Raw genomic sequence first — 112661 nt, forward strand, 5'->3', positions numbered from 1 at the left:
ACTAATAACTTTGGCACTGTTCAGCTCTTGCCATTCATAATTGAAATGACTCTTCTTACAGCTGGAGATATCTTGCCTAAAGGGCAGCTTAAGGTTCCTGCTTCTGTCTAATGCGAAAGTTCTCCTGTTTTTGGAAGCCCTCCCCAACTACCCTCACTCCCAAAATATACACCATTCTCTGGTGGCTCAAATGGTAAAGAATCCACCTGCAATGCGGGAGACCTGAGTTTGATCTGTGGGTTGTTAAGATCCCCTGGAGAAAGGAATGGCTACCCACTCCAGTATTCTGGCCTGGAGAATTCCACGGACTGGACAGTCCATGGGGTCGCAAGTGACTGAGCAACTTTCACTTTCCTTCCAGTTTCTCTTACACTAGGTTAGGCTTTCTCCAGGATTTTGTCATTTCTACTTTTTAAAAAAGGTTTTGTCTGCGTGGGATTGTGGGGGGTGGGGGCTACTTTTCATTATGGTAGCTTCTCTTGTTGCAGTCCACAGGCTATAGGCACACGGGCTTCAGTAGTACAGTACTCGGGCTCAGGAGTTGTGGCCCACAGGCTTAGCTGCCCCTTGGCATGTGGAATCTTCCCAAACCAGGCATCTCAGAACCCATATCCCCTGCACTGGCAGGTGGATTCCCATCCACTATGCCACCAGAGAAGTCCAGTCATTTCTACTTTTGACAAAGATTATATCCATTCAGAAAATGAGTGGCTGAACATGGTTTCCAGTGCAACTGTTTTAACATTTTAATTTTAGCAGGAAAACTAGATATTTAGCTGCATTATTCATTTATGTCACATTGTATGAAATAACTTTCTCAAAGCAGCATCTTCTTCTTCCCACTGTAATAGTCAAAATGGCCCTTGCCACTGAGGAAGATACTACGGTAATGGGAGAGATCCACTCAAAGCCAATCACTAAGACTGTGTGAAGCTACTTCCCTGAAGCCTGGATCTAGGACTTGGTGATAATAAAGTGAGTAACTTCCACTCAACCACATTTGCTTTGGATGTAAAAAACATGACTTCATTATTTCCAACCATTTCTCTAATTAACTGTCATTTCAAAACAGGACTAGGCTAATTTATAAAACTCTGGTCTAACTATATCAATTCAACAATTGTAGATATGCATGTATTCCTGGCACTTCTAAAAAATAAAAGAGATGACTAATTATGGAATTCTCCAGGCCAGAATACTGGAGTGGGTAGCCTTTCTCTTCTCCAGGGGATCTTCCCAACCCAGGGATTGAAGCCAGATCTCCCCCATTGCAGGCAGAGTCTTTATCAGCTGAGCCACAAAGGAAGCCCAGGAAAACAGGACAGGGTAGCCCATCCCTTCTGCAGTGGATCTTCCTGACCCAGGAATCAAACTCAGGTCTTCTGCATTGCAGGCAGATTCTTGACCAACTGAGCCATCAGGGAAGCCAATTATAATCAAGTTTTCTAATGTTTACCAAGCACGAATGCCATATTGAAGAGCAAACCTGAAGCAATCCTACAAGCAAGTGGAATAAACCACTTTTAGAATTATAAAGTTGTCAGGTAGTATTTTAGAGAGGGAAGCTCAATGACAATTTCAAGTCTATAGTCAGATTTTTTTTCAATTTTATTTATTTGGCTGCCCCAGGTCTTAGTTGTAGCATACAAGATCTAGTTCCCTGATCAGGGATCGAACCTGGGGCCCCTGCACTGGGAGCTCGGAGTCTTAACACTGGACCAACAGGGGAGTCCCTATAGTCAGATTTCTAATGATTATACAGACTTGTGGGAGGCATGACCATGTTGGGGGAAGTTGAATCATTGAAATGCCTTTTATTTTTCCATCTTGGGCTTTGATTATATTGTTAATTTCTATAATTCTTTTGAAAGTGAAAGTTGTTCAGTCGTGTCTGACTCTTTGAGACGCCATGGACTATAGAGTCCATGGGATTCTCCAGGCCAGAATACTGGAATGGGTAGCCTTTCCCTTCTCCAAGGGATCTTCCCAACTCAGGGATCAAACTAGGTCTTCCATATTGCAGGAGAATTCTTTGCCAGCTGAGCCACCTGCTGCTGCTACTGCTGCTAAGTCGCAACATTTGCGTCTGACTCTGTGTGACCCCAGAGACGGCAGCCCACCAGACTCCGCTGTCCCTGGGATTCTCCAGGCAAGAATACTGGAGTGGGTTGCCATTTCCTTCTCCAACGCATGGAAGTGAAAAGAGAAAGTGAAGTCGTTCAGTCGTGTCCATCTCTGCATGACCCCATGGATTGTAGCCTACCAGGCTCCTCCGTCCAGAGTGGGTTGCCATTGCCTTCTCCACCAAGCCACCTGGGAAGCCCCTAACTCTTTTGAGAGGACTCAAAAGTATGATATTGGGTCACACTCATCAGTTACCAGCTTGTGCATGACTGCTCAGTCACTCAGCTGGATTCTTTACCACTGAGTCACCTGGGAAGCCCAGTTACCATTTTAGAATAACCAGTTCACTTGCTTGCTTTTTGTTCATCACATGGCTGTCCTCTGCAGCTTCTTGGGTGTAACTTAAGTAGGAGTGAGTAACAGTCCCTGATACCATCACTGAGTGGAAGGCAGGGGTCCTGTGTCTGTCCAGTGACACTGGACTTGGTCTCTCTCTCAACTGCCTCTCGCTGAGCCTTCCAGCCCTTCTTCTTGGAGGTCACAATGCCCTACTCTGTGGTCCATAGAGAAGCCTTCACACTCAAGGCCACGGTGTTAAACTACCTTCCCAAGTGTATTTGGGTAAGGACATTCCCAAATTAAGTGTGAATTTAAAATTGCTTTTTGCCCATAACATTTCTTCCAGATCACTGAAGTAACCCATGATTCCAATTACATATATTACCACACCACTAACAATCAGGTCCTAGGTTAAGGGGCATAAGTAGCATTTTTTTCCAAAATTAAATTAAACATTGGCTGTGAAACTATAACTTACACACTCTAGATCTTCTTTCATTTCTTAAGCTTACAAAAAATATTTCATTATAACCTAGGCCGAGTGTCCAAAAATGACATGAGTCAGTACTGTTCAATCCCATTATTTAGATTTTCTAAGTCTTCCCCTAAATTTCTACGACTTACTTTGTACCTTTCTTCTAACACACATTGCATTTAACCATATGTAATGTAATTCTTTCTGGCATCGTTTATGTCCTGCGACCAAAACCATATTGAGGACAGGAGGTACTTATATCATAGAAGTGCTTATATGCATAAAGTTTACCATAACTAAATAAATGTTTTTAACTGAATGAGCAGATGAGTGTGTGGATTAAAAAAAAAATGAAGGAAGGAAAAAATTGAAAGAGGGAGCTCCAAATGGACTATCGCTACAAATTTAGCTGGGAGAATTCTCATGAGTCTAAGCCAGTATCTAAATTTCCTCAGGACAACATGCTATTTTCACTTTCCTTGTCCCTCCATTACTGGTACAAAAAAATTAATAAACAAATACATATTTATATTAAACATATTTACAAATACATACGTTCTATATGAAGTTGATACAAATTTTTAAGGTAAATATGTTGCTGTTCAGTTGCTAAGTTGTGTCTGACTCTTTGCAGCCCATGGACTGCAGCATACCTCCTGGAGAGATAGTGAAGTCATGTCCCCTGAGTGGGTGACTGCCAGGGTCCAGCCCCAGCAGGATCCAGGGGAACTCTCAGGATGAACAGCGTCAGTGAGAGAGATGACACGGATCTAATAATGGACTGGGACCTGGTGGTCCGGGGTCAAAAATAAAAATAAAAACTAAAGAGAAAGACTAAGGGAGAGAGAAAGAGGCTGAAATTCCTTGGTTTACACAGAAAGCCAGTAAAGCCCCTGACACGGGACTTGCTCTGTTCACGGAGGCCTCAGGTGCCCTCTTGGTGGGGTGAAGATGCAGAGCGCCTTCCTGATCAGGTCTTAGAAGCCCAGGGAAAAAGTGAACTCAGAGGGCCTCTGTGCTCCATGGATTCAGCCTGAAAAAAAGGGAGAAAGAGAAAGAAAGACACGGAGACCAGAGCTCTGGTGAAGTGGGATCCACAGCTTTATTTTCAAAAAAGAACTTTTATACTCTGAGTTACACATTTCTCAAAGTGAAAGATACAGTGTCAGTTCAACATTCCATCAATTTTACCTTTATTGAAACCAGGATATTTTCTGTATACCTTTTCATAAACAAAGGTCTTATGTTATGTCTGGCCCTGTGGCCTGTTAATATTTCATGACTCTTTTCTGATAAAGGTTGATCAGCCAGAGAACTTGTTTTCCCTAAAGTGTTTTGTTTTTTCTTTATTTCTCCCAGCCTCAGAAAGTACTAAATAAAGTTACATTCTCACAGAGCAAAGGAGCAGTGGGTCACAACAAAGAAAGAACTTATTAGCTCAAAGGTCTGATGTGGTTAATACCAAGCCTACTACTTGTTTTTCTTACTCCAACTACATTAACTAATGCACTCCCAGGTGCATAATGGATAAGGGATACGGGAACTTGGTGGCAAGCATTGGCCAAATAATGAAGCCCTTTACCAATACTATTCTAATAATTTTTCATCCCTTAAAGGACTCTATGCTCATTAGGACTTTTAGAATGTTTAGGCTTCCCATGCCTTTCATGGTTGGGAAGCTGTGAATAATCATGTGCGTTAGTTGTAAGAGTATGGATAAACCTGTCAAGTAAGCTAGAATGCTAATCAGAGGGATTTGAATTGAAATACTCCTTTCATGCCCAGGAGACTTATTAATTAGAGCCCTAAGTTGATTTTCTTCAGAGAAAGGTGGTCGGGGATAGCCCCTTGCTAATGTCAGAAGAGTTGGTGAAAAACATAATATAGTAAACACTAGACAGACAGATTTTGGTTTCAGGGTAGATGCTCGAGCAGGTCCAGGGAGTCCCTCGAGTCCTGATCCGCCTTGCCTGTCAGGTCTCTTCCACATGACCTTGTCATGGGTGGGATCTCCCATGGTGGCTCCCAGCAGGTGACGTCATCCAACCATCTCATCCTCTGTCATCCCCTTCTCCTTCTGCCTTCAATCTTTCCCAGCATCAGGGTCTTTTCAAATGAGTTAGCTGTTCACATCAGGTGGCCAAAGTATTGGAGCTTCAGCTTCAGCATCAGTCCTTTCAGTAAAATATTCAGGATTGATTTCCTTTAGGATTGACTGGTTGAATCTCCTTGCAGTCCAAGGGACTCTCAAGAGTCTTCTCCAGCACCACAGTTCAAAAGCATCAATTCTTCTACACTCAGCCTTCTTTACAGTCCAACTGTCACATCTGTACATGACTACTGGGAAAAACATAGCTTTGACTATATGGACCTTTGTATGCAAAGCTTTTTAATTCATTTTATACATGTTAGTCTGTTTATGTCAATGCTACTCTCTCAATTCCATCTGTCTCTTTTTAACACCTCAGATTCACTCCAGGTTTTCTCACTTGCCCATCTCATGTGTCATCTTGTTACCTTAACAGCCTCTCTCTGGTGTCACTTTGTCCCCTGGGGGGCTGCAGGTGGCTATGCAGCTGGAAGCCTCTCCTGACTTCACAGCTGTCCCCATGGAGAAAGACCAATATTCCTCCTGCCTCTGAGCAGACGAGAGGCAATCAGTGTCCTGCTTGGTTACTGCCAAATCACTAGGTGAGTGAGAGTTCTCTAAAGAGACTCCTCCACTCAAAGATGGTAAAAATGGGAAGGTTCCTCAAATTAGGTTTGCCTATTTGGGCCCCACAAGCCAAAGACTTCAGTGGATGCTGTACATATCCCTGCACTTGCAAGCTCCTTAAAATCAGGGGCCAGCTTTTCTCCTTGGAAAAGACCCTGATGCTGGGAAAGATAGAAGGCAGGAAGAGAAGGGGGTGACAGAGTACTAGATGGTTGGGTGGCATCACTGATTCAGTGGACATGAGTTTGAGAAAGCTCTGTGAGATGGTGAAGGATAGGGAATCCTGGCGTGCCACAGTCCACGGGATCACAAGGAGTTGGACACAACTGAGCAACTGAACAACAACAAAAGCTTTTTAGTTGCTCACAAAACCTAGGACACCATGTGGATTCTGGGGATTTGAAGAGCACCTCTGGACATGATGTGCAGAGGTCCTGGGACCTCTAAGCTCAGATAAACACACCCTTTCTTTCAGGGAATATGAATTTCTCAGTGAGTACAGAAACAGTGCACTCCTTGGAGCTCTGTAGTACTCAGGTGGCTACAGTTCCTGAAATTGGGAGGAAAGACACAGTTGTCAAACTTCTTTTAGTTGAGCTGAGTAAGCCTGACTTGCTTGATAGCTCTATAAGGTCCAGAGAATGGTAACAATATTGGCTGCCTGTAGTCTTCAGGTAAAAAAAGTATTTTTAAATGAATTTTTATTGCAGTATAATTTCTTTCCCTGGAGAAGGAAATGGCAACCCTCTCCAGTATTCTTGCTTGGAGAATTCCATGGACAGAGGAGTCTGGTGGGCTACAGTCCATGGGGTTGCAAAGAGTTGGATACAACTGAATGACAAACATTTACTTGTTTATACTTGCTTTATAATGTTGTGTTAGTTTCTACTGTACAGCAAAGTGAATGAGCCACACACACAAATATATATATTCACTCCCTTTTGGGTTTCCTTCCCACTCAGGTCACCACAGTGCATTAAGTAGAGCTCCCTGTGCTGTGCAGTATGTCCTCACTAGTTATCTACTTTATACATAATGTCAGTAGTGTATATTTGTCAATCACAATCTCGCAATTCCTCATTCATTTATTCAGTAACACTGGTGATTTCTCTCATTTGCCTCAGCTTGATAACTCGCACCACGTGAGCAGGATAGAAGCGAGCAACAGCAATGTCCTGATTTAGGTGGAACAGGTAAGAGCCCTGCAGCCTTGCTGGACACAGGCAGGTGAACATTACTTTTACTTGTGTCTCTTCACCTGGGAGGTACCTAATATGAGAAAAGCGATCAGGGAAGCCTCCTTAAAAAGCACATTCTTCCAGTTCCATTAGATAATATTATAAAATCTCTTTCCTCACTGCAGTCTTCCCTGGAATTTGGAGTGTCAGAAGCAAGGTGGGTGGGGGAATATGAGCATTTCAGAAACTATGGATTTATTTGTATTGAAATGAGAATATGAGTATTTCTGTCTGCTTCAGGTAGACATTCAGTCTCCATAACAATTCTAGGAAGATAGGTTTTATTATTTCTATTTTATAAGTGAAGAAACTTACCCAAGACACATGTTTACTCAGGTGTAAAATGTGAGTTCTATGTGAGTTCTAGACATGCTTTTCCACAAACAGGCTCCATCATCTAGAAGCTCAGTTGAAAGTTGCTGATGAAGGGTAGGAAGTGTTCCCAGGAGTTGGCCAATGATTTTGCCAACCTCACCTGAACATAAATATATACCAAAAATTAGATGTTGGTAAATAGATAGATAGGTAAGTAGATAGATATATACATAGAGAGATATAGACAGAGAGATATGTTGTCAGTCTAGAAGTGTTAATCATAGTTAGTTTCATCATAATGTAATCAATTTCATTAGCAACACAAGAAACCACTCTGATTTTGTACATGAATTTGTACACATACATTTGTACATGAATGTTTATACTTTGAAAAATGTTTTCTAAATATTCAGAAACACTAGTACGGATAGAGTCAGTCCACCAGTAAAAAGAATTTCTGGGCACTTCCTGGCAGTCCAATGGTTAGGATTCTGAGCTTCCACTGAGATATGTGGGTTTGTCCTGATCAGGGAACCAAGATCCCGCATGCTGAATGGCATGGCCAAAAAAAAGAATTTTTTTAATTAAAAAGAAAAAATTCCAAAAAAAAAAAAAGAAAAGAAAAAATTATCTCTCACTCCGAGCAGAAACATATATTGGACATTATGGAGAAATGTGGGCCGTTTTTTTCTAAATATTTATTTATTTGGCTGTGCCAGGTCTTAGTTGCAGCACTCAGGATCTTCCATCTTCCTTGCAGCATGCGGAATCTTTAGTTGCAGTATGCAAATGAACTCAGTTGCAGCATGTGGGATCTAGTTCCCTGATCAGGAATGGAATCTGGGCCCCCTGCATTGGGAGTGTGGAATCTTAGCTGTCAGACCACCAGGGAAGTCCCTGAATTGTTTTAATTGTTTAAAAGTCTGGTAAAGTTTCATTACTCTAAGATCTCTTCTCTAACTCCTCAGGTTCCTACTCTAAAATCTTCATCACCATCCTCCTACAAGAGCAGTGAGGGAGCACAGCTGCCTTGAGATTAAACACCACCACCAACAGGACTGTTCTTCAAAGGATGAAGACTGAATGGAGCTAAAGGAAAAGAGGCGAGGACTCCTTGATTCTGGATTATTCTCCTTGTCTTTTTTCAGGTAACCAATCAGACACTGAGCTTTTCCTTCTGTGTTCTACAAGACATGCCTGTAAGAAACCTGCAACCTGCTATCATGAAAGTCTATGATTACTATAAGACCAGTGAGTAACACAGTACTAAGGCCCTAAGTTGGAGAAGGAAATGGCAACCTGCTCCAGTATTCTTGTCTGGTATTATCCATGGACAGAGGAGCCTGCTGGGCTACAGTCCATAGGGTTGCAAAGAGTCAGACACAACTTAGCGACTAAACAACAACAGCAAAGACCCTAAGTTACCTCAATCCATATAAAAAGGAATTAGAGTGTGACAGACATGTATAAGTAAGTCTTGTTTTCAACATATTCTATTACCTTATTCGTGCTACCTTGGCCTATAAAACTACTATAAAAAACTACCTACAACATAAGTCTGCCAATAATATAATGATTTCCAAGGGACTAAGAGTTTTATGAAGAAATGTTTACAGATTAAGAGATATATAAATCTTCTTTAAAAGATACTTCAACAATGCAAAGTAATAAAAAGTTGGGAGAATTATACAGATATTTATAGGAGAAAATTAGAGATAGGAAGAGAACAACCCTTTGAATGGTCAGTGAAGACCAATCCAAACAAAAAAAAAAGTGGGGGACTTCCCTGGCGGTCCAGTGGTTAAGACTCTACACTTCCACTGAAGGAGGCATGGGTTCTATTCCTGGTCAGGAACCTAAGATCCCGCCTGCCATGAGGTATTGCAAAAAATTTTAAACAAAAATTTAAGAATAAAGAAAATAAAAACTTAGTTGGAAGATAGAGGGTGAGTACTATGCTGATTAGTGGAGAGGAACATGCTGAATGTTGCAGACTTGGAAAGAAAGATGAGAAAATATCATGAAGGGAGAAAGAAGCAAATATCAAAGCAGAACTGAAAGGATGAACGCCACGGTTAGCCAGGTCCTGTACTTTGCTTGAACAACTGCAGTGTGGGCAGCCCTTCACTTCTCCCCCAGAGAAGGGGATTCCTTCAATGATATCAAGAGAGGAAATCCCTCCACATTTTTGTCTATTTTCCCAATGAGCTGTTATTTCTGCAATGATACAAATCCTGCTTCAGTCAAGTGTGCAGTTCTGATCTGTGAAAACCTCCCCATGAAATCCTGTCCCATTGAAGCTCCCATTTCTCAAGCTTTTCCCGCATCGTGTCTTTCAGATGAAGCAGCCTTTGCTGAGTACAGAGCTCTGTGCAACACAGGTAAACAGTCTATGTTCCAAGTGTCAAGTCTTTATTTTGTTCCTAAAGCCAGTCCTCCTAAACACAAAATCATCTATATCTTTTTTCAATTGATCTCAGATTCCTCATGCCACATAATAACACAGAAGTATACACTGGGGAGAAGAGTGCTAACTGTCTGAAAGATTTCTTTCTAATTTCTTTACTAGAAGAGTCTCTATTTGTTATATGCTGGATATTTGATTAATCCCAATCTCAGCCACAGCCAGTTTAGCTTCCTTTAGCAAGACCTGTCATTCATATCCAATTAGAAGTGGATTCAAGCCTGTCAAGCTCTAAATCAGCCTGTTTACTTTCTTCTCTTTATAGACATAGAACTAGAAAATATTTGAGGACAGTAGCATCAGTTCAGTTCAGTTCAGTTCAGTTGCTCAGTTGTGTCCAACTCTGCGACCCTATGAACTGCAGCACGCCAGGCCTCCGTGTCCATTACCAACTCCCAGAGTCTAATCAAACTCATGTCCATTGAGTCAGTGATGCCATCCAACCATCTCAACCTCTGTAATCCCCTTCTTCCCCCCATCTTCAATCTTTCCCAGCATCAGGGTCTTTTCCAATGAGTCAGTTCTTCACATCAGGTGGCCAAAGTATCGGAGCTTCAGCTGCAGCATCAGTCCTTCCAATGAACACGCAGGACTGATCTCCTTTAGGATGGATTGGTTGGATCTCCTTGAAGTCCAAGGGACTCTCAAGAGTCTTCTCCAACACCACAGTTCAAAAGCATCAATTCTTTGGTGCTCAGTTTCCTTCACAGTCCAACTCTCACATCCATACATGACCACTGGAAAAACCATAGCCTTGACTAGACGGACCTTTGTTGGCAAAGTAATATCTCTGCTTTTCAATATGCTATCTAGGTTGGTCATAACTTTCCTTCCAAGGAGTAAGTGTCTTTTAATTTCATGGCTGCAGTCACCATCTGCAGCAATTTTGGAGCCCCAAAAAATAAAGTCTGACCCTGTTTCCACTGTTTCCCCATCTATTTCCCATGAAGTGATGGGACTGGATGCCATGATCTTACTTTTCTGAATGTTGAGCTTTAAGACAACTTTTTCATTCTCCTCTTTCACTTTCATCAAGAGGCTTTTTAGTTCCTCTTCACTTTCTGCCATAAGGGTGGTGTCATCTGCATATCTGAGGTTATTGATATTTCTCCCGGCAATCTTGATTCCAGCTTGTGCTTCTGCCAGTCCAGCGTTTCTCATGATGTACTCTGCGTATAAGTTATATAAGCAGGATGACAATATACAGCCTTGACGTACTCCTTTTCCTCTTTGGAACCAGTCTGTTGTTCCATGTCCAGTTCTAACCGTTGCTTCCTGACCTGCATACAGGCTTCTCAAGAGGCAGATCAGGTGGTCTGGTATTCCCATCTCTGTCAGCATTTTCTACAGTGTATTGTGATCCACACAGTCAAAGGCTTTGGCATAGTCAATAAAGCAGAAATAGATGTTTTTCTGGAACTCTCTTGCTTTTTCGATGATCCAGTGGATGTTGGCAATTTGATCTCTGGTTCCTCTGCCTTTTCTAAAACCAGCTTGAACATCAGGAAGTTCATGGTTAATGTATTGCTGAAGCCTGGCTTGGAGAATTTTGAGCATTACTTTACTAGCGTGTGAGATGAGTGCAATTGTGTGGTAGTTTGAGCATTCTTTGGCATTGCCTTTCTTTGGGATTGGAATGAAAACTGACCTTTTCCAGTCCTGTGGCCACTGCTGAGTTTTCCAAATGTGCTGGCATATTGAGTGCAGCACTTTCACAGCATCATCTTTCAGGATTTGAAATAGCTCAACTGGAATTCCATCACTTCCACTAGCTTTGTTCATAGTGATGCTTTCTAAGGCCCACTTGACTTCACATTCCAGGATGTCTGGCTCTAGGTGAGTGATCACACCATCATGATTATCTTGGTCATGAAGATCTTTTTTGTACAGTTCTTCTGTGCGTTCTTGCCACCTCTTCTTAATATCTTCTGCTTCTGTTAGGTCCATACCATTTCTGTCCTTTATCGAGCCCATCTTTCCATGAAATGTTCCCTTGGTATCTCTGATTTTCTTGAAGAGATCTCTAATCTTTCCCATTCTGTTGTTTTCCTCTATTTCTTTGCATTGATTGCTGAGGAAGGCTTTCTTATCTCTTCTTGCGGTTCTTTGGAACTCTGCATTCAGATGCTTATATCTTTCCTTTTCTCCTGTGCTTGTCACTTCTCTTCTTTTCACAGCTATTTGTAAGACCCCCCTCAGACAGCCATTTTGCTTTTTTGAGTTTCTTTTCCATGGGGATGGTCTTGATCCCTGTGCCCTATACAGTGTCACAAACCTCCGTCCATAGTTCATCAGGCACTCTATCATATCTGGTCCTTTAAATCCATTTCTCACTTCCACTGTATAGTCATAAGGGATTTGATTTAGGTCATACCTGAATGGTCTAGTGGTTTTCCCTACTTTCTTCAATTTAAGTCTGAATTTGGCAATAAGGAGTTCATGATCTGAGCCACAGTCAGCTCCCGGTCTTGTTTTTGCTGACTGTATACAGCTTCTCCATCTTTGTCTGCAAAGAGTAAAATCAATCTGATTTTGGTGTTGACCATCTGGTGATGTCCATGTGTAGGGTCTTCTCTTGTGTCGTTGGAAGAGGGTGTTCGCTATGACTAGTGCATTTTCTTGGCAAAACTCTATTAGCCTTTGCCCTGCTTCATTCCGTATTCCAAGGCCAAATTTGCCTGTTACTCCAGGTGTTTCTTGACTTCCTACTTTTGCATTCCAGTCCCCTATAATGAAAAGGACATCTTTTTTGGCTGTTAGTTCTTAAAGGTCTTGTAGGTCTTCATAGAACTGTTCAACTTCACCTTCTTCAGCATTACCGGTTGGGGCATAGACTTGGATTACTGTGATATTGAATGGTTTGCCTTGGAAACGAACAGAGATCATTCTGTCGTTTTTGAGATTGCATCCAAGTACTGCATTTTGGACTCTTTTGTTGACCATGATGGCTACTCTATTTCTTCTGAGGGATTCCTGCCCACAGTAGTAGATATAATAGTCATCTGAGTTAAACTCACCCATTCCAGTTCATTTTAGTTCACTGATTCCTAGAATGTCAACGTTCACTCTTGCCATCTCCTGTTTGACCACTTTCAATTTCCCTTCATTCATGGACCTGACATTCCAGGTTCCTATGCAATATTGCTCTTTACAGCATCGGACCTTGCTTCTATCACCAGTCACATCCACAACTGGGTATTGTTTTTGCTTTGGCTCCATCCCTTCATTCTTTCTGGAGTTATTTCTCCCTGATCTCCAGTAGCATATTGGGCACCTACTGACCTGGGGAGTTCCTCTTTCAATATCCTATCATTTTGCCTTTTCATACTGTTCTTGGGGTTCTCAAGGCAAGAATACTGAAATGGTTTGCCATTCCCTTCTCCAGTGGACCACATTCTGTCAGACCTCTCCACCATGACCCGCCTGTCTTGGATGGCCCCACATGGCATGGCTTAGTTTCACTGAGTTAGACAAGGCTGTGGTCCGTGTGATCAAATTGACTAGTTTTCTGTGATTATGGTTTCATTGTGTATGCCCTCTGATCCCCTCTCGCAATACCTACCATCTTACTTGGGTTTCTCTTACCTTGGATGTGGGGTATCTCTTCACAGCTGCTCCAGCAAAGTGCAGCCACTGCTCCTTACCTTGGACATGGGGTATCTCCTCAAGGCCGCCCCTCCTGATGAACATGGAGTAGCTCCTCTCGGCCCTCCTTCTTAGTAGCATAATCAGATTTAATTTGAGATAGTAACAAGCAAGAGAAATGGGCGAGAGAGGTAATACTAGGTGGAAAGGAGATTAGTAGTCCTTATTTCTTGTGGAAAATGGGCTGTGAATATATTCTACTTCTTAAAAGTGATTTTCATTTTGCCACTTAAAGAAAGCCAAAATGCTTTGCACCAGTCTGACAAGTTCTAGACCAACATGAAAGTCTACAAAGACATTTTACTGTATGGGTCTACGATCAATAGGTTCAGCTTTCTATGCAATTCTTTTCCCAAGTCCATTAAAAGCCATAATTGACACTCATGGCAAGGCAGGATCAACAATTAATGTGATTAATTATGCATCTTAGTTTGAACTCAGATGAGGAATGGGGAATTACTAGGTAAGGTTAGACATAAACTGAAAGGATTTTAAACATAGATACTGATACATTGGAGGCACATACATAGCATATACTAGATTCGTGCCTCCGATCCTGAGCATTATAGTGAAAAGACCGTCCTGGATGTTCTGCCAGTTTTTCTTTCTTTTCTTTTCTTTTTTTTTTAAATGTGCTTCCGCTTCACTTGTGCCTGCTCTGATACCTTAGCAGAAGCCCTAAGGTGCCCTCTTTTCATGCACAGTAATGAAACTGCCACAGGGTGGCAGCAGAGGTCTAGAAAAATATGAGTACTGCTGCTGTATTAATTGTAAAAAATTTGGCAAAAAAATTAAAAGTTAGGCAAGGGAAGAGAGAAGGAGAGGAATAAAATAATCACGGAAATTTAGAGTAAGAAGATAACAAAGCAAGGTAACTAGCACACAGATTATCCTTACTGGTCCACAGAATTGCATTCTGGAAGTAGTGATTGTGTGTGTGTTTGTGTGTGTGTGTGTGTGTGTGTGTGTGCACGCGCGTACACGCGCGTATGGGGGGCACATTTTTCACACTTTAACATCTCTGAAATTGGGACACATCCTACAGTGAATATTATCTATTTGATTTATGTATTGTTGCATAACAAATCACTCCAAAATTCAATAAGCTTAAAAAGCAACAATTTTATTGTATTTTACAGTTTCATGGATTGACTGAGCTTCTCCAGGGGGTTCTTCAGATGGTCCTGCCAGGGGTCTCTCATGAAACTGCAGGCTGATAGGAGCTGGGACTGGACTTATCCAAAGGCTCCACCAGGATTCTTGGACAGCTGGGGTCTGCCCCCTCTCCATGTAGCTCAGGGTTCCTCCTTGTGTCTTCTCCAACGGACCTGTTACAGGGCAACTCAGTGCTCCCAAGAAACAAAGCAGAAACTGAAACATTACTATAGAACAACCCCAGAAGTCACATAGAATCACTTTTATTACATTGAATTGATCAAGAGCATCACAGGGTCCAGCTTGTATTCAAGAGAAAGTGAAACAGACTCTATCATGAAATAGAAGTAAGATCACGTTACAGAAGACTATGTAGATGAAGAAATTGTTGTAGCCACCTTTGGAAACACATTTTGCTAAATCTTCCATTTGATTACAAAATCACTTCTTTCCCCCACATGCAAAATATTTTTAGCCTCTCCTCAGAAATTCTCACCTTATTATGGATGCGCTAGGATCTCAGCATCAAAATCAGGTGTGAATGGGGTTTGTGGGTGAAGTTCCTTAAGTACCACTCTTCAAATATAGATCCTGAAGAAATCTGGTGGGTTTTTTTTTTTTTTTTTTTTTTTTGGTTCTTTGTTAGGTTTTTTGGGGCCATGCTACATGGCTTGCAGGATTTTAGTTCCCTAACTGTGGATTGAATCCAGGCTCCCGCAGGGAAAGCACAAGTCCAAACCACTGGACCGCCAGGGAATCCCTAGTTGCTAAAGAAATCTGAATTTACAAGACATCTGTACACAAATTCAATAAATGATGAGGAGACAAAGAAAGGTAAGTGCCATAAATATTCAGTCCAGAATGAAGAGTAGGGAAAATGGACTCTAGTTCTTGATGGAGGAGTGGAAAGGACAAAAGAGCCTGTGGTTCATTATTATATACACTTCAAATAAGTGTAGATCTTGGTTCATCAGCTATACTCAATGAAGGCATTTGCTTCTTTGTTTTTAAAGATCATGTTTGATGGGAGACGGGCAGCCATCTTGGGAAACAAGTCTGACACAGCGTTTTACACAATAGCTGTCAGGCAGTCAACATTCCTTCTTCATGTATGAACTTGGCTGCTTTCCCATTGACCTTCCCATTAAACAGCTTTAATCTCTCAGTGTTTTAGTCAGTGAGTCATTTGAAAAGGGAACTGGAATTCTGGTTGTTGTTTGAAACCCTCCCTGAACAACTCCTAGTCAGTTCAAAAAAGTGTTAGCTTGAAGACCTACCAAATGGTTGTCAGCTTGGCAACCAATCTCAGAGACAGTGGTGAGGCACTCTTTTAGGAAATGCTGCATTGGCAGCAGCCACGTGATGTACGTAAGGACACAGAGTATAAAAAGCGATTCAGATGAAATGCCCTCTAATGAAAATAAGTTTTAGGAATATTGAATGCCGGATGTAGGCCTGGGAGGGAGAACAGAAGAGCTAGCTAACATTCCAAATACTTCATTGCTACGTTTCAGGCAAATAGTGAAAAAGCTCTTGATTTCCAGTCTAGTGTTCTCTGCAGAACACTAAGATTTCCAACACAGAAGGCACTTAAACAGAAAAATGGACAGCATGGCTTTTGTCTTTCCAAATGGGGTAGGGGATTAGATGACATTTATTTATTAAGGACAGAAAAAGCCTGGGGACCTAGCACTACATCAGGGGCTTTATGATAATTCTGTGCCATCTACCAGATGCACTTTTTTTTTTACCTTTCGGCCATCCGAATGACATGTGGGATCTTAGTTCCCCAGCCAGGAATCAAACCTGGGCCCTCTGCATTGGGAGCGCAGAGTCTTAAGCAGTGGACCACCAGGAAAGTCCCTGTGCCATACAGTGAAATGACATAGTGCTTGTGACTATGAACCATTCCAAAATGATACCAAGATTAGCGCTTGATTCTACCTGCATCTTCTCCTTTCTCTCTTAATTTTTGGAAAGCTTCATTTTCTGTAATCAACTGTCACCTTTCCATTAAAAATATGATGTGTTTCTGTTTTATCCTCTTTTGTTCTTTTCTTCATTACTGACACGTGCTACTGCTGATACTTTTACTTTCCTTGCCACTTAATGTTATGGTTTTTTGTTCTTATTCACTCGCTGTCATCCAGGACTAGAGTTGATAACTGGCAGTGACCTGAATACAGTGTACAAGCAGTCTGACTAATCAAATGATCCTAGATTTCTGTTTGAAAATGTCTGGTGACAAAGGGAATGATTCACCACAAATGAACTATTCGGGGATCTGAGTAAAGTCAAAACGACACAAGAATTTTTCTAGAAACAAGATAAGTGATTGGATAACAGATTCTACCCAGGATTGGTCATTTAAAAATAAAACAGACAAAAACCTGAAAGAGCAGTCTTTAACTCAATACCCTCTGAGTGACCTTGGACGGAGTACTTTAGCAATTCTTAGATCAGGGGAATCATCGACTTTGACCACAAGAGGGCAGTTAAAATCACAAGAGATCATCATACATGTTTGTTTTATTAAAAATCCGAAATCTGGGTATATAAACTGAACTTGTTCAGATAAGCTAGTTCATTATATTTTTAGTTTATTTTTTAATTTAAGGATAATTCCTTTACAGAATTTTGCCATTTTCTGCCACACATCAACAAGAATCATCCATAGGTACACCCATGTCCCCTCCCTTCTGAACCTCCCTCCCACCTCCCTCCCATCCCATCCTTCTAGATTCTCACAGAGCCCCTGCTTGAGTTCCCTGAGTCATACAGCAAATTTTCATTGGCTCTCTATTTCACATGTGGTATTGTAAATTTTCATGTTACTCTCTCCATACATCTCACCCTCTCCTTCCTCTCCTCTGCCCCACCCCCACCCCTGTGTCCATAGGTCTGACTCTATGCCTGCTTCTCCATTGCTGCCCTGAAAGTAAATTCATCAGCACTATCTTTTTAAAGTGGATGGGAAAGAGAAGGAAGAAAGGAAAGGATTGTAGTTGTTGTTCAACCTCTAAATCATCTCCAACTCTTTGTGACCCCATGTCCTGCAGCATGCCAGGCTTGCCTGTCCTTCATTATTTCCCTGAGTTTGCTCAAAGTCATGTGATAGAAAAAAATGAAATTTAATTAAAAAAAAAAACCTAAGTTTATACATGTGCAGAAACCAAATAAATCTTTCTGTCAATCCACAATATCTGAGTGCAAATTGATACCAAAAGTTTTATTCAATTTAAAACAAAATATCAGTCTTATAAAATTTCTGGCTACATACCTCTGGCTTCTGAGTCTTGTTTTCACAGACCAGCAGTGGGGAAGTGAGGCAGCCCTCTAGCCTCTGGAGTTGGGGATTGGAAGAACAAAGTCTTTTTTACTGGTACTCTGTTATCTAGCTATCACTTTGTGTGACTGATACCTGTGATGGTCCTGTGATATGTCATCTCAGCTAGGCAACAGTCCCCAGTCATTCAATCAAACACTGCTTTTTTTGTTTGTTTGTTTGTTTGTTTTTGGTGGCGCCCTGCAGTATGTGGGATCTTGGTTCCCCAACCAGGGATTAAATCCTCACCTCCTGCACTGGAAGCGCAGTCTTAACCACTGGACTGCCAGGGAAGTCCATCGCACTAGTCTAGATGTTGCTGTGAAGGTGTGCTTCCCAGGTGGCATTAGTGTTAAAGAACCCCCTGGCAATGCAGGAGATGCTGGAGACACAGGTTTGATCCCTGAGTCAGGAAGATCCCCTGGTGGAGGGCATGGCAATCCACTCCAGTATTTTTGCCTGTAGAATTCCATGGACAGAGGAACCTGCCGGGCTATAGTCCATAGAGTTGCAAAGAGTTGAACACAACTGAAGTGACTCAGCACACACACACACATGCAAAGTCTATAACCAGTTGACTTAAGTAAGGGAGATTACCACAATCAGTTGACAGGCCTTAAAGCAGAATTGAAGTTTCCCTGATGAAGAAGAAATTCCTCCTGGGGACAGCAGTGTCCCCAGTCTGCCCTTCCTGATAGCCTGCCCTTTGAGTTTTGGACTTGCCTCATTGGCCCCACAATTGCCTGAAACAATTCCGTGCAATATATACATTTTTAAATATATCGCCTACTGGTTCTGCTTCTTTTGTTGAACCCAGACTGATATGATCCCCGGATACTAGTGGGTTTCAGGAGATCCCACACACAGCTAGACACACGCCCGAGGAATTTCCGCCCTGCACCATTTCCTGATACAGGTGATATGCTCTCTGGAGGGCCTCTTCACTCATGGCCAAACATTCCACAGGACCTCTTTCTCCTGGGGTCCCTTTGTAGACAACTCAAACCCCATTAACTTCTTCTGTTTCCTCTGGGCCTGGGGTGCTCCTATACCCACTGAACAAATGGTGAAATTGCAACTGGCATCCACTGCATCTGCCCTTCCTTACCCTGGCATGAGGGGCAATTTCAGGTAGCTTCCCACCACCAGACCTCTCCAGGCAACATTCAGATGGAAGTTTCTATGCCATCCACAACAGGGCATTTAGGTTGAGTTCTTACAAGCACTCTCTTGCTCTCCAGTCAGCCCTGGGTCTACAAATTTCCAGAGCTGAGCCATACAGACTGGGAAGGACTGTGTCCACCTCCAGCAAGCAGAGGCCCTCCTAGTTCCTCCCCAACTTGGCCTGGGCTGAAGGAGGGGAAACATGCCAGCAATCCCATCATCCACAGATTCCCTCAAAAAATTTGCCTCTGTAATTGGTTTTGAATTTTTCATTATATGGGCTGTGGGTAACTGTCCCCAGACCCATTTAGAAAGTCCTATGGGGTGTGTCCAAAACCTGTCTTTGGAACACAGGACTTTTTATCACCTACTATTCTCAGCTTGCCTATATGCACTTCAGGAAGCAACAGTTAGAACTGGACATGGAACAACAGACTGGTTCCAAATAGGAAAAGGAGTACGTCAAGGCTGTATATTGTCATCCTGCTTATTTAACTTCTATGCAGAGTACATCATGAGAAATGCTGGGCTGCGAGAAGCACAAGCTGGAATCAAGATTGCCAGGAGAAATATCAATAACCTCAGATATGCAGATGACACCACCCTTATGGCAAAAAGTGAAGAAGAACTAAATTGATTAAAGTGAAAGAGGAGAGTGAAAAAGTTGGCTTAAAACTCAACATTCAGAAAACGAAAATCATGGCATCTGGTCCCATCACTTCATGGGAAATAGATGGGAAAACAGTGGAAACAGTGTCAGACTTTATTTTGGGGGGCTCCAAATTCACTGCAGATGGTGATTGCAGCCATGAAATTAAAAGATGCTTACTCCTTGGAAGGAAAGTTGTGCCCAACCTAGATAGCATATTGAAAAGCAGAGACATTACTTTGCCAACAAAGGTCCATCTAGTCAAGGCTATGGTTTTTCCATTGGTCATGTATGGATGTGAGAGTTGGACTGTGAAGAAAGCTGAGTGCTGAAGAATTATGGTTTTGAACTGTGGTGTTGGAAAAGACTCTTGAGAGTCCCTTGGACTGCAAGGAGATCCAACCAGTCCATCCTAAAGGAGTGTTCTTTGGAAGGACTGGGTGTTCTTTGGAAGGACTGATGCTAAAGCTGAAACTCCAATACTTTGACCACCTCATGTGAAGAATTGACTCATTGGAAAGGACCCTGATGCTGGGAGGGATTGGGGGCAGAAGAAGGGGATGACAGAGGATGAGATGTCTGGATGGCATCACCGACTCGATGGACATGAGTTTGAGTGAACTCTGAGTGTTGGTGATTGACAGAGAGGCCTGGTGTGCTGTGATTCATGGGGTCGCAAAGAGTCAGACACGACTGAGCAACTGAAATGAACTGAACTGAACTGAACTGATTCTCAGCTTTAGGTTTCAGCCAAAATTTTGAGACCACAGGAAAAAAAGTCTTGCTGATATTCTATTTCTCTCATCAATGGGGAAGTTCTTGCACTCTCAAAAATCAGTTATTCATAGGTGAGCTTCTATCTAGAATTTTGTATCTTCAAAGAATATTCCCAGGTTGCTCTAGGCTCTCAACAGCATTGTCCACTACTGACTCTGTTCTGAGTCTAGAGATATTTGATAAGTCCCCAAGTCTGTCAGTGAATACCTATGGTGCTGGACCTTACAGATTCTTAAAGCCTCTTGGATGAGCCGTCACACATGTAACTACTGTGCTCATTTCCCTGTTTCTCTAGCAAATGCACCAATTTTCCATCCTTCTTGACACAACAATGCCAATTCCAATTAATTCCTGGGGTTTCTATAATTATGCCTTTCACTGGAGGTCAGTTGTTTTATATTTTCCTTTAACTAATTTAATCTTAGAATGGAGAATAAAGGATTTCAAAGGACATAAACAGAAAAATTATAAACTAAGACAAAATATTTTCAGCCTGTATTACACACAAAGGGCTCATTTATTTAGTATATAAAGAACTTTTTCTCACACATTATTTAAGAAAAGATCAATCACCCAATCTCTTTTTTTAAAAAGGATATAGGCTATGAACTGTCAGATCACAGAAAAGGAAATACAAATGACTTGTAAGCACGTAAAAAGATAATTCTTAATAAGAGAACTACAAATTAAAACCACAGTGAGAAACCGTTTTTCATCTCTCTAATTAGCAAAGATCAAAACGTTTGATGAAAAACTGCATTGGTAAAGATGTAAAGGAAAATGAAACTTGTCATGCATTGCTGGAGAGAGTACAAATCTGCAGATTTATGTACAATTGGGGAAATCTACAAATACTCAAAAAGCAAGAAATTACATCTGTAGAAATATAGTCATTGCAGCATTGTTTGTAAAGGCAAAAGAAGGGAAATGATCTGCACTTCCATTAATAGATCAGTTACATAAATTGTTAAATCCATAAAATAGAATTCTGTCCCACCATTAAAAAGAATAAGGCAGTTCTAATGAGTATATAAACATAGATTCAAGATATATTGTTAACTGGGGGTGGGAAGTACAGTTCAGAACAGTGTGTATACTATGCTACAACTTGAGGTGTGTGTGCGTGTGTTTGCGAGTGCATGCTCAGTCATGTCTAACTCTTTGTAACCCCATAGACTGTAGTCGGCTAGGTTCTTCTGTCCATGGAATTTTCCAGGCAAGAAAACTGGAAAAGGTTGCCATTTACTGCTCCAGGGGCTCTTCCTGACCCAGGAAATGAACCTGTGTCTCCTGCATCTCTTGCAGTAGCAGACAGATTCTTTACTAATGAGCCATCTGGGAAGCCCGTGTGTGTGTGTGTGTGTGTGTGTGTGTGTGTGTGTGTGTGCGCGCGTGCACTCATGTACATAAATGCTTGTTTGTGAACAATTTATATCTGAGAAAGAATGTCAAGGCAACAGTATTTTTCTCCAGGGCAAGGAACTGGTGAGCTGGCAATCAGAGGTGGAGCAGAGACTCTTTTCATGGCTATGTCTTGTAACTTTTAAATTTTATCCTGTGCGCATGTACATCTTCAAAACACGGTAAATAATAATTTGATAGAAGTAACACATAAAGAAAATAAGACTGACAAGAGCTTTGAAGAAACTAAACAAGCAGATGTCACAGAGACCTGGGAGATTGGCTGTTTTGGACAGAGCAATCATATAGAATGGCTCAATATAAGCTCAGAGAAGGTAAGCATTTTTGCCTAAAGTCACACAGCAATTATTTGAAAAAGGATTTGAGGAAAGGTTGCTCTTGGGGACTTCCCTGGCAATCCAGAGGTTAAGATTTCACTTTTCGATGCAGGGGGTGCAGGTTCAGTCTCTGATTGGGAAGCTAAGATTCCCACATGCCTGACAGCCAGAAAACCAAACATAAAATAGAAGCAATATTGTAACAAATTCAATAAAGACTTTAAAAATGGTCTATATCAAAAAAGAAATTTTTTAAATTTTATTTTATTTTTAAACTTTACATAATTGTATTAGTTTTGCCAAATATCAAAATGAATCCGCCACAGGTGTACATGTGTTCCCCATCCTGAACCCTCCTCCCTCCTCCCTCCCCATACCATCCCTCTGGGTCGTCCCAGTGCACTAGCCCCAAGCATCCAGTATCGTGTATCGAACCTGGACTGGCAACTCGTTTCTTACATGATATTTTACATGTTTCAATGTCATTCTCCCAAATCTTCCCACCCTCTCCCTCTCCCACAGAGTCCATAAGATTGTTCTATACATCAGTGTCTCTTTTGCTGTCTCGTACACTGGGTTATTGTTACCATCTTTCTAAATTCCATATATATGCGTTAGTATACTGTATTTATGTTTTTCCTTCTGGCTTACTTCACTCTGTATAATAGGCTCCAGTTTCATCCACTATGAGGTACCATTTCACACCAGTCAGAATGGCTGTGATCCAAAAGTCTACAAATAATAAATGCTGGAGAGGGTGTGGAGAAAAGGGAACCCTCTTACACTGTTGGTGGGAATGCAAACTAGTACAGCCACTATGGAGAACAGTGTGGAGATTCCTTAAAAAACTGGAAATAGAACTGCCTTATGATCCAGCAATCCCACTGCTGGGCATACACACTGAGGAAACCAGAAGGGAAAGAGACACGTGTACCCCAATGTTCATCGCAGCACTGTTTATAATAGCCAAAAAAGAAATTTTTAAGTTGGTCTTATTGACTCCAGCATCAGTGCTCTTCCCACTGTCTTCCCACAGCTCTTAAGAGGGGACAAGGCATTTTCTAAGGAAAAATATATAGAAGGAGCCCCAGTGGCTCAGTGGTAAAGAATCCACCTGTAATGTGGGAGACACAGGTTCAATCCCTGGGTTGGGAAGATCCCCTGAAGAAGGAAATGGCTACCCACTCCAGTATTCTTGCCTGGAGAAACCTCTGGACAGAGGAGCCTAGGGAACTCCAGGTCCATGGAGTTACAAAAGAGCTGGACACAACTGAGCAACTGAGCACACACATACATACAAGGAACCAGTGTAACTAACAGTCTTCAGGAAAGCGGTTGAGCATTCCATACCTGTCACAGCCAGCAGCACTTAGATGCAAATATTTGCTTACAAGTCATGCAGGGCATTGGAAGTCATGAAAAACTGTTTAAGCAGAAAATAGGAAGAACTAAGGGGAAAAAAACTTTTAGTTCTTTACTGGGGATCTAGAGAGCACATTCTAGCCCATCTTTGGAGAGACATCACATATAAACAGCTTGGGACATCACTATAGCTAAGACAAGAAAAGCCTAAGAGCAGTCTTGGCATCCATGACAAAATTTGGAATGTGTGCAGTGAGGTCACTGACCCTATGTCCATGTGACCAAAGATGTGGCCCTTTTGAAGACAAGTAGGACTTGTTTTGAGGGGGCAGAGAAGGTGCAACTTTTTAAAAAGTTTTTTCTTTTTTTTTTTAAATTTATTTGGCTGCATCGGGTCTTAGTTGTAGCATGCGGGCTTTAGCTGTGGGGCACGTGGGATCTTCGTTCCTCAACCAGGGACTGAACCCACATTCCCTGCATTGGAAAGAAAGCCTCAGAAAATGCAACTTTTGAAAGTTGATCTAAAAGGGGGAAAAAAGAGAAGAAGGTGCATTAAGCAGGTCACTCAAAGCTCAAGTGGGACTACATAACTAGTGCTAACTCTCCTCCAGAGCAACAGAACCAAACTAGCCTTTCACCTGGGATGAGCTCAGAAAAACCCCAGCCAGCGAGCCCTTGAATGCAGTGTCAGGGCCAAGCCACCGCACCAACATTAGAGCTCGACGGTGGTGTCAGAGGGTGCGGACTGGTTTCATTGTGTCTTAATTACTATTGTTTTCAAGTTGTACAGGTAAAAGATAAAAACATACTCATTTTAAAAAGTTTGTCCTACAGAAGAAAAAATAAAGGAAGTAAGGTGGTTATTTATTTAATCATTTTAATATTGATAGATATTTAAATAGTTTCTAATTTTTTCCTGAGGATTAGGTCTCTACACAGTATGTGTTTAGTGCCAGATAAAGGGTGCTATTCCCAAATATATTAATATATGTATGTAGTGTTGACCATATCTAGATTAAACTAGTCCTCTGCTCAAATGGGTAGGTTTAAGGGAGGATTCAGATATACCATGTTTCTTGCTCAATTCCTCTAGTCAACTCATGAGCTAATAGAAACAACTAGAATAAGAAATTTTAAATTCCATTTTTTTTTATTCAAGCATTGAATATTCACTGATACAAGCAAGCACTATTTTAGGTGTTCGAGATATAAGGGTGGATTAGATACAGTCTTTGTCCTAAAAATAATACAAAAGGGAAATTTAAATAAACACCACAATCCATAGTCGTCAACAGTACAGAATTACAATCTCCTCATCATTCCCTCCTGTATCTTTTCTTTCTCTTTGCTTTATTGACCTACAATAAGCAGTTGTTTTATTTCAAGATTCTATTGACAATGCTGTGCCTTCTTTCCCTTTAATTTCATTTTTCATTATGTCCTACTAATCCCTCCTCTATCTCTAAACAACACCTTGCTTTCTCATCTATGCCCAACCCTACTAAGGATAAATAATGTTTTTCTTATTTTTTAGTCATTTGTGCCAAAAATAATTGGGAGATCAATCCACATAAACTGCTTCTGTAAATTTTCCTCTATAATAATGCCTTTACCAGAATGCCCACATTTCACATTGTGAAATTAAGGTGCAAATCACAGTCATAACAAGGAAAATACAGTCACACACTGGTTATTCAACCACAACTATGCATTTTCGAAAAAACTAAATTCAGTCAAGGCCAGTTCTTTACGGAAGTGTGAAGAGCTGAGACACAAAGCACCACCCTGCTCTCTCTCATTCACCTTCCACAACTTATTTCAGGTTTTACCTGCAAAGAGGCACTGTTAGGATAAAAGTATATTATCGGGGAGCAGTAGCATGTCAACCCACTAGCACACAGAAAAACCCTGTAATACACTGGCAATAGTACATATTTGCACAGATTTCATCAGCTCAGCTCAGAATATAACATTTTAAAGGTATTTTTGACAGAGATGATGGGGATGACTAAGCCAACAACCTTAGTCACTAGAGAGAGGGATACTAAAAACAAACCTTATCTATTTCACAAATTTGCCTGCACTCTTTAAAGTGTTAAGATAACATCTAAGTTCTCTCAAAGAGAGTCCAGCAAGAAGCCATCAGTCCCAGGGAGGCGGCATTGATCCCACATCTAACTTACGTGCTAGAAGGGCAGCACTCACTAAAGGTGTGCTCACGAGAGGTCATCTCCCTCTTTTTAGGGAGCCACAGGACAGAAGGAACATTCATCAACGTCTGACCTTCTTACAGACCCACGGAAAATCAACCTCACAGCTAGAGGCCAGGAGACCACCTTTGCTGATGGTACCACAATTCTGTACCAAGCTGTTTGAAGCAATTCTGTAAGGAACCAAAAAAATCAATCACTTAAGGTGACGTGCAGAGTAAAGGAAGTTCTAAGGCATGAAAAGATTAAAAATGAGCAAATTCTTTCTGCCATTCAGACCTCACTTCTCTCAGCTCCCAAAACTGCAGAATAAAAATTACTCATTATCCTCTTTAAAGTGTCCTCTCTTTTTTTTCTTGCCCTTATCAACTATTGATTTCCTTCCTTGTTTCCTTTTTCTTTCCTCTCCTCTCCATCCATTATCCTTAGTCTATTTCCCCAGACATATAATTTCTTTTCCCCTTTTCTTTTCTCTTCTCTCTCTCTCTGCACTCTTTTGAAGCCCCTTACCTTGAGATGTTTAAGGCTGATCCATCTTCCCACCTCCAGCCAGAACTGTTTCTCAGACCAATCCAGTAAAATTCCTGACTGAGGAGATTTTGGAGCTCGATCTAAATGAGAGGTTGCAGAAGATGAAAAAAGGTAAGAAAAAATGCAGAAAGGTTAAAAAGAGATGTAGGGTCATGGTAACGCTGTTTTTCCTTATACCGTCTCTCATCACTGTTATTTATGAACTGAATGTGTGTGTCCCCCCCCTCCCTAGATTGCTATGTTGAAGCTCTGATATCACAAAGTGATGGCATTTGGAAGTAGCCTTTGGGCAGTAATTAGGTTTAGATGAGGTCTTCAGGGTGGGCCCCACACTAAAAATGGGATTAGTGCTCTTAAGGAAGAGGAAAAGGCTTCCCAGGTGGCTTAGTGGTAAAGAATCCATCTGCCAATGCAGCAGATATAAGAGACGTGGGTTTGATCCCTGGATCAGAAAGATCCCCTGGAGGAGGGCACGGCAACCCATTCCAGTATTCTTGTCTGGAGAATCCCATGGACAGAGGGGCTTGGCGGGCTATAGTCCATAGGGTCACAAAAAGTCAGACACGACTAAAGCAACTTAGCATGCAGTCTCTCACCACCACATGAGAGGCAGCTGCCTGCAAGCCAGGAAGAAGTTTCTCACCAGAAACCAAGTCTACCAGCATCTTGATCTTGGACTTGGCCTCCAGAACTCTGAGAAAGAAATGTCTGCGGCCTAAGCTCCCCCACCCTGTCTATGGTTTATAGCAGTCCTAGCAGACTGAAACAACCACCTACTCCAAATAACTACTCTCTCTTTCAAACCTTCATTCTAGAGATGTGTCGGTTGCAGAGTGCAATACTTCCTAGAATTGAACTTCATGCCTATAATTACACTCTTAGATCATGACAGATAAGATAACTATTACATCTCTACCTTCCACTGCAACTTCTTCCTTGATTAGATGGAGCACCAAATAGGTATTCAGATAAATACCAGATAAATATATATTCAAATAACTTTGAAAAAAAAAAAGCTAAATACTGCTGTGAACACACTCATATTTCACATCATCATTTAACACTTATGTTATTATTAAACTTGCAACAATGTATTTGCATTGTTGTTTTTTCCCCACTAAACTCTCATTCTCCAAGTCCTCATCAATCTTGCATATGGCAAGAAAAAATAAACACAGTTTTTAAGGAAAAGATGATGGTAAGGTTAAGTTGGTTATACTCTTTACATGTCCCAAGCTACCCACTAGAACAGAAATAAGATTCTTTGCTCTGTTGAGTCTGACCGGCAAATGAAAGAGTTTATATCCTAATGGAATTGTCTCTAGAAATACAATGAAATAAAATAAAGGTTAAATCCCAGAAGACTAATTTTGTATAGGATTTGGTGCTAGTGTAATAAATATATTTAGCAACAAGTAAACTACCACCTTGGATATGGCCCTATATTCCCAGCAAGTACTTAATTGTGTATGCTGGTGGGGGGACAGGGTCTGAAGTGTAAGGAAGGGTAGGATAAATGAAATGACATCCTAATTTCCAGATTAGCTGGAAACCTTTTGTGTAGTACTTAAACAATTTGCTTAAAATGATTACTTAAATTAGGAAAAAAGTGAGTTTATCCTCATTCTTCCAATAATATTATAAGAAAAACTGTCCATTTCTTTCTTCCTCGCATTTCAGTGGGAGGAATGACAGCTAATGAAACACAGAAATGAATAGACTTCATTCATTAAATAAATAAATAAACACAGACCTCAATTAGAGTCTGAAGAGCTGGGATTCAATAATACTCACAAACTCCAATCCTACACTTGATCACTACTCTCAAGATCCATACAATTCTAAGTCACATGATTCTGCCAGCTTACTACTTCTCCCTGATGAGGCTGGACAGGGCAAATGTTTACTGGATCACTTTCACTTGAAAATAACATCCCACTTGAAAGAAGCTTTTAGAACCAGAGTGCGATTATCTATAGGGTTCTACGGACTCATGAATGATGTGTGTGCGTTACCGTAGAAGCAGCATAAAAGCATAAACAAGAGTGTTTATTGCAAGGGTGTGACCTCAGAAGGCTTATGTTGCAGAGAAGGTGTGAACTAGAGCAATGAGGTGCTATGTCACTTTAGAACTAGTAATGTTTGGTTATACCTTAGAGAGGAAAAAGTATAAAACCTAAAAGCAAGAAGAAGACAGAACACAAACAAGTGAAATCAGATACATTTTTTTCTTTCCTTTGCATTTTATTTTTAAGGTCAATATTTATGTCTTACACATGCACACATATGTTTTTGCAGGCAATATTTTTAAATTGTAATTAAAATACTGCTAAGGTATAGAACATACTCCTTACACTGCCAAAATGAACATGGTTTACAGGATATAGCTAAGATATTTCAGTCCATATGGAGATAAACTACTAAAATACCAAAGCTACTAAATTGGACATATCTTTGATTGGCTAACTTAATTTCAGGGACTATATACTAAATAACTAACCTCAAGGAAATAATTCATATAAATATGCTTGTAGCTGCTCAAAAATTGGAAATCAGATTTTTTTCTAGAAATACGAAAACAGTTAAGCAAAAATAGAATAATACAGAATTTTAAAAGATAAGTATCTGTAATCATTTAACGTGTGGAAAAAGGTATGAAATTATGCTACATTACAAAAGCAAAACATGAACATATGGTATCCAAAAAGCCTAGATATTTACATAGGGTAAATATGTAATTTTAAATAATAGGTATGTTATGTTTTCAAATAAAATAACTTACATTTTTTCTTCAATCTCCAGACACTTTTTCGGGTGAAGTACTTATCACAATACATGTAATTATTAATTTGAAAAAAAAAAAGTACAATACGGAGCACCCATAAAGTCTAAAATTATTTAGATCTATTGTTTTCAATTTAGAGTTATTTCACTTGAAAATGTGTCTGGAAAGCTGAATAAACACACATTGAGCATATTACGTGAAAGTTGAACAAATATACTATTTAAAAATAACTTTATCCTCTGTTTTCAGACTTTTCAAATATATCCTATAGAATGTAAGCACTGACTGCTGTTGCTGCTGCTGCTGCTGCTGCTGCTAAGTCGCTTCAGTCGTGTCCGACTCTGTACGACCCCATAACAGCAGCCCACCAGGCTCCCCCGTCCCTGGGATTCTCCATGCAAGAACACTGGAGTGGGTTGCCATTTCCTTCTCCAATGCATGAAAGTGAAAAGTGAAAGTGAAGTCGCTCAGTCATGTCCGACTGTTAGCGACCCCATGGACTGCAGCCAACCAGGCTCCTCCGCCCATGGGATTTTCCAGGCAAGAGTACTAGAATAGGGTGCCATCGCCTTCTCCATTGACTGCTGCTGCTGCTGCTAAGTCGCTTCAGTCGTGTCCGACTCTGTGCGACCCCATAGATGGCAGCCCACTAGGTTCCACCATCCCTAGGATTCTCCAGGCAAGAACACTGGAGTGGGTTGCCATTTTCTTCTCCAATGCAGGCAAGTGAAAAGTGAAAGCGAAGTCGCTCAGTCGTGTCCGACTCTTCGCGACCTCATGGACTGCAGCCCACCAGGCTCCTCCGTCCATGGGATTTTCCAGGCAAGAATGCTGGAGTGGGGTGCCATTGCCTTCTCCGTCTCCATTGACTACTAGCATATAAAAACATGCAGATACATAAAGAGATTTAAGGGAAACTGGACTGGGTACAAAATTACTAGAATTTAATATTGATAAGAATTTCCTCTATAATTTTGTGTATGTGCACAATACTAAAAGTTAGTAAGCCTTGCTGTGTAAACCGAGCACTCCCTTTAAAAGAGTGAAACGCTGGGGTCCCACCAATTGGGGTGGCAGGAGGACCCGCACTCCTGCTTCACTAAGTCTCCACGGCGCACCTGCCCACAGGCACGTGGCACATTCTTGCTCCCTGCAATGCCCAGGAAGGAGGTCGGCTCCACCCAGGGAGCAACAAAGGGAGAGCCCAAGAGATGTGGTTCTCTGCTAACCTGCTCCTGCAAAAAAGAGGAAATCAGAGTGGAAACCAAAAAATGGCGGCAGGAAAGGATAAATCTTCAGACCAAAAAAAAAAAAAAAAACCCCACAAACAAAAGGGGAAAAAAGAACACGAGGAAAACAGGCTAACCAAGACACAAGATTTACCTGCAGAAAACAGAAACTAAGAGCGAGGAGAACCCAGCCTCTGATGAAGCAGGAGATAAAAGAAGCCAAATCTGATTCAAATCACCGCCCAGTCTTAGTGGTCCCTTTCTCCCTTCTTGTACAATACAGGGCAATATGTTTATCAACTATTTTGTAAATGCAAAATTGTGAGTAGCTCTGGAAACATTTTTAAGAAGGAGGAAATTCAACATTATTCCATTTTTTAAGTGCTAACTGCTTTTCCTTAAGAGGTGAAATCATTTAGTGGTTGGTTTTTTTTTTGGTACAACCAGAAAATAGAGGGATATTGAATACAGAGGCTTTGATTGTCTTGGGTATCAGCTTAACATTGCATAGATGGACTAGATTTTACATCCTCCAATACAAAGCACACTAAATGGCAAACTGGAGTCAGTTGTGTGTTTAACATGTCTTGGACACTTTGAATTACTTTTATTCCCATGTTGGTTTTGGTGAAACTGTTTCTTAAAAGAAAAACCACGCCTTGATCTCTGCTCTCCCTGTCAGAATTTTGTGTACTCTGTAACATCTTTGTTCAGGTAGTCCAGTTTTCCTAGTAACTTTCTTCATCTGCTGTGAAAGATTAATATCATACACACTACTAATGAATTTTCAAATTGTGAATCCGTGGGACATATGATATAACAGTGTATGAACACTTGAAGGCATTCATACTTAACATACTGTTAAAACAAGTTTGCCTTCACATTTTAAACTGGAGAGTAACTTGGATAATTGTTCAGAAATGAATCACAATTACATGGGTTTTTTTTTAGATTTTTGGTACAAATGTTAAGAATTATACACAAATTTAAACTTCTGTATACTGGTAAATCCTAAAGGAAATCAACACTGAATATTCATTGGAAGGACTGGTGCTGAAGCTGAAGCTCCAATACTTTGGCCACCTGATGCAAAGAGCTGACTCAGTGGAAAAGACCCTGATGCTGGGAAAGACTGACGGCAGGAGAAGGGGATGACAGAGGATGAGATGGTTGGATAGCATCACTGACTCAATGGACATGAGTTTGAGCAAGCTCTGGGAGATAGTAAAGGACAGGGAAGGTTGGCAGGCTACAGTCCATGGGGTCACAAAGAGTCAAACACGACTGAACAACACAACAAAATACTGATCTTCAAAACCATCAGTACAATTTCAATTATGAAAGAAAAAAAAATAGTAAAACACTGTCCATCAACAGATGAATGGATAAACAAAATGTGGTCCTATCCATACAATGGAATATTATTCAGCCTTTAAAAGGAATGAAATTCTGATACCTGCTACAGCACAGATGTACCTTGGAAACATGCCAAACAAAAGAAGCCAATGAAATAATATAAGCCAGATACAAAAGGACATAAGAGGAAAATTCAGAGAGAAAAAGATTAGACTAGTAGTCACCAGGGTCTGGGGGGTGGGGTTATGGGGAGTTACTCTTTACTGGGTGTGGAGTTTCTGTTTGGGGTGATATAAAAGGTTCTGGAAATGAACAGTGGTCACAGTTGCACAATGATGTGAATATACGTAATTCCACTTAATTATATACTTGAAAATTGTCAAAATAGTAAGTTGTATGTTATTGATGCTTTACCACACTTTTTAAGTTAAAAAAAAAGGAGTGAGAAGTATCCTAACCTACCTACCAAAGATATGCTTTGGCTTGAAGTTCATAATGGTTGCTTTATTTGGTTATGAAGAAAGGGTGATAAACACACACACATTACCAGACTACAAAGACCTCAAGTAAAACAATTCTCCTATCATCTACCATCTGCTTCCAGCCATTTAGTTCTATCTTTGAACATATCATTTCAGATTTCCTCAAAAGGGAAAAACTCAATTCAACAAATCATAATTTACTTTGTGATACATATTTTACTGAAATTTCACACTCTGGGAGACAGAAAAGAAAAACAAAAGTTATTTCAAATCTGGGCTTTATTTCAAGTGTCAAGGAAATTAAAATGGAAAGAAGGAAAACTAAAATGAAGTGATTCCTCCTATGTTAAAAAAAAATTTCACATAGATTTTTCTCACTTAATACTTGTAATGATTCTGGAAAAAAACTTCTCCACTTGGTACATGAGGAAATTGAGAGTCAACGAGGTTAAGAAACTTGCTGAAGCTCACATAGCTAGTAAGCAATTTAGTAAAAACAAACTCATGTCTCTCTGAAAGAAATGAAGCTGTTTAATTACCTGAATCTACTTTACATTATGGGGATAAGTGACCATGTTATCATAGTCTTTATAGTCACAGAAGGAAACCTTCGATATAATTAGATGGCTTCTCTGGTGGCTCAGAGGGTAAAGAGTCTGCCCGCAATGTGGGAGACCTGGGTTCGATCCCTGGGTTGGGAACATCCTCTGGAGAAGGAAATGGCAACCCACTCTGGTACTCTTGCCTGGAAAACCCCATGGACGGAGAAGCCTGGTAGGCTACAGTCCATGGGGTCGCAAAGAGTTGGACACGACTCAGCGACTTCACTTTCACTTTCAAACCTTAAATACAAGAAAAGTCAATACTGAAACTTCAGGGAGAAGATAGGGACAATCCCAAAGTCATAAACTCTAACAGGGATGATGGTTCAAGTTGAACGAGAGATTGTTAAAGCAATAAAGTCTGAAGATATAATCTCAAATTATGATAATGAGGAAGAAAGATGTTATACTGGGAGGAGCATCAGGATAGGTGTAAAGAAACCAAAGTATTTCCACAGGGAACTCTTTAGTCAGCATATATTAAAATAACACACCAACAACTATAAGAAACAAAAGTTAACAATCAAAATAAACTTATCTATATGGAGAAAAAAACAACAACAAAAATCAAGAATTTGAACATATCTAAAGATAAATTCTGCAGATGGTGATTGCAGCCATGAAATTAAAAGACGCTTACTCCTTGGAAGAAAAGTTACGACCAACCTAGATAGCATATTGAAAAGCAGAGACATTACTTTGCCAACAAACGTCCGTCTAGTCAAGGCTATGGTTTTTCCAGTAGTCATGTATGGATGTGAGAGTTGGACTGTGAAGAAGGCTGAGTGCCGAAGAACTGATGCTTTTGAACTGTGGTGTTGGAGAAGACTCTTGAGAGTCCCTTGGACTGCAAGGAGATCCAACCCATCCATTCTGAAGGACATCAGCCCTGGGATTTCTTTGGAAGGAACGATGCTAAAGATGCATCTCCAGTACTTTGGCCACCTCATGCGAAGAGTTGACTCATTGGAAAAGACTCTGACGCTGGAAGGGATTGGGGGCAGGAGGCGAAGGGGACGACAGAGGATGAGATGGCTGGATGGCATCACTGACTCGATGGACATGAGTCTGAGTGAACTCTGGGAGTTGGTGATGGACAGGGAGGCCTAGCGTGCTGCGATTCATGGGGTTGCAAAGAGTCGGACATGACTGAGGGACTGAAATGACTGAACTGAAAGATAAATTCAAAGAACAGGAAGAGCAAGAAAGAGTAGTTGCCATAAGGTAAACAGAACATTGAGGAAATAACAGAACAATTCAACTTCAATTTTTTTCGTTTTCTCAAAAATAAAATAAATCTTGAAGTCCAAGCACAAAAAAGAGATAATAAGTGAACACGTCAGCATATAATTTTCATGTAAATAAATTTTAAGGATAGTAAAAAAGAAAAATAAGTGAACACCTCACTATTTAAAAATATTTAAATCCCAAGGGCCATAAAATATACATCCCAGATTCAAAATCAAATAATATTTTAAACATTATTTGTACAGCAAAGAAAAGGAACCAGAAGACAAACAACTGAAAAAGTGATTTCATTTTTCAGCGTGCACAAGATGGATTCTGAAAGCTGTTAAACACAGTATTTCTGTAAGAATTTAAAAGGTGGGTTGGTATGGAGTTTAAAATCTGGCTCTGAAAAGAAAGTTTGGCTCTGTCAGATTTGTAGCCTTGGACTTGCTCACTAACTCTTCTGAATTTTATTCACTCAATGAAAAAGAGTGGTTGAATTCTACTTCATAGAATATGCTGTGAAGATTAAGAATAATAAAATAGAATTGAATTCCTATCACATAGCAGGTGCTCAACACACGGTAGTTTCTATTTTTATTATTTTCCTTATAAGCTTGGCTATCTATAACTGATCTAAGAGGGGGACTATAGTTATATATCTTACTGAAAGATAACTATTTAACAGTGTAAGAGGGACACTTCTGATAGCCTTGGAGCCTCTAGCATAGAGCAAACTAATTCCCTAGCAGTATTCTCCACCACTGGAATGTCAGAAAACTTTGGTTTTCATAGATTTTTATGCTGTTTTGGTAGCTGTTTAGACCTAAGTAGTGCTAGCAGTAAAGAATCTGCCTGCCAATCCAAGAGACCCAAGAGATGCAGGTTCAATCCCTGGGTTGGGAAGATCCCTTGGAGGAGGGCCATGGCAACCCACTGCAGTATTCTTGCCCAAAGAATTCCATGGGTAATGGAGCCTGGCGGGCTACAGTCCCTACGGTCACAAAAAGGAGGACACAACTGAAGCAACTTGTCATGTGCAATACTAGGAAAAGCAAGCATTTATCTTAAATTAGTATATAAATATTGCCGTGAGAATAAAAGAATAACAACACTGGTACAACAAAATCAACAGACTAGACATAAGTCAAGTTGGTTTTACAGGAGCTTACAAAAGCTGAGGGAAAGAAAAAGAATCAGGCCAGAGAACCAAGCAAAATTCCACAGGAAAATCAGATATAAGACTTATCTCTAGTTGCTATGCAATCTCTCAGGGATATTCTACTGAGAGCATAGAATATCCTTTCCAGGACTGATTTGAATCAAGGGTCCTTAAAAGGAAATAAACCAGTTTTGGAAATGCAGCCAGTGTAACTCTGTTCAGCTTACTCAATGGTAGATCAGGATTTACAGTAAGTAGAGAAAGAATGGAAAGATGAAATCCTTTAACACTCATACATTCCTCCAGGGGACCTCAGAGAAACAGAGCCACGCCCACCTCCCAGCTATCCTGGGTTGCAGCCGTCATTATCACACTGCAATTATGGTAGCTGCCTCTCTGCAATTCTCCTGGGCACTGTCTTGTATTATGATTCACTACTCTGTTTATCAGTGTTTCCTCAACAGTCTTTCAAGCTGTCTGCTCACTTCTGCTATTGATTTCACTCAGCCTAAGAACTCAGATGGAGTTGTATCAGAATGAGAATAGGAGTTGCTGCAAAAAGGTCCAGAAAGTGCCATAAAACCATGATTCAGTAGGTCTAAAGAATACACCCCAGTGCATTCTGTCACCTAGTTTATGGAAGGATAAAGGAAAAGTAAATCACACAAGTGCACTGATTTGAAGTTAGAGTTAATGCAGAATTTCAAAAGAATGAGATAACACGAATCCAGATGCTTGAGTCTTCTCTTAAAATAGGAAGTTACAGACTTTATAGACCGTATGTTCTCTCCAACTGCTTCAGAGTAATTCATTGCTTCTCAGAATTACCCCAAGGGATGTTTAATATAGTTGAGTTCTTAATAAACTCTTCTCTGTGAATCTACCCCCAAAAGGAAGGTGTAAAACAATATCAAAACAGAAAACTCAGCATGAAATTAGCACAAAAACCTAAGGAGGATTCCTTATTTTCTTTGCATATGTTATTTAAGTTGACAGGTTAGAATTTGATTGATTTTCGTACCAGGTAACCTCAGGATGTCAACTCCTTGTGTTACTTTGAGATGCTCCAGGATTCATAAAGAACTCACTTCCTGACAGTTAGGTGGACAGGAAGGATCTGAGATGCCAGTAGGACGTGGAGCCCAGCAGTTCAACTCTGCAAGGAGTGTAAAGTCACACACACACACACACACACACACACACTTTCCTTCCTTCTTTCTCAAGTTTCTGAAACTGCTTCTTCCTCATGCCCTCAGCACAACCCCAACTGATTCCTAGTCTAGACTTATTGAATTCAAATGAATGAAGGCAAAATATTATGAAGAAGGCACTAAGTCCCCAGGCTACCTCTCTTTCCCTCCATCCCAAGTTCCCCCAGCTCTTACTGGTGAGAGAGAGCTGGTGAAACTTGTAAAGTGAGTAAAGTGCCTCTTTACTGTTAGACTCATATGTGTCTGGATCTAATGCTTTCTTTTATTAGATTTGTGAAAGTGAAAGTCGCTCAGTCATGTCTGAATCTTTGAGACCCTATGTAATTAGCCTTTCCCTTATCCAGGGGATCTTCCCAACCCAGGGATCGAACCCAGGTCTCCGGCATTGCAGGCGGATTCTTTACCCACTGAGCCACAACAGAAGACTTGTATTTATGGTCTAATTCTTCCCCATAATACTCACCATCCTGCCACCTCCAACGCACACACACACACATGCATACATACCAATTGGAGCATCTAGGTATATAAATGAGGGTTGTTGGGGGAGGAAAAGGAAAGAACATTTCTTTTGCTCCTCAAAAGAGGATACATGATACATTTGAACAGCATTCTCCAACAAAACCTCCTACATTTACTAAATGTTTGCACTTACCATTTCCTTGCTGTCTTTAAACATAAGGAGATGCGCGTCTTTGGCTAAGCAGAATTCGAGGCTAGAATTCCAGCTCTTTTTTTCCACTGAAAAGTAATAACAGTGGTCACCATACCCCATCCAGTGGTCTGGGCAGTGAGGACAGCCAGCACACTTGGAACCTGGAAAAGAAGAGGTTTGGGCCACATCTTTATGGATCACTTGATCTTGGCAATGAAATGGGGGATAAACTGTCTTTCCTGCCCTCTACCTTTCAGATTAAGGTTTAGAGAAATGTACAACAATGCACAGTCTCAAATTAAATATCTGACAATGTCCAAGTCTATTACTACTACTGAACATTCTATTAAGCAAGGATGTGAAGGGGCAGGGAAGGAAATGGATACAAGCTGGCTGAGGACTGGGAAGAGAGTCCCTTGTTTGTGCTAGACATTAGTATGCACGTGTGACATACACAAAACAGGTAATATAACAGTGTATCTGCATGAATGTATTGCTGTATTATTTATATAGGCTCAGAGCATACATTGTGTAACTGCATAATGCACATTGCTTCACTCAGGTAGAATCTTTCAGAATATGCAACTTCAGTCTGACACTCCATAATAGTGCAAAAGAAAAGGACAGAAATGAGAAAGAGCAAACTTATCTAGAATGAAAGGCTGTTTGGGTTTTTTTTTCCAATCACAAATGCATTAAAAATTCACTAAAAATTGGATAAAAGACATACTTCATCAGAAAGAATTCTTTCTAGATATTAAAAAAAAAAAAAAAGATTTTCTGACAGAGAAGGATATCAGCTGCTAAAGCAAAAAGTCATGCCATTCTCCTCACTGAGCTCTTTTATATACAGACACTCTCATTCCTTTAAAATGGTTGTGCTATAGATTTGTGAAAATGAAAGGGAACTGAAAACGCTTTCGAGGTAATTTCAATGAAAATTCCAAAATTCTATTGATTTTCTATTTCCACAAGACATATTTGTATAAACCCACCATAAACACAATCTCACAATAGGCAAGTGTGAACCATTATATCGAGTGAGCATACGTGTGGATACATAATTGAAGAGCAGATTTTATATCCATTCCAGATTTGAAGTTAAAAAGTGGAGAAAGTAGTCAACCTTTAGACAACCTTTCTGTAGGAAGGCCTGGCATGGGAACAGCATAGGGTTCTGGAGATCAAGCTATGAAGTCGACACCTTATAATTTGTGCTTTTTCCATACAACTGTGATGGTATCCAGCCTGAAGGAAAAATTCCTGACTTGCCTAGGAGTCTCCTTCTGTCAAAAGTTGAACTTGTATCTAACGTAGAGGTCCTAAGACTGAACCCTTAGTACCCCAATTAATAAAGTCCGTCCAACCAGTCATTTGGGGCTTCCCTAGTGGCTCAGTAAAGAATCTACCTGAAATGCAGGAGACCTGGGTTCGATCCCTGGATTTGGAAGATCCCCTGGAGAAGGAAATGGTTATCCACTCTAGTATTCTTGCCTGGGAAATCCCATGGACAAAGGAACCTGGCAGGCTACAGCCCACAGGGTCTCAGAAAGAGTCAAACACAACTTAGCCACAAAACAACAATAGCAATAGCCTGTCACTAACAATCATGCTCAGATAACAAAAACCTAAGTTAGAACTCTGGATTGTGAAACAAAAACCGAAGGCTCTCTGGATCATCATATGTAAGGATGTAGAACTAAATCTAGAAAAGTTCATTTTAGAAAATGGGAAAGCTCACTAAATGGGAAAAATTATAATATGCTTAATTAAATTACAGTATATCTCATGTGAAAAGTTAAACACAATACTAAAATTATAATTTGATTTTCATGCTAAATATGGTAGTAGGTAGGAAAATGTTTATGACACAATATCAAACCAAAAAGCAATACACAAAATTATAAGCATATTGTGATCAGAACTATATCCAGCCTTATTGAAAAAAAAAAAAAAAGTGAGGTGAGGGGGATTTTAGAGGACTTAACTGAAATCCTGTTAAAAGAATAAATACTTAACACAAATGCATGTACTCAAAAACTAGAAGACTATGCCTGGGAGATACTCTTGTGTATGTTGGTTTATTTTGCTGGGACTATTTTTCAAGTTTTCTGTTATGTTATATTGCTTTTATACACAAATTTTGGTTTAAGTTAGCACTTACCCCGGTACAGAATCCACTGCAATAGCAGCATACTTGCTAGAATGGTGGACAGAAGCCCCAGAGCTATCGCCACATGGTAAGAGCGAGGGGATCTCGAGGAAGAAGCTGCAAGAGTAGAATCCAAAAAAATATCCTGAGTCAGAATAAAAGTTGAAGGGGAAAAGGTCAGGGAAGGATAGCTGGGATCTGGAAGCAATTTGGCCTGGTTGGAACTGCAATCCAGGCCTTAAAGTTTCCTTTCCTGGATCTGTCAGGGCCATGCTCTGAAGTTCAGGGTGGCCACCATTAACTTTATCAAGGAATATATTTTACTTATCCAGTGAAACATACATTTTGTTTGAAACTGTGGCTTGCACAGTCTCATGCTTTAGTGGTGAGAATATAAATTGGAACAACTTCTTTGGATGGCAGTTTGGCTGTGTCCCCAAATCACAAAGGCATTAATTTACCTTTTGACTCAGCAATTTGTCTTCAAGAAATTTTTCCTGCAGACATTCACACATGTATAAAATGTCATTTTTTTAAGGCCACTCAGCAACAATATTTGTAGGAGAAAAAGACTAAATTCAACCTGTCTATCAATAAAAGATGAGTCAAATACATTCTGACGTAGCCATAAAGTCAATATGCAATTTCTAACAAAAAAACAAAGACAAGCTTTTTTTATATATATGGAGTGATTTTTCAAGGAATATAAAGGGAAACAGTTAACAAAACAGTCTGTTTGTGAAACAGTGTAGCTAATAGGCATTTCTGAAAATAGACACATGCATCTGATAAGGTTGCTTGCCTTGGGGAGGGGAAACCGGTCAATGGGGACAGAGATAGGAGGAAGACTTTTTATTTTCTTCTATACTTTTTAAATTTTGAACCATATGATGTATTATTTATTCAAAATTGATATAAATAAAACTTAAATGAAAATAAAATAACTGACACCTCACAAGCGCTTTAGAACCTGTCATAATTGGAAGAGTGATCAGTTTAGGTTGATAATTTGTTTAAGGATAGGACATTACTTCATATTAACTCTGTTGTATACAATGTATACCTAAGAATGGTATTTTTTTCATTTGGAAAATAACAGATTTTTCACACCAATTTTTTATTTTAAAATGGTAGCGATCCTATATCTGATTGTGTAGGACTGATAGTGTGAAAGGCAGAAATTTATAAAGTAAGGCATTTAAGTTCTAGTTTTGACTCCTTTATTTGATAACCTTTAATTTGTAAATTGAGAAAATAATTCTGCTTATTTGGGCCTCACTTTCAAATTTAAATTTTAGGTAAATGATACTGTAGATGTAGGTATCTAGGATGTATTTTGAACTTCTTAAAGAAATTCATAGTGAAAATAGCTTAAAATGAGAGAGTTGTGTATTTTAACTATTTGGACTGATAAATCCAAAAGCATTTGATTTTTTAGTGATACAAAAAATGCATTTGCACTATAGAACAATATTTAATGAAATAAATGTTGATTTTAGATATTACACTAAGTGTAAAAAAAGTTCAAAACATAATTGCATAAATTGTATATGTGCAACCACAATTCAGTTAAAAAAATTAACTGAAATTTAATATTTTTAATGTACTTTATATTAAAAGACTCTTAGTGAAGTACTTGTAGTAAAGTCTGTATAAAAAGGCAAAAATATGTCAAAATAGTAATAGTGATGATCACCATGTTGTAAAATTATTAGTGATTTTATTTTATTATATCTGCTCTCATAGTTTCTCTAATTCCTATAATAAGCATGTACTGATTTTTAAATTTCTCCTGGAGAAGGAAATGGCAACCCACTCCAGTATTCTTGCCTGGAGAATCCTATGGACAGAGGAGCCTGGCGAGCTACAGTCTGTGGGGTCGCAAGAGTCAGACATGTCTTAGCAACTAAACCACCACCAATACTTTTGTAAAGAGATTTTTAATATTGTTTTAATGCTCCTGACCTATTTTCCCATTACCAAGCAGAACACCCCAGAAAGCTGGTGTAGGAATAAGCATACTGGCAATAAATAAGAATGTGCAGTGTCCACTGGATACAAACAAAAACCACTTGCCTAGAAATTAAAATTATAGTCAAGTTTCAACTTATCACGAATTGTGTGATCATATACACAAACTTTAAAATGCACATTCTTTCTTATTTAACATTTCTATTCCTTAGAAATTAGCACAGATATAACCCCAAACAAGGAAAAATAAGTACAAATAAAACATTAAATGCTCTATAATTTACAGTAATAGAAATAAATCTAAATGTCTAAGTATAGTGGAATGATTTAGCAAATTATAGCAGTGATTTCAAGGGACAACACTAAAACTTGTAATAGTAAGACTATGAGGCAAAAAAGAGAGAAACCTTATGGAGCTACACTAAAGAATGCACTTCATGGGAGTTTGCTCCCCAAGATATGAAATCAAATATTAATTTTGGCACTTGCACAGTTATCTGCCTGTCTCAGCAAGTGTTTTCTCGGGGTTCCATGTAAGAATGGTTTGTTTCATCTTCAAATTCCCAGAGTCACAGGGTCTAGTATCTGTAACGCTCTTAATACCTTCTTTCTACACTTGTCACCATTCTGGTGCAACACCGGGGGTGTGGGGAAGACCTAGTTATATGAATTAACTTCTTTTCTGACAAAATCTTAATATAACCCTGTGGCAAAATTATTGGTGTCCTTCTCTTCATTTCATAGCCAGAAAAACAGAGATGCCTAGAATTTGCACAGCTGGTCCACAGTTGCCCCAAACATTCACAAAGAGATAAAGTTCTCCCAACAAATTTCTTGCTTTAGTTCAGGAGCAATAAAGACAAAATTGCCCCAGCTTGTGTTTCATAGATAAGATGATAGAAGTGAAGGGTTAGAAAACAATTTACCTGAAACCTAAGATCAGATCCTCAACCACATACAAAATTTTCATATTCCAACTCTGGACTTCAAAATGAACTGAAGGCATTTCTCCAAATGACCCTCTATTTTTCTGCATTCCCTACTCCAAATGTATTCTCCATCTCATTTATTCACCTAGCCTACGGTGACTATGGACAGTTTTCCACACTTGATCGGTTAACTCACCTTCTTGCTGCTGTCGGTCGTCCTTCAGAGCTTGGCGTGCAGCAGAAGACTTAATTATGGAATAAGTAACATTGTCAGTCATCTTCGTCTAATATCTTTCACATTCAGTTGAGAGAATAAAATTATACAAGCGTGAAGAGACAGGGGTAAGTGAGGAAACAGCCCAATCTCTAAACTGCTAGCAGGAAACTTGAAGGTTTTATTAAAAAAAAAAAAAAAAAATGGGCCAGCATGACAAAAGCAGAAGTAATTTTTCAGGAAATGATTCAAACTCTGGGGCTGCCTATAGAAATTAATATTCTAAACTCTGATTTTTTTATGTTTTATTTATTTAATCTCACCATACTCTCTAGATCCTCATTAAGTACAAATTAAATTGACTCCCTATCTCATCTAATTCTATTGACCAAGGAAACGTTGCCCTTAAATTCAGTAATTCAATTATGGAAACTGGAATAAAAATATGAGAGTGGTTCCTAGCTATGAATTTATTTCAGATTTTATATTTGCTCGTTCCCTTTTAAGAAAACAGATGAAAAAATAAATAAAAGGAAAACAGATGCATGCCAAATGGGACTGATTTCATTGTTCCTTGGACCTTTGGGTAGTGGTATAAGATAGAGAAATGGGAGGTTGGTTTGCATGTGGCTGGAATTATAGGAGAAATGGGCTCTTGCCCAGATATATGTTCTGTGAGTGTGTTATGCCTCTGTGTTCCCCAAAACGTTCTCCCAAGTATGATTTAATCTTTACCCTTCACAGGCAAGAAATTTCATTTAATTTTCTCTCCTTGTTCTCTTATTTTTATATGCTGAGACCACCACAAAGAGGAATAAATTAAGTAACTACATAGTAAGGTGTCAGCTGCTATTGTTCAGTTGCCCAGTCGTGTTCAACTCTTTGCGACCCCATGGACTGCAGCACGCCAGCCTTCCCTGTCCTTCACTATCTCACAGAGTTTGCTTAAACTCATGTCCACTGAGTCAGTGATGCCATTCAACAATCTCATCCTCTGTCACCCTCTTCTCCTCCTGCCTTCAATCTTTCCCCAAATCAGGGTCTTTTCCAAAGAGTCTGCTCTTTGCATCAGGTGGCCAAAGTATTGGAGCTTCAGCTTCGGCATCAGTCCTTCCGATGAATATTCAGTGTTGATTTCCTTTAGGATTGACTGGTGTCGATAATTTATTTCAAATAGGTGAAATTGAAATAAAAAGTTAAAGACAATAAAAGGGAACTTAAATTCCAGGAATAGATAAGGTCACCAAGTCAGAATGTATAAAGACAGAAGCGAGGGAAGAGAAACAGGGAGAGCATAGTAATTAAAAACTAATAAAATTCTATTTCCGGCCGGGACAGAGTGATACTGGACTTGGCCTTCAGCCAAAACACTCTACATGACAAAATACATGAGGCAGCTGTTTTCAGGGATGGATCAGGCAGCACTGTGACCCTTGAGAGAACACAACGCACAAAGGTAAGCGCTAAGGTCACTCTGGTATTCTGCTGAGGACCACTTTCCGGCCCAAAACAGGAAAATGAATCCTAAAATAGAGCAGGAGTCTCATGAAGCTGAGGAGGCAGAGATCCAAGTCTTGAGCTGCTTGTTGTTGTTCAGTCACTCAGTCATGTTTGATTCTTTGAGACCCCATGGACTGTAGCACGCCAGGCTTCTGGTCCTTCACCATCTCCTGGAGTTTGCTCATACTCAATGTCCATTGAGTCAGTGTCCATTGAGTCAGTGATGCCATCCAACCATCTCATCCTCTGTCGTCCCCTTCTCCTCCTGCCTTCAGTCTTTCACATACCTGGAATTTGCAGATCAGGGTGACTGACATGAGAAAGTGGCACAGAGAAAGGTGTCCAAAAGCCATCATGTGAGCTCATCCTCTAAGTCCCTGGCCGAGAGCCAGATGCACAGATAGAACAAGACTCTGTGGTCCCTGCTGAGATGAACTTCTGTGGTCGTGCACCAGTGGTGGTGCAGTGCTGACCAGGGCAAACAAAGAAACAAAGCACAACCGGACAAAAAGATCCACCAATAATTGAGCTGCCTTTGAGAATGAATGTTGATGCCCTTAAAAGGAAGACAACATAAACAAAATGTGGTCTATATATATGTTGGGGAGGAGGAAATCCCCCACACACACCCCTCTAGAGTACTTGTGGCTGGACTAATAATAAAATTGACACGACAGATTAACAGGAGAAAGAAAAACATTTTAATTCATGAACATGGAGGATTCATAGAAATGGGACCTAAGAGGTGACCAAAGCAGGCAGCTTTTATATTTCGCAGACAAAGAAACAATAAATTTGTGAGGAGCTGACAAGGCAAAGAAACTTGGGTTTTGAGTGACCAATCAGTGAAGAATATAGACAGAGTTGGGCACTGGGGTAATAAATAAAAGAAGTAACAAGGTTTGTTTATACGAGATTCTTGGCCCCAAATTCTGTCTTTGGTGATAAGGGTGGACTTCTATCAGTACCTCCAGAGGTGGGAAGCACTCCTTTCACAGAAGAGGCTTACTTCCTGCTTTCAGGGAGACAGAGAGGAAGGCCACAGAGTCACTCTTGAATAGGCCATTTCTTAAGTAACTTTAATTGAGAATAATCAATGTGCCACTGAGGCACATTTGGGGGTAGTCTACCCTGGGCCCCAACAAACACATACAGTGAAATAATATTCAGTCTTTAAAATGAAGAAAATCCTGTCACATCCCATAACATGGATAAACCTCGAAGGCCTTAGTTTAGTTTCTGCTTCACTCTTGTCCAACTCTTTGCAACCTCAGGGACTATAGCCTGCCAGGCTCCTCTGTCCATGGAATTTTCCAGGCAAGAAAAGTGTGTTGCCATTTCCTCCTCGGGAGGATCTTCCTGACCCAGAGATGGAACCCACATCTCCTGCCTCTCCTGCATTGCAGGCAGAAAGGAAATACACTGATTGCAAAAAGACAAACACTTTGTGATTCTTTCCACTTGTATGAAGTATCCAAAACATTCAAATTCATACAAACAGAAAATAGATTGGTGGTGGCCAGGAACTGGGGAGGGGGAGAAATGGGTTGTTGTTTAATGGCTTAAGAGTTTCAGTTTTGCAACACGAAAAACTTCTGGAGATTGGCTACATAACAATGTGAATATACTTGTATTAGTCTGCCTAGGCTGTCATGGCAAAATGCCATAGACTTAAACAATCGAAATTTATTTTCTCACTGTTACAGACACTGGAAATCCACAATTAACAGGCCTGAAGAACTGGGGTCTGGTGAGACCACCCACCTTGGGTTGCAGCAGCTACCTTCTCACTATGGTCTCACATGGCCTTTGCTCTGTGCAGGTATACAAAAGAGAGAGAGCAAGGGAGCTCTGTACTGTCTCTTCTGATAAGGACACTAAGCTGCTCAGATTAGGACCCCACTGTTATGAAGTCATTAACCTTAATTATTACTTCCTTACAGGCCCTTCTCCAATAGAGCCACACTGGAGGTTAAGCCTTCAGCATATGAACTTGGGGGTGGGAGGCGACACAAATATTCAGTCCATAACAATACTTAACACTACTGAACCGACAAACTTTAAAATGGTTAAGATGTTTTTTAAAAAAAAAAAAGGAAGAAGGAAAAAAGGAAGGCAACATAAGAACCAGGGCTCCTTGAGGAAATGACTAATTCTAGGCCCAGGATGGAAAATACACAAGATGAACCTGGAGCATCTTTCAGTCTTTTAGTGCTGGAAAAGCTCCTGAAATCCAAAATGAAACAATTAAGAGCAACAAAATTAATTGGATTATATTGTAAGTATTGGATGTATTGCATTATAACCCAGGAATTTAAAAAAAAAGAATTTATGAATCCACAGCAACTTATTTTTATTTATTCTCAACAAATAAAGATTGTATACATTTAAGATATACAATGTGAAAGTTTTGATATAAATATTCATTGTGAAATAATTACAATAAAATTAATAAAAATATCCATCACCTCCAATAGTTAACATGTGTGTGTGTGTGTGTGTGTGTTATGTAGTGGTGGTAACACTTGAAATCTGCTCTCTTAGAAAATTTCAAGTAAACGGTCATCACTATGATATACATTAGGTCTCAAGAACTTACTCATCTTATAACTGAAAGTTTATACCCTTGATCAATATTTCCCATTTTCCTCCACCCACCAATCCCTGGTAACCTTTCTACCCTGTGTAACTATGAGTTCAACCTTTTTAGTTTCAAATAGTGAGATCATGTGAGATTGGTCTTTCTGCAGACAGTTTTACTTAGATAATATCCTCTGGGTTTATCTATGCTGTGGCAGAATGGCAGAATTCCCTTCTTTCTAAAAGTTGAATAATTTTCCTTTTTATACATACATCTCACATTTTCTTTATTCATTCATCTATCACCAGACACAAAGGCTGTTTCCATATCACAGTCATTTTGAGTAATGCTGCAAAGAACATAATAGTGCGGGTATCTCTTTGAAATAGTGATTTTTTCTTGGATACATACCCAGAAGTGGGATTGCTGCATCATATGGTGGCTCTATTTTTCATTTTTTGAGGGGCCTCAATGTTCTTTCTCATAGTGATTATACAAATTTACACTTCCATTCATTTTGATTTTTCTTTGCCCTGCAGAAACAGTTTGATTTTGTGTGTGTGTGTGTGTGTGTTAGTTGCTTAGTCGTGTCCAACTCTGCAACGCCATAGACCACAGCCCCACCAGGCCCCTCTGTCCATGGGATTCTCCAGGCAAGAACACTGGAGTGGGTTACCATTTCCTCCTCCAAAAGGAACTATAGAAAGAAAGAAAGTGAAGTCACTCAGTCATGTCCGACTCTTTGCGACCCCATGGACTGTAGCCTCCCAGGCTCACCCATCCATGGAATTTTCCAGGCAAGAGTACTGGAGTGGGTTGCCATTTCCCTCTCCAGGTAGATTTGCTGTAGTCCTACATATTTATTTTGGCTTAGTTGCCTGTGCTTTTGGTGTATATTCCAAAAAACTCATTGCCAAGACCAAGGTCAAGGAGGTTTCCCCCTATGTTTCCTACTAGGGGTTTCATGGTTTCAGATCTTACTTTTAATTTTTTAATCCATTTTGAGTCATTTTTGTGCATGGTGTAAAAAAAAAAAAGGTGTGTGTGTAGGGGGGGGGGGTGCAATTTCATTCCTTTGCATGTAGAAATCCCATGGACAGAGAAGCCTGATAGGTTATAGTCCATGGGGTTGTAAAGAGTCAGACATGACTTAGCAGCTAACAACAAAAACAATCCAGTTTTCCCAATATCATTTATTTAAGAGACTATCCTTTCTCCATTGTACAGACTTGATTCCTTTGTCAGAAATTAGTTGATTAATAAACATGAAGTTGACTTCCTTCATATACATAAAGAAGGAATGATGCAGGCAAAATGAAACTGTTTTTCCTACCATTTTTTTTTCATGGTTATTCTCAAGTTTTTGGCTCTATTGTGTTGCTAATGCTTCTTAAGTGAATTCCTGAGGTCACCCAGAGCAATTTTTGTTAGTAGAGACCTGTCTAATTGTTGTTCTTTGTGGGAAGGACAGAGGTTGGACTCTCCTTCTCTGCCATCATGCTGTTACTCCTCTAAATCTGTACTGATTTAAATAAATAACTGAATAAATACATAAATGGGGGAGAAGTTAAAACTTTCCTTACAGAGATTCCAAACAATATATGGAGATATTCCTGCCTCATGATGTGCAATTTATTCCTTCTCCCCTTGAGCATTGGCAAGACTTAGCGACTCACTTCTGAATAATAAGGTATGGATGTGAAATACAGTAATTTTATGTCAGAGAAACCTGGCATATACAACTGAAACCCATGAACAGGGTTAAAAGTGTGAACCATTAGAGATGTCTTGTTGATATCATGTACCTGAACATGATGCAATGAGAAAGACACCTAATCACTAAAGTATATTTCACCAAAACCCTTAACATCAGACAAACATGAAAAATAATCAAATCACTACAGTCTGAGAAGTATTCTCAGTTCAGTTCAGTTCAGTCGCTCAGTCATGTCCGACTCTTTGCAACCACATGAATCGCAGCACACCAGGCCTCCCTGTCCATCACCAACTCCTAGAGTTTACTCAAACTCACGTCCATCGAGTCGTGATGCCATCCAGCCATCTCATCCTCTGCCGTCCCCTTCTCCTCCCGCCCCCAATCCCTCCCAGCATCAGGGTCTTTTCCAATGAGTCAGCTCTTCGCATCAGGTGGCCAAAGTATTGGAGTTTCAGCTTTAGCATCAGTCCTTCCAATGAACACCCAGGACTGATCTCCTTTAGAATGTCCTGGTTGGATCTCCTTGCAGTCCAAGGGACTCTCAAGAGTCTTCCCTAACACCACAGTTCAAAAGCATCAATTCTTCGGGCTCAGCTTTCTTCACAGTCCAACTCTCACATCCATACCTGATCACTGGAAAAACCATAGCCTTGACTAGATGGACCTTTGTTGGCAAAGTAATGTCTCTGCTTTTCAATATGCTATCTAGGTTGGTCATAACTTTCCTTCTGAGGAGTAGGTGTCTTTTAATTTCATGGCTGCAATCACCATCTGCAGTGATTTTGGAGCCCAAAAAAATAAAGTCTGACATTGTTTCCACTGTTTCCCCATCTATTTCCCATGAAGAGAAGTATTCTGAATATCTAATCACTACTCTTCAAATTCATCAAGGTCATAACACATAAAACACCAGAGAAAACTACAAAATAAGGAAAACTAAATGCAAATGTAAAAAACTAAATGTAAATGGGTTACATCCTGGAGTAGGAAAAAAAATAATAATGGAAAACTGGTGAGATTCAAAGAAAACCTGGAGTTAGTTAATAATAATGTAGCAATGTTTATTTCTTGGCTTTGACAAATGTACCATGATTATTTAAATGTTGACATTGGGGGAGTGGGGTGAAGGGTATAAAGGAATGCTTTCTACTATCTTTGAAACTTTGAAGAAGTTCAGCAGAGAAGTAGAAACTATAAAATAGAACCAAGTGAATATTCTAAAACAGAAAAAAAATCCACAAATTTTTACTTTAACATTTTTTTTAAATGAGATTAACAGCAAATTTGAGAGAACAAAAGAAAAAGTCAGTGAATGTGAAGATCTATTGCTAAGAATTATCTAATATGAAGAAAAGAAGAAGAAATGAACTTCTCTTGAGTTCCCAGAGTTTTAGTGACCTGTAGGATAATGTCAAGTAGTGTAATGTAAGTGCTATATTTATAAGGTTCTAGAAATACAGGAGAAATATAATAGAGAAGCACAAGAATTTGAAGAATTAATGGTCAAATAATCCCCAAATATAGTGCAAAACTTAACAGCTATGAGAAAATGAATCCCAATGAGGATAAAAGGAATATCACACATAAAGAATAATGTGATAAAACTGCTGAAAACCAAGGATAAAGAGAAAAGGTTGCAAGCAGTCAGACTAAAATAACACATTAACAAAGGATAACAATGACATGAATGGTAGCTGAATTTTCATCAGAAACCAAAAAAGAGAAAGACAACAGAATGATATTTTTAGTAAGGTAACAGAATAACACTATTGGTTCAGCCACTACGAAAAACAGTATGGAGGTTCCTCAAAAACTTAAAAATAAAACTACCATATGATCCAGAAATTCCATTTCTGGGGACATATCCAAGGGAAATTAAGTCACATTCTCAAAGAGATACTGTGCCTCCATGTTCACTGCAGCATCATTTTTCATAGTTAAGACATGGCAATAACATGTGTCCATCAATTAATGAATGGTTAAAGAAAATGTAAGACATATATCTGTCTCACATTTATATATACATATACGTATGTATGCATGTATGTTCAGTTCAGTTCAATTGACTAAACTGTTTCCACTGTTTCCCCATCTATTTGCCATGAAGTGATAGGACTAGATGCCATGATCTTACTTTTCTGAATGTTGAATTTAAGCCAACTTTTTCACTCTCCTCTTTCACTTTCATCAAGATGCTCTTTAGTTCTTCTTCCCTTTCTGCCATAAGGGTGGTGTCATCTGCACATCTGAGGTTATTGATATTTCTCCTGGCAATCTTGATTCCAGCTTGTGCTTCCTCCAGCCCAGCGTTTCTCATGATGTACTCTGCATAGAAGTTAAATAAACAGGCTGACAATATACAGCCTTGACGTACTCCTTTTCCTATTTGGAACCAGTCTGTTCTAACTGTTCTAACTGTTGCTTCCTGATCTGCATACAGGTTTCTTAAGAGGCAGGTTAGGTGGTCTCGTATTCCCATCTCTTTCAGAATTCTCCAGTTTATTGTGATCCACACAGTCAAAGGTTTTGGCATAGTCAATAAAACAGAAATAGATGTTTTTCTGGAACTCTCTTGCTTTTTCCATGATCCAGCAGATATTGGCAATTTGATCTCTGGTTCCTCTGCCTTTTCTAAAACCAGCTTGAACATCTGGAAGTTTACAGTTCACTTATTGCTGAAGCCTGGCTTGGAGAATTTTGAGCATTACTTTGCTAGCATGTGAGATGAGTGCAATTGTATGGTAGTCTGAGCATTCTTTGGCATTGCTTTTCTTTGGGATTGGGATGAAAACTGATCTTTTCCAGTCCTGTGGCCACTGCTGAGTTTTCCAAATGTGCTGGCATATTGAGTGCAGCACTTTCACAGCATCATCTTTTAGGATTTGAAATAACTCAACTGGAATTCCATCACCTCCACTAGCTTTGTTCATAGTGATGCTTCCTAAGGCCCACTTGACTTCACATTCCAGGATGTCTGGCTCTAGGTGAGTGATCACACCATCATGGTTATCTGGGTCATGAAGATCTTTATATCATTCAGCCATAAAACAAGAGAAGGAAATTCTGCTACTTGTGACAACATGGATAGACCCCGAACTCATAGAAAGAGAAAGTATAACAGTGGCTGTCAGGGACCAGGGAAGGAGAAATGGAGAGATGTTGGTCAAAAGGTACAAGCTTCCAGTTACAAGATGAATAAATTCTAGAGATTTAAAGTACAATATAGTGGCTATACCTAACAACACTGTATTGTATACTTCAAATTTGCTGAGAGTAAATCTTAAATGTTATTCCTGTCATAAAAAAATAAAGGTAAGTATGTGAGCTGACTGATTTAGAAATTAACTTTACTGTGGTAATCATTTCACAACATAAATATGTATCAAATCATCAGGTTGCACACCTTAAATTTACACAATGATATATGCCAATCATGGGCTTCCTGGATAGCTCAGCTGGTAAAAAAATCTGCCTGTAATGCAAAAGACCCCAGTTCAATTCCTGGGTCAGGAAGGTCCCCTGGAGAAGGAATAGGCACCCCAGTATTCTTGGGCTTCCCTAGTGGCTCAGACAGCAAAGGATCTGCTTGCAATGTGGGAGACCTGGGTTCAGTCCCTGAGTTGGGAAGATCCCCTGGAGAAGGGAATGGCTATCCACTCCAGTATTCTTGCCTGGAGAATCTCCATGGACAGAGGGCTACAGTCCATGGAGTCAAAAAGAGCCAGACACAACTGAGCAACTATCCACAGCACAGAGTAATTAAGGTGACTTTTTGTACATCTAAAAAAAAAAAAAAAAATGCACGTATTTCTAAATAATACATGGGTCAAATTTTGAAAATATTAATTATTATAAAAACACAATAGGAAAATTTGTAGAACACAGCTAAAACAGAGGCTTAGAGGGAATTCTAAAGCTATAAGTGAATACAGAAGCAGAAAGACTTTAAATAAATAATCAAGTTTAAGAAAATAGAAAAAGAAGGGCAAATTAAAACCAAAGTAAGCAGAAGAAAGGTCAGAATTTTAAAATCTGAAATCAAGCAGCAATAGAAACCAAGCAATAGAAATTTTAAAAACCAATCAATAGAAAAATTAACAAAACCAAAATTTGGTTCTTTGATAAGATTATTGACTGATAAACTTTTTTTCCTTAATATATATATTTTATTGAAGTATAGTTGACTTATAATGCTTCAGGTGCAGAGCAAGGTGATTCAATTAAACATATACACATATATTATTTTTAAGATTACTTTCCACTACAGCTTATTACAAGAGATTGACTATAGTTCCCTGTACTATACAGTAAACCTTTGTTGCTTCTTGCATATATTTTTTTAATTAGACATCTACCATTCTATTCATACTAAGTCAAGTAAGTGGAATCAAAATATCATAAATTTTTTAGTTAGGCAAAAATTCATAAATTTTCTAAAATATATCTTATACATACTATTTATATATATGTATACAAAAGCTTTTCTACTATGCTTCATAAAGTCTTGAGAAAGAACATAAAAAAAAAATAGATGGAGAAACTGGAAAACATAAACTAAAATGGGATTACTGAATATGAAATAAAAAAAGTGAAACAAGCTAGATAAAAATAAAGATCATCATATAGTCCTGTTGTTTTTAAACATGGCTGCTCGTTAGAAACATATCTGGAGTTTTGGAGGGAAAAAGCTATAATACCTGGGCATTTGTATTTTTCAAAAAAATTCCAAGATAATTCTGATATACATCTGGATTTTTAAAAGTGATTACAGATTTTTCTATTAAATAGTAGTTTGGTGATATAGAATTCTATTATATTTCTGTATCTTGAAATAAAAGGAAGATTTACACTAGCTTACTTCAAGACTTATAAAATTAGAAGAATCAAGACAGCGTATTGTTGGCATAATAATAAACAAGAAGATCAATGGAACAGAATTAAGTCTAGCAATAGAACCACATTTATACAGTCAACTGATTTTCAACAAATGTACAAAGCAACTTAAGGAGAAAGAAAAGTCAACAAATGTTACTGGAAGACCTATATATCAACATGGGAAAAAAACTGACCTTGACTCAATTATACAAAAAAAAAAATTAATTTAAAATTGGCTTAAATTGAAGAAAGTAGGGAAAACCACTAGACCATTCAGGTATGACCTAAATCAAATCCCTTATGATTATACAGTGGAAGGGACAGATTCAAAGGAAGAGATCTGATAGACACGGAGGTTCATGATATTGTACAGGAGGCACTGATCAAGATCATCCCCAAGAAAAAGAAATGCAAAAAGGCAAAGTGGTTTTCTGACAAGGCCTTACAAATAGCTGAGAAAAGAAGAGAAACTAAAGCCAAAGGAGAAAAAGAAAGATATACCCATTTGAATGCAGACTTCCAAAGAATAGCAAGGAGAGATAAGAAAGCCTCCACCAGTGATCAATGCAAAGAAATAGAGGGAAACAATAGAATGGGAAAGACCAAAGATCTCTTCAAGAAAATTAGAGATACCAAGGGAACATTTCATGCAAAGATGGGCTCAATAAAGGACAGAAATGGTAGGGACCTAACAGAAGCAGAAGATATTAAGAAGAGGTGGCAAGAATACACAGAAGAACTATACAAAAAATATCTTCATGACCCAGATAACCATGATGGTGTGATCACTCACCTAGAGCCAGACATTTTGGAATGTGAAGTCAAGTGGGCCTTAGGAAGCATCATTATAAACAAAACTAGTGGAGGTGATGGAATTCCAGTTATTTCAAATCCTAAAAGATGATGTTGTGAAAGTGCTGCACTCAATATGCCAGCACATTTGGAAAACTCAGCAGTGGCCACAGGACTGGAAAAGGTCAGTTTTCATCCCAATCCCAAAGAAAAGCAATGCCAAAGAATGCTCAGACTACCACACAATTGCACTCATCTCACATGCTAGCAAAGTAATGCTCAAAATTCTCCAAGCCAGGCTTCAGCAATAAGTGAACTGTAAACTTCCAGATGTTCAAGCTGGTTTTAGAAAAGGCAGAGGAACAAGAGATCAAATTGCAAATATCTGCTGGATCATGGAAAAAGCAAGAGAGTTCCAGGAAAACACCTATTTCTGTTTTATTGACTATGCCAAAGCCTTTGACTATGTGGATCACAATAAACTGGAAAATGCTGAAAGAGATGAGAATACCAGACCACCTGATCTGCCTCTTGATAAACCTATATGCAGGTCAGGAAGCAACAGTTAGAACTGGACATGGAACAACAGACTGGTTCCAAATAGGAAAAGGAGTACATCAAGGCTGTATATTGTCAGCCTGTTTATTTAACTTCTATGCAGAGTACATCATGAGAAACGCTGGGCTGTAAGAAGCACAAGCCGGAATCAAGATTGCCGGGAGAAATATCAATAACCTCAGATATGCAGATGACACCACCCTTATGGCAAAAAGTGAAGAGGAACTAAAAAGCCTCTTGATGAAAGTTAAAGAGGAGTGTGAAAAAGTTGGCTTAAAGTTCAACATTCAGAAAACGAAGATCATGGCATCTGGTCCCATCACTGCATGGGAAATAGATGGGGAAACGGTGGAAACAGCGTCAGACTTTATTTTTCTGGGCTCCAAAATCACTGCAGATGGTGACTGCAGCCATGAAATTAAAAGACGCTTACTCCTTGGAAGGAAAGTTATGACCTGCTACTGCTGCTGCTGCTGCTAAGTCGCTTCAGTCGTGTCTGACTCTGTGCGACCCCAGAGACAGCAGCCCACCAGGCTCCCCCGTCCCTCGTATTCTCCAGGCAAGAACACTGGAGTGGGTTGCCATTTCCTTCTCCAGTGCATGAAAGTAAAGAGTGAAAGTGAAGTTGCTCAGTCATGTCCGACTCCTAGCGACCCCATGGACTGCAGCCCACCAGGCTCCTCCATCCATGGGATTTTCCAGGCAAGAGTGCTGGAGTGGGGTTCCATTGCCTTCTCCGAGTTATGACCTAGATAGCATATTAAAAAGCAGAGATATTACTTTGAGAACACAGGTCTGTCTAGTCAAGGCTATGGTTTTTCCAGTGGTCATGTATGGATGTGAGAGTTGGACTGTGAAGAAAGCTTAGCGCTGAAGAATTGATGCTTTTCAACTGTGGTGCTGGAGAAGACTCTTGCAAGTCCATTGAACTGCAAGCAGATCCAGCCAGTCCATCCTAAAGGAGACCAGTCCTGGGTATTCATTGGAAGGACTGATGCTCAGGCTGAAACTCCAATACTTTGGCCACCTCATGTGAAGAGCTGACTCATTGGAAAAGACCCTGATGCTGGGAGAGATTGCGGGCAAGAGGAGAAGGGGATGACAGAGGATGAGTTGGCTGGATGGCATCACCAACTCGATGCACATGAGTTTGGGTGAACTCCAGGAGTTGGTGATGGACAGGGAGGCCTGGCATGGTGCAATTCATGGGGTCACAAAGAGTCGGACACGACTGAGCAACTGAACTGAAGTGCTACTAGAGCCATCTTACAGAAAAAAAACAAATGAACCTTTCGGCCAACCCAATATATAATTCAATTTTATATGAAATTCTGGAATAGACAAAATTAATCTATGGTAAAAATTTCAGAGCCTCTAGGCCTAGGAGAAATGACTGGAAAGGGGCATGAAGAAATTATCTTGGGTGATGAAATTTTTCTAAATCTGGATTAGAGGGTGTTATAGTTTTTCTAGTAGTCATGTATGGATATGAGAGTTGGACTGTGAAGAAAGCTGAGCGCCAAAGAATTGATGGTTTTGGACTGTGGTGTTGGAGAAGACTCTTGAGAGTCCCTTGGACTGCAAGGAGATCCAACCAGTCCATTCTGAAGGAGATCAGTCCTGGGTGTTCTTTGGAAGGACTGATGCTAAAGCTGGAACTTCAATACTTTGGCCACCTCATGTGAAGAGTTGACTCATTGGAAAAGACTCTGATGCTGGGAGGGATAGGGGGCAGGACAAGAAGGGGACGACAGAGGATGAGATGGCTGGATGGCATCACCGACTCAATGGACATGAGTTTGAGTAAACTCCGGGAGTTGGTGACGGACAGGGAGGCCTGGCGTGCTGCAATTCATGGGATCTCAAAGAGTCAGACACAACTGAGCAACTGAACTGAACTGATAGTTGTGATGCACTTATCAAGATTCACTGAATTATATACTTAACAGTTGTGAATTTCATGATTTATACATTTTACTGCAACAACAAAAAATAAAGCTTTAAACAAATATTGAACTCTAATTAGTAGACTTTCTTTACCAGCTATAAAACTACTTCCTGTATTTTTCTCATGTATGAGCAAACATATAAATATACTGAATATAATTGGTGATGATTTCTCACCTTTGGCAAGATATATAGATTTCCTGTCTTCTGAGAAAGGCAAAAGCAATGATCACAAGTAACAATAAACATGCACTGTAATCAGATCTCAGTTTCTCAATACCCTTCTCCACTAAAAGGAACCAGGCCCCCTTTGAGATATGACTGATACTAGGGTAAGAAAAGTTCAAGACCCACATGGAACATCTATATACCCAAAAGTAAAAAAACTGCTCAAAAAATTACAGGGACCAGTCAAAAGGACAAAGAAGCCATCATAAAGAGGCTCCCACTGACAGTTCACCTAGTGACCCAAGCCCTCTGGCAATTTTTCTGTCATATCATCAGTCACCTGCAAATTCCTGTGGCAGGAACCACACTCTTTTTTCAAAGGTCTGAATCTCTCCCATGTGGTTGGCAAGGTAGCACTTACCTTAGGTTTCTAAGTCGCTTTCTTGTTAACTCAATTTCAGCCCTCAAGGCTGTAGCTATATTTTGTAGTTCTGACTTCTGCACAACTATTACAGTCCTCTCTCACCCCTTTTAGTAATTATTTTTTACTAAGAAACAATTCTTTACACAAAATTTTTCCTTTAAAATCCCTTATGTGGTGTCTGTCTTCTGATGGGATCCTGAGTGTGACACAATATTTCTCTCTTAGTCCTATCAAGCAATGCATACCTAAATCATGAGGCAACATCAGACCAAACCAAAATGAGAGACATTCTACAAAATAAGTGACCTGTACTTTTCAAAATGTCAAGGTCAAATATGATAAAGAAAAATGACAACTAATTGCAATGTGTCACTCTGACTTGGTTTCCATGGTTGGGAAAGGGAAAAAAGTGCTATAGATCCTAATTTTGATAATTATACTGTACTAATATAAGAATGTCTTTATTCTTAGGAAATACACACTGATGTACTTAGCAGTAATACTTAGTGGTAAAGGGGAACCTACCCTCATATTGTTCAAAATAAACGTGTATGCCTGTGTGTGTAGGGAGGATGGAAAAGCACGAGAGAGACTAACAAAGCAAATGGGGCAACATGTAAACACTTGGTGAATCTGGTAGTCTATGCAAGAGTTCTTTGTACTATTCTTGCATCTCTTCTAAAAATTTTAAGTTATATTAAAATTGAAAATTATATATTTAGTTCTTGAAATATGTTAAATATGATCATTTTTAAAAGGATAGCACCAATAAAAGTTCAAGATCAAAATCTGGTTCAAGAGGGCAAATTAAATACATGATGTATAATGGGACTGAGAAGCTACCAAACAAATTTTGAAAGATCGCTGAACAGATCAGAAAATATAATAGAGTATATTTGATAGTGAAACCATAGAAAAATCCATTACACAGAATTCATACAGAACAAACCAGTTGAGAGCTTAAAAAAAGGCATTCCCAATGAAGTTCCCATCTCAATTTACTTTGTTTAGAAAGCAGTTCTATTGACATATACACACGACCTCAAAGCAATGAATTGAAGGAAGGATTCAGAATACCTAGCTCTTTCAAGCATCCTTCCCTTTTCTGCATATAGGAAAGAAGAGGCATCCTTAGCATTTGATTTTAAGAACCTCCTGGAATCACTTTCTTAATACTTTTTACCAGAGTATTGTTGATTTACAATGTTGTGTTAGTTTCGGCTGTATAGCAAAGTGTCAGTTATACATACACATATATCCACTTTTTTTTAGATTCTTTTCCCATATAGGTCATTCAGATCAGTTCACTTTAGTTCAGTCGCTCAGTCGTGTCCGACTCTTTTCGACCCCATGAACCACAGCACGCCAGGCCTCCCTGTACATCACCAACTCCCGGAGTTCACCCAAACTCATGTCCATAGAGTCAGTGATGCCATCCAACCATCTCATCTTCTGTTGTCCCCTTCCCCTCCTGCCTTCAGTCTTTCCCAGCATCAGGGTCTTTTCAAATGAGTCAGCATCAGGTGGCCAAAGTATTGGAGTTTCAGCTTTGACATCAGTCCTTCCACTGAACACCCAGGACTGATCTCCTTTAGGATGGACTGCTTGGATCTCCTTGCAGTCCAAGGGACTCTCAAGAGTCTTCTCCAACACCACAGTCCAAAAGCATCAATTTTTTGGTGCTCAGCTTTGTTTATAGTCCAACTCTCACATCCATACATGACCACTGGAAAAACCATAGCCTTGACTAGACGGACCTTTGTTGGCAAAGTAATGTCTCTGCTTTTTCATATGCTGTCTAGGTTGGTCATAACTTTCCTTCCAAGGAACAAGCGTCTTTTATTTATTTATTTATTTTCCTGCCACAGTATATTTATTTATTTACTTATTTTTTAATTTTATTTTTAAACTTTACAATATTGTATTGGTTTTGCCAAATATCGAAATGAATCCGCCACAGGTATACATGTGTTCCCCATCCTGAACCCTCCTCTCTCCTCATACCATCCCTCTGGGTCGTCCCAGTGCACCAGCCCCAAGCACCCAGTATCGTGCATCAAACCTGGACTGGCGACTCATCTCATACATGATAGTATACATGTTTCAATGCCATTCTCCCAAATTTTCCCACCCTCTCCCTCTCCCACAGAGTCCATAAGACTGTTCTATACATCAGTGTCTCTTTTGCTATCTCGTATACAGGGTTATTGTTACCATCTTTCTAAATTCCATATATATATATGTTAGTATACTGTATTGGTGTCTTTCTTTCTGGCTTACTTCACTCTGTATAATAGGCTCCAGTTTCATCCATCTCATTAGAACTGATTCAAATGAATTCTTTTTAATGGCTGAGTAATACTCCATTGTGTATATGTACCACAGCTTTCTTATCCATTCATCTGCTGATGGACATCTAGGTTGCTTCCACGTCCTGGCTATTATAAACAGTGCTGTGATGAACATTGGGGTACACGTGTCTCTTTCCCTTCTGGTTTCCTCAGTGTGTATGCCCAGCAGTGGGATTGCTGGATCATAAGGCAGTTCTATTTCCAGTTTTTTAAGGAATCTCCACACTGTTCTCCATAGTGGCTGTGCTAGTTTGCATTCCCACCAACAGTGTAAGAGGGTTCCCTTTTCTCCACACCCTCTCCAGCATTTATTGCTTGTAGACTTTTGGATCACAGCCATTCTGACTGGCGTGAAATGGTACCTCATAGTAGTTTTGATTTGCATTTCTCTGATAATGAGTGATGTTGAGCATCTTTTCATGTGTTTGTTAGCCATCTGTATGTCTTCTTTGGAGAAATGTCTATTTAGTTCTTTGGCCCATTTTTTGATTGGGTCATTTATTTTTCTGGAATTGAGGTGTAGGAGTTGCTTGTATATTTTTGAGATTAGTTGTTTGTCAGTTGCTTCATAAGCGTCTTTTAATTTCATGGCTGCACTCACCACCTGCAGTGATTTTGGAGCCCAAAAAATAAAGTCAGCCACTGTTTCCATTGTTTCCCCATCTATTTTCCATGAAGTGATGGGACCGGATGCCATGATCTCAGTTTTCTGAATGTTGAGCTTTAAGCCAACTTTTTCACTCTCCTCTTTCAACTTTCAAGAGGCTCTTTAGTCATTCTTCCCTTTCTGCCATAAGGGTGTTGTCATCTGCATATATAAGTAATTACAGAGTGCTGAATAGAGCTTCCTGTGCTATTAAGTAGGTTATTATTAGTAATCTATGTATAGTCATGTGTATATGTGAATAAAACCACTTTCTAAACAAAGTAAACTAGTTTATTAGATCCCATTAGTAGACCCCATTACTTTGCGTGTGGGAGGAGAGGATGGATGTGGTGCAGTGTGGGGAGCATCCTTGCTAATGAAGAGCTACAGGCCCAGAGCAGGAAGGCAAAAAATAACCTCTAACTTCAACTTGTACCTCTGACAAGATCCTTGAGATCAGTTCTGACAGATGGCTCCCAGAAAGGCCCCTGAGCCCAAGAAGCAGGGAGTGACCCAGGTCATTTGCAACTGGATGGAAAAGGAAGTTATCCCTTGCCCCCACTCCTGAAGAAGAAATTATTCCACTTTTGTTGTTGTTTAGTTTCTAAGTTCTGTCCAGCTCTTTTGCAATCCCATAGACTGTAGTCTGCCAGGCTCCTCTGTCCATGGGATTTCCCAGGTAAGAATATCAGAGTGGGTTGCCATTTCCTTCTCAGAGGATCTTACCAACTGGGGATTGAACCCATGTCCTCTGCATTGGCAGGCGGATTCTTTACTGGGAAGCCCTGCTGCTGCTGATGGTGCTGCCACTGCTGCTGCCACTGCTGCTGCTGCTGCTAAGTCACTTCAGTCATGTCCGACTCTGTGTGACCCCATAGACGGCAGCCCACCAGGCTCCGCCGTTCCTGGGATTCTCCAGGCAAGAACACTGGAGTGGGTTGCCATTTCCTTCTCCAATGCATGAAAGTGAAAAGTCAAAGTGAAGTCGCTCAGTCCTGTCCGACTCTCAGCGACCCCATGGACTGCAGCCCACCAGGCTCCTCCTTCCATGGGATTTTCCAGGCAAGAGTACTGGAGTGGGGACTGGGAAGCCCTACTCAGTTGCATTTCAGTACCTTTCTCCACCTCCCACATGTACACTTTTCTCCCTCCAGCCCAACACTACTCTGGGAAATGACCAAGAGGAAGACTTCTGAAATGACCAACAAATGAACATCAATTTTAGAATTAAAGTTCATTGTAAAGGGGATTTTTGCTTTTTTTCCCTGCTGTATCCCCCAAACTTGAATAAATTGAAAAGGTCAAATCAATAGAAATGACTTAAATGACTGGCAATCCATGCAGCTAATTATACAACCATTTAAAAATGTATTTGTAAATTTCATGATATGAAGAAATACTTGAGTTTTTTTTTTTTTTTTTTTTAAAGAGGAAAGGAATAACCCTCATGAAGGAAATACACAACCTCGTGGTAACTTTATGGATTTTTGATTAATAGTACTGTGTTTTCTGATTACAAGTTACTTTTATTACCAGAAAGCAACTCATCTTTCAATATTTTTTAAAAGACACATCCAAACCCAACCCAAATACGCCACCTAGCCTGAACTGAATGCCCCAGTTAATTAAAAACAAACTCAGGATGGATTCTATACACGTATACAACTAATTTGGAGAAGGAAATGGCAACCCACTCCAGTGTTCTTGCCTGGAGAATCCCAGGGACAGGGGAGCCTGGTGGGCTGCCATCTATGGGGTCGCACAGAGTCGGACACGACTGAAGCGACTTAGCAGCAGCAGCACACAACTAATTTACCCCTAAACGATGAAAACTGAATGCTAACTCCACAAGAGCTGGGGAGCCCAAGGTTAAGTCAATTAACCTCCATCGCCTTTAATTTATTCATCTGTAAGATTGGGATAAGGTACTTCCTCATTAAGGTGAGCTTGGAGGTGAATTCATTCTCGTCTAAAGCACTTCCAACAGTGCCAGGCACCGCGGGGCTACGCAAGTGTTGGCTTCTTTTATTTCATTCAAAACGCTGTTCAAGCTCCGCCGAGTATAACTCAAAATCTAGTCCCCATCCGCCAAAACGGAGGGAGGCAAATGCAACGGAGGAATCCGAGCAGAAGGAAGCCAGCCTGAAGATGATAGGAGCAACCAGCGGGCACTCGAAGGACGAAGGAATTCCTTCTCAAGAGGGTGAGTCCCAGAGTCACTGGTGATCTGAACCGAGTTCTCACTACGGGTAGGGCTTCAACACGCGGCTAAGACGTCAGACCTGAGGGACACCGCAAAGGCTCTCGGCCAAGACGCAAAGACCGAAACGGAGTTGCTCGGGTCAGAATTGGTTACAGTGTTCATCACACAAAATGCCACAGGGGTGACAAGGTTAAGTCGAATAGTAACACTTCGAATAAACAAGTCGAATATATCACACTTTAGGGTACTAAACCGTAGACAGGACGTAAAGTGACGTTAACAAAGTCAGGATGACGACCCAGTCATCGCTCTCCACTATCTTCTAAGTGCCGACTTGGGACACCAAGCAACTCGCGGCCTGCACACGGCGAATCAGCGTCCCCCTCAGGCGGTAAACGTTCTGAGCCAGCACAAGAGAGATGTGGTCGCGCGCGAGAACTACAACTCCCGCCGCGGCCTGGGGGGCAGGCTCCGCCCCGCACTTCCGCTTCCGCCACCGCCCTCTCGGGCCGCCACCGCTCTCACGTGCCCCCTCCGTCCAACCTACCAGGGAGCGTGACCGCGCGTGACCCCGCGTGACTGGGGGCCGGAGCCGAAGAGGCCAGGAGGTGGGACTCTGGGACCCCCGTTAGTAGAAAGGCAACCCGAAAAGGTGGAACTAAACTTGCAACTCTCGATAGGGATTGGAGTTGTTACGGTAGAGGAGGAGCCTAACGCCCACGACCCTGGCCAATCAGCGTCCGGGATGATCTGAAAGGCCGGAAAGGGGAAAGGGGCCAAATGGTTCTGCGGTCACATGCCGCGGGGTCTAGTGGGAGGAGCAGTTGCCAGAGGCCGCCCAGAGCTTCCTGTTTCCGGTTCCCAGAGTGGCGCTCAGCTAGTCGCTAGGAGGGACGCTGGCTCCGCCACGAGCTCTGGGACCCGGGTCTGTGGCCGGCCCCTCGCTGGCCCTGTCTCCCAGCGACGGGCAGCTACTGGGCCGGGGATTCTGAGCTTTGCCTGCTCTCTTTGCACGTGACATGTGAGTATGAGGGGCGTGGAGGAGGAGGGGCTGGAGAGTGCTCCCCCCTCGTGGCTGTGACGGGGTCCGGGATCTTTTTAAGTCTCGCTTGACCCGGGTTTTAGCCCAAAACTCCACATAAGGAGGCCGAGGGCAGAAAAACGAAGGTGTGAGGTTGGGGAGTCACAGAATCCCCAAGGGAGTGAGGGAGAAAGGATCTCCAAGACTGGAGAAGGGATTTAAGTGTTTGGAAGGCACGGAAAGGAAGATCGCTAAGTCTGGAGTCCGCTCTAGGTGTTACCGCATACCCGTAGACTGGGTTTTGGCCCGCATCGTGGAGGGAGGTCACGGGGCATCATTTGTAAAGAGTATGGCCCTTAGTAGTTGAAAAGTCGGGAGACTAGACGCAACGCGATTGTCTGGAGCCCTCGAAGAAGTTTGAGGGAGATGAATGTGTGTAAAGAGTCCTCATAGAGGGATTTGTGTTCCTCTTTGTAGGGAGCTTCCGCCCTTGGTCCATAGAGCTGATTTCCTAAGGCTTTCAACGTTGAGCGGTCAGCTAGTTAGGGCTACTCTTCCAGAAGTGTGAGCTACTAGAGACTGGAGATAAGGACCGCCGTATCAAAAATGAGCCAGAGAGAAGAAAGTAGAAATTGCACTGACAAACGGAAAATGTTCATGGCTAGTCTTAAGGACTGGGGAAAGTGAGTGGTACAGGGGCCCAGCGATGTAAAGTTCTTTCCAGTTCCTGGCTCCATCATTGGTCATCCCATTGAAGGAGAGTTTTTTAGCATTAACCTAAATGAAAATGAATCTATCATTATAGAACAAGAAAATTGAAAGGGATGCTTCAAAATCTTTAAGCCTTGCTGCTTAAACTTGCACCTTGAGAATCTTAATTGTAGCACATTAGAAAGAGACTCCCCAGCCCTTGGATTTCATTCCTTTGTGTGTGCTTGCTTAGATGCTCAGTCTTGTCCGACCCTTTGGGCTGTAGCCTGCCAGGCTCCTCTCTCCATGGGGTTTTCCTGGCAGGAATACTGGAGTGGCTTGCCATTTCCTTCTCCAATTCATCCCATTACTGATACATTGTTGCACTCCTTTTTTTATCAGAAGGTTTTCAGAAAATATCTTTATGCCATGATTCATTCCAGTTGCCTTACTAATAACTTCATACACCTTTTAATACTTGTATAACCTAAAGCAAGTAACTTCAGCTCTATAAGAATCAGTTTCCTCATCTGTGAAGTGGGGGAAATTATACCTGCTTTTCTGGGTTGTGAAGATTAATGAACATAATCTGGATGAAGCTCTTAGCGCATACACCACGGAATCAAAGAGAAGCAGCTCAAATGCAGCCAAACCTTAAGCAAGAAAGAGAAGACTATAAGTTTATTCTTATCCTATCTTTTTGAACCAATGAGCAAATAAAAGATAGCTCAAGTCAACTAATGCTTACTGCAGGGTGTTTAGCTGTTCTTCTTTTCCTAGTTGTGTGAGAGTCTGTTCTAATTTGGGAAAAGAAATCCTCAACTGTCAACAGATAAGGAACTAACTTTGAAGCCAGAGGACACAGCCTTCTGTGCGAGCATCCCTCCAGAAAACTGGTCCTGGAAAAAAGAATATCAATCTAATAAAAGGAGCCTCATTTCATTTTAGTCAGTTGGTCGCATTGTGTGTTGAGCAGTGAGTTAATTTAGGGAAGACAGGAATTGGAGGTCTGGGTTCTTCATTCTGCCTTCTATTCTGTGAACTGTGAGAGGTCACTTCCCCTTCTTGCTTTGTCAAAAAGAAAGCAAAACTTTGGCAGCCTGCTCTGATCATCCCAAAAAATTAATGTGAAAGAAGATGTACATATAGTGGTTAAGTGTAGACAGTGAGCTCAGAGCCTGACTACCTGGTTCACACTGCTCACTTACTATGTCTAGTTTTCTCATCTGTAGAATAAGAATAATTGTATTTGCTTCATAGGGTTTGGTAAGGCTTAACTGGTTAATGTATGTTAAATTCCTAGCAAAAAGCAAGTGCTCTGTTAAGTATTTTCTGTTGATCCTTTAAATGTGTTTATGGGAGAGAGTCTCAAATTTGGGGGGCTTCTCACGTGGTACTAGTGGTAGAGAACCTGCCTACCAATGCAGGAGACTTAATAAGAGGCTTGGGTTTGATTGCTGGGTTGGGAAGATCCCCTGGAGAAGGGCATGGCAACGACTCCAGTACTCTTGCCCAGAGACTTCCATGGACAGAGGAGCCTGGTGGGCCACCATCCATAGGGTCACAGAGTTGAACAAGACTGAAGCAACTTAGGACACATGCATGCTCAGACTTTGGGGTTGGCTATACTTACTCTCTGCAGATACCTTAATGTTACTACAATGAATTGATGTTTGGATAACACCAAGTCAGGGAGATGACTTCCCAAGTATTGGTTGCCCTAGTGAATGTGGGAAACAGAACATCAAGTGTAATTTTGTTTTTGTGGTGCCTTGGAGGTATGGTGACCCACTTCAGGATGAAGCTGAACATCTCTTTCCCAGCCACTGGTTGTCAGAAACTTATTGAAATGGATGATGAACAAAAACTTCGTATCTTTTCTGAGAAGCGTATGGACACAGAAGTTGCTATTGACGCTCTGGGTGAAAAATGGAAGAGTTGTGTGGTCCGAATCAGTGGTGGGACCAGCAAACAAGGTTTCCCCATGAAGGAGGTGTCTGGACCCATGTCAGAGCCTGCACCTCCTACTGAGTAAGGGGCATTCCTGTTACAGACCAAGGAGGATTGGAGAAAGTGCAAATCTGTACATGGATGCCAGTCTGAGTGTTCTCAATTTGGTCATCGTAAAAGAGAGAGAAGAATATTCCTGGCCTCACTGATACAACTGTGGCTCATCACTTGGGGTTAGCAGAAGAGCTAGCAGAATCCACTGTGGTCTCTCTGTGTGGCCGCCAGTATGCTGTGAGATAGCCCCTAAACAAAGAAGGTGAGAAACCTAGCACCAGAGCACCCAAGATTCAGCATCTTGTTATTCCAGTATTGTGCAACACGAATGTCAGTGTATTGTCAGAAGAAATAGCATACTAAGAAAAATGAAGAACAGGCTCCAGAAGATGCTCAACTTTTGGCCAAGAGAATGAAGTGGGCCAAAGAAAGACTCCAGGAACAGATTGCTAAGAGATGAAAGCTGTCCTTTCTCAGAGCTTCTTACCTCTGAGTCTTGAGTCCAGTCAAAAATCAGATGTTCTATTAAAAAAAAAAAAAAAACGAGATGGTCTCAGGGTAACAAATAAGTAAGATCAGACATCAAAAAAAAAAAGTATGTTTAGGATAGTGGAGAAAATTTATTCAGGTACCTATTAAATTCTGCTTATTTTAAGTTTTAAATAGAATCAATGGAATCAGTGGACCAGCATGAAGAAGAATTAGAGGACTTGCCAAAGAATTTATGCTTTTGAACTGTGGTGTTGGAGAAGACTCTTGAGAGTCCCTTGGACTGCAAGGAGATCCAACCAGTCCATTCTGAAGGAGATCAGTCCTGGGTGTTCTTTGGAAGGACTGATGCTAAAGCTGCAACTCCAGTACTTTGGCCATCTCATGGGAAGAGTTTACTCATTGGAAAAGACCCTGATGCTGGGAGGGATTGGGGGCAGGAGGAGAAGGGGACAACAGAGGATGAGATGGCTGGATGGCATCACCGACTCGATGGACATGAGTTTGAGTGAACTCCGGGAGTTGGTGATGGACAGGGAGGCCTGGCGTGCTGCCATTCATGGGGTCTCAAAGAGTCAGACACGACTGAGCAACTGAACTGAAAGAGTATTTAAGCCAAAGTCTATAGACTTGTAGTATGAAAATATTTTATTGTAAGTGAGAAAAAGTTGGAAGAATTGAATCTTTGTATCAGGAAAATTGGTGATACTTTATAAAATTAACACGCAGCAATGGCCTGAGGGATGATTAATGAATACCAAAGTGAATTCTTACCAAAGTAAATCAGTGTATCCTGGGTATATAAAGGGGCTTCCCAGGTGGCGCTTGTGGTAAAGAACCTGCCTGCTTGTGCAGGAGATATAAGAGATGTGGGTTCGATCCCTGGGTCAGGAAGATTCCCCAGGAGGAGGTTGTGGCAACCCATTCCAGTATTCTTAGTTGGAGAATCCTGTGGACACAGTAGCCTGACGGGCTTCCCTGGTAGCTCAGCTGGTAAAGAATCCACCTGCAATGCGGGAGACCCCCATTCAATTCCTGGGTTGAGAAGATCCCCTGGAGAAGGGAAAGACTACCCACTCCAGTATTCTGGCCTGGAGAATTCCATAGAAAGAGGAGTCTGGCAGGCTACAGTCCGTGGGGTCGCAAAGAGTCGGCCGTGACTGAGCGACTTTCACTACAGTCCGTGCATAGGTGTACAGATGAGATTAGAGAAAAGAAAATGAGTTTGGAAAACAGAGCCACATGTTTCCATGCCTAAAACAGTTCAAGCATCGTATGAATTGGGTGTGTTAATTGTAAAGTGACTTGGTGATTCTCAAGAGTTATCAGCAACTGGAATGTAGGAAGACAGTTATACTTACTAGAAATCAAGAAACTCTTGAATTTCATGGCTTGAAGTGGGTTTAGAATACTTACTCAGACCACTGATCTGGACCTCATGAAGTTTGTTCATCCTATCATTTATAAATGGTTGAATGATTTTTTTTAGAGATGAGACAGAACAGATAGATGTCAAATCTTAGGTGCTGTGGTTATGTTAATCTCTTTATCATTTTTGTGATAAGTATGAACAAAGATTGTTAGATGCTTCTGAATATTAAAACAAGGACTTAGGGCCCAAAGTAGTTAGGTCTCTTTCTCTGTTTTACATCTTTCTTAATAACTTAATAACTTTCAACTAGCAAGTTGAAACACTTATCAAGTGTTCATTGTAATTCAAGTATTATCTTAGGGGGAGGATTTAAATAGTATTAATGAACTAGTATTAAACTTTAAATAATGAGACATTTCAACCTAACTTCTCACCAAATGGTGGAGACAAGGATATCTCCATCAGGCTGTCATAAGTAATTCTTTTATGTTCTCTGCTTTCCCTTTTCTCAGCCCTACAGTTATGTTCTGAAGGACTTACCTATGAATTAGACTGAAAGTGACTGATTTATATAGTTTCTTGACACAGGTGATAGATAACTATTAGTATATGTGTGTGTATATATATATATACAGATGTATGGGTTTTCTGACACAGATATTAATATGTGTGTGTGTATGTGTGTGTGTAGATGTATGGGTTTCCTGACACAGGTGATAGGTAGATACTAATATCTGTGTGTGTGTGTGTGTGTGTGTGTAGTTGTATGGGTTTCCTGACACAGGTGATAGGTAGATATTAGTGTGTGTGTGTGTTTGGGTTTCCTGATACAAGTGATAGATAATGTGTGTGTGTATGTATGTGTGTGTGTGTATATGTATAGATGTATGGGTTTCCTGACACAGGTGATAGGTAGATATTATTATTATAATATATATTATATGTATATGTGTATGTGTGTGTATGTGTGTGTAGATGTATGGGTTTCCTGACGCAGGTGCTTTGGCACAGAAATATTGAAAGGTACTATTTGTTGCGGGTGCCAAAGAATCTTACTGTTCAACAAGATCAAAATACTCTTCATTGGTGACACTTAAGTATTTTCTAAGCCATTGATTGATTCTTCTGACAATTTCTAGGACCAAAAATATATTCTTGTTTTATGCACACATTGCAGAAATCTCAACAACTGCCTGTCTACACTAACTCTGCTGTCCACTTTGTCGATTGCACATGAAAGGAGCACAGTAAGGACAGGAAATGAGAGTGGTGTCAGGTGAGGGAGTCGCATAGGAAGAGTCTTTTAAAATATGTCCTAAGATTTCCCTAGTTGCTCAGTGATAAAGAATCCACTTGCCAGTGCAGGAGACACAGGTTCTATTTGTGGTCCAGGAAGATTCCCCCATGCCCTGGAGCAACTGATCCCATGTGCCACGACAGCTGAGCCTGTGCTCTAGAGGCCAGGAGGTGCAACTACTGAACCCCACAAGCCCTAGAACATGTGCTCCTCAACAAGAGAAGCCACTGCAATGAGAAGCCTACGCACCACAACTAGAGAATAACCCCTGCTTGCTGCAACTAGAGAGAAGTCCATGCAGCAGTGAAAACCCAGCACAGCCAAAAATAAATGAAATTATTTTTTAAAAGATAATAAAAGTTTTGAAAAGAAAAAGAAACCTGACTTAAGCATCCAATCCTGTATATTAGATAATGGGGAAAAAAACTTGAAATAGAGACAAGAAAATAAAGCCCAGCATCATCATAATGAAGAAAACTGGCTAGTATAAAGTAATAGGTGGTGGGTGGAAGATTAACAGGTTTAAAAAAAAAGTGTTATTCATTTATTACACATTCATGTGCTCTATTTCTTTCCCCGATCCTCTCCCTCTTTCCCCGAAACACACACTCCTTGTCCCAAAAGGATGTCCCCCCTCCACAGCTCCTGGAGGACTGGCCTTCTGCTGCTGCTGCTCTTCTCTGTGGCAGTCAGAGAATCTTGGCAGACAGAAGAGAAAACATGCGACCTGGTGGGAGAAAAGGGTAAAGAATCAGAGAAAGAGTTGGCTCTCCTGAAGAGGCTGACACCGCTATTTAACAAAAGGTAAATGAGAAGAAACTTAAAGGCCTTGAGAAAACAGCTTTATTAAAGAATCTCCTCTTACTAACTGTATTAATTTTTTTTTATATTACTACTGAATATAGAGGGGATACATGTATCATAACCTCCTCTGAGAGATGGTTCTAATCTGTACTTTAACAATATTGGCCTTATTTGGCCATGCTGTCTCACGTTCCTCTATGATGGAGAGCACGTGCTTAGCCCAGTGTTCAGCAGGGATGTGCAGGTACTTTATGCAGAAGAGTAGCTGTTTGTAAGATTGGACCCAAGAGACCAGCTTGATATTCAGAAGTATAAGATGAACATATTTAGGCCTACTACTACATCATCGTGGCTCAGACGGTAAAGCGTCTGCCTACAATGCGGGAGACCTGGGTTTAATCCCTGGGTCAGGAAGATCCTGGAGAAGGAAATGGCGACCCACTCCAGTATTCTTGCCTGGAAAATACCATGGATGGAGGAGCCTGGTAGGCTACAGTCCATGGGGTCGCAAAGAGTCGGACACGACTGAGTGACTTCAGTATATCATTGTAAGGGCTTCCCAAGATGGTTCAATGGTAAAGAATCTGCCTGCCAAGCAGAAGATGCAGGTTCAGCCCCTGGGTTGGCAAGAACCTCTGGAGAAGGAAATGGCAACCTACTCCAGTATTCCTGCCTGGAGAATCTTATGGACAGAGGAGCCTGAAGAATACAGTCCATGGGGTCACAAAGAGTCGGACACTGAAAATGAAAGTGAAGGGGGCTTTCCTGGTGGCCCAGATGGTCAAGAATCTGCCTGCAATGCAAGAAACCTGAGTTTGATCCCTGGGTTAAACATGACTAAACAACAACAATAACATATCACCATAAGTGTCAATAATCTTCAGATATATAAATCTGAAGATAATCTTTAAGGAACTAGGATATATATCATAAACGTACACCCTTATTCACAGGGAGGTACTGACTAATACTTTAGCGTAGTCTAGAACAGTTTTTCTAGAAATATCTAGAATACTAGCTGTCTTGGAGGCTGTATTTTCATCAGTCATCATCAACAGTTAGTCTGTCTGGGTCACAGTTAACCTCACAATGCAAAAGATATTATTCACTAGGATATTTAGCCATGATGTTTGATAAATAAGTTGAACACACCGTTGTTTGAACAGAGGCTGCTCTTTCTAAGGCTGACAGCTCTAACTGTCCTCTTCCTCCTCTCTGCATTTCTGCTTTCAGCTTTGAGAGCACCGTGGGCCAGAGCCCAGACATGTACAGCTATGTGTTCCGGGTGTGCCGAGAAGCTGGCAACCACTCCTCTGGGGCAGGCCTGGTGCAGATCAACAAAAGTAACGGGAAGGAGACGGTAGTTGGGAGATTCAACGAGACTCAGATCTTCAATGGAAGTAAGAGTCTCACTGTTGATCAGCTTACTGAATCCCTCTGATAACCCTATATGTCTCAGCCCTAACCAGGCTGTATCATATGGGTGTGTGTGGTTCAGCTCACCTGAGATACCTGCAAACCACAGAACACCCAGCTCCACCACCACTCCACAACCAAGGCTCAGGACATTTATATGTTTGTGTTAAAGTGAGATTAAGCTTTTTTGAAAGCCAGTCAGTCTATAAAAGTCTCCCCACCAACTTGAGTTATGTTGATAATATTTCTCAAAAATCATAAAATCATTGCTGGAAAGGACTATGTGAACAACTATGGTTTATTTTGTACCCTTAAGTAGATTAATAAGTGCAGATTGTTGTTGCTGTAAATAACATAATAAAAAACAAGGTCAAGAGTTTGGGGCTGGGGTCAGAAGACTAGATTTTTGATCCAGCTCATATTTACTTATCCTGTGACTTTGAAAAATCATTTGACTTTTTGTTTTCTCATATGCAAAATTGGAAGCAGAATCCTTACCTTGGTCACCTCGCATGATTATTAATCAAATGATATTTTGCAAAAGAAATTTGAACAAGTAAATACTGAAGAAGGAAAAGTGTCCCCAGTCTTCAAAGTCATCCACTTTGAATTTATCTGTGGTTAAGATCTTAGGCTTTCCCTTGCCACCCAGTAATTGAATGGAGCCTCTTGATGTTAGCAGGTGTTCAGAAAATGTGAGTCATGACTAAGTACGGATCATAATTGTATTTGCACTATCAGTTGCCTACCTTTAGTGTGGGAAATCAAGATTATTCTTGTATGCATATGTGGTTCTTAGTTGTCCTAACAAGGGAACACAAGCTGTTATAAAGGGGTGGGTTTTAGTTGGTATTTCTGGTATACCAGAGCTCATCCTGCGGGGTTAACTAAAACCAACTTCACTGAACTTGGTTCCATGCTTCCACAGTGCCCAGGTCTGTCTCTGCTTTTCCCCCACCCCAAAGCTCCTTTTCCCTTGTCCATCCTCAGGTAATTGGATCATGCTGATCTATAAAGGGGGTGATGAATATGACAACCACTGTGGCAGGGAGCAGCGGCGGGCAGTGGTGATGATCTCCTGCAATCGACACACCCTAGCGGTGAGGCACCCCGGGGCCTGGGAGCCTAGAGAGGAGATGAAAGGACTGACCTGAGGTGGGACAGAATGTCCAGAGGGAATGAGATAACTGGGGTGGATGAGAGAAAACCAGACATCCAGGGACTTCCCTGGCAGTCCGGTGGTTAAGACTCCCCACTTCCAGTACAGGGGACATGAGTTCGACCCCTGGTTGGGGAACTAAGATCCCACATGCCATTTGGTAGCAGCCAAAAAATTTAAAAAACCAGAAGTTCAGTTTTTCCCTGAGTCATAGGCGTCCATCTTCCATCATACATGGAAAATAAGTTCTTAAACCAGGAGGAAGCAAATGTTTAGGGGGGTTTTGTGGGTTTGTGCTCCTTTTCAGACAAGCGTCAGAAGCAAACACCTTACCACATAAATGTTGTGTCTGTCCTCTTATCGTCAGGACAACTTTAACCCTGTGTCTGAGGAGCGAGGCAAAGTCCAAGATTGTTTCTACCTCTTTGAGATGGACAGCAGCCTGGCGTGTTCCCCAGAGATCTCCCACCTTAGCGTGGGTTCTATCTTACTTGTCACGTGAGTCCTTCTTCCTTTATCAGTCCAAGCCTTTTTTTTTAACTCATCAATCACTTGGAAGTATATGGGTCCAAATAGCGTGTGTGCATTTGTATGCTATATTATAATTGGAGGGGAAAGAAGTCTGTGAATATCCTCTTTAAACTCTGCAAGTTTAAAAAAAATGAGACTTAATGTTTTATCCCCAATAAATATATGCATTTGGAGATAGGGTTTTTTCCCTACTGGAAGACTAGACAGTTTTTATTACTCTCCCATTATTAGATTATTAGAACTTTTAAAGAAATTGGACTGTTTATCTAATGGTGACTGTTCTCAACCCTAAATGAGTCACACACTGTCTTGCTTTTTTCTGATCCAAAGGTTTTCTCAGGCAGGCAGCACTCTAACTGGTTTTCTCAGGCTCTACCGGCCCCTTTTTTTTTTCAACTGACTATTCCTTTTTTGTTTTTCCATTTTTATGGAACAGAGCTTAGGAAACAGGTAACAATGAGCTTTACTGATTCTCAGTTTTTGAGTATGGATGTCTTTCTCCCTCACAGGCTTGCATCACTGGTCGCAGTCTATATCATCGGGGGGTTCCTGTACCAGCGACTGGTGGTAGGAGCCAAAGGAATGGAGCAGTTTCCTCACTTGGCCTTCTGGCAGGATCTTGGAAACCTGGTAGCAGTAAGTAACAGGGCAGCTGGGAGACAAAGCAGATGACCAACCATCCGTCCTGGTTTGCCCAGACCGAGGGTTTCCTGAGACACAGGACTTTTGGGTGCTAAAACCACCCCAACTTCCAGCAAACCAAGACAACTGGTTGCCCCAATACAGGGTAATAAGCAACATAGCACCTTAATGTCTGATCTTCCAGACTGACTGGAAGAACGGTACTGTTGCTTAGATTTATGAATCTGATCCAGCTATTTGGGGGCCTACATGAGGAGAGCGTGTTTCCCCAAATTCAGTTTAGGCCAATCACTGGAGCTTTGGGGTTTTCTCTTCATTATCCCTGGAGAAAACTAGTTCTTGCCACCTTCTCAGACCATAAACACTGTGCCCACCTGAAAGTTGCTGATTTCACATGATCACTTTTGTTCTTCTCTCTATAGGATGGCTGTGACTTTGTATGCCGCTCTAAACCCCGAAATGTGCCTGCTGCCTATCGTGGTGTGGGGGATGATCAGCTGGGGGAGGAGTCAGAAGAAAGGGATGATCACTTGTTACCAATGTGATTGCACTTTAGATGTCCAGCTTCTTCAGCCCCCAAACCAAAGCGTCCTCCGGCAGATTTCTGAAGCAGTCTCTCATCTCACCCTCAGTCTTACTCTTGCTTTCTGGTTTGCTTTTGGTTTGCATCCACCTGTCAGTAGAAGAAATGCCTTTCTCTTTGTTCCCTGTTTGGTTTTCCCTCCTCAGAGATACAGCTGCAGGACAGAGATAATAGGGCCAATCACAGTAGAGGCTGTTGCACTGTCTTCATACCAGAAAGTACAAGTAGAGGAGTTACTGTGAGCAAAAGGGTGCGGCAGGCTCCCTCTCTTTTTTAAACACATTTTCATAAGTTTTTGAGACACTGGATTTAATTAAAAAAACAAACCAAGAAACATTATTTATAGGTTTGATTGCTTTCATGCTGTTACTCTGCCCTACAGTAGTCTCCATGAGAGTCTGGATGGAACTTGCTGCTGGGAACTGTTCTGCAGTGATTATTTGGTCACAAGGACTGCCATTTGGTCTCAGCCTGGAGAGGTTGTACACTTACTTCTCCCACCTCGGGTCAGGATGGAAACTGTGAAATTTCCCAGGATTACAAGGTACCAAACATTGGCTGGCACTGGAGTGACCTCACAGCTGGAACTGGGCCCTGGGTCGTCATCTTGGTTACTGGTCCATCTGCAGCTAATATACCTAATCCAGAAGTGCAGTCCATTGGAAGGGACACTGAAATGGACCTCCTGTGCCACCAGGGTTCCAGAAGCGCGAAGTCTGTTTACCTTGTAGTGGGATATCCTTGGCGGCTTGCTTCTCCCACTTGCAGTCAAAGCTGGCAGAGCTTTTCTAACTCCTAAAATGTTCCCTCTACCAGTATTTCTAAACATGTTGCACTTTCCTTCACAGGCATTTGGGGTTTTTTTGGTGCCCTCCTATCTCCTGGAAAGGGAATGGAAGCAGAAGTGGGACATGCAGGGCTCTGCCATCTTCGGCCCTGGGTGCAGGCTCCTGCCACACCTGTCCTTGCTTCTGGCTCAGGGATGTGTCTTCTTGCCCAGCCTATCTCCATGGGGAGAGGGGCTTAAACCTCTGATGCTTCCGCCCTTCCATTTAGGCCATGTGCCCAGAAACCTGGCCTGATCTTTGTGTGACAGGGAGCCTGGGCCACTGAAGAGGAACGTGGCTCCCCTGGCCACATGAGGACGGAATCAATAAGCAGGGGGCTTTTTTAGCCTTTAGGAAAGAAAATGAAATTATTTCATCTTTGGACTTTTAGATACTATTGGAATGGTATTTTTTCTTTTCTAAGCAGGGAAAATGATGTTATAAAAGCATTTTTCTGTTACTTGTTTGCATCCCTCCCCCATACTCTGTTTTAAAAATGCGAAAAATATATATACATTTTTTGTACAAAAACTTAAAAGATTAAAAAAAAAATGTCGGCCTAGTCATTTGTGTGGAAGAAGCCAGTAGCTACACTGGAATGATGAATTAAGAGACAACCGAGACCAATTTTCATCCTTTTACTGAGGAGGAAAAAAAATATTTAATATTTTTGTTGTATAAGGAATAGCGCTCAAGGCAGGTCCTTCTACTCCTGACCTCAGCCCCACGCGCTCCTGCTTTATAAAGCTATAGGACAGAGCAGAGTTGGAATGGAAAGAAAAGTAGAGTAGAAGACAACAAATTGGAAGGGAGCAGGGGGGTGCAAAAAGAATGACGACAGCCACATATGTACCCAATACTTTTAGTTTCTGCAGCAAATCAGAATGATGGCAACCCAGTCCCTACACTGGCCAGTGAGGATGCAGGAGAAAATACCCAACACTAAGGGAGTGACAACAGGAGTCTGGGCCACAGCTACAGTCGGGAGGAGCCGGAGGGAAGAGGGAGGACCAGGTTTTCCTACTTGTGTCACACAAGCCCCGCCACCACTGCCGAGGCACACCTACAGTCCACCCATTTTCTTGTCTCACCACACTGTACATTCCTCCTCCTCCTCCTGGAGAATTCAGACCCTGGCTAGACACTCCACTCCGGGATAAGGCTGAGCAGTCCTAGTTCTCTAGACTGCCTCTTTCACAAAGATTGGATTAGGGTAGGTGAGAATTGAGAAGATTTAAAAAATAAAACCCAGAGAAACGTCAAAGCTGCCACCATGTAGCACCAGCGACCAGTTCTTGCACGGTTCTTCCCTGTCTCGGTGATCCCCTCCTGCAGAAGACAGCACAGCTCTGTCTTCCTCATGGAGTCTCTGCTGGCACCAGGTTATAACCTGGACGGTGGGGAGTGTCTGCCTTAGGCTGGTTTGTGCAAGAGGGCCACCTTAGGTCTCCTTGAGGACATTTATCTTAGCACAGATCTTGAGGGCAGGACCCAGCTTGATGTTCATGGCACTCATGAGATGTTCCTCTTTAAGTAATAAGAGGGCCTGTCCATCGATCTCCTGGGAACGAAACTCTTCTGCAATCTCTTGGCAGCCTAGGAGGAAACGGTGGGGTATGTATGAGAAGCTACATGGTAGCACCAAAAGTACTTGTCCTAAATCCAGTGATACAGTGGCCCAAGATGTCAAGATATGGAAGCAAAATGAAACCAGAGCAACTAGCTATTTTTTTAAAAAAAGAGCCAAGATAAAAGAACTAAGGTGTTCCACCAACTAAGCTGTTCAACTCAGATAACTTGAGGAAGGGAAAGGAGAGAGCAAAATACAGTGTTTTCTTTGACACTGCCAAGAAAATCAGCGTTCATGCCATCTCTAAGGGCCCAAAATTCAGACAAAATAGCGAGAAGGGTAGGATGGTTTTCCTTTCTGGAGAAAACTATCCCTTGTCAAGTGCGTGCGTGTATACATGCTCAGTCCCATCTGACCCCATGGACCATAGCCCACCAGGCTCCTCTGTCCACGGGATTCTCCAGGCAAGAACAGTGGAGTACATTGCCATTTCCTTCTCTGGGGGACCTTCATCATACCATACTTAGGCCTCTACATTTCCATCTACAAAGCCCTGTGGGATGGCCTCAAAAAAACCATAGGAAAACAAAGCAATACAGATGACCCAGGTTCTGGCAGACAGGCCCTTGATACCTTGTAGAGAAGCAATGAACTCATAGACTTCCTCTACGCTCCAGCGGCTAGGATTACTGGATAGGAACACAGGGTTGATGCCATGTAATTCTGGGGTGGGTGGAGCTGTGTTGGGATTCCCCAGATCACGTTCTCCATGCCCTGCTCTCACGGATAAAGGCCCAGGAGATGTTGGAGAGAGTGCTTCATCGTAACTGGAATTATCTGAACCCCGGCTAGAGTCCTCTTGACCCTACAGGAAAAACAATGAGATCATAAGTGTCATGAGATCTCCCTCTCTCCCCCCATCCTAGGTTTGAGGCACAGAGGAAAAACTAATCCCAGCACAAGTAAAGTACTCTGTACTTCATATGCAAATGCCCCAAGTCACTAGTCTGCTCTCAAGTGCCTTTCAAGTGTGAACTGTGTCCCTCTCTTGGTTCCCTTCTTCTGCCAACAACTCCCCTAGATTTTCCCTCCTCTAACAAGAGGTAAGGATTAACAGAAACAACAGGTAAATCAGATGAGAAGAGACAAAAAGATAAGGATTTCGGAATCTGGAGCGATGTGATCCATGTGAAACCAGAGTTCTGGTCTCACACTTTTTTTTTCCCAGGGGAAACGAGCTGCTCTGCGGGGGAGAGAAGGAAACAGGCCCGGTTTGCAGCATCGCGCCCCACAATGATGGCTTACTCGGTGGCGCTTGCCCTGGATCTTGGCACGGGCGATGTCCGAGGAGCTGCGGCGGGGTCCGCGCCTGCGAACACGGGCATAGTTGGCTTCCTGAAATTCTTTCATTTTTTTCCTCTTCAGCCGGAATTGGTGGCTACAGCTCACATTATACCTGTGGGTCAGGGAACATACACGAGGTCAGGGGTGCTGCTATGCAAGACCACCTTGCTCCTCTGCTCTACATGTGAACTAGGATTTTAGGGGCCAATTTGGAGAAGAGAATGAAGGTGAAGGAGACGTTAGCTCTGGGTCTCGAGCGGATCCTGGGGAAGGGGTGTCCGAGGGAGGAGGGCGAGACGGGAGCCTACTGTACCTCTTAGCACAAGTCATGGAGCAGAATCTCTTGGAGCCGCGGAATTGCTCGGCGGGGGCGTACTTCCCACAGTACTCGCACTTGAGGAGGTTTGCCTTCTTATCTAGCTCTGAAAACAAGGCAGCGCTGCAGGGCTGCATGGGTTCCTGCTGCCGCTCAGGCCACCCTCAGGCCCAGCACTGGACTCTAATTACTCTCAGCGTTCCCCTCAAAGACCTACTCAGCCTAACTGAGAATCCCGAAAACAAAGTTCAAAATCCAAAACCATAAAGACCTGTCCCTCAAGACATCACAGTCTTCCTAACCTTAAGCCAGATGATCTCCATTTTAAATGACTAATTTCTTCATAATTCGTAGTCTCAGATTTGACTGCACTTTTCCACAGGAGAGAGGAACTAATTACTAATGCCTGGAAAGATATGAGATTTCTCCCTCCCCACCCCACCTCCCCACACACACAGACACAGAAGTTTTCAAAAGCAGGAGAGGGGAAATGTAAACAAGACTCCTTAACATATATCACAGAATCTAAAATAAGGAGAACTGGAAATTAAGAAACAGCCTATTTCATATTATCCTTTGAAAAATATATCCTTATAGTAAATAATCCAACAGATCAGCTTGATAAAATTCCCCTTAACCCTATGGGAACAACTTCTGTGTGATTCTAGGTATACTGATGTAGATGGACTTCACATAATTCCCACTTGAAAGAGCTAATTGCTATTTTACGCTAAGTCCTCAAACACATCTCCATCAGCCTCATTCCTAGATGGGTCTCTAAATGAATACTCACCAGCAGATGGGCTGTCCCCACCCAAGGGACCACCCGACTGATTCTCATTCAGTCCTGTGGTGAGGCCAGTCTGCAGGGGCTTCTCAGACTCTTTCAATAACTGAGAACAGCCCACCTGTTCCAGAAAAAGGTGAGTTATATTAGCCTAACTCCTTTCTATAGCTTTCCCCACCACTTCTCACCACCATGTCTTTGCCTCGATCTCAGAGTTAATGGCAAAGTCACGCAGACAGAACCATTTTCAATATAGCAATCTAGAGTCTCTAACTGGCTTTTTTCAGATTAGCTGCTGGAGAAGGGCCTCCTACCCCAGCTCCCTATCTTGTCCTTTTCCTTCCTAAACTGCAGGGAACACACTTGGAAGCAAGAGACCTGTGTTCTAAGTCCTGCTTCTGCAACTCATGGTATCCAGAAAAGTCTCTCAACTTCTCCACCACAATTTTCTTCACTATGAAACAACCTAATTAGAGACTTCCCTGGTGGTCTAGTGGTTGAGACTCCAAGCTCCCAATGCAGGGGGCCCGGGTTAGTACCTGGTCAGGGAACTAGGATCCCAAATGCTGTACAATGCCCGAATGCTATACAAAGGGGCCCAAAAACAAACAAATAAAAAACAACCATGACAGCCTTAAAGGTCACTTTTTTCCTTTGCTTCTCCTCTCCCCACTATTTTCAGTTCCTGGTCTACATAGTCTTTCTTCTTCTTTTCCCTTCCTTCTTCATAGCTAATCCTACAAACAACAGAACTGAACCGTTCTCTAATAATTAAATAGTTCTGAGCCTTCTGAGTCTCTGGAGTTTGAAAAGACAGCCCAACAGACCAAGTCCCCATGTGAAAGCCCCACCTTCTGGCCCTGCCCTCACCGGGAAAGGCTCTGCTCCTTCCTGGATAACGAAGCCTTCAATGATGTGAGTGAGGATCTGGGGCTTCACAATGGCCTGGGGGGGCTTGGAGTCACCCATCTGTCTGGACACCATGGCCAGCGAAGGAGGGGGCGCTGATGGGGCAGGAGCCAAAGCTACAATGTCACTGCTCAGGGTGTTAGTGTTCGCGCTGGTCACTGGCTCAGCTTTCTCTAGAAAATAAACACGAGATTAAGGAACAGGGAGGGGATGACCTAAATGATCCAATGATGAGCCAAGCCAGCCTGATCGTCCACAGTAGCACATCTTCCTCTTTGATCAATCATCCTGGCTTCCCTGTGTCCAGCTCTCCACCAAGTTCAGGCCCACATTCTAATGAATCAGACTAAACTCTTAACTCACTCAGAGCTTTCCTCTCATTTCTGTGCACTCGGCAGTCCTGCAGAAGTCCATTCCTCACCTCCAAGACCACCCTTCTCCTCCATGGCCTTTGGGCTCTCTACCACTGGCGATGTCTTCGCGGGAATCATTGAACTCAGTGTGGAGACATCATCTCGCTCCTCCTCAGACTCAGCCTTGCGCTTTACAGCCAGTGTCTGGGGTTTGCCCTATAAAGTGAAGAACAGGAAGGAAAACAAGATTTATGAGCAAAGGATAATGATGAAACGCAATTACTCCCATACTGTCCAAGAAAATTGTCTTAGTTCTAGATTCCCCAGTGTGTGTATATCCCATGGTACAGTAAAATTTCTGGTCATTCCCAACAAGTGTAATTTCTACATCAAGACAAAAGAACATACAACATCATTTAGTCCTGACCTAGACCTGGAGACCCGGCTTCATCACAGCCCAACTGAGAATTGCTGTTTCTTTAAAGACTGATTTTGGTGGTTAAAGCTGTATCTTAATATAACTTAGTATAGATCCAAAAATACAGAATTTCATGTAGGAGTACGACATTCAGGTATTATATACGTTGATGTCTCTTATGAAAGACTGAATACATGCCAGGATCTTAACCTTCCATTAAAACTCTCTCTTACAAAAGAAGCACTAATATCCTAACCTCCTCAACCCTTTATTCCCTTCCGAAATTAAGCTCAGGTCCCCCTGAGGATGACGTGTGCTCACAATCATGGGGCAACACTCACCGGCAGGTGCACAGACTGCATGTAGAAGGCGGCAGGGACCTGCGCGACCACCGGTGAGGAGGTGGTCGCCCCTCCCTTCACCACATGCGCCGTCCCCTGCACAGGGGCCAGGGTCATCCCTGAGGCCAACGTGGGTGGGCACTCCTGCAGCGCACCGGGGGCCTGGGATGAAGGCGGCGAGGAGGCCAAGTGGGCCTGGCCTGGCGGCACTGTGCCTGGCATCCCCCGGGAAGTGGGGACTGCAGCTGCCAGCTGGGCCAGCCCCAAAGCCTGGGCCTGGGCTGTACCTGGCTGCCGGGTGCCCACCACCTGCACAGGGATGTGGGGTGGGGGCTGCTGGGCGGCAGACATCTTGGCAGCCCCTAGCTGAGGGGGCTTGAGGGGGGCTGCCGGCGGTTTGGACTGGATGGGAATAGGGGGCTTGGGGGCGGGGTCCGGCGGCAGGGACAGCGGTGAAGACTGCAGCATGGGCTGGACGACCAGGGTCTGGGCTGGCTGCTGGGATGGGGACGGCGGGACCGGCTGGGTCGGGGGACCCGGCGGAGGCTGCGGGGCAGTGAGGGTGGTGGCCTGCTGTTGCTGCTGCTGCTGCTGCTGCTGCTGGGCCAGCTGGAGGTGCGTGGCTGTGTGCAGAAGCTGGGACTGGCGGTGCGGGAACTGCTGCTGGTGGTGGATGGCGATCTGCTGCTGGATCACCACCTGCTTCTGCTGGAGGTGGATCTGCTGCTGCTGCTGAATCAGGGAGTGGGGCTGGATCTGCGTGTAGGTGGCTGCGGGAACGAGCCCCCAGAGACACAAAAGGAAGGGAGAGCAGACATGAGCAACATCATCAAAGGCGCCAGTCAAAGCAGCTTTCCAAGGTGAACCTAGTTGTAGACTCAAACTACGAATGGAAAGCGAGCTGGAGGGGCCTGACAGGCCACCTGGTTTACACTCTTTCTTCTGAGTCAGACGTTACCAACCATCTCCAGCCTTAAAGATGTCAGGCAAAGACCACCTTTGCTCAAGCATGTAACAGTCCTCACTAATTTCCTGCATTTATCTAACTCTTTTTTCTCTTTTTTTGCTTTATTTAAATCCTATTACTTGGCACTCAGCAAGGACAATGGCAAGCCCAATCTAATCTTCATGGTTAGATTCTTCTCCTCAAGCGCCAAGTCCACATTTCATTCGTTTTTACATGCCTAGAACCCAGCCCAGGTCCTGATACACAAGAAACACTTAACAGTCACTGAAAGAATAAATATCCACAGAGGTAAAGCTACCAACATCTTCCCATGATTGCCTCGGGTCTCCACGATTCATCAGTTTAGGTCACCACCCATGAGAAGTTTTAAGAGTCAGCCGCTGTGGGCTTGGACTTGACCCAGTTCCCTCCACTGTAAACTGGAGATGGGATCTCCCCTGCTTCACACCCTACCAGAGTGCCCAGAAACTATATGTGACATGAAAGCACTTTGATATTACAAGTGCCATAGTTTGTAAAGTGCCATACTAGGTGTTAGGAAAACAAATGATAAGTAACTCTTAAATATGGGGAGTACATTACTCAAATATACAACACTTAAAGTACTAGAAACAAGGAAGCAAAATAAACACTACCAGATAGGGTATCCACATCTAACTCTATCCACAGCCTGAAAGCAAGCACTACCCTGGGTTATCACTATTATTTATTCTTTTTAATCCTTACCATCAATACAGATGATCACAAGTTGGACTGTATTAAAGCAGGGCTCTATTCCCTCACCCTAAGTACTCGAAGGCACACAGTCTTTGCTCTACACTGCCAACTGACCAACAGTAAATGTGTGAGGAAGAGAACTCATCCCTTACGATAAATTGCAAGCTCCATGTGCAGAAGAGTCTGTTTTTCAATGATGTATTCCAGTACCCTCCCTAGAACACAGCAAGCTATTCAAAAAGAACTGAGTGGGAACTTCCCCAGTGGTCTAGTAGTTAAGATTCCACCTTCCAATGCAGGGAACAGGGGTCTGATCGATCCCACATGCTTGGGACAATTAAGACTGTGCACCACAACTACAGAGAAGCCTGTGCACAGCAATGAAGAACCAAATGCTACAATGAAGACTGAAGCACTTAGTTACGTGCTACAACTAAGACTCAGAACAACCAAATTTTAAAAAAAGAAAGAAAAGACCCTAGTGAATGAAAGGGTAAAGGGAGTAAATTGAAGAAGTCAGGACCTAAGAAGGAGAGGACAAGGCAACTTGTAAACTGACTGCTGCCTGGCAGAAACAGACAAGATCCCTCTCTGCTACCTGTCATCCTGTCTCCTGGACTAATACAAACAAGGCTGATGTGATTCTTTCCTTTCACTATTTCAGGACCAAAACGAGCAAGAAGGGCAAAGACACGGACCCTGAAGACTTCAAGCTAGCCCCGAGGGAATAAGAACATTATGGGAAGAGACAGAGTACCTGAGCTAATGAGGGTCTGGCTGGGAGCAGGAGTGGCGGTCCGGGTGAGATTCATGCCCACGTTCTGCTGACCAGTTCCGTCTGCTTCTGCTTTCTTGGCTGCTGCGCTTTCTGCTTCTGTCTGGCTGCCCTGACTCACGGTCACTGCCTGGGCTGCAGGCAAGGGCTGCACCACTCCAGTGCCCTTCCTGGGGCAGCTCCCACCACCACCCATTCCTGAGGAAGGTAACTGCCCCAAGCCCCCAGGAGCCTGGCCGCCTCCTCCAGGACCCATGGACCCTGGGATGCTAGTCCCACTGCCTCCACCAGCTTGACTGAGGTTGAGGGACTGGCCTGAGGCCCCAGAGGAAGCCTGAGCCACCGCAAGGGCCTGGCTAGAGGCCTGGGAGAGGCTGGAGACAGGGGAGGCCCCAGGAGGGATGGCCTTCTGGGCAGAGCCTTGCATTTGGGGTCCTTGGGCAGAGGCCTGCTGGTTCCTGACGGCCAAGTTCTGCACCTGAAAGATAGGAAGCAAAAGGCAGATTGAGAAACTTGGGGAGCAAGGGCACTAAAGTGAAAGACTACCATGACTGAGTCAGAAGCAGTGACGACAGCTACAGATATTCCACGGCCCCCTCAGCTGTACCCTCACCTGTACACACAGAGAAGGTCTTCCCAGAGAGGGGCTCTCAAGTCATATCTGATTCTCAGTCTCCTTCATTCTCTACAAAATCTGTCATCAAGTTCAGTTATTTTATTCCTTCAAGATGTCTCAGACTTTCCCTTTCTTCCCCATTCATTCAACATCTACCAACTACTGCACTGGATACTGGGAATGCAGAGATGAAAGACACAAGCCCCTGCTTTTAATGAGTACTTTCTACTCGAGAAGACAAGAAAACCAAGTTACACCATGCACAGATATGCACCCAGTGCTAGGGGAGTGCAGAGGAGGAAGAGTAGTAACTCAGACAAAGCGCATGAGGGAAGACATGCTAACACAGGCGATGTCTGAGCTGAGAACCAACAGGGTTTGAAGACACAGGTAACAACAATGCAAGACCACTGAGCCAAGAAAGAGCACCGTGTTTTTGGAAATGATAAATATTTCATTATGTTTGGGGAAGGCTGGAGGGAGTGGCAAGAAATGAAGCTATGCAGGTAGGCTGAGGCTAGAAAGAGGCCAGATCTTGAAGGGCTTGGAATGTTAAAATGAGAAATTCCCAGCACCGAGCACAGTGCCTGACAGACCACAAGTGGTCCAGTGTATCAACGGAGAGAAGGGATGACAAGCTCTTAATGAATCACAGGAAGCCACTGAAGAATACTCATCAGAAAGACCACGATCAACTCTATTGTCAAAACCATTCTTTGAGCACAGCCACTCTGGAAAACAGTTTGGCATTTTGTCCTGAAGTTGAAATATTCACACATGCTCTAACCCAGGAGTCCCACAAGAGAAGTGCTCACTGTAGACAATGGGAGGCATGTGTAAGAATGGTCACAGCAGCACGAGTCATCCTAACAAAAGCCTAAAAACCAACCAAATGGCCACCATCAGAAGAGAGGATGAATGAACTCTAGTATATTCACACAGTGGAATATTACATGGAAATCAAAACAAAGTACAATGACATGCAACAATACAGATGGATTTTGACAATAAGTCATTTAATGAAGGTATTCCCCAAAGGATTATATACAAGGTAAGTACCTTATAGATTTAAATACAAATTTATATTTTTTATATATATATATCCACATGGTATCTGGAACTTGCTTCTAAATAATCCACAGATGAAGGGAAAGGGCCTGGAGAAATTGACCACATGTCAATAAATGCTTAAGTTGGATGATTAAGCACATACAGATTCATATTTCTTTGTTTTTATAAATGTTTGAAATGTTCCATATTAAAAAGAACATTTTAGAAATATAGTAAAGGCAGTAAAGCTATGTACAAAAAGGGTTTCAGGGAAGGATGAATCAGAATGAATGTCACCATGGATGAGTAGGGGCAGGCAGTGGAGCTCCATCTGGAGCTGGGGCTGGCTTATTACATGATTAAAACTTACAGAGTAAATGTTTTAAAAAGTGGACCATGAATGAACCATTGATGAGAGGATGCCACGAGTCAAGGATTATTATGATTCATCAAATTCTGTAGGCCAGAGGTACAATTAAAAATGTTAGGGGAGTTTGTGAGAGAATGGATATATGTATGTGAATGGCTGAGTCCCTCTGCTGCTCACCTGAAATTATCACAACAAATGTTAATAAGCTGTACTCCGATACAAAATATAAAGTTTTTTTTAAAAAGTAACAATGTATATCTTCTTATTAAAAAAACTTATCCTGATAGTAATATGGGAGAGGATTAGAGACAGAAGCAAATAAGGCTGAAATTAAGAGGCCAGTTAGGAAACTAGTAGAGTAATTCAGGTGAAAAATAAAAAGAACCCGAATTCAGACAATAGTAAAGTAGAGAAATAACAGCTTTTGAGAGAGATTTACAAAAATCATCAGGACTGGGTACTGGGCCACGTACATATTACCTGGCAATTACGAAGATTCTTCTCATCAGCTTCCTTCCCGTCATGGCTATTTAAAACTTTCCTCCTCTCCCTGCCTCTGAACCACTTCCTCTTTCCCCTCTCACTGTTCACTCCCACAGAGATGATACCACCACCTCTGGTCCCACCGCGAAACCTGGCCCTGTACCTCCGTCAGCCCCCATCGTTCTCCCCTCACCCCGGCCACCTTCTCTCCTTCCTCCTATCAAAGGCTCACTAGGCTCAGGATCTCATTCCCTCCTCCTCAATTCTTTCCTGTCCCTTCATTCACCTCTCCTCTGCTGGCTCCCTCCCACCGGCAAGCCTGAACCCCCTCCCCAAGCCCAGCTTCACCCTCCTCTCCTGTTCCTACATTCAAGGCTGAGGAATGTCGCCTGTGTGATCACAAAGAGAACCAAACTCTTAAACACTCACTGTGTCCAGGCACTGTTCAAACACTCAGACACATCAACTCACTGAGTCCTCACAACATACCCTGGGACAAGTATTTTATAACGGCTATTTAATAGACAAAGAAATTGTGGCAAGAAGATGTTGGGCCATTTGCAGGGGTCACAGTAAGTCAGAGTTGGAACTGACCCTAACGAAGATTTACACTTTCAACCACTACTCTGTCCATCCACAGACCAACACACAAACATCTGATGAACAGATGTTTAAGTGAAAGAACTGCTATGGAAGCAGGTTCTACCTCATCCTGACGCCACCACTACTGCTGTAGTCTAAACCAAAGGCTGTATCTGTAACTGACCCCAACAGTTTCTCAGCAGGTTCCCTCATTTCTCTTCCTTCTCCAGGCACAGGCTCCGAAATCAGTCTTTCTCAAGTAGTTTCCTGACTCTCTTAATCTGCTGCTCAAGTCAGCAGTGCCACTCCTACCTACAAAGTCACGTGGCTTTCAGATTTGTCCTTAACGATGCCCTTTCCTGCCACAAGCTTATTGTCTCCACTTTATTCACTCATCTTCAACTCACAGTCACATATCTGAGTAGTCAGGCTTTGACACATGCTATTCTCTCTCTCTAGTGTTCATGCTACTCCAAATCAAATGCCACCCATCCTTTCAGAACCTGCTCAAGTTTACTGAAATGGAAAGCTCAGTGTTCACTTGCTGACTGATAAAAACTAAAAGAATGAAATAAGTACCATGAGACCCTAGTTTGTATGCCATGCAAAAGAAGCTAAAACACTGCTCTCTCTATATATATATTTTTGTTTGAGATAAGGCACAGAAAACACACTGGTGAGGAAGATTATACTGGGAACACCTTTGAGTGAAACAGACTGCTAAAGGTTGAAAGCTATAGTAACTCATAGAGAAGAAATCAAGTGTTCTGCCAGCAACTCAGCTTGATGTCTGTCTTACCAGAATTCCCTCCACCACCCCTTATCTTCCAGAGAGTACTGCAAGGACAAGGAACTAGGACTTTCTGAATAAAACAGCTATGGAGAGCTAAAAGGAGGGCAGGGACACCGGTCCTATATTAAGAATAAAGCTTCCCTGGATAAGGGGAGTTTGGAGGGAAAATGGATACACATACACGTATGGCTGAGTCCCTCTGCCGTCCACCTGAAATTACCACACCATTATCAGCTATACTCTAATATAAAATAAAAAGTTTTTTTTTAAAAAAAGGAGGTGGCTTCCCATATCCCCAGGGCTGTTTTCAGTTAAGCCTACTTCCCTTCCTAATTCAAATAACTAAAAAGGTGTAAGGGATTCAAGTTCTACAGAAATTGAGGGTGGGGTAGGGGGAAGAATTCTGAAAAGTTGTAATGGGGTGGAAGGGTGATCCCTGGTCCAAGGCCACTCCATTCGCCCTCCCCAGGGCCCGTCCGCAGGTCAAGTGGTCACCACTGACCTGATCAGCATCTGTGTGGACTCCAGGAGACTGAGCAGATGGCGCCTCCTGCTGGACTGCAGCCACTGCCCCGTTAGGCATCAGGATGAGTTGGGAGGCTAGAGGCACATTCCGGCCCAGGGTCCGGTTTACCTGCAATAGGTTTCCCAGCTGTGGCTGGCAAGGAGAGGATGAAGAGCAGAGGAAACAGAACAAGAGAAAGGGGAGAGAGACAGAAGAAACGGAAGGGAAGGACCACAAGACAAAATAAACAGAAGATACGAAACCGCTAGGCCCTGCCCCTTTCCACACCAACCCAGGAGACCCTCATCCTCCACGTGTGATGAATCGTCCGAAGAAAACCTGGAACGTGTATAAACTATACACTGACAACAAAGAATCAAACATCAAAAAGGCTGAGACAATGAGTTGGGAACAAGGGTTTATATATACTAAGCAGACAGGCCAAGAGGTAACACTTAGGATTTGTGCAAGTGAGCCATGGCTTTAAAGATTAGACTATATCTGGTGCAAATTTCTTTAAAACTGAGGTGAAATCTTCTAACTTAGGATCTCAATTGTTTGTAAGCTACCTGTGAACACTGAGCGTCACATCTAGAGGTAAGTCAGGCATAGGAAGCAGATCCGCTTGTCCTAAAACATCTGGGTAACCATGATGACACGGACTTCCCTTGTGGGTCAGCTGGTAAAGAATCCGCCTGCAGTGCGGGAGACCTGGGTTTGATCCCTGGGTTGGGAAGATCCCCTGGAGAAGGGAAAGGCTACCCACTCCAGTATTCTGGCCTGGAGAATTCCATGGACTGTATAGCCCATGGGATCACTAAAAGTTGGATACAACTGAGCAACTTTCACTTTCAACCATGATGACATAAAACAGCTTTCACTCTGGGAAATTCCCTGATGGTCCAGTGGTTAAGACTTGAGCCTGGGTTCAATCCCTAGTTGGGGAACTAACATCCCAAAAGGTGCACAGTGCAGCCAGAAAAAAAAAGGCTTTCACTCAACAAGTCAGAGAACAATTATGTCCCTGGGACAATGGTGGCTGTGGCTTACCCGTAGATACATCTGGGCCTGGGACTGGTTGAGGGGTGGGGAGGTGGTGTTCCCCAGTAGCACAGACTGGGTCAAAGTGGTAGCACTGGGAGAGCTCACACTCTGGGACCGGCTGATGAGCTGGGCAGCCGATGTGGTGGCCAGATTGATCTGTGTGGTACAGAAGGGAACCAGGACTAAGGATGGGGGAAGAGACACAAGGAAATACACATGACTGACAAACTCAGAGTGACACCAGCAAAAGCAGAGTATCTCACTTTCACAGAGTCAGGAGGAAATGAACACCTTACCATCCACACCTGTTATCCTGGCCTCTAAAGGCTATCAGCAAAGTACAGAAACCAGGCCCTAATCACCAGTGTAAGAGCTGAGGAGCAAAGGACGAAATGGAATAGATTCTACTTCTCAGTCAAGAATCCAACGATTAGCCTTTGGGACCCTTTGATTCCTCCTGCCCAGGATTTTCTTCCTCCTTAAGACACCTCTACAGATCCATGCTGGTTACTCTCCCTTTTACTGATATTCTCTACGCACGATCAGTAAATACCATCAATGGTGAAATAAACACTCTCAGATCAATGGCACAAAGTATTGGGTTGGCCAAAAAGTGTACTCAGGTTTCCTGAAATATCTTACAGAAAAATCTGAATGTTGGCAAACCCAAGAATTTAACTGAAAGACACAGACCCAGGGAGGAAAGCCCCTCGGTGGGGACAGGCAGTACTCACGGAGGCCTGGGTGGTGGTGGTCTGCTGCTGTGCAGTGCTGGTGTTTGGGGAGCTGGCCTGCCGACTGGCAGCAATTGTAGCCTGTTAGAGGGCAAAGACGACAAGAGAGAACAGAGACAACGAAGGCAAAGGCTCTGAATCTTCCAGGAACAAATCACAGGCACAAAATATAACTGAGATTTCAGGTAAGAGCAGTGAGCCTCTACTGTGGAGCAAGGACAAGTATGTTCACTATGTCAATCACCCTCATATTACTGCGTATGCTAACCCCACGACTCCCACATAACCCGCCCTGAGCAGTTGGCAGCCCTTGCTCTTTCTCCTGCTTTCTTTTAGCTGGAAGAACCTTTGGTCAGGTCACATCAGAAGTCACTGCTACGTCCAGCCCAGAGCTGCCTGATCAATACAAATGTAAGGTGAGCCACCTATATCATTTTCTAATATGAACTTTTTCAAAGAGTAAAAAGAAACAGGAGAAGTAAACTTTAAAAATTTACTTTATTTAAGCTGATCTGTCTCATTTTAACACATACCAACATAAACGAACTTCTGAGCTTTTTCGAACTAAAAAGTCTCTGAAATCCAAAATCTTCTCCCATATCTCCATCTGGACTAGCTGCATTTGTTGGGTTTTTTTTTTTTTTTAAGGAGACGGATTTTCTAAAATATTTGGCTGGGTCCCGTCTTAGTTGCGGTACTCATAGTCCTCATTGCGTCCCGTGGGATCTTTCATTGCAGCCCAGACTCTCTCGTGGTGGCGTGTGGTATCAGTAAACTACAGCATGGGCTTAGCTGCTGCAAGGCGTATGATATCTTACTTCCCTGACCAGGGGTTGAACCCTCGTCTCTTGCACTACAAGGCAGATTCTCAACCACTAGACCACCAGGGAAGTCCTAGAGACTAGCTGTATTTTAAGTGCTCAACAGCTGCCTGTGGCTAACGGCTACTACACTGGACAGTGCAGGGCTAGCACACAGCCGTGCTACCTCTAAAAGACAGTTCTCCCACGGTTCTTACTGTGAGCCCACACGCTGAGGTCCACTCATCCTCCTGCAAAAGGACAGGAGGCACGGGACACTGTTCCCAGCCTGGCTCAGCGGCGGGTGTGGTGTGTTCCGACCCACCTGTACTGCCTTTCCCCTCCCTCCTGGGCCAGCTGGCTGCTGACCTCTCACCTGCTGGACGGCAGCCAGGCTATGCAGCTGGGCATTGCTGAGCTGCTGCTGGAGCATGAACTGGTGGAAATACTGAGCCGCGTTGGGCTGACGCTGCAGTGCCTGCAGAGCCTAGGGAGAAACAGAAGGGAATCATTCCACTTGGGATGAACCACTCCTAACACCTATACTGTGGAAATCACTGGGATCCTGGGAAAGGGACACATGGGGAAGAGAGAAACAAAGGAAAAGATAGGTATCTGGTTAGCCTGTCAACATCTGATATGTCCATTTTTATATTAGAACCAGTGAGTTCATGTAGTCCTTAAAAAGTAGGGACACAATTAATTGAAAAATACAGCAGTATAATCTCACATGAACTTGTATTTCCCAAAATGGAATCTGGAAATATCTGATATAACAACGAATTAGGACTAAACTGGCTGAAAATAAATGGAATGTTGATTAATGTAAAGAGAAGAAAATAAAAGACCATATTCTAGGGACACAGTAAAGGTGATAGAGCCCTGCCTGTGTGCGTGCTCAGTCGTGTCCAACTCTTTTCGACCCCATGAATTACAACCTGCCAGGCTCCCCTGTCCATGGAATTCTCCAGGCAAGAATACTGGAGTGGGCTGCTATTTCCTTCTCCAGGGGATCAACCCAGGGATCAAACCCGCGTCTCTTGCATCTCCTGCACTGGAAGGCTGATTCTTTACCACTGAGCCACCTAGGAAGCCCGACAGGGCTCTAAAGGGTTGAAAATGATGAAAAATAAAATAAACAGTGACTATGAAAGTCTGTATCAGGTAAAATTTTCAAGTAACTGGAATTTTTAAACATCTACAGTATAATGCTAACAGGTGTTTATAAAGACAGTATCAGTAATTCAGTTTTGGTGTTAACTTCAAAGCCAAAACTACATTCCTTTTTTTTCTTTCCAGGAGCCGAAATAGTTGAGGTTCTTAACTTCCACTACCCAGGGTGATTTTCAAGAAAGACCCAAAAATAAAAACCTGACAATCCTTGAAGAGAAATGGTTAGTGAGATCTAGCAACATGAACTAAATGATATAAAAACCTTAAAGACTGATATCTCGTTCTGCCTGCTTGCTCAAACTGTTGTAAACCCCAAAGGTTCTCAGACCTGCAAGTGACCTTTGTCATCACCTGATCGTACTTGCCCAGTCTGCTGGAAAGAAACCAAGGGTGATTATCTTCCTGCATCCTTGCCCACCCCAAGCCAATGCTCACAGCCCCTCAGTGCTGAGCCTCACCTGCACAGCCTGCCGTTCATACAGTGACATTTGAGCGATCTGGGGCCGAGAGCTGCCCCCAGAGCCAGAACTCCCATTGGTGGAGTTGGAGTTCTGTTCACTCTCAGTCTCCATGATAGAGGTCCAGGGTCCCCACGGCTGGCACTCTGACTCCAGACCTAGATGGAAGAAGCAACGGGTTAAAATGTACACCTGATCTCCAGTGACTATTTCATGTTATTATTTATTCAAGTTACCTAAGAACCTTCCTTTTCTTCCAGAAGCCATGATTGCTCTGTTTTAATAATGATCAAATCTTCAATACACTTATAACCGTATCTTCCCCACCATCTTTTGAAACTAAGCGATGTCTCAAAAAACACAACTTTAACCTATTTCCTCCTGGCTGTCATTAAATAGAAAATGGCCTGAATGTAAGATGGTTCCTTATAAGAGTAAGGCTATTTTATATCCCCATCACACCTTTGAACAGTTTAAAATCATCCCATTTAAAACTTACTGTTTCCTCATTTTTATCTCACATGCAACATCACTATCAGCCTCACCTTAACAATGGCACCATGTACTGAGAAGTCACTGGGCGCCTCCTCTCACTGGGCTAGGCCTTCACCGCCATTATTTATCAGTGCTTTACGGTAAATATAATTATCTTCACTTTACAATTGTGGAAATGAGGTTTTCAGAGGTTAAGCAAGTAGTCCTAGTTAAGTATCAAATCTTTACACTAGGACACAGATCTTCAAACCAAAAACAATCTGTGGTTAAGGCCGTGTCACTCACTTCGAGTACCCATTGTCTTCATTTTATGGAGGAGGGGCTTATGGTACAGAAAGGACCAAAGCAACATAAAAAGTCATAAAACTGGGAGGCAGAAGAGCTAGACTATAGCCCATCTCACCCAAAGAGCTGCCTGGCTGGAGCTGGGGCTACTAGTAACACCTTGGCCATGGTACTTTATCTTCTTCCACCTCAGTTCCCCTGGATGCAGAGAATTCCCAAGTAAATATAACACATCATTGTAACAAATGACTTAAAGGTATTAAACATAGTAAAGACAGCAATCAAAGCTTCAAGAAAGTAAGATTCAATGTTTTCGCCCACTGAAGTAACCAGAATTTATCCTCTGGGGTCTACTCTAAAATTTGCAAAGAACACATGAAAACATTGCTAAGAACACAGCAAAGAAACAGATGAGAAGGAAGAAGAAACATGCCATCAAAGCAGCGTTAAATGACAATAAGTTTCTTTGGTTCTTTCTTTTCTTCGTCCCCTTCTTTTGCTATTTTTTCTCTACTTTTGAGGCATGGAGGAGCCATTGGAAATATCAGGTCAGCACAGCACAATTTGGTTTAGGAATGTAAACAACAAATCAGAATATCTGCTAAGGTGTGCCGATAGTTTCACTCAGGTGAATCCATTTTAATGATACCATCCAAAACAAAGAAACTAAATAAAATCAAACTGCTTGGCCTTGGAAATTAGAGTTGGGGAGATTTCTTATGGGTCCATTCCCAGTTATAATCTGATTGCATCCTTATCCTCCAAGAATTAGTTGTCCAGTAAGAGCAAATGTCATTGCAAACATGGATATAACCCATGAAGTATACAGGAGAAATCACACTGGCTTCAAGTCTAGCCTATCTTCACCCCACATCTTTTGCCAAAATATCAAAGCACTAAACAGATACAGACCCATGAATCCTCATTATCAGCATGCGGAGGAAAAAAAGTGGGTAAGCATTAGAGGCAGCACGGCATAGTTGTATAGAGGATGGGACCTAGTTCACTGGACTCAGAGGGAGGAGACCCCCTTTACTAGCTAGAGGAGACATGAATTCCCTTCGTAGATGAAAAGGCTAATAAACTATATGATCCCCATCTCCCCCCAAAATGGAAGTCTTAATAATTTTTCAGGTTGTGAAACAGAAAAGAGGTGGAAAGAGACCAGTTTAAAGTCTTAAACAAAACCAGGAGAAACTGTCATCAAAACCAGGATTCCTGGATCCCAGGCACATAAGTCTATTCATTTGTGCTCAGCTTCGGGGCTGTAAAATCAAATACAGAAAATGAAGACAACAGAAAGTCTGGGAGGCACAGTCAATTTAAATTTTCAGAATTTAACTGGAAGAGAAAGCATGAAAAGCTGAACCATAGAGGTCCCCTGAATCACGAAACTGGGGTCATCCTGAAATATAGTATTTGGGGGTTGTGGGGCTGGGCTGGAGTAGATCTTTGGCAAGGAGCTAGAGGAAGATAATGAAGTGGACCAGGTTCCGGGCCTCCTGAGCCAAGAGTTGGAGAAAATCAATTTCCCCAAGCATGAAACTCTTGCCTCCCAGGAAAGATGGGGCATAGATAGGAAGGGGGGAAGGAGAAGGGGGTGGGTTCGGGGGAGACTGTGCCACAGAAATCGAAGCCATCTGAAGAATAGGAGTAGACGCCCCCAGGGGTCCTTGTATCTAGAACCTTGATGAGAACGAGTTCCCAAGAGGAGTCAACCCCACCGGGAGAAGGGGGGCTCACGGAGCGGTGGTGCCAGGAGTGAACCGACCCCAAGTGAGCGGAGAAGTGTGCTTACTGATAGCGGGGAGACAGGCAGGAGGGAGACAGAAATCGAGGAACTGGGAGGCTGAGGGACCCAGGGGACCAGAAAAAAGCAGGGAGAGAACTAGACGGCACGCTTGGATGGGAAAGCCAAAGTCAGAGGAGGGAAAATGAATGAGAGAAGGAGCGGTCAGGAGCAACTAGGGTGACGGACGGACAGCAGTGAGCACAGCTCTCTGTGTGAAAATGAATAGAAGAGCGAGAGGCTCGGGCAGCAGAGCGAAGGACCGCAGGGCGAGCGCCAGAGGTAGGCAGGGAAAGACGCCGGGGGAGGTACCTGGGGCGTTCCACAGCCCGCGGCGGCTGCAGAAACATCCCCGCGCGGCCAAGCCCCCGGAGGTCCTGCCCCTGCCCCGCCGCGGCCGCCCGCTTACCTCCGCGCCTGGCTCCGCACCCGGGCGCTCCCGGGATAGGGGGTGGGGGGCGTCCACCTCACGTGCCGGGGTCCCCGGGCGCCGGGCCGGGTGGGGGGCGCGCTCGGCCTCCGCGGCGGGCTCCCCTCGCCTCCTCCCCTTCCTGGAGGGGCGGGGGCGCCGAGGGCGGGGTGGGAGGCGCCCGGCGCGGCCGCGGCTCCCCGCCCCTCCCGCCGCTCCGGGTGCGGGCCGGCCGCGGCTCCGCCAGGCCTCCGGGGCTCGCTCCGGGGCCTGTCACTTCCTGCCGGGCGGAGAGGGTGGGGGCGGCAGGCCGGGGGCTGTGGGCCCGGCTGGAGGAGGGGGCTGGCGGGGAGGTGCTTCCGGGGCAGCCGGACCCCTCCCCCGTCCCTCCCCCTCCCCTCCGTGGCCTCCCCCCTCCCTCCCGCGCGTCCCTCGTTTCCTGCCGGCGCCCGTTGCCATGACGACGCCGCTGCCGGGCCTCCGCGCTCTAGGCCTCGGGGTTTTTTTTCCCCCTCTCTCGCTCTTTCTCCTCTTTTTTTCCCTTCTTTCTCTCCGAGCGCTGCTCGTCGGTGGGAGGGAAGAAACCGAGAAAGTGGTGGCCTCTAGCGGGGGAAACTCACCTCTCAGAAAAGGAGAGGGAGATGGGAGAAGGGAGGGAAGTGACGTGAAGAAGAGAGAAAAAGAAGGTATTTTCTGGAGCTTCTGGGAATAAGGGATAGAAAGAAAGGATCAAAGGGACCAACAGGCTGAGCGGGAGAAAGCCAAGCAAGGACCCTAGAGAAACGGTAGACGGGGGAAGGAAATAAAGCCGAGGAAAGGAGAGAAAAGGACAGGAAAAAAAAAATTGAGGCAAAGGGGAGAGAATGTTGATGGTTTAATTCCGCACCCCTCACCTCCACTCGGAGAAGGCGGGAAAAGCTGTACGGCAAACAGTGAACCCGTTAGGAGTTGACATTCCTTCAAAAGCTTCCGCCTAATATAACTTGCTTTGAATAACGTGTTTAAGTCTGTTATTTCAGGGTTTGGTGTTCGTCTCTATTCTTAGATTTAAATGTGTATGTGAAAGAACGACAAAAACAAGGGAGAAGGCAGGAGTATAAAGAGAGTAGAACAATGGGGCTGTTTGGGAAGGCTAAACATTTGATGAAGCTGTGGCTTTTGTCACTTTTTTAAAAATCAGTTTTTAATTCTCTTAGCCTTTGAACACTCAACACATATTTCTAGAGCACCTACTAAGTGCAGTCCGGTTTTGGAGGCTTAAATTACATCAGAGCACAGAACAAAGATAACTCATTAACCTGTACGGATCGAGCCAGGGCTGCCTTGCGGATAAATAACGAAATTTATGCTATTTCTGATGTTATCATAGTTGAGTAGCTATTTTTTTTAACCTTCTATCTTTTCCTAATCACCGTTCTAGTCAGTTATTTTTCTGTCAACTAGCTCTTCATTCTCTCCTTTAAAAGCCAAGACGTGATTTATTTTTGTAAAGAAAATAGAAGTATTCTCTTTGTTTATAAATTAGATCTATTTAGATTTGCATTGAGAAGTGTGTTTGCGGGGGGGGGGGGGGGGGTGTGCTTAATTTGTGGTAGCCAGATTTATGTCAGAGAGAAATCTCAGCCAAGCTTCTAGAAACCAGTCAGACAAGTATGTGAGGGAAGAAAAAGGAGGGCAGCCAAAGGACTGGAAAAGCAAAGACATGAGGTGTGAGGAGGTGAAAGGCTATGTTGTCAGGATGGGTAACAGCTTTGGCTGAGGATGAATCGAAAAGATTCTGGCAAAGAACTGGTGGTAGAAACTAGGTAAAGCGTTAGTCATTTAATTCAAACCTAGATTTTTGGCATGCCTGAGAAGTTTAAAGGTCTCTTGCGGAGGCTTAGAATGAATAGATTGAGCCTAAGCTGAATTTCCTGGCACCAATGAAAAAGTTCTATCTATAGACAGTTTTTAGATTCTAAGACATTCAGGTCGAGAAACGTTATTCATGTTTCCATGGCAGTTTTATCACTGTGAAGTGTTTAAAGAAGGCCTGTAATATATCCCAAGGAGACGAATGCAGATGCCAGAGTGCATGCACTCATTTTTCCAATAACCTGTGGGATTTCGTACTTAGAGGGTACCTGGCTATTCCAAAGCCATTAGATCCCCTGGAGGAGGGCATGGCAATCCACTCCAGTAGTTCTTGCCAGGAGACTCCCATGGACAGAGGAGTCTGGCAGGCTACAGTCCGTGGGGTCGCACAGAGTTGAACATGACTGAAGCGACTTAGCACGCACACACAGAAGTAGAACAGAATCACTACCTTTGCATATAATTTTATTCCATCCCTAAACATTTTTTTTCTTTTTCCTGGACCCCTCTGTATAAGTTATACATTTAAAAGTTATACGTTTAGATTATGTTAGGGAATAAGGTAGTGATGTTATATAATTTTGTTGAATCTCTGGTATAAGTCTAGGCTACAAATACTCGTCACAGAGCCTGCCATATTGATTATGGGCCTTTAGTTTAATTTTCATATGTTAAACACTTGTATCCCGCATGTCACAGTAATTATTTTCAAGTTCATTTCTCTCTCCAAGACAGACCAGACTTCCAGGGTCATAAGCCTAGCCAATTTTCCAAAGACAAATTCCGCTTAAAAAAAGAAATGTATTAACAGCAAAGTGAAGTATTAGAGAAACCTCCACCCATAAAATCCTCATCAAAGACTCAATCAGCTTGGGAACTGCTACTGAAATGCTTACCTCAACCTCAACAGAGCAAAACACTGTGATCCCTAGAAAATCCTCAACTGACTCCTTTCTTTCCTTTTGTTTTTTTGAATTTGTGCTAAACTGTCTCATTTTCATTTAATGATTATGCTGAAATTAGCCTTTTCTTTTTCAAACCAAATAGTCTTCTGAATAGAGGCCAAATAATTTCTTTACTCTGCATAACACTGAAGGCCATTAACCTAAATAGGTGAAAAGGAAATGCATTCTACCTGGTGTGTAGAAATTGAAGCCCTCCCCCTGCAAAACTTGTCTGAATAAAGAAAGATCAGGATTTGAAGGAAATCAACCATTTGGCAGCAACTAAAACAAATAGAAAGGAATATAATTTTGCATAGCCACTGAATTTTTCAGGCTTCTCTTCTAAACCTAGCAATTTGCAATAAATTGTGAAGCAAGAGAGGTGTTAGTGTCAAGTATTTACAAATAACCAAGTAAGTAAGCTTGTGTGATCACATTTTTATGCAAATGTGGATGGGAAAGAAGTAGGGGAAAAAACATAACCTTTACTTTTTTTTTAGTGCTTTGATTTATTTTTTTAATGTAAATGTATTTAATTGGAGGCTCCTTAATAGGCTAATTACTTTACAATATTATAGTGGTTTTGCCATACATTGACATGAATCCACCACAGGTGTACATGTGTTCCCCATCCTGAACCCCCCTCCCACCTCCCTCCCATAACCTTTACTTTAACCGATTTTATTCCACCATGATTCTATATGCCACTTCAAGGTCTAGTTGGGAGAAAATGAAGATTAAAAAGATTTATAGACTCCTATATTTGCTTAAAACTCAACATTCAAATAACTAAACATCTGGTCCCATCACTTCATGGCAAATAGATGGGGGTAAAAGTGGAAGCAGTAACAGATTTAATTTCTTGGGCTCCAAAATCACTGTAGATGGTGACTGCAGCTATGAAATTAAAAGACACTTGCTCCTTAGAAGGAAAGCTATGACAAACCTAGACAGCATATTAAAAAGCAAGGACATCACTTTACTCACAAAGTATAGTCAAAAGTATGTTTTTTCCAGTAGTCATGTATGGTTGTGAGGGTTAGACCATAAGGAAGGCTGAGTGCCAAAGAATTGTTTTCAAATTGTGGTGCTGGAGAAGACTCTTTAGAGCCCCTTGGATTGCAAGGAGATCAAACTGTTTAAGGGGAAGCACACTGACTGAAACCGCCCACCTGGCCAGGCTCTCTAGTAACCATTCGCATGAGTTGTTTTACGACAGGAGGTCCTGATAAGGAATATGGAACAAATAAGCCACCACCAACCGGAAGAGTTCGGGAAAGGTCAAAAGGAGACCTTTTGATTCACTTCCGAGAATCCCTCTCGCTAGCATCCATCTTGGCTAAGCGATGCGTGCGCCACCAGGAAGGACTCTGAGTCAGAATGATTGGCCAAAGACAACCCGGAAACTAATCCCATCACCATAAAACCCAAGACTTCGAGCCATGTGGTAGAGCAGTTCTCTTGGGTTCACTTACCCTGCTGCTGTCCTCCTGGGTGCCTTCTTCCAATAAAGTCTCTTGCTTTGTCAGCACATGTCTCCTCGGACAATTCTTTTCCCAGTGTTAGACAAAAGCCCGCTCTTGGGGCCCTGGGGGGGGTGGGGGGGGTGTGGGGAGCCTTCCTACAACAAAACCAGTCAATCTTAAAGGAAATCAACCCTGAATATTCATTGGAAGGACTGATGCTGAAGCTGAAGCTCCAGTACTTTGGCCACCTCATGTGAAGAGCCGACTCACTGGAAAAGACCCTGATGCTGGGAAAGATTGAAGGCAAAAGGAGAAGAGGGCAGCAGAAAATGAGATGGTTGGATGGCATCACTGACTCAATCGACATGAATCTGAGCAAACTCTGGGAGAGAGTGAAGGACAGGGAAGCCTGGTGTGCTGCAATCCATGGGTCACAAAGAGTCTGACACAATTTAGCAACTGAACAACAAAGTATTTCTAAAGCGCGCCCGCACTCACACAGAGACTTACTCAAGCCCCTCAATTTTAAGTGGTAAATCGGGGGCTACTCTCTAGTCGTGGTGCACAACCCTTTCCTTGCAATGGCTTGTCGTTGCAGAGCACAGGCTGGAGGTACACAGTCTCAGTAGTTGTGACACACAGACTTAGTTACCCCAGAGCAAATGGGATCATCCCAGGCCAGAGATTGAACTGGTGTCCCTTGCATTGCAAGGCAGATTCTTAACCACTAGACCACCAGGGAAGCCCCCAAATGAACTTTTATTTGCAGCCTCCTGCATTATTTTATTGATTGACAGTGTCTAATCACCTGACCTTAACATAGGAAGATTATCCTACGTTATCTGGAGGAGCCCATTGTAATTATGAGTTCTTTAAAATGATAAGTGGGAGGCAGAAGAGACAGATTGAGAGATGTGATGGGAGAAAGATGCATCCTGCCATTGGTGGCTTTGAAGATGGAAGGGGCCCATGTGCTGAGCAATACAGGAAGCCTCTAGAAGCTGAAAAAAAAATCCAAACAAACAAGGGGATGGATTCTTCCCTAGAGCATCCTGAAAAGCCTCCTGATAACACCTTGGTTTTCACCTAGTGAGATGCATGTCCCACTTCTGATCTACAGAACTGTAATATAATAAATTTGTGTTGTTTGCAACCACTAAGCTTGTGACAAATTGTTGTTACAGCAGCAATGGAACGTGAACACATAAGCTAACTGGTATTTCAAAAAGCAGAAGCTAATCTTCTACGTTTCCTGCTGCCTAAAAGTCCAGCTAGTTGCCAACTTCTTTACTCTTTGTTTGCTAACAACTAGAAATTTTATCGTATCACATGCTTGAGCTAATCAATGAGAAAGTGCTCAGGAATTATTTAGAGTGGCAGCTTTTCAGTTCTGTGAAAATGCCATTCAAGTATATTTTCAAAAAAGTAGAATCATAACTCTCATACAAAAATAAAATGAACATCTGTCAAAGATTGTGTATAACTTGTTAATTAATGAAAGAATCAGTAAGATACTAAAATCAGTTCAAAATGCATTTGAGGGACTTCCCTGGCAGTCCATTGGTTAAGACTGCCTTCCAACACAGCAGATGTGGGTTCATTCCCTGGTCAGGGGACTAAGATCCCACATGCCTCACAACCAAAAAAAACAAAACATAAAACAGATGCAATATTGTAACAAATTCAGTAAAGACTTTTAAAATGGTCCACATCAAAAAATTTTTTCTCTTGAAAAGTGAATTTGAGAAATTGGATCTTTAAAGGTAATTTGATAAAGGAATGTTAGAGAAGATTGCTGAGTTGGATATAAAATTGGTTAATGTCGTATCCGACCATAAACCATATTTAAAGATTATCTTTTTCACTACTGGACAGGAACTATTTGAGGTTTGAGTTCATCTCTGCCTCTTCAGGGTTGTAAAGTAATTCAATCAACAGGAAATCGTTGCAAGGCACAAGTTCAGCATCAAACTGAAAGAACACCTAGGAACCTCTTCCTGTTATTTCTAGTTTTTGGATCATTTTTTTGTTTGTTTGGTTTTTGACAACTGGGAAAGTGAAAGTGACATTGCTCAGTCGTGTCCAACTCTTTGCAACCCCACGGACTGTAGCCTACCAGGCTCCTCCATCCATGGGATTTTCCAGGCAAGAGTCCTGGAGTGGGTTGCCATTTCCTTCTCCAGGGGATCTTCCCGACCCAGGGATCGAACCTGGGTCTCCTGCATTGTAGACAGACGCTTTACCGTCTGAGCTACTAGGGAATAGCTCGTTTATACAGACGTAAATCCGAATAAAGAAAAAAAAAAGGTGCAATCTGTTTGTAGGACATATAATCTTAAAAATGCATTTCAGTATACATTAGATGCAGACAAATACTGTTTAATTCCATTTATACAAGACACCTAGCATAGTCAAATTCATAGAATCAGAAAGAACATTGGTATGGGAATTTGCTATATGACTCGGGGAACTCAAACTAGGGCTCTGTAACAACCTAGAGGGGTGGGATGGGGAGGGAGGGAGGTTCAAGAAGTCGGGGACATATGTATACCTATGGCTAATTCATTTTGATGTACATATGGCAGAAACCAACACAATATTGTAAAGTAATTATCCTTGGCAGAAACCAACACAATATTGTAAAGTAATTATCCTTCAATTAAATTTTAAAAAAAGTGGTAGATGCCAGGGGGAGACGGATGATGGTGAGAGTTACACAACTGTGTGAATGTACTTAGTGCCACTGAAGTGTACAGTTGTGCACAGTATGCTTTATATCATGTGACTTTTCCACAATTAAAACAAAAATTAAAAAGAATGAAAGAAAAAGAAACTGTTAGAGTTGGCAAAGTCAGGGAGAATAGGTCTCCTCACCTAAGCTCCCTGCCGGAGTTTTCCTCCCTGCATTCTAGAGATGGGGATGGCAGAGCACCCAACAAGTGCAGCAAGCCTATTCCTCTCTCAGACTTCCTCAGCTCAGGAAGCAGCAATCCCTGATGTCTAGCAAAGACACCTTGGAATTGACCTCAGCTCTTCTCTTTAGTTCATAGCCTACATCTAATACCTCTAATATATTTGGTATTCTTCAAAAATAGTTTGAGGACCTACCTTAAGACAGTAACTTTTTTCTCTCATGTGTGTCTATTAGTAGACAAAACAGACAAGAATCCTTATCTTCATGGAGTTTGCTTTCTGGTGGGGGAGAAAAACGAGAAACTAAATATAAAATATATGGAATGTTAATGATGACAAATACAATAGAGGAAAAATCTTAAATGGAAAGAGATTGGGAGAACTTGGAGGTGGGGATAGAATCTAAATACAGTTGACTGGGAAGACCTCACAGGGAAGGCAGTACTTAAAAACAGAGATGGGACTTCCTTGGTGTTCCAGCGGCAACACGCTCAGTGCAGGGGGTCTGAGTTTGATCCCTAGTCAGGGAACTAGATCCCACATGCAGCAACTAAGAGTTCGCATGCCCGTAACTAAAATGCATGCCCAAATCCAACGACTAAGACCTAGTGCAGCTAAATAAATAAACTCTGGGAGTTGGGGGTGGACAGGGAGGCCTGGCATGCTTCAGTCCATGGGGTTGCAAAGAGTCGGACATGACTGAGCGACTGGACTGAACTGGACTGAACTGAAAAAAAAAAGAGAGAGAGAGAGAAGGAAGGAAGAGAGGCAGCCATGTGCATATTTGTTCCAGTCAGAGGCATCATGTGCCAGTGTGTTAAAGAATGAGGCAGACACGATACTGCAAAATATGACACCTTGTATGCATACGTTCTCAGTTGTGTCCAACTCTTTGCCACCCCAACTGCCGGGCTCCTCTGTCCATGGAATTTTCCAGGTAAGAATACTGGAGTGGGTTGCCATTTCCTACTCCAGGGGATCTCCCCAATTAGGGATCGAACCCTTGTCTCTTAAATCTCCTGCATTGGCAGGCAGATTCTTTACCATTGGCTCCAGACACCTTGGCATATTGAATATTTTAAGCTGAAGGCTTCTGAGAAAACAGCAGAAACAAGGTCAGAGTGACCTTCTCCCTGCCCTTCTCCCTTGAAACAAGTTATAAACTCTTACCTGAGAGGTCCTCTCCTTATACCTGGAGGAAAGGGGCATCCTTACCTCTGAAATCAGGGAGGCCAGAAACAGCCTAACATACAGGTCTCGTTGAGTTTCCCGCTGTTGACAACATTCCTCTCATACTCTTTGACCTGTCAGATTTCTTTCAGATCTCCTTGACTGTTCATTCTTCATCAAACCTAGCATAAAAGTGCTTGAGTTTAACCATTTCTACAGGTCTCCATTTCCTTATGAAGGCTCCCTGGTCACATCAAAATTATATTCAATAAATGTGTATGCTTTGGAGTAGGAAATGGCAACCCACTCCAGTATTCTTGCCTGGAGAATCCTTATGGAAAGAGGAGCCTGGTAGGCTACAGTCTATGGGGTCCTAAAGAGTCGTATACGACTGAGCGACTGACACTTTCTTCTGTTAACCTATCTTTGTCAGTTTAATTTTCAGACCCAGCCAGGAAGCTTTTTCCTCTGATACAGGAATAGCAAGCACAGTGTGTCTGGACCAGAATGAGGCAGGAGGAAAGGAATGGGAGATGGGGTTGGAGGTGTAAAGAAGCGTGAGCATGCCAGGGAGGAGGTAGGGAGGGAGAGAGGAAACAAGTAATGATTGTAAAACCTGTTCTGCTTTTACTCCCGCTGAGAAATGTTGGAAGGATTTAGTAGAGGAGTAATATGATCTGACTTACTGGGGTTTTTTTGGCCATGCTTCGAGGCTTGTGGGTTCTTAGTTCCCTAATCAGAGATTGAACCTGGGCCTCTGGCAGTGAGAGAGGAAGTCCTAACCATTGGAACATCAGGGAATTCCCTGGTTTATAACAGGATGGCTCTGGCTGCCAGGATAAGAACAGGCTTGAGATACAAGGATGAGGATTAGTGAGGAGGAATTTGCAGTAGACTTGAGTAACAAGAGTAAAAATGATGAAAAGTGCTCCCGTATCAGATATATTTTAAAGCTAGGGCCAGTAGGATTTACTGATGTAATGGATGTGGGATGTGAGAAAAAAAAAGAAACAAAGGCACCTCCAAGGTTTGGGGCCTAAGAATAGACCTTGGAGGTTATTCTATAACAGCCTGCATGGAGCTGCCATATTCTAATTTAATGATTGCATTTTATTCCCTTGTGTCGCTACATTGAATATATTTGTCATTCTATAATATAGATACATTGATAGACATTTTTGCTATTTGTAATATTTTGATAGACATTTTTGCTATTTGTAATAATTTCCTTAAACATGTATCAGTACACATAGATAAAGCATAACTGTAAAATGAATTTCTTTCTTCTTTTAATATATATTTATTTATTTGGCTGATCTTGCAGCATGTGGAATCTTCCATCTTAGTTGCTGCATGCGAGATTTTTTTTTTTTTAGTTGCGGCATGTGGAATCTTTAATTGTGGCAAACTCTTGGTTGCAGCCTGTGGGATCTAGTTCCCTGACCAGGGATCGAACCCAGGCCCCTGGCATTGGGAGTGTGGAGTCAGCCATTGGACCACCAGGAAAGTCCCTAAGATGAATTTCTTTCTTTCTTTTTTAAGATTAATTTCTTAAAGTGCAGTTGTTAGGTCAAACTGTATGCATATTTTATATTTTAGTAACTATTGCAAAATTGCTATCCATGGAGGTTGCACTCATATTTTGCTAAGTGGCTAGATTAATTCTGAAAGCCAGAAGTAGAAATAACCTTAGGTCTCCTAACAGAGATGAGTAAGTGCAAGGGTGGCATGTAAAATGTCATCTCTTATTCATGGTAAAGTAGAAAAATGATTTTTTTTAAAAAGCCCTTAGTTTTAGATGACTTCTTATCTAAGCCTTGCAGTTTTATAGTTCTTTTCCTATCTTTTTAATTTTTTTCTCTTTCTCTCTGCCTTTCTAACCCTCCATACACACACCCACCAATCCCACTCACTTCCACACACACACACACAGAAAACACATCTCCTGTGGACCCTAGTTAACTAAAGTTAAGCTATACTTCCCATAGAAAGATAATTACTATCAACAGAATACACACTTTTGATAGTGTTGCTTTTTTCTCTTTATTGGCTGCACCACACACCTCATGGGATCTTAGTTCCCTGACCAGGGATTGAACCTGGGCCACAGTTACCAAGTCATAACCAACTGGACTGCCAGGGAATTTCCTGTAGTGGCATATTCTAATAATCTTCAGATGTCTCACTTATAAACCCTGAATTCATATACCTGAATCTAAAATTCTTTACACAAATATAACACCCTTTAAAGAATTAGTAAATATTTCCTGTGATTTAATTATTTACTTTAAGGCATTGTGCTATATGTTATTGATGTATTAAAATGAATAAGAATATTCATTCATTTTCAAATAACAATATAATTAGGAAATAAAGTCAGGTATACATATTAAGTCGGTGGTTAAGGGCATGAACTATGAGATCTGGATTTGGATCCTGATTCTGCTACTTACCAGTTTTGTCACTTACATGGTCCTGGGCATGTAATACAACCACTGGAAGTCTCGTTCTCCTTATCTGTAGAATGAGGGGGCCTACCAACATTGTTGTGAAAATTGGGTAATGCATAGTATTCATTTAGCCCATTGATTGTCCTTGGTAAGTACTCAAAAAAGATTGATTGTTATTTTATTATTAATTATCAGCTAGAGTTGATTACATTGCTGACAAAGGTCCATACAGTCCAAGCTAAGGTTTTTCTTGTAGTCATGTAGCTATATGCGAGTTGGACCATAAAGAAGGCTGATCACCAAAGAATTGCTGTTTTCGAATTGTGGTGCTGGAGAAGACTCTTGAGAGTCCCTTGGACTGCAAAGAGGTCGAGTCAGTCAATCCTTAAGGAAATCAATCCTAAACATTCATTGGAAAAACTGAAGCTGAAGCTCCAATACTTTGGATACCTGATGCAAAGAGCTTACTCATTAGAAAGGACCCTGATGCTTGGAAAGATTGAGGGGAGGAGGAGAATGGGTTGACAGAGGATGAGATGGTTGGATGGATCACTGATTCAATGGACATGAGTTTGAGCAAACTCCAGGAGATGGTAAAGGACAGGGAACCCTGCCATGCTGCAGTTCATGGCATCACCAAGAGTTGGACATGACTGAACAACTGAACAATCAACTAGAGTGTAAGGCAGGATTCCCAAGTGGTACTAGTGGTAAAGAATCTGCCTACCAGTGCAGGAGACACAAGAGATATGGGTTCAATCCCTGGATCGGGAAGATCCTCTGAAGTAGGAAATGGCAACCAACTCCAGTATTCTTGCCTGGAAAATTCCATGCATAGAGGAGCCTAACAGGCTATAATCCATGGAGTCACTAAGAGTTGGACACAACTGAGCACAGACACACACAGAGTGTAAGGCAGTCTCTATAAAAAGACTATGCATACTCAAAGATATGAAATTCCCATCTGGTCTCCAAAAGAGCTGCCCTTCCTACAAAAAAAGAGAAAAATAATATTTGAGATAAAGTTTTGTCAGAATATGAAGGAATCAGAGGGAATATCTCATAGAGTTTTATCTCAATCAAACTGGCATTTTATCTCAATCAAACTAACCTTGACAAGCATTTATATTAACTAACTATGCCAGATGATTTTTACTTATTACCCATTTAATTTTCACATTGATCCTGAGAGATCATGATTACAGGATTATAAAAAATTAATAATCAGAAACCACAAATAAATACAGCTGGGAGACAAGGATGGGGAGACCTCACACCCTGCGGTCACAGCAGAGCCCAACAGGAAGAAGAAAGATTCTTTCTTTCCTGGCAAGGACTTGGCCAATGAAAACCCATGGACTCTGTTTATTATAGCCCTCCCAACTTTCTTCTCTCTGTAAAAGTGTTCTCCTTTCCTTGATGTGCAAGGACCTGCACTTGGCTCATCATGATTGCAGACCCCGAACTGCAATTCTGGGCTAATCCAGAATAAATCCATCTTTGCTGAAAAAAATATCTGACAGTCTATTGGTTTCTGGTCAGAAGTGTCTTATCTAGATTTGGAGGTTGCTTTAATGAGCCTGCACTCCAGCTCTGTCTCTGGTCTGGCTTCTTGGAAGTCCTTAGAGAGAGCCGGATAGAACCACTGCAAAGAAGCAGTGCATAATTGATTTACTGGCTGTCCTCTGCCTCAGCAACCACAGCCCAAATCATGTCATTGGTTTCTTGGGTTGTAAACCTCTAAGGTTCCTTGTGCCAAAAGGTGAACTGTAGGGTGAACTCAGGAAATATCCCCAATGTTTATTCTTTAGCTGTAAATGAGTATAATATCTCCTTTGTGTTCCCATGATATTTTAAGTATAAAACAAAATAATCAATTGGAAAGGGCTGTAAAACAAAAGCAACAAGTTCTAGGAGAGTAAATTGAAATTTATTGAAAGATTCATTTGTGAGTTAACCCAGTTCCCTAGAAGTCAGACACTTTGCAGGAGAAAATAATCAATATATGTGGCCCAAATAATGTTTTCAACACTGTACTAGGCAATATAAGAGATACAGAAGAACTATAAAGCATTGCCCTGGGACTTCCCTGATGGTCCAGGGATTAAGAATCCACCTGCCAATGCAGGGGACACATGTTCGATCCCTGGTCTGGGAAGATCCCACGTGCCAAAGAGCAACTAAGACCATGCGCCACAACTACTGAGCACACACTTTAGACTAGTGCTCTGTAACAAGAGAAGCCACTGCAATGAGAAGCCCAGGCACCATAATGAGAAGTAGCCCCAGTTCACCACAACAAAGACCTACTGCTAAGTCACTTCAGTCGTGTCCGACTCTGTGTGACCCCATAGACGGCAGTCCCTAGTAGAGATAAAAATTAGTTCATTAACCAAAATTTTACCCAAAAAATTGCCCCTGTTCTCAAAAAGCTTATAATATGGTATGGTCAAAGGAAATTACTCCTGTGAATTGCAGCAGCCAACAAACAGGTACAAATTTTTCTTTATGGAATGTACTAAAACCAAATGATACGTTATATCTGGGCAGTGAATGGAAGAAAAGAGGGAAACTGATACTGGGCTAAGCGATTTTACATGTGATGTCTTGGTTGTTCCTTCCAGGCATTCACTGAATTGAGGACTGTTTTCTCCATTTTTATAGATGAGGTTACCAATGCTGATATGCTGAATGATTTGTTCGTGGTAACATAAATATTAGTTTGAACACAGACTCTCATACCAAATTCTAAATCTCGTATGTTTTTAACATATGAGGCAGCCTTGAAGACGTGTCACAAGGGTTCCAGATCAGTTCTTCTTTGGGGCAATTGATAGGCTTGTACTTCCCCATCCATTGGAAGTTGGATACTTGTGACTTGCTCTGGCCAATGCAATGTGAGTGGATGCAACGTGCATCCTTTCTGGGCAGGAGCCTCAAGAGCCAGTGCACACCGCTAATCTCATGCTCTCCTCTCCTCTGCTACAATGTATACCAATAAATCAATAAATAGAGCAGCTGTTCAGTCACCTTGGGTCCTGGAATAAAGAGCACCTGGAGCCGAGGCCCTATCCACCCTTCCATGGGCATGTAAAATGAGGAGTCAATGCTTTTACCTTTTTTTTTTAAATAGTTTTGTATCTTTTAAAAATATGTTTATTTATGCTGGGTCTTTGTTGCTGCTCAAGCTTTTATCTAATTGCAGAGAATGGGGGCTACTCTAGTTGTGCACAGGCTTCTCATTGTGGTGGCTTCTCTTGTGGAGCTCAGGCCCTAGAGCCTTCAGGCTTCAGTAGTTGCAGCGCGTGGACTCAGTAGTTGTAGCTCCCGGGCTCAATAGTTGTGGCGCCCGGGCTTAGTTGCTCTGTGTGGCATGTGGGATCCTCCCAGACCAGGGATCAAACCTGTGTCTCTTGCTTCGGCAGACTAATTCTTTACCACTGAGTAGCCAGGGAAGCCCTGCTTCTACTTCAATCATTCAGCTTTGAAGTTATCTTGACAACTTTACCTAATCAATCCTGACTCAATAGCACTAGGAATAAGGTGATTTTCTCATTAAATTCCTAAAATATGTAACTTTAGCTTCAGGACCAGTCAGCAGGTGATGATGAAATTTATTGGAGACTGAAAGTCTGGGAAAATATATTATTTTATCTGTAATAACTTAAAGCCAGATAATGGGTTTGATGATATTATAGTTCTAGAAGACATTAGAAAATAGAATGTCAGTAGTGTATATCGGTTATTGCATTTGACGGAATTCGAATAGGATCTACGAGAGATGATCATAGCAAAGAACTGGCCATTTTTGTCAATCAGGAGTGAAAAGGGAAAAAGTGCAGAAAGTGGGTTATGGGATTGGAAGAGGCAATTGTGTGGAAAAGCTTTTGAATAATAAAAGCTGATTCAGTCTTAGCTTTATGGCAAAGGTCAAATCAAGTTATGGTAGTCCCATTAGTTGTCAAAACTTCAGGATGGATTAATGTATTGCACAGCAAATTCTTACATTAGAAATATTAAAGGATTAAGCCATTAGACAAAATTTACTAAAGCATTAGGGGGGAAAATGGCTTAGGGTGTAACTTCCTACCAAAGCTTAGAGTCCTGAAGCATCCACAATTAAGAGGTAAGTTTTTTATTTTTTTTGGCCACACTGCAGTATGTGGGAATGGTCTTGATCCCTGTTTCCTGTACAATGTCATGAACCTCATTCCATAGTTCATCAGGCACTCTATCTATCAGATCTAGGCCCTTAAATCTATTTCTCACTTCCACTGTATAATTATAAGGGATTTGATTTAGATCATACCTGAATGGTCTAGTGGTTTTCCCTACTTTCTTCAATTTAAGTCTGAATTTGGCAATAAGGAGTTCATGGTCTGAGCCACAGTCAGCTCCTGGTCTTGTTTTTGCTGCCTGTATAGAGCTTCTCCATCTTTGGCTGCAAAGAATATAATCAATCTGATTTCGGTGTTGACCATCTGGTGATGTCCATGTGTAGAGTCTTCTCTTGTGTTGTTGGAAGAGGGTGTTTGTTATGACCAGTACATTTTCTTGGCAAAACTCTATTAGTCTTTGCCCTGCTTCATTCCGTATTCCAAGGCCAAATTTGCCTGTTACTCCAGGTGTTTCTTGACTTCCTACTTTTGCATTCCAGTCCCCTATAATGAAAAGGACATCTTTTTTGGCTGTTAGTTCTAAAAGGTCTTGTAGGTCTTCATAGAACCGTTCAACTTCAGCTTCTTCAGCGTTACTCGTTGGGGCATAGACTTGTATTACTGTGATATTGAATGGTTTGCCCTGGAAACAGACAGAGATCATTCTGTCGTTTTTGAGATTGCATCCAAGTACTGCATTTTGGACTCTTTTGTTGACCATGATGGCCACTCCATTTCTTCTGAGGGATTCCTGCCCGCAGTAGTAGATATAATGGTCATCTGAGTTAAATTCACCCATTCCAGTCCATTTCAGTTCGCTGATTCCTAGAATGTCAACATTCACTCTTGCCATCTCTTGTTTGACCACTTTCAATTTGCCTTGATTCATGGACCTGACATTCCAGGTTCCTATGCAATATTGCTCTTTACAGCATCGGACCTTGCTTCTATCACCAGTCACATCCACAGCTGGGTACTGTTTTTGCTTTGGCTCCATCCCTTCATTCTTTCTGGAGTTATTTCTCCACTGATCTCCAGTAGCATATTGGGCACCTACTGACCTGGGGAGTTTCTCTTTCAGTATCCTATCATTTTGCCTTTTCATACTGTTCATGGGGTTCTCAAGGCAAGAATACTGAAGTGGTTTGCCGTTTGCTTCTCCAGTGGACCACATTCTGTCAGATCTCTCCACCATGACCCCTGAATGCAGAGTTCCAAAGAATAGCAAGAAGAGATAAGAAAGCCTTCTTCAGCAATCAATGCAAAGAAATAGAGGAAAACAACAGAATGAGAAAGACTAGGGATCTCTTCAAGAAAATCAGAGATACCAAAGGAACATTTAATGCAAAGATGGGCTTGATAAAAGACAGAAATGGTATGGACCTAACAGAAGCAGAAGATATTAAGAAGAGATGGCAAGAATACACAGAAGAACTGTACAAAAAAGATCTTCACGACCCAGATAATCACGATGGTATGATCACTGACCTAGAGCCAGACATCCTGGAATGTGAAGTCAAGTGGGCCTTAGAAAGCATCACTACGAACAAAGCTAGTGGAGGTGATGGAATTCCAGTTGAGCTATTCCAAATCCTGAAAGATGATGCTGTGAAAGTGCTGCACTCAATATGCCAGCAAATGTGGAAAACTCAGCAGTGGCCACAGGACTGGAAAAGGTCAGTTTTCATTCCAATCCCAAAGAAAGGCAATGCCAAAGAATGCTCAAACTACCACACAATTGCACTCATCTCACACGCTAGTAAAGTAATGCTCAAAATTCTCCAAGTCAGGCTTCAGCAATATGTGAACTGTGAACTTCCTGATGTTCAAGCTGGTTTTAGAAAAGGCAGAGGAACCAGAGATCAAATTCCAACATCCGCTGGACCATGGAAAAAGCAAGAGAGTTCCAGAAAAGCATCTATTTCTGCTTTATTGACTATGCCAAAGCCTTTGACTGTGTGGATCACAATAAACTGTGAAAAATTCTTCAAGAGATGGAAATACCAGACCACCTGATCTGCCTCTTGAGAAATTTGTATGCAGGTCAGGAAGCAACAGTTAGAACTGGACATGGAACAATAGACTGGTTCCAAATAGGAAAAGGAGTTCGTCAAGGCTGTATATTGTCATCCTGTTTATTTAACTTCTATGCAGAGTACATCATGAGAAAGGCTGGACTGGAAGAAACACAAGCTGGAATCAAGATTGCCGGGAGAAATCTCAATAACCTCAGATATGCAGATGACACCACGCTTATGGCAGAAAGTAAAGAGGAACTAAAAAGCCTCTTGATGAAAGTGAAAGTGGAGAGTGGAAAAGTTGGCTTAAAGCTCAACATTCAGAAAACGAAGATCATGGCATCCAGTCCCATCACTTCATGGGAAATAGATGGGGAAACAGTGGAAACAGTGTCAGACTTTATTTTTCTGGGCTCCAAAATCACTACAGATGGTGACTGCAGCCATGAAATTAAAAGACGCTTACTCCCTGGAAGGAAAGTTATGACCAACCTAGATAGCATATTGAAAAGCAGAGACATTACTTTGCCAACAAAGGTTCGTCTAGTCAAGGCTATGGTTTTTCCAGTGGTCATGTATGGCTGTGAGAGCTGGACTGTGAAGAAGGCTGAGCACCAAAGAATTGATGCTTTTGAACTGTGGTGTTGGAGAAGACTCTTGAGAGTCCCTTGGACTGCAGGGAGATCCAACCAGTCCATTCTGAAGGAGATCAGCCCTGGGATTTCTTTGGAAGGAATGATGCTAAAGCTGAAACTCCAGTACTTTGGCCACCTCATGTGAAGAGTTGACTCATTGGAAAAGAC

The 112661-nt window shown here is 42.0% G+C and overlaps 3 protein-coding genes and 1 pseudogene across 12 annotated transcripts; 2 read left to right on the plus strand and 2 right to left on the minus strand.

Annotated features, from left to right (window-relative positions):
• Window positions 1-22514: 22514 nt before the first annotated feature.
• KLRG1 (killer cell lectin like receptor G1) lies at window positions 22515-42372 on the minus strand. 2 transcript variants are annotated; one of them, XR_003034830.2, is made up of 6 exons: window positions 42189-42372; window positions 39105-39209; window positions 36941-37101; window positions 26208-26308; window positions 25671-25870; window positions 22515-24724 (listed from the first exon to the last, which is right to left on the minus strand). XR_003034830.2 is itself a non-coding variant. In XM_002687846.6 (5 exons), the coding sequence occupies exons 1-5, from the start codon at window positions 42268-42270 to the stop codon at window positions 25759-25761; spliced, it is 561 nt and encodes a 186-aa protein (XP_002687892.1). In that variant the 5' UTR covers window positions 42271-42372; the 3' UTR covers window positions 22515-25758. The 2 variants fall into 2 exon arrangements, 1 of the variants encoding a protein (XP_002687892.1); XM_002687846.6 differs by having other exon boundaries at window positions 22515-25870.
• A 20115-nt stretch (window positions 42373-62487) lies between these two features.
• M6PR (mannose-6-phosphate receptor, cation dependent) lies at window positions 62488-75369 on the plus strand. 2 transcript variants are annotated; one of them, XM_015471262.3, is made up of 7 exons: window positions 62488-62576; window positions 69466-69645; window positions 70879-71045; window positions 72052-72161; window positions 72588-72718; window positions 73261-73387; window positions 73816-75369. In XM_015471262.3, the coding sequence occupies exons 2-7, from the start codon at window positions 69467-69469 to the stop codon at window positions 73936-73938; spliced, it is 837 nt and encodes a 278-aa protein (XP_015326748.1). In that variant the 5' UTR covers window positions 62488-62576; window position 69466; the 3' UTR covers window positions 73939-75369.
• LOC783533 (ribosomal protein S6 pseudogene) lies at window positions 65086-66226 on the plus strand (annotated as a pseudogene). Its single transcript, NR_038138.1, is given in 1 exon segment — window positions 65086-66226. The product of NR_038138.1 is annotated as a ribosomal protein S6 pseudogene (transcript).
• Window positions 75370-75426: 57 nt separating the features above from the next.
• Window positions 75427-95175, minus strand: PHC1 (polyhomeotic homolog 1). 7 transcript variants are annotated; one of them, XM_024992028.2, is made up of 15 exons: window positions 94887-95175; window positions 91909-92066; window positions 90654-90764; window positions 89478-89558; window positions 88750-88899; window positions 87697-87828; window positions 83283-83778; window positions 80842-81611; window positions 80151-80298; window positions 79691-79902; window positions 78827-78941; window positions 78031-78139; window positions 77679-77829; window positions 77007-77238; window positions 75427-76399 (listed from the first exon to the last, which is right to left on the minus strand). In XM_024992028.2, the coding sequence occupies exons 2-15, from the start codon at window positions 92020-92022 to the stop codon at window positions 76245-76247; spliced, it is 2976 nt and encodes a 991-aa protein (XP_024847796.1). In that variant the 5' UTR covers window positions 92023-92066; window positions 94887-95175; the 3' UTR covers window positions 75427-76244. The 7 variants fall into 7 exon arrangements, with proteins under 7 accessions (XP_024847796.1, XP_005207129.1, XP_024847797.1 ...); XM_005207072.5 differs by having other exon boundaries at window positions 87697-87852; XM_024992029.2 differs by lacking the exon at window positions 94887-95175 and adding an exon at window positions 92807-94731 and having other exon boundaries at window positions 87697-87852.
• Window positions 95176-112661: the final 17486 nt, after the last annotated feature.

Source organism: Bos taurus, chromosome 5 (assembly GCF_002263795.3).
Source record: "Bos taurus isolate L1 Dominette 01449 registration number 42190680 breed Hereford chromosome 5, ARS-UCD2.0, whole genome shotgun sequence".
Classification (NCBI taxonomy): domain Eukaryota; kingdom Metazoa; phylum Chordata; class Mammalia; order Artiodactyla; family Bovidae; genus Bos; species Bos taurus.

Coding starts and splice junctions, on each gene's coding strand:
- M6PR (XM_015471262.3), top strand. CDS start 69,467: ATGTCCCCCCTCCACAGCTCCTGGAGGACTGGCCTTCTGCTGCTGCTG. Junction 71,046..72,051: donor GACTCAGATCTTCAATGGAA/GTAAGAGTCTCA, acceptor GTCCATCCTCAG/GTAATTGGATCATGCTGATC. Junction 73,388..73,815: donor ATCTTGGAAACCTGGTAGCA/GTAAGTAACAGG, acceptor TTCTCTCTATAG/GATGGCTGTGACTTTGTATG.
- KLRG1 (XM_002687846.6), bottom strand. CDS start 42,270: ATGACTGACAATGTTACTTATTCCATAATTAAGTCTTCTGCTGCACGC. Junction 37,102..39,104: donor GCAGTGGATTCTGTACCGGG/GTAAGTGCTAAC, acceptor CTTCTTTTCCAG/GTTCCAAGTGTGCTGGCTGT. Junction 25,871..26,207: donor TCAGCCTTAAACATCTCAAG/GTAAGGGGCTTC, acceptor GGTTCCTTACAG/AATTGCTTCAAACAGCTTGG.
- PHC1 (XM_005207072.5), bottom strand. CDS start 92,022: ATGGAGACTGAGAGTGAACAGAACTCCAACTCCACCAATGGGAGTTCT. Junction 87,853..88,749: donor AGGCCCAGATGTATCTACGG/GTAAGCCACAGC, acceptor TCTCCTTGCCAG/CCACAGCTGGGAAACCTATT. Junction 76,400..77,006: donor GTTCATTGCTTCTCTACAAG/GTATCAAGGGCC, acceptor GTTTCCTCCTAG/GCTGCCAAGAGATTGCAGAA.